The sequence below is a fragment of the Haliotis rubra genome, unplaced genomic scaffold (assembly GCF_003918875.1).
Source record: "Haliotis rubra isolate DU_JTF1 unplaced genomic scaffold, ASM391887v1 Scf53, whole genome shotgun sequence".
NCBI lineage: Eukaryota > Metazoa > Mollusca > Gastropoda > Lepetellida > Haliotidae > Haliotis > Haliotis rubra.
In genome coordinates this window covers 1,931,879-2,076,057 of record NW_025767224.1, presented here as the reverse complement: position 1 = coordinate 2,076,057, position 144,179 = coordinate 1,931,879, and the positions used below count along the sequence as shown (strand labels likewise).

The 144,179-nt window shown below is 41.5% G+C and overlaps 10 protein-coding genes across 11 annotated transcripts; 4 read left to right on the top strand and 6 right to left on the bottom strand.

The window, feature by feature from the left end:
- Nucleotides 1-5,232: 5,232 nt before the first annotated feature.
- LOC124253030 lies at nt 5,233-9,819 on the bottom strand. Its single transcript, XM_046686746.1, has 7 exons — nt 9,570-9,819; nt 8,511-8,591; nt 8,070-8,099; nt 7,375-7,605; nt 6,938-6,984; nt 5,998-6,218; nt 5,233-5,270 (listed from the first exon to the last, which is right to left on the bottom strand). The coding sequence occupies exons 1-6, from the start codon at nt 9,817-9,819 to the stop codon at nt 6,039-6,041; spliced, it is 819 nt and encodes a 272-aa protein (XP_046542702.1). The 3' UTR covers nt 5,233-5,270; nt 5,998-6,038.
- Nucleotides 9,820-28,269: 18,450 nt separating this feature from the next.
- Nucleotides 28,270-33,237, top strand: LOC124252974. Of its 2 annotated transcripts, none has more exons than XM_046686683.1 (4): nt 28,270-28,385; nt 30,356-30,576; nt 32,131-32,177; nt 32,996-33,237. In XM_046686683.1, the coding sequence occupies exons 2-4, from the start codon at nt 30,357-30,359 to the stop codon at nt 33,080-33,082; spliced, it is 354 nt and encodes a 117-aa protein (XP_046542639.1). In that variant the 5' UTR covers nt 28,270-28,385; nt 30,356; the 3' UTR covers nt 33,083-33,237. The 2 variants fall into 2 exon arrangements, with proteins under 2 accessions (XP_046542639.1, XP_046542640.1); XM_046686684.1 differs by having other exon boundaries at nt 28,275-28,385; nt 30,341-30,576.
- Nucleotides 33,238-38,438: 5,201 nt separating this feature from the next.
- LOC124253029 lies at nt 38,439-43,189 on the bottom strand. Its single transcript, XM_046686745.1, has 2 exons — nt 41,316-43,189; nt 38,439-39,334 (listed from the first exon to the last, which is right to left on the bottom strand). Exons 1-2 carry the CDS (start codon nt 41,386-41,388, stop codon nt 38,439-38,441), a joined length of 969 nt encoding a protein of 322 aa, XP_046542701.1. The 5' UTR covers nt 41,389-43,189.
- A 2,175-nt stretch (nt 43,190-45,364) lies between these two features.
- On the top strand, nt 45,365-46,182 carry LOC124253028 (carboxypeptidase Y-like). The gene is made up of 2 exons (XM_046686744.1): nt 45,365-45,703; nt 45,794-46,182. The coding sequence occupies exons 1-2, from the start codon at nt 45,397-45,399 to the stop codon at nt 46,180-46,182; spliced, it is 696 nt and encodes a 231-aa protein (XP_046542700.1). The 5' UTR covers nt 45,365-45,396.
- Nucleotides 46,183-47,474: 1,292 nt separating this feature from the next.
- On the bottom strand, nt 47,475-52,856 carry LOC124252975. The gene is made up of 3 exons (XM_046686685.1): nt 52,488-52,856; nt 51,587-51,766; nt 47,475-47,834 (listed from the first exon to the last, which is right to left on the bottom strand). Exons 1-3 carry the CDS (start codon nt 52,801-52,803, stop codon nt 47,758-47,760), a joined length of 573 nt encoding a protein of 190 aa, XP_046542641.1. The 5' UTR covers nt 52,804-52,856; the 3' UTR covers nt 47,475-47,757.
- Nucleotides 52,857-61,955: 9,099 nt separating this feature from the next.
- LOC124252983 lies at nt 61,956-71,346 on the top strand. The gene is made up of 6 exons (XM_046686696.1): nt 61,956-62,090; nt 64,143-64,261; nt 65,329-65,380; nt 66,568-66,757; nt 68,087-68,186; nt 71,096-71,346. Exons 1-6 carry the CDS (start codon nt 61,973-61,975, stop codon nt 71,264-71,266), a joined length of 750 nt encoding a protein of 249 aa, XP_046542652.1. The 5' UTR covers nt 61,956-61,972; the 3' UTR covers nt 71,267-71,346.
- Nucleotides 71,347-75,517: 4,171 nt separating this feature from the next.
- Nucleotides 75,518-80,465, top strand: LOC124252968. Its single transcript, XM_046686673.1, has 4 exons — nt 75,518-75,719; nt 78,318-78,433; nt 79,182-79,258; nt 80,343-80,465. The coding sequence occupies exons 1-3, from the start codon at nt 75,533-75,535 to the stop codon at nt 79,254-79,256; spliced, it is 378 nt and encodes a 125-aa protein (XP_046542629.1). The 5' UTR covers nt 75,518-75,532; the 3' UTR covers nt 79,257-79,258; nt 80,343-80,465.
- Nucleotides 80,466-82,469: 2,004 nt separating this feature from the next.
- LOC124253027 (adhesion G-protein coupled receptor G6-like) lies at nt 82,470-96,410 on the bottom strand. The gene is made up of 17 exons (XM_046686742.1): nt 96,239-96,410; nt 95,204-95,404; nt 94,415-94,585; nt 93,864-94,065; nt 93,123-93,316; nt 92,193-92,294; nt 91,556-91,800; nt 90,995-91,144; nt 90,725-90,819; nt 90,037-90,311; nt 89,330-89,505; nt 88,680-88,841; nt 88,056-88,183; nt 87,273-87,535; nt 86,643-86,712; nt 85,809-86,005; nt 82,470-84,148 (listed from the first exon to the last, which is right to left on the bottom strand). Exons 1-17 carry the CDS (start codon nt 96,408-96,410, stop codon nt 83,790-83,792), a joined length of 3,162 nt encoding a protein of 1,053 aa, XP_046542698.1. The 3' UTR covers nt 82,470-83,789.
- A 1,009-nt stretch (nt 96,411-97,419) lies between these two features.
- LOC124253026 (flocculation protein FLO11-like) lies at nt 97,420-130,495 on the bottom strand. The gene is made up of 6 exons (XM_046686741.1): nt 130,293-130,495; nt 109,432-109,515; nt 100,557-100,838; nt 100,045-100,135; nt 98,186-99,684; nt 97,420-97,652 (listed from the first exon to the last, which is right to left on the bottom strand). Exons 2-6 carry the CDS (start codon nt 109,481-109,483, stop codon nt 97,420-97,422), a joined length of 2,157 nt encoding a protein of 718 aa, XP_046542697.1. The 5' UTR covers nt 109,484-109,515; nt 130,293-130,495.
- Nucleotides 130,496-137,002: 6,507 nt separating this feature from the next.
- On the bottom strand, nt 137,003-137,950 carry LOC124253025 (mucin-2-like). The gene has a single exon (XM_046686740.1). The coding sequence runs from the start codon at nt 137,948-137,950 to the stop codon at nt 137,003-137,005; it is 948 nt and encodes a 315-aa protein (XP_046542696.1).
- Nucleotides 137,951-144,179: the final 6,229 nt, after the last annotated feature.

Genomic DNA, 144,179 nt, shown 5'->3' with positions numbered 1-144,179 from the left:
AAATTACATAGCCAGTCACACTTTTACCCAGTTCATGAATGTGTAATCTCCTGAGCGTGCATCAGATCCACAGCGACTGTTCATAATAAACAAGTTTTAACACGGAGCACCACCAAAGTAGGACCCGTGAAGGTCCAGGTTAGAATATTGATCTTCAGTAAGCCATGCGTGTCGTAAGAGGCGACTAACGGGATTGACACATGTCATCGGTTCCCATTTGCGCAGATCGATGCTCATGCTGTTGATTACTGGATTGTCTGGTCCAGACTCGATTATTTACAGACCGCCGCCATATAGGTGGAATATTGCTGAGTGCGGTGTAAAACTAAACTCACTCACTCACTCACCACCAAAGTAGAACTTTTCCGGAGTGATTAACGGTTTTATCAAAGGAGTGTCTCTCCGTGTCCAGCTTGTCAAATAACACTAACTATCAACATATCCTAACATATCAGCAATGCTATCTTCAACGCTGTCAGGGTCCTCACCAGTTCTAACAGTAAGATCACCTCCAATCATAATATACACGTCACCGACACCATGCAAAAAGGTTAATAATTGTTCAAACAACATCGTGATTCCACATTTACATTGTTTTCGGTCATACCCATTTGAACCACTAGGATGCACATTCACCAATGCTGTTACTTCATCTTTAAGGGTTCTTCACACTTATTTCGAGTTAACAGGAATCAAGGAGAATCAGCCAGAAAAAAAATATTTCCAAAATACGGGAGAAAATGTCTAAATAAATAATTTTGTCAAGCTTTGTAAGAATGCTGTTGGAATACTTAGAACCCACTTCGAACCCGCCTCTAATGATTCTTTTTTTCTTTTTCCTTTTTTATTGGTTCCCAGGATTACAATGTCATGATATGTAGAACAGTGATGTACAGACAGATGGATGATGGATTATGTCAATATCATGTTAATACACATATATAAGTCAATAAAAGAGAAATATGACCTCAGGTAAATTGGATACATTTTAAATTCATCAAAGTACTGGGAAGAGAAGACCCCATTTATGATTGAAATCTTCTATTTTATTTTTGCTTTTGCATATATGATTTTCCACAAAGAATATTTCTTTCAAAGTTTTTATAAATAGAGTTATGTTTGGATGCGTATTTTTAATACTGCATACGTAAATGTGTCTTTTTGCTGCAATGATGATGTGATTTAGTAATATGATTCTTATGATTCTTATTCATTCCAAATGTACTAGATCACGAATGCAGCTCGAATGAATAGGCATACAGTAAGAAGTGAGGCGAGGCGAAATTGGGTTTAACGTCGTGCTTGAGAATATTTCGCTCATATGACGACGTGCATGCGTGTGTATGTGTATGTGCGGCTGCTTGTATTAGCCCAGACTGAAGCTGGTTTTATAGTGCTAACCCACTGAGATACCATGCCGCAGTGAAGCACGAATACCCCACTCAGACACATTATACTGACTCCGAACCGACCAGTCCTTGTTGTACCCATTAATGCCGAGCGCCAGGCAGGGACCAACAAGTACCATATTTTAACGTCGTTTGGTATGACGCGGTCGGGGAATACAGTAAGAACAATTAGAAAGGCGTTAGAATACACTACGAATACTTAAAATGAATTTCGACTGCCGTACGAGTCCGGTTCGATTGCTGCATGAATAGCTGTACGAATTTACATAGAATGCATTCAGAACCTTCTTGGAATGACCCCCGAAAATGGATCGAATGTTAAAGAAATAAAACAAAATGCAGCTCGAATATTTCAAATGTCCTTCAAATGCACTTAGAATGTAACACGAATGTCCGGAATGCATCAAGAATGCTGCCGGAATGTTCCACGATGGGGTATAAAAACCTGTTGAATCTGGACTATTCATCAGTCACTGCCCGACTTCCATAGAGTATGGACCACCTGGACCATGTTGCGTTGCTCCAGATTGCTGTACTCCAGCAAGCCCTGATTGAAACAAATGCGGAGAAGAAATAGGAGAAGATCCCAGAGAAGACCCCGGAGATTCCAGACCAGACCATGGCTGACAGAGGAAAGGAGAGGCTGTATGACACAACACAAGACTGATGGAGGAGCTCAGAGTTGAGGACACGCAGTCATTCTTTAACTACCTTAGGATGGAGCCTGCCATGTTTTATGAGTTGGTGCAGACAGTGGGACCAAGAATACAGAAGCAGGATACATATATGAGAAAGGAACTACCTCCAGGCTTGAAGCTAGCCATTACATTGAGGTTCCTGGCTTCAGGCGATAGGTACCCAAGCACCATGTACAGCTTCCGCGTGGCAAGGAACACAATCAGCCTGATCATCCCAGAAGTATGTAAGGTCATTGTGGAGGAATACAAGGATGAGGTTATCATCTGCCCTACCACTCCAGAAGAATGAACAACCATTGAAGATGTATTCAGAAACAGGTGGAATATTCCTTATGCCGTAGGAGCTTTAGATGGCAAACATGTGGCCATCAGGAAACCTACCAAGAGCGGCTCATTGTACCACAACTACAAGGGCTTCTTCTGTGTGGTCCAAATGGCCCTTGTGGATGAAAACTACAAGTTCCTGAGGGTGGACGTTGGATCTTACGGAAGTATGTCTGATGCTCAGATCTTCAACACTAGGATTTGCGAGCTCAAGGATTGGCTTGAAGACGGGAGCATAGGATTTCCTGATCCGTTCTCCTTACCCCAAGATGACTAGCGTATGCCATGCTCTATTCTGGGAGATGATGCCTTTGGAATAAGGGCCTTCTTGATGAAACCGTATGGTCATTGGATTCTCCAGAGAGACGAGAGAATCTACAACTATCAGCCGGGGCCAACGGGTAGTGGAAAATGCATTTGGAATCATGGCCCACAGTTGGCAAATCCATCTCACCACCATGCTGCCAAGGCCTTCCTTGGGAATGTGTGTCTGCCTGCACAACTTGATGAGGACTCGTTATCCTAATCTCTACAATGGAATGGTGGATGAGGAAGATGAAGATGAGCAGCACAACGTGGTGCCTGTAGGCTGGAGACAACTTGCGCAGCTTGAAGATGTGAATGATATCTGAAGTTGCAGTGACGTTTTTATAGGGATTCGGCGGTGTTCTGATGACGCCAGGGCTCTTTTGAAGAGCATTCGAGACGTTGTGACAGTATTCGAGGTGTATTCGATGTACATTCGAGCTGTATTCCAAGTGCAATCGAAATATTCCGATACGTTTGAGGAATATTTCACCTAAATTCCACCAACAATCGAAGTACATTCGAGGCGCATTCGGGACATTCTTGCCTTTTCGATTATCCCTTGAATTCGTTCAGAATAATTAGAATGCAGTTAGAATGCAGTAAGAATACTTAGAATGCAGTTAGAATGCACTTCAAATGCTCTTCGATATTTTTCCACTTCGAATGTACCTCGAAAGTTTTGAAAATGGAGTAAAAAGGTTTTAGAATGCGAATTTCCAGGAATCTCCAGGAATTTTCATCCCGACGGCATTCCGGCTCATTCCGCCTCAAGTGTGAAGGGGGTATTCTTGTCGATTAAACATTGTGAAAATAACATTATCTCAAATGGCCGTTCTTTTCACAAATATTTCGAATAATATTTTCTTAATTAAACCAACAAGACCACCAGAGAGCTTTCCTTTTACAGACGTTTTTATATCATTCAAAGTGATGCAATTATAGTGCAGACCCCGATTTCTCGGGTTTTGACTTTACAGTTTTGACTTTGAATTTACAGTTTTTACTCAAATTTGAGCAAAAGCAGGAAAATACATTTCCCACAATAAACTGAAATGGATATTAAGCTCCAACTTAGTAGACAATTTGCGTTAGGTAGATAAGTTACATGCGTGGTCTCGTCGTTTTGGATTTAGAATTACGACTGAGTTAGAAACTCAGCTGTTTCAAATTGTCAAACTCAGTTTGAAGTTTGAGTAAAAACTTTGGTTTGTTTCGAGAAATCGGGGCCTGGAAACAATGGGTATAATCAAAGTCACGAACCCATGTTTCTGACAGTCACAAAATCGAAGTGCTGGATGAATTGCATTTATATTTTAAAAACCGGCAGTGTTCCAAAATAAATAGCTAACTGTCTTTTGTTCTGATTGGCTGCATATTCGGACTCGACCACGCCCCTATTTACCATTTACAGTTACTTGCGTATCTGCTGCTGGTTAAGAGGACGGTTACAATCACATGATAGATGGTTCGGCAGTATTTGCTGTTGTCCTCGTAAGACAAGAAAACAAAACCTATCTACACCAGCTGAAACAACATTTACGTCATGAAAAATTTGAGTGCAAATACTCCACGTCTGAATACACAGTAAAACGTGAAGCTCATTTTCAACACAAATATTGCAGCGCATCGCGCAAATTGTCTTCAAATGGTTGTATCTTGCAGAAGTCAAAGGTCATTATCAATTGAGGCTAATTAAACCCTTGAAGAACCTTTCCCTGCGGCTGTAATAATGCATGGATATATTCTAGACAACATGCTGCTCTCAGGGGCGTAGCTTCCCTTATAAAGAAAACCCGGGGTTACACATGATTGTTGCTGAAAAGGTTGGGCACTACTATTTAAATATAGAGCTTTGCAACCTATCGGGCTTACACGAAAAGATTGGCTTGCCACGCGCCTGGTTCTACGTCACATACAGTGTTTAACAAGCGGCTAAACAAGACGCCACATAGCACAGAAGACTGCAGAGGCAGCTTTTCGAATATTCTTGACCCCAAGAATAACACGACCAATAACGACGGGTGTTTCATAACTTGTGTTTCATAACTTATGTTTCATAGTTAGTGTTTCATAGTTAGTGTTTCATAACTTGTGTTTCACAACTTTGATTTAATAGTTTGTATTTCATTACTTGTGTTTCATACCTTTCATTTTATAGTTTGTATCTTATTACTTGTGTTTCATAACTTGTGTTTCACAACTTTGATTTAATAGTTTGTATTTCATAACTTGTGTTTCATAACTTTTGTTTCATAGTTAGTGTTTCATAACTTGTGTTTCATAGTTAGTGTTTCATAACTGTGTTTCATAGCTTATGTTTCATAACTTGTGTTTCAGTTGTGTCGGTGGTTCTGACGTCGATTCACTTGGCTTGTGATATCAAGTTTATACAATAAAATATCGTCCATTCACCGCTTCGTGAAACAGATACAGGATATCTGACTCAAGTAACACTTGACGAATAAAGATAAACAAAATATACAATCAATTTATACAGAATCTACAAACTTTATTCAGGCAATGGGTATACCTGCAAAGAAAACAATTTTATCGAATTACAAATTTAAATAAACATTCATTTTAGTCTTTTTACACGTGTTACCCAAGCAAGAATACAAGCACAATAGAAGTTTTTCTTTCCACTAACATCTTACCTCCCCTATATATGTACTCTAATCTAATTACCTATTACCACTTTGATGAATGTAAACATGGATATAGGAGAAGATATTTTCAGTATCACCCATAAGCATGCTATCTGCAGTCATACTGACGTGCCAGTTCGTTCCAATCCAAGGTTAATGACAAGCCCCACTACAGCCTGACGTCATGAGAGCCCATTGTTGTAAGTACTACTAACCACTTTTAGCACTTGGAATTAACAGAAGTTACCCGTAGCCTGTAGGCTGTTCACAACATATACTGCGGACACAGACATATTGAAGGTTACGGGTCGGACAGGTTATCGAACTCGCCGTGTAGATTTACTCTCCTGAGGCAGAAATCTACGATCAGGAGTTCAAATCCCAGATTCGCAAGGAATCTGTTTCTTGGTGCATGCACACACCCTACGGCTGAGCCGGCGTTTCAGTAAGTTCTCAAGGCCTGTATGCTCAACTGACATGCTTTCATATGAGGGGGATAATTTGAGCAGTGATAACCAACCACACTCTCTTATCGAATAATCTTTGGCAATACATACGAACTGTCACACCAAGCGTGAGGTTTTAATGTGGCTGCGCCTTATATATTATTACCGGCAGTTTGGGGATGCCGGCAAACTAAACAGCCGGCTCGTTCAGCCCATGACTGTGCTGGCAACGACTGGAGCAGCGGTGGACATCATTGGAGCAGCGGTGGTCATCACTGGAGCAGCGGTGGACATCATTGGAGCAGGGGTGGTCATCACTGGAGCAGGGGTGCTGACAACGATGGTGCCAACGGTAGTTTGCGACATTGCAGCCTCATGCTCGAGATGCTGAAATACGGCAAAGATGAAAACATCACCCTCAGGCTCTGGGATTATGTTATCCATCAACATAAACTTTTCTTCATTCTCACTGCCAGTGCAATAGAGTCGGAGGAGACACAGAGAATGAACTGTGAAGGCTTTTTGTGGCTCGGCCAAGATTAGCATGTAAAATATTTGATATTATGTTTGACCTCAAAATGCATTGTGATATTTTCAACAGGTATGCGCCGCAAACAGGTAAGATACAAGTTCTCTGCCCCGATTTGGTTTAATTCAAATGTCGTGTAGGTTACACCCAAAAGAAGAAAGAACATGCACAGTAAACAGTCGGGGACCACATTACGGTGCAGTATATTGTCCTGCGTATTTTGGAAGGTGCCTCACTGATTCAAAAACATCAGTAGGTAAATGTCAATTGTAATTATATCTGTGATATTAAAAACGTTTGATATATTTTACCATTATCCGGCACGTATTGTGTAACAGTCAACACATGTTGTATCATTTACAAACAGATAAGGTATCATAATATATCATGTTTAATATAACACGCTTTTAAATTGGTATTTACTGGCAATGTTACAGTGTCTGTTGGCTGACAGGTTGTGCTATACTCATTCCCCGATACCTCTGGACTGCCTGTTTTACATATTCTGTTAGACAATGTACTGCATGTTATTTCAAATTGAACTAAATCTAAATTGAATCTGCTTGCCCGCCCTTACCCTAATGAGCAGCTGATCGAAGCCATGAACCTGATCGTCTTCAATTTCTGCAACAAAAACGTCAAAAATGAGTCTCTTGACAAAGACGTCCCCCTTCATATTCATGATGGTCAACGTGTTTACCCTGAAGAGCGGGTAGCGTATCACGAAAGAACAAGGAGCGGAATGGGGGTAACGAAATGCGGTAAACTGAAGAGCGAACAAGTGGAGCCATTGACTTCTAGTGGTATCAAGAGACGTCAGATGTTCTTAGACCATGACAAGCATGTGGTACATATTTGGTATTCCTGTCCAGTGTATACGGTAGTTGTGGATAAAATGAAACGATACTCATGACCCATCTCTTCAAAGTGCTTTGAGCATGACATTGAACGTGGATATAGCGCTATAGAAATTGACCTTTTGGTTGTTATATTTATTATTTATTATATACATACGTGACATAAGGTCCAGGACGGCTGCGTAGCCCTTCTGGTCAATGTACTGGGTGAGGGTATTGTGTTCAGCAGCGTACAAGATCTCCAAGAAAACCCGCATGTCAGCGTGAGAGAGATCATCCTCAATCTTGTGTGCAAGGTGAAGTTCTCTCAGGAAGCTAAACAGGTCGGAGCCACTCTGTCGCTTCTGATCAAGGAAAGAAAAAACATCTTTCATTGTCTTTAGTTGATCTGAGGAATGTTTTAGCGAATTAGTTAAGTTAATCTACGGCCAAGGCACGAGCAAAATAACAGTGCCATCATTTCTACCACTGCATCTGTCGTGACCTTGGGGGACAGGTTTTAGCAGTATTAGAGATGTATTTTGGCAGGTCAGCTTTATCTGCGAATCCAAAGCGTTAGCCTGTAGTTGTAACATCCAAGTGGATTCTGGCGACTTAATACACCGTGGACTTTGGTTAGTACGAATGAATGACCATTGTTTACGAACAATCCAAAAGCAGGACTGTGTGTGAAGGTGTGCGTTCGTGTGTGTGTGTGTGTGCTGGTGTGATAACACACTATAGCGCAATATATCATAATTGAAGCATTTCTCATTTATAAATATATTTCTTCGTCATCACTTACTGTGTTACATGTAATCTTTGCTGACTGATTAATACCATAAATACTGAAGATTGCTCAAATCTACTCACAACTACGGTTGTTGGGGCTTGCTGCAGATGCTGAAACAGAACCGTATAACATACAAACATGCAATTATTCAGCATACAATGGACACACAGTGCCATCTAGGAAGTGGTCAAATGAAACACATGTTACATCGGGGTAACACTTTCTCAGTAAAGGCTTTCGGCCGTGGGAGCCGCGCCAATTCACAATTATCAGAGGGGTACACAAAGTCCGTGGTCTAGACTACCAGTTGTCAGTTGACTTCCATTTTTGTGGAAGCCGCGGTGGCTGAGCGGGTTAGGCGGCTGACTTTGCGTGCTGACGATTAGGTGCCCGACTCTGAGGGTGTGGGTTCGAATCCCGGATGGGACTCAACCCAACAAAAGTACTAGAATCTGTACTTTACTGAGGCTTACGACTTTAATGAGGTATTGCTGAGTGTTAAACAACAAAACAAACTCTACTGATGGCGAGAGGAACAAGCAGCTTGCTACTTACAGCCTCAAGGTAACCTTCAAAGTGGGGAATGTCGTCCTTGTCCAAATCTGAAGATATATCAAACATATGTGCACTTATCTACTTCATGTGATATTTGAATTATAGAAATACATTTTGTCAAACATATCAAGGGGTCAGTTTCTGTAAAAAATAGAAATAACTATATTAGGGTTATGCAACTAATATCGGTTTATTTTGCGGTTGTGGACACATTTTATTACAGAAATCATAGCACCAACCCGAAAACAATAAAATGGTTGAAAATAGATTCATATAATACTTCGGAAACAATTACAGATGAAAATAAAGCATACGACTTTATGGATAACAAATTCTTGTATATTGTATTTAGATTCTTACACCGTTATCTAAGAGTGAATCTAAGCGGTGTGAGAAACGACACCGAGAAGTCGCTCTGTGCAATAATCAAGAAGCTGTTATCCACATACTTTGATATTGACTCATCAACTTAGAGAATGCCGTTAAAGCAAGTGTTTCGACAGATAATCAAGACTTATTCCCTGGTATTGACAGGCTTTTTCTCATTCTGACAAACACTTCACGGCCAAACAGGACTAAACAGGTCCATCCGTGTGGGAGTATGTGTGTGCGTGTGCGTGCGCGTGTGCAATTAGAGTTTTGTGTCCATATCAGACAGTGTGTGTGTGTGTGTGTGTGTGTGTGTGTGTGTGTGTGTGTGTGTGTGTGTGTGTGTGTGTGTGTGTGTGTGTGTGTGTGTGTGTAACTCGTGTTTTGTGTCCATATCAAACATCTGAAACTTTATATGTGTGTAGTGTTAGGGTCCACCTGAAACGCCGTGTGTGTAGTTAGGGTCCACCTGAAACACCGTGTGTGTAGTTAGGGTCGACCTGAAACACCGTGTGTGTAGTTAGGGTCGACCTGAAACACCGTGTGTGTAATTAGTTATTTGTGTCCATCTGAATCTCGTGTGTGTATTAGGCGATCCATGACATTTTTGTGAGTACTTGGTGATTTGTTTCCGTCTGACATGCACATATACATACGATCAATGAGGCGGATGATGTTAGCGAAAGTCTGAGCTGAGATGAAGGATGTGAGGGAGGCACTGCCCTGCTCGGCAGCCTGGATCAGTTGCTGGTAAAGGGCCTGTTCAGTTGCGTCCATATGGGCAAACTCGTGGCTCTTTCGTATATCCTTCAGGTAGTCGGCGAATTTAGAAGCATCTGTGTAGTCGTGATGACTGTTGGCCATGACGGCCGTCACTGCTACCATCACAACAACTAGTAGTTTCATCATGCTGAAACAAGGAAAGAGTTTCTTAGAGGGCAAGAAGCCCGTTTTGGTATTACAAACTAATGAGTTTAAAGTGGTGAAATTCAGGCAAAAGACCGGGTTCGAATCCCAGTATGGTGAACTCGGTTATTGGTGTGGAAGGACCATAACTCAAACAGACATCAAAGTTTTGGGCAAATGCTATTATTAATGAGAGTATATTCTTGGCAGTGGGTATGCCGGTGTTTTTCACATTTTCTTAGGTTGCTCTTAAGTTGCAGACAAGGGAAAAAACAAACAAAAAGCAAAAAAACAGATACAGAGTTTCGAACAAAGCACCAAATCTATCACATTAACTTTAGATATATCCGATGATCTGTTTTAGTTCAGTTACCATCACCGATTTACCAAACTCAAATTGAAATCTAAAAGACCAACGACCTCGTCTGGTTCCTATTTGGATGTAGGCATAACGACTCAAAGTCAAGTTTCCCCCTATGTCGAGCAATATTCGAGGAACTCCGCCCTTTGGATCCGAAACAGCGTCATACGTCTCTCGCTCAGACGTTTTATCAGTGATATAACATTCCCTGCCTCAGTAGAGGTCTCACAACGTTATGGTTGTCATCAAGAAGACATGTCCCTACTGGACGCATCAGTGACACAACTGATGTCCGTTCGCTGTTTGTACCACATACTCCAGTGTTGTTCCCGATTTGTCAGCTGCACTATTTACTTGCCTCTTCGTGTGTTTGTGAAGGATCCACTGGTAAAGCGGCCTAAGTTTACCTTTTGGCAACATTTTGATTGACAATTATGGTTTTGTCAACACTGGCAATGAAGACAAGTTGAAAAAGTACAACATTCTTATAATCCCAGGGATATACCTGGATGGCTCGCCTTATTCCCTTAAAACATCATCCAGCTAGTCACAATGTAGTACACAAGTCAAACTCGTAGGCTAAATCTACATCCGGACACTGTTAGATCTGGTTGTTCCAGGAAATATCAGTAATGAAAGACCAAGTCTCTGATTCTCAGTTCTCATTATCAGATGCTAAAGCAATTATTCGCCATAAAATGAACTATGGTAAAATGAAAATCGTTATATATAATATACATTTGTAAATTCACATTAATCCCATTATTAAAACATTATTTTCGAAGACGGCTCGATGTACTGTACAATGCATTTATAAAATAAATATAGAATGCAGATTGAATTTTCAAGGAAAGTGAGAGGTAAGAACAGTGAGAAAAACAAAAATATACCTGTCGTGTTTCACTGCTGGCAACACTAAATGTGACTTCTTGTGTCTCACTGACCTTCTTATACTTTGATAAAACACAGGATAGGCTCCTTAGAAGCTCACCTGACCAGTTTACGTCTGTTCATGTCCTGGATATAGGGCAAAGTTTTAGGTTTGATTTTGTGCTTGAACTTCAGTTAATGTAAGCGCTGCTTTACATTGCACCATCAAAACGGCTAGTATTTTATCAAGCATAAGTTAAGGGTTACAGTTAATTGTGACTGTCGCGGTGTAATGACACAAAGTTACTGAGAAGTGGAAACGTTGATTTGGGAACCAAAAAATGTCTTAAAGTTCTTCAAGACTTATGGTAAAATGGCGTGGGTGATCGCGGAAAGTACTTCAAGGCTTATGGCAAAATGGCGCAGGTGAATTTGAGTTTGATATATCCTTTTGCTTAGCACAACTTTTCTGGTCCATTGATCACTTCATTGTTTGGTCTGTCTACTGGTCTCCGTTGCAAGTCAGGGTACTGCCGTGCGGGTCAGGCAATAGATACTTTTCATGCAAATTCTGCGAGTGCCATCGGTAGGGCAGGACACGCTTACCAGTTTCGCGAACACCTGTGCTGACGTGGGGTTTTGGGCGATTTAATCCCGGTCTGTTGGTCTCCATTCGAGTATCTCCATAGAGTACCTCCGTTGAAAGTTTCACATGAAATAACGTCATTGTTATGTTACCAAGGAAGTTTAGCGTAATGAAATGAATGTAAGATACAATGGATAGTCAAGGCTGTCTTTGCCTCAGGCAATGACGGTTATACATGAGGACCTCCTTGGGCTTTGTGCTCTACAGTGTAGCAGTCCGTTTAAATGTACATGTAAAAGTATACGATATCAGTAATGTTACTATATTTTGACAATTTGCAGAGAGTAATACCTCCTGGGTCGTTGGATGTGATACTTAGATATACACTCGAGGTGAGCACCGTTGGTACCGTTGGAAAGCTTGGAATGTACAAACATTTTCCAAAACCAATGTTGCCAGACTTGAAAGTGTCAGGCAATATGTCATTTTTGGGAGTTTCGATAGTAACAATACTAGTTTTCAAAGAACAGGACTGCTATATATAAAGGAATATATCCTCAATATGAATAAACAATAAGGTTAAGGCCACAGTGATCCAATTTGTTTCTACTCTTGCTTGAAATTCTATGTTCTACCTTATCGTTCTTAAAGACTGAGTATGGTATAGGTATAGCACCATGTATTTGGTACCATAAGACACTTCACAGACTCAGCTTTCGCCACGGTGGCAACCGGGATTTTCCGTGGCATTTCATCCAGCTAGTCACAATGTAGTACACAAGTCAAACTCGTAGGCTAAATCTACATCCGGACACTGTTAGATCTGGTTGTTCCAGGAAATATCAGTAATGAAAGACCAAGTCTCTGATTCTCAGTTCTCATTATCAGATGCTAAAGCAATTATTCGCCTTAAAATGAACTATGTTAAAATGAAAATCGTTATATATAATATACATTTGTAAATTCACATTAATCCCATTATTAAAACATTATTTTCGAAGACGGCTCGATGTACTGTACAATGCATTTATAAAATAAATATAGAATGCAGATTGAATTTTCAAGGAAAGTGAGAGGTAAGAACAGTGAGAAAAACAAAAATATACCTGTCGTGTTTCACTGCTGGCAACACTAAATGTGACTTCTTGTGTCTCACTGACCTTCTTATACTTTGATAAAACACAGGATAGGCTCCTTAGAAGCTCACCTGACCAGTTTACGTCTGTTCATGTCCTGGATATAGGGCAAAGTTTTAGGTTTGATTTTGTGCTGGAACTTCAGTTAATGTAAGCGCTGCTTTACATTGCACCATCCAAACGGCTAGTATTTTATCAAGCATAAGTAAAGGGTTACAGTTAATTGTGACTGTCGCGGTGTAATGACACAAAGTTACTGAGAAGTGGAAACGTTGATTTGGGAACCAAAAAATGTCTTAAAGTTCTTCAAGACTTATGGTAAAATGGCGTGGGTGATCGCGGAAAGTACTTCAAGGCTTATGGCAAAATGGCGCAGGTGAATTTGAGTTTGATATATCCTTTTTTGCTTAGCACAACTTTTCTGGTCCATTGATCACTTCATTGTTTGGTCTGTCTACTGGTCTCCGTTGCAAGTCAGGGGTACTGCCGTGCGGGGTCAGGCAATAGATACTTTTCATGCAAATTCTGCGAGTGCCATCGGTAGGGCAGGACACGCTTACCAGTTTCGCGAACACCTGTGCTGACGTGGGGTTTTGGGGCGATTTAATCCCGGTCTGTTGGTCTCCATTCGAGTATCTCCATAGAGTACCTCCGTTGAAAGTTTCACATGAAATAACGTCATTGTTATGTTACCAAGGAAGTTAAGCGTAATGAAATGAATGTAAGATACAATGGATAGTCAAGGCTGTCTTTGCCTCAGGCAATGACGGTTATACATGAGGACCTCCTTGGGCTTTGTGCTCTACAGTGTAGCAGTCCGTTTAAATGTACATGTAAAAGTATACGATATCAGTAATGTTACTATATTTTGACAAAATTTGCAGAGAGTAATACCTCCTGGGTCGTTGGATGTGATACTTAGATATACATTGGAGGTGGGCACCGTTGGTACCGTTGGAAAGCTTGGAATGTACAAACATTTTCCAAAACCAATGTTGCCAGACTTGAAAGTGTCAGGCAATATGTCATTTTTGGGCGTTTCGATAGTAACAATACTAGTTTTCAAAGAACAGGACTGCTATATATCAAGGAATATATCCTCAATATGAATAAACAATAAGGTTAAGGCCACAGTGATCCAATTTGTTTCTACTCGTTCTACCTTATCGTTCTTAAAGACTGAGTATGGTATAGGTATAGCACCATGTATTTGGTACCATAAGACACTTCACAGACTCAGCTTTCGCCACGGTGGCAACCGGGATTTTCCGTGGCATTCTTCATGTGAATAAATCAAAGATAACATCAATATTTTGCCTTATGCATATGTTTTAGTGATTGCTTGTGTCACATGCAACTCAACTGTTTACAACCAGGGACATGAAAATTGTTCAAAGGCCGAGGGCAAGTTCGAGGTCACATGAACAAGAACATGCTTGCTAATTTTAAATACACGTCAGATGTTTAAAACATCACTTCGACATAACGGATAACGTACGTATCGATTGTACTTTTCGGCACTATTCATGCTATATGACGGTGGTCTGTAAATAATCGTCTCTGGACCAGGCAATCCAGTGATCAACTTCATGAGCATCGATCTAAGCAATTGGGATACGATGACAATTGGGATACGATGTGTCAACCAGCCTGACCTCCTCATCCAGTTAGTCACCTCTTTCGACAAACATGGGTTGATGAAGGCCAGTTCATGGGTTTATGTCAGGATGTCCAGACATATAATCCACATCATAAACTGAATATGATACAACAAACATCGGTAAAGCTGAAAACTAATACCACCAGAGTTTCAGAATGAACTTGTAATTGTAGTCCATGTTGACAACATTCTAACCTATCACAATCTACTAACATTCTCCATGCCGTACTTGTAAGACATGCGTTAACATTTTTACGGAATGACCATTATTAAGTACACTAAAATTCTGCAGATCATGTCCTATTCAGCAAGTTGTTTATGGTAAATATGGCTGACTAACATGGCTGTGCTACCAGACATGGTATTGTCATTTCCTGATGTCCATGGGTTGTCAACGAATCTGGCATGTCTGTGGTTGTTGCAATGAACTGTAGTTGTAAAATTGTCTCTGACTTGTCCATTCTATGCTAGGATGTATTTTAAATACCATAGTTTGTGCTGTATCCAAAACATACTGACCAAATATTTAGAAATCATTCAAAAGTTGATAACTTTTCGTGCCTATTGTAAGCAGTTGGGATGCGAGTGCATGTATTCATCGTAGACAAAGAAACATAATTTTACCCAAGATGTGACACATCACTAGTAACTGGTATGATGCATTCATGGTTCACCGTGTCGCCAATGTGTCCAGTGTACAATAGTATGGCAGAAGCACAAGTGCATCAAAGTCATGTCTTGTATGGGGTCCCTTCTGTGTTGAGAAATATTTATCAAAGAAGGTTCAGGTCATTGTCAAGATGTAGGTGGTGTGCTATGTACATGTATCTTGAGATTGTGCCTTCTGTTTTCCGTAAACAGAGAGAGGGCTAGCATGCCAACTCGGTTGTAAGTACAACATCTCTGGTTTTCCATCAAAGGCACTACACTATCTAGAGGGGCTGGAACATTTGAATCAAAATCTTATATTGTACCTTATATTGTATCTCACAAAATTAAAAAATCAGCAGTAGTGGATCACCTAAGTTCATATATTGTTTCTTAAGACAGAATCAAAAGATAAAGAGAGCTTATGGTAGCTAGACGATTCATGGATTGCAAAATTGTCAAATCAACTGGGTCACGAGAGGTTGAAGAAGTCATATATTTATTAATACAGGTGGAAGCAGATATTCGATTAATCTCTAATGTCTTTGAGAATTTTCCTGAAACTTGCACAACTAAGAGATGTGATGACAGTGGTGTCCTGGTGCGCCTCTTGCAGTATTATACACTTGGACGTATCAAAAACAGGCGTTACATGTATTACTGACACACATCCATCACAGTGAACCATTAGCAATTCATAGCAATTCATAGTGGCAACATGACCAAATGCATGTTGCTATACCCCCGGTAGACCTATCTCCTGTATTTTGCTAGACAGCTGGAGATTGCCACTGGTCTAATTGTAAAGTGTTATCTTTGTGGACTCTTCTCGATAAGTGCTTCAGAATTAATCCGAATGTTGTAAATCATATCTTGATTTCCACTTATAAGCAAGATACATACTTACAAAGTTACGGCTTGTTTCTGAGAGATGTAGGATACTGAAAATTAACTATTTATGTATTGTAGATGTATTTCTTTCATGTTGCCATCAATGCATATCGTATTTATTTGTGTAAATACTATAGGGGTGTTTTTACATTGACCGGTCCAGTTATTCACATCGACTGGCGGACAGGCCATCTGATTTGATCCACGAATGCCAGCAAATGCGCAGATCAATTCTGATGATATCAGTCACTGTAGCGTCTGGGGCAAACTCGATTATTTATAGACAGGTGGCTAATAGCTAGGATATTCTTCCGCGCAGCCAAAGTTTACATATGAATATGTCAAGCCATTTCTGCTGTTGCAGGACGGGCCATTGTCCCTTTACACAGGTATGCACATACACAGACATCTCTCTCTCTCTCTCTCTCTCTCTCTCTCTCTCTCTCTCTCTCTCTCTCTCTCTCTCTCTCTCTCTGCAAAAGAGTCTTGCACTCTCTCTCTCTCTTTCTCTCTCTCTCTATATATAATTCTCTCTATATATAACTTCTGTCTCTTCTCTCTCTTTCTCTCTCTCTCTCTATAACTCTCCCCCTCTCTCTCTTTCTCTCTCTCTATCTGCCCCCTCTCTCTTTCTTTCTCTCTCTCTATCTCACATCTCTCTCTCTTCCATTGAATAGGTCAACCATTACAATATATATTCTAAACATATCTTTAAAAATATATCTGTTTACTGGTATCAGCTGCTACAGAGTATATTAAAGTTAACATATGATTAACGTTAGCATATCGGTTATTTACAATTGAGGTACATGCTCAGGGCAAAGGCAGACGTGAACTCCAGTTCATCTGGAACGCCAGATGGCGCATGAGTGAATTACACCAGACAGTGATCTTATCTCCCTTCACTCGTGAACACTAAAGTAGATCAAACTGATTATTATTTTGCTTTGTCACACTAACAACTTTGACTGATTTTGCAGCAGAACGTGGTAAACGTTCAGCCAACAGAAACTAGGCCAACACAAAGGAAAACTAGATCTGACCCAAAACGATTCTAAGGCAAGAAGTAGCTGAATCACGCACACTCCAAGTATAAAACACCCTTAATGACACACACCTACTGGAAAACCTTTTCTTGATTGTTTCCTTTTCACCCACAACATTGCTGTATACTTTCTCTTACCCAGTAAATATATGAATATCACCAATATCGCCAATAAAACTATTATCAAACAATACTAACTGTATAGGTACATTCATTGTCAGACCCTTGGTGTTCAATACACACAATATCTATGTTTTACATTCATGGTTTTACGCAACGCGCAAATGTGCGTCAACGTCATTTTACCATACGCCTTGAAGCACTTTCTGCGATTACCTACGCCATTTTACCATAAGCCTTGAGAATGGACGCAGAAAAGAATTCAGCATTATAGATACTAATTTGGACCCACAAAAGAACTTTCAGCATTATAGATACATAATGATCCCTCAGTCCACATGGATTCATTCCAGGCTTCATTATCGGGAATACCCTTTACTTGTGAGTCCAGGGGAAACCCCGTATTTTACATATCTAAATAGAATGCAGCAAAGAGGGTTCGGGTGATTCTGGCACGGTTTAGCCTTTCATTAGCTCAGAACTCTTGCCCCCTTTTACACACAGCCCAGACAGAAAATGCCACCTTATCGAACCCACCAAGATGTTTTCGGAGACTGTGGAAACCATAAGCGGATCCAGTTGGGGTGTGCAGGGGTGCGCACCGTTTCCCTCTTTTGTCCTGAAAGATTATTAAATGACCATTGAAACTCTCGTGAAAGCGGGTGAAAATGAAGTGTGCACCCCTTTCTGAGGAGTGTGCACCCCCCACCCCACCCCACCCTTCTCAAAAAAGCTGTATCCGCCCCTAGAAACATACCCCATGCTCCAGTTGGAGAAGCCGCGCATACTCCTGATCTGCGCCAAAAGATCAGGAGATACCAAACCATGGACGCCGAGAACAATGGGGATCATGACGACAGTGTACTTGGGATGTGAGCGAGACATTTTGAAAGCTAGGTCTGCATAGCTGCCACGTTTCCCTGGAACTTGTCAATCACACCACCGTCAATAGACATAGGGACATAGAAGAAGAAGAGCTTTATTCAGTATTTATGGCCACATGACCAAAAGTACAATTCAATAAGCAAAATATAGCACATGGTCAGGAGAACAATTTACAATTTATACAGGTAAATATAGTTTAAGATAAATTGCAATATTTTTTAGGAGTTTTACATTCTTTGTTGCAAGCAGCTGGGTAAACTTTGATCTGGTTGGAGATATAATATAAAAATCAGGAATGTACAAAGAGCGTTGTTGTGAATAAAATGGACATACGAGTAAGAAATGATACTCATCTTGTATCAAATTACAATTACATTTATCACATTTAATGGAATCAGCATTTACCTTATTAAAACGGTTGTGTTGAATTTTAAGTTTATGACTCATGCATCTGAATTTAAATAAAACTCGTAAGAGATCTTTATCATAGCAAAACTCTGATATATATTTTTCCGGTTCAAGTACAGATTTATATGACGAGTAATGATTTAAGAATGATGAAGAAGTGATTTTTGCATACCAATTCTGTATATCTATATCTTTACATCTCTGTTTAAAAACACTTATAAAACTTGTTACATCGCCACAATCTTGCGATAACCACACAAAAGAAAACCCAGAGTGAAATAAAAGTAAACGTACATGGGATACCCAATTGCGACCACCATTGTCGTCGTATGTTTTAACATTTCATAGCATGCCTTTGGAATACGATAACTTTCCATATTCAGGAGTCTACACCAGTACTTTATACAACGGGTGAAATACTGTACACAAAGATGGCTTCTACCTGTTTCACCGAGTACAATATTTGAAGATACAGTTTTGCTAACACGAAGATATCTTTTGAAATAATAACTTTGTATTTTTTCAATGTTTGCACGATAGGTAAACCCCATATTTCTGCACCATAAAGCAGAATCGGTGCAATTTTGCTATCAAATATAGTAGATGCCACATTCAAAGAGATATTTTGATAAGTTCTGAAAAGAGAAAATATCGGAAATGAAGCCTTCCTAGCTTGTAAAGCTAATGTTTCACATGCTTTAGACCAGTACAATTTTGATGTGAAAACAATGCCAAGATATTTATAATGAGATAAAACCTTCATGTTTGTACCATCATAAAGCCATTTTTCGTTATTTCGAAGATAGCCACCATTCCTGAAAACAATAATGCAGGATTTATCTAAGTTAACTTCTAGACCCCATTTGATACAAAATGATTTTAATGTATCCAGCTTTTTTTGTAAACCTATTACTGTGTCATCAATGAGAGTGACGTCATCTGCGAATAACAATAAAAGTATATCATTCATACCATTTTTCACAAATATTCCACGTAGGCCACATGCATTCATTTCATCTACTAATTCGTTGATAAAGAAAATGAACAGAACAGGACTGAGAATACATCCTTGTCGTAGTCCAGATGTTGTCGAGAATACTTCTGTTCGTACACTAGATATTTTCACACAAGCAGATACCTTATCATACATGTTTTTGAGGATTCGTATTATTTTCCCATGCATACCTTTGGAGATAAGAGCATATAAAAGCTTGTTTCTGTCTATATAATCAAAGGCCTTCCGAAAGTCAATGAAAGCTGCGTAAAACCGATGTTTACGTTTTCTTAAATACTTTTGGCATAGAGCTTGCAGAACGAACATATTATCAGCTGATGAGTAATCGGGCCTAAACCCTGCTTGACATTCATGTAATATATCGTTTAAATCTAACCAGATACGGATTCTGACTTCGAGGATAGAAGTGAATATTTTCCCCATTACATTCAACAAAGAGATTCCACGATAGTTATTTGGTTCGTGAGTGCTTCCTTTTTTTATAGAGTGGAATGATCAAGCCAACATTCCAGATATCAGGAAAAATGCCGCTGTCCAGTATAGCATTAAACAATATTTCTAGGTAGGGAAGTATGCATTGAGCATGTTTGAAGAATTCGGGTGGTGTTCCATCAATACCTGGGGATTTACCAGATTTTAACACTTTGATTGCATTTTCTATTTCTGTTCTGGTAATTGGTGCAGATAAAAAGTCAGTATTGTTACAGTCCGCACAGTAATCATGCTGTGTCAAAAAATGCGTCAACATTCTCATTGAACTCAACATTTGTTTCCCGACACGTCGGGTTTAACAAGTTCTTAAAATATGTCACCCACTTATCTGCCGTAATTGTGTTATTTTCATTACAATTGCTCAGTAGAGATTTTATCTTATGCCAGAACTTCTTACAGTCACCACTTTTAGCTGCACTCTGAATCTCATCAGCAATACCACCGTTAAACATTCTACTTTTATTTCTGCACAAGAGGCGAAAGTGTCTCTTTGCTTCAATGTATCTGTTTAGATTTTCATTTGATCTGCATTTGCGGAACATATTAAGCCAGTAGAACTTATATTTTTTAAACTTTCGCATTCTTCATCAAACCAATTAGGTTGAATATTCTTTGATTTCGGGATCTGAACATCACGACATTGAAAGTGACTTCCCACAAAGTGGAGAAACTCAACAAGTTTCTCGGTGGCACCATTGATATCAGAATAGACTAGATCAAGAAACTCATCTAATATACAACTCGCTGTACTAGACGCTACAGACTCATTGAACTTGTCTAAACCACCATTATTCCACCTGAACTTTACGAGTTTTTCACACTCTACATGACGAACACTGGTTACTAGCGAGTTATCACCACAATCCTCGACGGATACCTCTACAATGCACGATAGAGGCAGGTGGTCAGAGTCTGACCGCGAGTGGACAAACATATCCTTAATCAAGTAAAAAACAACTGGTCGACGCCAATATAAAATCAACAAGACTTGAACCATTGTGTGTAATACATGTAATAGACCCAGTTTCATCGCCTTTTTTCCTACCGTTAACTATATGTATACCCCATACCTTGCACACTTCTAGCAGAGCCAGGCCATACATATTCACTGTAGTGTCTTGTGTTACTCTAGTTTCACTGAAACTGTCGGGAAGATACAAATCTGATAATGGTAAGAAGTTCAAATCACTATCATCTTCCAACAAATAATCATCGTTTGAGCCCACCCTCGAATTGAAGTCACCTAGCAGTATTATAGGAATAGCATCACCGTAATCTGCTCTAATAGTAGCTATTTTAGAATCAAGCTCATCAATGCCATTAGAATCTGGGTCAACATAAAGTGGGGATCCTTCTGGTAGTATATAAAGGAATCCAACAATGAAATTTCTCTTAAAGTGAAAAAAGACGCTATTCTCCCAGTTGGGATATATTCTTTGGAAAACCTTCTCAAACGATTTTCGGATATAAACAGCCACGCCCCCAGAATAACGACCATATTTCCGTAACCGTTTTGCCGGTGATGCATGACATATAAATTCTGTAAATAGACCATAAAGCGTAGTGGAATCACTTTGCATCGTTTCTAAAAGACCAAAACTGTGCACAGAAATCCATAAATGAATTATCTTTTAGGTGCGAGTGCAGACCATGAATGTTCCACGCACACATGTTCAAGTTCTTGAAGACATCAGTCCCCGAGTCTTGAGGAGTAGATCTTGTGTCCAGCTCAGGGTGTAGGTCACGGCCGAGTTCCTAGGCTGAAACAGACGCCCCCTGGGTGTCCCTGACGCCGCTCCCCCGGGACCCAGGAGGCGTCCCTCCATGGGCCCCGTGAGAACTGCGCAGCGTTGACTCCCGTCGGGCGTTAGTAAATCGTGTACTGATCTTTCTGATATTGTCATTATCATACACATAAACATCGCCATCAATGATTAGCTTATCATACGAGAGAAAAGAATTCTTGTCGTGATTGCGAGCATCAACCATGAATGGAATTAAAGCTGCTCTTGTCTTCCTAACTCTCTCTGTATAATCATCTGCTACTCGGAATTGTTCATTGCCTTTAAGTTTCTGCTTGGCAAGATCAGTTATGCTTACCTTATCCTTGTAGGATAGGAACTTCACAATGATAGGTTTACGGTTTCCTCTGCTTTTAAGTCGGTGAGCTCTCTCGATGTCGATGTTGTCGGCGTTGTCCATACCGAGGTTGTCGTGTAGGAAGTCTCTCACAAGACGTTCAGTCTCTGCCCATTTCTCTCCTACAATGCCTTCCACTCCGTGAATGATGAGATTATTTCTCCTACTGTGTGCTTCGCCTTTATCCACTGCATCCTCGAGTCAGGATAGTCTCTCTTTTAATTCTGAGTTTTCTGTCTTTATTTTCGTAAACTCGTCTGTGATTTCCTTTCTCATCGTGTCGAACTTATTGTTCAGCTTGCTTATGTCAGATCTGATCAGATGAAGGACACTGATGTTATCTTCATCACAGATGTCGGACTCACCATGATCAGAGGTGCCATCACCATTAAACGCTAATGTAGACTGTCTTGTCTTTGACTTTGTTACAGGTGTTCAGCTCTGAGCCCTGATTTTCAAAAGTCCATATTAGCCGATGTTTGTCGTATATATGCGCAGACTGGAGTTTGTCCCTACCCTGTATCCCTGAGTACGTATACACCCGACCTTCCACAAGATTGTCAATGACTCCTCCTCCAAATAAACTGGATGATCCTCCTTCTTGTATGTTGCCACATTTCAGATGAAGAAGGTTGATGCATCTGTTGAGCTTTAAAGGGCATGTCAGTGTCATAGGATTCGACATAAAAATTCTGGATTTTTAGTGTAGAGTCTCTCTTGGCTATAAGTTTAAGGTTATCTAAGTAGGTGAGTTAGTTACGCAAAAGGTTGAACGTATGTAATGACAAAGAAAAGTAAAGCAGTAAGATAACAGCCCTGAATTATTTGTCTTCTGATGGAAATGGGTACTGGGGGCAGCACTTGCCCTTCCATATTCATCTGACGTTGAGTTGACCAGCAATTCATTAAAGACTTGAGTGAACCAAATAATCGCCCAGGGAGGTCAATACAATCTAGTGACACCAAAAACCATTCGTGAAGTTCAGAATCTAAGCTTTTCTGTAGTCAATCCACCACACTGACAGGCTCGGATTAAGTTTCATTATTATTTTTGTTGTGTTGTCATCTCAACACAACGCACAACGTTATATCTTTTCTATCGATAAATATACACAGTGCAGGGTGTTATAAAAGCGAAAAAACATTTTTCATAATTATCCGAAGCAGTAGGTGGATACTAAGGTAAAGTACACCCAGGGAAGTAAACGCTGTATTTTCTGTTCAATTTAATGATCGCTTCATGCCTCGAACAAAGGTAGTGAATCACGTAAACCATTTAGTATAAGATGTGTTCCTATTGATTTGTTGTTTCACCACAGGTTCTTCTTACCGAGTCACTTTCTCAGTTCGATACATAAAGGCAATGTCATTATTTAGCGTTGCTGAATTTCTAACCGTGGGTAACGTGCATTTCTGCCAAGGTTTGGACATAGAAGAACTGAAGTCTAACTTTGGAAGAAATTCATCAAGATTTAAAACAGTTGCTTGTATGTGAAGTGTGCATGATGTCAATAAAGGAAAAGCGCACAGTGAACTTGAATGCAGCTGCAATAAGACCAGATCATAGTGAACTTGGTGTACTTTCAGGTTGGGACAGTAACGTACATTTCATTTTCACATACTCAAAGCCTTATTTCAGAATGACTATTGTACTTGGGAAGCTGAATGTTTTGGTACTAGTTGCCTAGATCAAACCCTTTATTTACCACATACAACATCATGCGAAGTAAGTTTATGATTTACATATGACAGTGAGACATCATTTGGACCTGCTTATTGGGTTTCATTGGCGGCCTGTGCGTCCAACTAGACACGGGCTGATTTAACAAGCTGGAACCCGACACATGCTATGATCGTGATTAAAATACTGTTACAACAACCGTTATCTAATTTTAAACTCCTTTTTAAAAGTTGTTATGGACTGCTGATCAGTGATGTTCTAAACAGGAGGCGTTTCTGTGAGAGTATAACCATATGTGGATTTGTGTATCTGATTTGACTGTTTAGTTTCCTTTTAGATTTGTGGCCACATGTTGTTTGATGTCATTGAGATGTGAAAGTAATGTGTGCCATAGATTGTACTCGAATTATGCTATCACGCGACTGTGAACCATGTCAAGGTGAAACTATGGTTAACCGAATTATTTGGTTGGACCTCTTTAAACAGCATTTCAGTCTGTTTTAGACTGGTTTGTTACTCACAATACAATCAGCATTATTTCCACGGATATGGGATTCGAACCGCAGTTCTGGCTTAAGGACAATCAGATGTGACGCCTTGAACGACCATTCTTGTAGGAACTGAATACCCTCGGAGTTGACTGTATGCCGAGTTTAAAGTAGGCATAGTTTACCAAAGCTCAAATTAACAATTAGCAAATCTCTATAAGAAATATATTTGAGTATATTATTATAAAGAGTAGTATTTTGTTAAGTAAATCTTTTGAACTTATCAAGGGAGCAACAATGTGTTCTGATTGTGAGATTGGTATACACATGTTTAGGGTGTTCTGAATGTGAGATTGGTATACACATGTTTAGGGTGTTCTGAATGTGAGATTGGTATACACATGTTTAGGGTGTTCTGAATGTGAGATCGGTATACACATGTTTAGGGTGTTCTGATTGTGAGATTGGTATACACATGTTTGATTGGGATTGTTCTGATTGATTTGAGATTGGTATACACATGTTTAGGGTGTTCTGATTGTGAGATTGGTATACACATGTTAAGGATGTTCATGTTGATTGTGAGATTGGTATAACACATGTTAAGGGTGTTCTGATTGTGAGATTGGTGAGTTTAGGGTGTTCTGAATTATTGAGATTGGTATACACATGTTTAGGGTGTTCTGATTGTGAGATTGGTATACACATGCTAGGGTGTTCTGAGGGTGTTCTGATTGTGAGATTGGTATACATGTTTAGAGATGTTCTGATTGTGGTATACACATATTTAGGGTGTTCTGATTGTGAGATTGGTATACACATGTTCAGGGTGTTCTGATTGAGTATACACATGAGGGATTGGTATATACACATGTGTTCTGATTGTGGGTGTTAGGGTGTTGATTTGATTGAGATTGGTATACACATGTTTGTTCTGATTGTGAGTGTTCATGTTAAGGATGTTCTGATTGTGAGATTGGTATACACATGTTTAGGGTGTTCTGATTGTGAGATTGGTATACACATGTTTAGGGTGTTCTGATTGTGAGATTGGTATACACATGTTTAGGGTGTTCTGATTGTGAGATTGGTATACACATGTTAAGGGTGTTCTGATTGTGAGTATACACATGTTTGGTATACACATGTTTGGGGTGTTCTGATTGTGAGATTGGTATACACATGTTTGGGGTGTTCTGATTGTGAGACTGGTATACACATGTTTAGGGTGTTCTGATTGTGAGATTGGTATACACATGTTTTGGGGTGTTCTGATTGTGAGATTGGTATACACATGTTTAGGGGTGTTCTGATTGTGAGTGATTGGTATACACATGTTTAGGGTGTTCTGATTGTGAGATTGGTATACACATGTTTAGGGTGTTCTGATTGCATGTTTGGTGTTCTGATTGTGAGATTGGTATGTTCTGATTTGAGATTAGTATACACATGTTTAGGGTGTTCTGATTGTGAGATTGGTATACACATGTTAAGGGTGTTCTGATTGTGAGATTGGGTATGCCCATGTTTATGGGTGTTCTGATTGTGAGATTGTATATACACATGTTTAGGGTGTTCTGATTGTGAGATTGGTATACACATGTGTTAGGGGTGTTCTGATTGTGAGATTGGTATACACATGTTTGGGGTGTTCATGTTTAGGGTGTTCTGATTGTGAGAGACTGGTATACACATGTTCAGGGTGTTCTGATTGTGAGATTGGTATACACATGTTTAGGGGTGTTCTGATTGTGAGATTGGTATACACATGTTTAGGGTGTTCTGATTGTGAGATTGGTATACACATGTTTAGGGTGTTCTGATTGTGAGATTGGACATGTTTAGGGTGTTCTGATTGTGAGATTGGTATACACATGTTTGGGGTGTTCTGATTGTGAGATTGGTATACACATGTTTGGGTGTTCTGATTGTGAGATTGGCATAAACATGTTAAGGATGTTCTGATTGTGAGATTGGTATACACATGTTTAGGGTGTTCTGATTGTGAGATTGGGATACACATATTTAGGGTGTTCTGATTGTGAGATTGTATACACATATTTGGGGTGTTCTGATTGTGAGATTGGTATACACATGTTTGGGTGTTCTGATTGTGAGATTGGCATAAACATGTTAAGGGTGTTCTGATTGTGAGATTGGTATGCACATATTTACGGTGTTCTGTTTGTGAGATTGGTATACACATGTTTAGGGTGTTCTGATTGTGAGATTGGTATACACATGTTTGGGGTGTTCTGATTGTGAGACTTGTATACACATGTTCAGGGTGTTCTGATTGTGAGATTGGTATACACATGTTTAGGAATGTTCTGATTGTGAGATTGGTATACACATGTTTGGGTGTTCTGATTGTGAGATTGGCATAAACATGTTAAGGGTGTTCTGATTGTGAGATTGGTATACACATGTTTAGGGTGTTCTGATTGTGAGATTGGGATACACATATTTAGGGTGTTCTGATTGTGAGATTGTATACACATATTTGGGGTGTTCTGATTGTGAGATTGGTATACACATGTTTTGGATGTTCTGATTGTGAGATTGGCATAAACACATGTTCTGATTGTGAGATTGGTATACACATGTTTAGGATGTTCTGATTGTGAGATTGGTATACACATATTTAGGGTGTTCTGATTGTGAGATTGTATACACATATTTAGGGTGTTCTGATTGTGAGATTGGTATACACATGTTTAGGGTGTTCTGATTGTGAGATTGGTATACACATGTTTAGGGTGTTCTGATTGTGAGACTGGTATACACATGTTTGGGGTGTTCTGATTGTGAGATTGGTATACACATGTTTGGGGTGTTCTGATTGTGAGATTGGTATACACATGTTTAGGGTGTTCTGATTGTGAGACTGGTATACACATGTTTAGGTGTGTTCTGATTGTGAGATTGGTATACACATGTTTAGGGGTGTTCTGATTGTGAGATTGGTATACACATGTTTAGGGTGTTCTGATTGTGAGATTGGTATACACATGTTAAGGGTGTTGTGATAGGGTTTGCCTTGGAATTAAGGGGACAGATAACCTGGTACTAAGTTATCAATCATTTTATAGAACACATACGCTTGTGTCGGAACCTTTGCCTTGGAATTAAGGGGACAGATAACCTGGTACTAAGTTATTAATCATTTTATAGAACACATTCGCTTGTGTCGGAACCTTTGCCTTGGAATTAAGGGGACAGATAACCTGGTACTAAGTTATCAATCATTTTATTGAACACATACAGCTTTGGAAGATATCTCCTTTCTTGGTTTGTGTCTCGGACGGCTGCACAGTTCTAATTGCTTTTGATTGATTTATTTTTCAGTCGTGTACAGTTATCCCAAATATGACAAGATAAATCAAAGGCCGGCAGAAATAATGATTTACACGTTGTCTTCTGTTTTCCTGTTGGGGAGATACTTGTAACTTCTGATACATTTTATCATCGGACTAATCTTTGTAATTGTATTTTTGACTATGCCACAATCAGTCTTGTCGAATATTCCTGTGAGAGAACACTTCTTCAATAATAGCGCTATGAAATTAATTACTCTGGTTTTGCGTAAGGAATTCTTTTACGCGTAAACTGGATTGAAATTTGAGATTGATCTTAAATTGTCATTCTTCAGCCCAGTCTGTTATTTATCATATATCGGTGTTGAGACACTGTGAAGCTGCATTAGGAAATAACAGCAATATCATGACGGGGGACACAAAGCTGCCAATGTGGACAACTGTGTATACCACCGCTTTTAAACCTGTATCAGTTTAGATGACGCAGGTCGCGGTCTACTTGATATTTGGGTGATACAAGAACTTGATGTGTGCTTACACCGCGAGACTTATATACAGATTCGAACTCATGACTGGCGACGGAACCCTGCACAACAACCTCTGTCGACGTCTGTCTCCGTGGTACTAGATAGGGTCTGATATCCCACCAGGAACCACCGGTAACAACTTGTATATACACAGCCAAATGTGAAACCTCCCACGCAGTGGGAATCGTCAGTGTGGTGATAAGTCACGTCCTTTGACGAGATCTCGCGAAATCTGACAAGCTGCGCTACTGACACGTTGTCATTCTTCTTCACAGCTCGCAGTCTTCTGAGCAGCAGGTACCTATAGTTCATTACATGAAACTATACTAATATACACACACTTCAATCCATCAAAGCGGTCATAACGCTCAGACTGTGTATGTTAAGGTATGAGAGTTACGGTGGTCTGAGCGCTATGTTCGCTTGTCATATGGACCCAATAGTGTAGAAGGATTTTGTATGTAGCCTTGATAACGGAATAGCACCACTTTATAACCACTCATATTTCATATAGCAACACGATTGTTAATTGTTAACATGTTCTGTTCGAAACATTGGATTCGTTGCTGAATCTCTGGCATTTTCTTTGCTAGCCCCGTTCATAACTGCGTCAGCTTAACGCGAATTGGCGCCAGGAGTGACGCAGGCAAACCCTACTCAGTCAGATCCATGAAATGTGAGACACATTTAGAGAGCGGTTATATTTTTCAATGTTCTGACATTTCTGATATGACGTCAATGATATGTGGAGTGAAAGCGCCATATGGTGTCTCTGCTGTAAACAGAGTGTACAGTGCCATTTGTATCTCCGGCATACCCCTACCGTTTGAATGAACATTTGAACATTTGAATGTGACCCTCTCACGTGACGATATCTTGCAAACTAGAGTTCTACAATATCCTGTTGTTGACCAAAGGTCAACAATTTTGTCCTTATGCTGTACCAACGTCTTCAATAATGCCTATGAAATACAAGAGGCCAGAAGTAATATTTGTAAGATTAACCTGGAGATAGTTGATCGTGTACCGATGGTGAGACCATGCAGTCTCCCGCTAGTTTGTCTGGCATAGTTACCATAATTAACATACTGCTGTGGTACAACATTGAAGAACATTTATGCAATACAGGTTAATTTCCAACGACTAATGAAATACCTGAAGCTGCTTCACGTGTATGTGTGCTGCATTTGTGCTTCATGTATTCATTTGCGATTCGTCTGTGCTTCATGAGTGTTTCACGTAAGTTTCATGTTTTCTCCTTGAGTGTTTCGCGTGTTTCCAGTCTGCTGCATGAGTGTTTCACGTGTGTTTCATGTTTGTTTCTTGAGTGTTTCATGTGTGCTCCATGTGTGCCCCATGAGTGTTTCACGTGTGTTTCGTGTTTGTTTCTTGAGTGTGTCTTGACTGATTCGCGTGTGCTTCATGAGTGTTTCACGTGTGTTTCGTGTTTGTTTCTTGAGTGTGTCTTGATTGTTTCACGTGTGCTTCATGAGTGTTTCATGTGTGCTTCATGTTTGTTGCTTGAGTGTTTCACGTGTGTTTCATGTGCGCTTCTTGTAATGAGTGTGTCATTTGACCAGATGACCGCTACATAGTCACCAGTTTATCTGCCTACTCCCATCTATGGCTCATCATCAGCAGAGACTGAATGTCTGTAAACACTGACACTCGTGTGAAACAAGCCAACTGCGGACACGACGAACATCTGACCGGGGATCGATTAAAAAATACATAAGACATTATTCCAAATAGATGTGTATGTTGGGCTGATCCAACAATACATCACTGCATGGGGAGAGGGGGAAGTGATAGAAGAAGAAGACAGGAGAGAGAGGGGGAGGATGGAGGGTGCGGTGAAGAGGAAATTGGGAACCAAGGGGAGAGAGAAGGTGAAAAGATAGATTCAGAGAAAAGGGTAGGGAGACAGAGAAGCGAGAAGAGGGAGAGAAATGAGAGAGCGAGACAGGCAGAAAGGGGGAAAGCGAGAGTGTCAGAGAGAGAGAGAGAGAGAAATGAGAGAGAGAGAAAAGGGAGAATGAAAAAAGAGAGACAATGGGGTTGGGGTGTGTATGTGTGAGTGTATACAGGATTACAGGAGATGGGGTGGCGCTACTGAGTCATAGGGACTCAGCTGTATTCTGTCTAGTTCACGACATGTACGTAATCAAGTGTGCACCAAACAATCCAATGATTGCTACATTATGAACATCGCCCACCTGAGAGACTGCGAGACCAAAGTGTGATTTGTTTAGTTGACCTCTTTCCAGAATGAGGCTGAGCGTGATTGTCCTGATCGTCTTCTGTGTTGCCTGCAATGCTACGGAGCTAGAGCATAAGCTGCAGGAGTTTGTACAAGGACATGTGTTGGCTGGGCTGCCTCAGCAGGAGAGGGTCCTGTTGGCGCAGCTGGTGGCTACAGCTGAAAAAAATGAGCTGAAGGAGTTCCTGGACTTGGTGGGGCCATTACCTCTCTTACAGCTCATCTCAGGTAGGGGCCATTACTTCTCCTACAGCTCATAACAGGTAGGGTCGTGACCTCTCTTACAGCTCATCTCAGGTAGGGGCCATTACTTTTCTTACAGCTCATATCAGGTAGGGGCCATTTTCTCCTACAGCTCATAACAGGTAGGGTCGTGACCTCTCTTACAGCTCATATCAGGTAGGGTCGTGACCTCTCTTACAGCTCATATCGGCTAGAGTCGTGACCTCTCCTACAACTCATATCAGGTAGGGGTCGTGACCTCTCCTACAGCTCATATCACGTAGGGTCGTGACCTCTCCTACAACTCATATCATGTAGGGTCGTGACCTCTCCTACAGCTCATATCACGTAGGGTCGTGACCTCTCCTACAACTCATATCAGGTAGGGTCGTGACCTCTCCTACAACTCATATCATGTAGGGTCGTGACCTCTCCTACAACTCATATCATGTAGGGTCGTGACCTCTCCTACAACTCATATCATGTAGGGTCGTGACCTCTCCTACAGCTCATATCACGCTCATATCATGTAGGGTCGTGACCTCTCCTACAACTCATATCATGTAGGGTCGTGACCTCTCCTACAGCTCATATCACGCTCATATCATGTAGGGTCGTGACCTCTCCTACAACTCATATCATGTAGGGTCGTGACCTCTCCTACAGCTCATATCATGTAGGGTCGTGACCTGTCTTAGAGCTCATATCATGTAGGGTCGTGACCTCTCCTACAACTCATATCATGTAGGGTCGTGACCTCTCCTACAACTCATATCAGGTAGAGTCGTGATCTCTCTTACAGCTCATATCGGCTAGAGTCGTGACCTCTCCTACAACTCATATCAGGTAGGGGTCATGACCTCTCTTACAGCTCATATCACGTAGGGTCGTAACCTTTCCTTCAACTCATATCACGTAGGGTCGTGAACTCTCCTTCAACTCATATCACGTAGGGTCGTGAACTCTCCTACAACTCATATCACGTAGGGTTCATTGACTGTTTTCCCGTTCATCTCGGTTAGAGATATTACATGTCTGATAGCTGAAACATGTAGGGGTCATTGACTGTCTCACAGCTCATATCAGGAAGGGGGAGGTTTCATTAGCTGTCGTACAGTTCATCTCGTGTGGGAGCCATGTCGTCTTAAAGCTTACCTTAGCTGACTCGGTTGACACGTGTCATCGGTTCCCAATTGCGTAGATCTACGTTCATGATGTTGGTCACTGGATTGTCTGGTCCAGACTCAGTTATTTACAGACCACCGCCATATCCCTAGAACAAAGACTTTAGCTATTAAGTTTGCATGTTGAATGATATTAACTGATCTTAAAACAAAAGCGACAAACCCTATCAACAAATGAAATATGTGCTCTTGCTCGACATAAAGAGAAAGTGCACTATTTGAAAGTTGAAGTCATCACTTTTATATCACTCGGAATCTTTTACCGATCTATATATAAGATGATTGTGGTTTCATAGATCTCACTCTTTCAAGAGTAAGATATGCCGGTTCCATATTTGCTATGATGACTACATTGTTCAATGTTTTCTCTGCACAGATCTGCCAGTTAGGCACATCCACAACTTGACTCGTTATCTCAGCCAGGTAAGATAACCATTATTTTGTTGACACTGTCAAATGATCTGGCACGAACGTTGCTGTTGTAAAAACAGTACCGACAATCAAACGTTGGTGTTATATATACACTGTACCGACTATCAAACGTTTGTGTTATATACACTGTACCGACTATCAAACGTTGGTGTTATATACACTGTACCGACTATCAAACGTTGGTGTTATATATACACTGTACCGACAATCAAACGGTGGTGTTATATATACTGTACCGACCATCAAACGTTGGTGTTATATACACTGTACCGACAATCAAACGTTGGTGTTATATGTACTGTACCGAGAATCAAACGGTGGTGTTATATATACTGTACCGACAATCAAACGTTGGTGTTATATTCACTATACCGAGAATCAAACGGTGGTGTTATATATACTGTACAGACTATCAAACGTTGCTGTTATATACACTGTACCGAGAATCAAACGGTGGTATTATATACACTGTACCGACTAGAAACACAGCAACATGGTGCTGACAAACCTAGAAACATAAGCGTGACAAACCGTGCGTCTATCCGACGATCACAGGGTTCTGGTGAGCCCAAGGGACGCAACTCTGCCATACGTTACGGTATAGCTTAGGTAAACAATGCCGAGGTCCCATGATTCTTTAAACTGACCGTTGCATCAATGTTTTAACTTGTATATTGTGTTAACCTGGGTAGTACCGCTTCTCGTCATCTGCTGAAGCCATGGCAGTTACATTTCAGCACCTCCGTATCTTGGTGGCGGTATGCAGGATGTGGTTCCTGGTCCAGTTTACACATGATTTCCTGTTTCAGGCCCTGATCGCAGAGGCGTCAAACATTCCACCAGCACTGCTTCACTGGAACCCGTTGTTCGGCATGCTTGGAATTCACGTCAATTGACACCGTGCCGTTATTGACGACGACGTATACACAACAATCCTCTCCCCCTTAAAGTATGTCCATGTATGATTGATTGTTGTAAACTAAACCCTTACACAAACAGAAAATGAAATACATGTATGTTCGTATGGTCACATATAGCAAGATCAGGTAAATATGACTGTTATATATTTTAATGACATTCGAGGTCAATAGTGGACTCCCTTACCACGATAGCCAGAAAATTCAAAGTTCTGAAAGTGCAGAACGTGGTCATTGGTCAGATCACAACTCCCAGGTGACCTTGAGTGATGAGAAACCTACGGTTACAATGTGGGACCTAGCGCGTCATTGTAACCCGATGGAGTGAATCGTTGCTTAGGCTTTCAACCACTGGTTTCTATCCTGCAAACTAGATTCTTTACACGAGTGTCCTACCCAGAGTTCCATGCGGCCAGGGTAGTACCTTCACCACAGGCAGCTGTCATGTTTAGATTCGACACATCTTACACAGTCCGTTCAAGATACTGTCTTGGTTTTTCATCCGTTTCATTTTTGACAAGTGATAGTGATAGAGTGTTTGCGTTCACTGAGTAAATATTCTAAAACGTGAAAATACTATTGCCATCTGTTTTAAAAACACAGCCAAAGGGAGATAATCTGAAGACATTTACGTTACAAAGTGTTTTGACACAGCGACGGTTTACAACGTCCTACCACGTGTTGACTGCTGATGCAACATAACAGATGTGCTGTCAGACATGTATGTGTGGCTCTTCCACCAGCACGGATACAGCTGAACTGCTGCAGCTGTAACACCATGTTGTCACAGGTATGACAGGAACTGGTGAATCCATTGTACTCGTGGTTCCTGGATACGGAGACAACTCTGCTGCCAGGGTATGTATGATCAACATTTTGTGTGAACCAAAAGAAAGTATACACTTCAAAACGGGATTTGACCAAAACTGATAGGGTTATTGGATTGAAACACTGTAAAGTTAAGGTCTAAAATATTACTATGAAACCTGTATCAGCAACCTCACCGTCGAGTAGCGAATGTTTCATTTTTAGCCACCATCAAACATGTTTGTCTACCATTCTCTGGTAGAGAGGAGAAACTCCACAGCCAAAGGGAGATAATCTGAAGACCTTTACGTTACACTCTTCCACATTAGAAGTCAACCTTTATAGTGAGTGAGTTCAGGTGTACGTCGCTTTTAGCAATATTCCTGCAATATCACAGCGTGGGGCACCAGAAATATGCTTCAAACATTGTATACATGTGGGGAATCGAATCCGGGCGAGCGAAAGCTTTAACCACTATAGTCTGTTTGCAGTGAAAACGTACCGATGAATGTCAGTTTAAACCAAAAGGTAAAGCAAATAAAGTGAAATTAAGACTGCGAATCCTCATGATTTTACCTTGCCAATTGAACATTTAAATCTCAGAATTTTATTCGACTTAGGATAAAAGTTGTTTAACAAACGATCATAGTCTCGCATGACTATTATTGGTTTGTATTACAAGGGGGTGTGCACATCAAACGAAACACCGAAAACGACAAGGGTTGTTAAAAGTTAACGCTCTTCGCGTACCGCACGTGCATTTGTTTCACTGTTCCAACTACTGCGCTTACCCCCTTGTAATGCAGACCAGTAATAGCGATTTGAATATATGATCGTTTGTTAAACAACTTTTATCCTAATATGAATAAAATTTTGAGATTTAAATGTTAAATTGGCAAGGTAAAATTATGAGGATTCGCAATCTTACTTTCACTTTATTTGATTTACTTTTTTGTTTAAAGTAAAATTCATTGGTACGTTTTCACTGCAAACAGACTATAGGCTACCCCAGCGCCCCCAACCTTTATAACAGAATTATTAATTCCGTCACAGAGTTTCCTCCAGTGATATACAGTGCACATTTACATATTTCTTCATGCTTACATAACCTTTCTGTCTGACGACTAAAGCAAACTTACGGATGTACGATATATTTAGTAAAGAGCAAATAGCGTCTTTAAGCGTTAAACATACTCGGAATTACAACGATGGGGACACTGGCTGGTATATTTCTATTTTCAAACAACGCACACGCTAAGATAGACAACTCTTCGACATACGAAACTTCTTTTCAATCCCTATTTTGATTATTAATTGGAAAAATAAAGATTGCCAACTCAAATTTAGAAATGTATGCTAACACATTTACCCATATAATTCGCCACACGTGTTTATTCTAGTGAGTGAGTGAGTTTAGTTTTAAGTCCTTTTAGCAATATTCCAGCAATATCACGGTTTGGGTCATCAGAAATGGACTTCACACAGTGTTTATTCTGAAGTCATACTGATGAAGAAACACGACACGCGTTTGTGAAAGTGATGTTTAATTACTATTGCAGACAAAAGCAATAACACAGCTGTCTACAGCAAACTATACCCGGCAACAAGTTCACATGCGATAAATAATCCGCTTTTAATCAAGATTAGCGTTTGATAGTCGTGGTACTGTTTAATGTGTGTGTGTGTGTGTGCGCGCGCGTGCGTGCGTGTGTGTACGTGCGTGCGATCGTGCGAGTGCGTAATATAAGTATTTGGACGTTTCCTAAACCTCTATCGTTGGTATTCAAGTCCGTGGAAGTCATCGGGCTCACATGTCAAAGCTTGACATCACCGACTCTGGCCACTCCGAGCCTCCCTCCCTATTCGTACTGGCACCTTCGTTGAGATGTAACTAATTGAATGAATTCAAAGTTATACTGGATTTTACCTTTTCCTTCTTCAGCATAGAGCAGTAAAATTGAGACATGATTTCAATTAAACAAACGGAACAAATTTGATTCCGGAACTGAATGGGAGCATTTTGGGTCGTTTTTCAAATTTAAATATAGACTTCAGCGAACAGGCTGTCATTAACAGTCTTTTTGCAGAGCAGGATATGCTTATCGTTTTCACTAAGGCCTGGTGTCAATTCTGATTTTCAGTCATCCTGTCAAACATATTTCATAGCTTTCCTATCACGCCGTATTGGAATCCGTTTCTGTGGAGAATAGCGACATGCTAACGACAGGCTATTCTCTGGAGTTTCAGAAACCATTGCACAACAACTGGTATTAAACCGAGGGCATCAGAAACTATAGCTTTTAGGTGATCTCATCACGTTTGAATTTCCAACATATCTTCAATTAGCGATGTATTGAAAACAAAACTGCCTGTACTAGTGTTTAATTCGCACTCGGAGAATGCTTCAACATAATTTGGTTTTACAAAGCTTACAAAGATATAAATCAATAAATAATCGGCACAAATGTACAGAATTTGTATTTTTTCCAAAACTGTTGTAGGAATGAATGTCATGGTATGAATGAACTGATAAAATTTAACAATTCGTCCAAGTTTCATTTACATAAAGCCAAACCCCTATACTTTCTTCTGTTCTTCAGTTTAGTTTCAAGTAGAGATTAACACAAACAATTTAAGAGAAAAAGACTATATATGATTCGACTTATCACTGATTTTCTGTGGTAAATTTCTATGGGATATGTATAGTAAAGATCGCGAAAACCCTGTCAAGAAAACCTGTTGATCCATTATGTTTCGAAATACTGCATGGAAAACTGCCAATACTATATGAATGCTGGTTCTGTACAACCCGACGAAGCTCAACATGAAAAACTTGAATATTGCGTTTCAGCAGAGTGGAAACATTATGCCTTAAAATCAGTTTAGTAAGAAAACACAAGACGAGCCAGATGTGCTTCTCTCTAAAACACCCCGATAAACCTGGGGATGTTCGCTTTAATCAGGCCACCACCAGCTACAGTGTACAATTGGACAAAGGTTTCGCTGAGTTCAACATGCTGTCCAGTCGATTCCACGGATGCAACACAATCTGAAACGAAAAACAATGTATCTTTAAGTAAAATGTCTGGAGAAGAATCCAGTGAGTCAGTAAACTACTAAACTCGTTGTTGCCAATACCAGAGCGACCCGGATCCTAGAAAGTCGCTACAAGATGCGCACATGTATCTGTTTGGTCATGATATTTCTTTTGCTTAATGCCACACATCACAATATATGACGGCGATCTCTAAATAATCGTGTTTCGACCAGGCAATCTTATGACTGCCTCATGAGCATAGATGATATAATATGACATGCATCAGCTAAATTAGATGACCACCCGATCATGTTCGTTGCCTTTTACGATGAGCATTGACTGATGAAGCCCAGCTGCAACCCGGATCTTCGTGGGTTTATGTTTTGATATAAATTGAGGGTTTAGTTTAATGTAGATAATCTGAGTCTGACTCCGTGCATTGCCAGATAGACCAAAACGGACCAGGTTGGTCAATAGTGGTTCAGTTGTAGATATCCGGTAGAGAAGTTCAAATGCAGTATATGCCAAGAAGAAAAACGAAAGTACGAATCACTTAAGTATGTATAATTTGTTCTCTCAAACAAAGATCATAGCAATTTTAATGTTGCATATTTGGTTGTTGCTGTTTTCATAATAAAAAAATAAATACATCCTCTCGGTAATCAAATCGTAGTCATAATTGAAACATATCAATAATGACTTTCTGTACATAACAGTGTTTTAGTACATTACGTGTCATCTAACACCTAGGATCAAAAGATCACCAAAAGAGATGCAGTCATCAAATTTGGGGAAACTGATAAGTAGCGGATACTGGCACATTAAGGGGCGACGAACCGTGCACAGTGCCTTAGGTCGCTAGGGCCATAACTACTCGCTTGTGGAGAAAACACGATCGTAACTATGTTTTAAATGTATGTAAGAGTAAAAGATTTAACACACGCTGACTCACTTGCTCATTGTGCGTTAGTCTGAGTTCCCATGTTCGCTGTGTTCATGTGTTGATCTGAGTACAACATCTCATTCAGCCATGTTACAAAATCCTTTCTGAAAGCAGCCAATTCCGCCATTGTGTCGTTAATGTTCGCTGCATCTCTCTTGTCTTCGACACCACCTGTCTCAGTCTTTAGCAGTTCGTTCTCAAGCACATCCTCAACCTCATGGACGATATCAAGGAAGTCATCTTTCAAACATTCCCAGAACGTCTTCATTGTTTCTGCAATGTCGCGTTTCTCAAACCCTGCTGTTCCAGTGTTTGAAATGACAGCTGAACCTTCAGACATCTGCCCAAACTGATGACCGACGTTTTCGAATTCCTGCTTTTCATTGCTCCAGAAGTCTCGCTTTTTAACGTTGACATCTCGTTTTCGACCAAGAATAGCGGAGGCAGAATTGGCGAGATTAGCAACGACAGCTCCCTCGACAGCGTGTCCGACCTGGTGTGCGACATTTTCTACTTCGTGTTTAAGATGGCTCCAGAAGTCTCGCTTTTCATCGTTGACATCGTTGATTGGCGAGATAGCAACGACAGCTCCCTTTCCGACCTGGTGTGCGACAACTTCGTGAATGGCAGAAGTCTCGCTTTTCATCGTTGGCACGTTTTCGACCAAGAATGGCGGAGGCAGAATTGGCGAGATTAGCAACGACAGCTCCCTCGACAGCGTGTCCGACCTGGTGTGCGACATTTTCTACTTCGTGTTTAAGATGGCTCCAGAAGTCTCGCTTTTCATCGTTGACATCACGTTTTCGACCAAGAATGGCGGAGGCAGAATTGGCGAGATTAGCAACGACAGCTCCCTCGACAGCGTGTCCGACCTGGTGTGCGACATTTTCTACTTCGTGTTTAAGATGGCTCCAGAAGTCTCGCTTTTCATCGTTGACATCACGTTTTCGACCAAGAATGGCGGAGGCAGAATTGGCGAGATTAGCAACGACAGCTCCCTCGACAGCGTGTCCGACCTGGTGTGCGACATTTTCTACTTCGTGTTTAAGATGGCTCCAGAAGTCTCGCTTTTCATCGTTGACATCACGTTTTCGACCAAGAATGGCGGAGGCAGAATTGGCGAGATTAGCAACGACAGCTCCCTCGACAGCGTGTCCGACCTGGTGTGCGGCATTTTCTACTTCGTGTTTAAGATGGCTCCAGAAATCTCGCTTTTCATCGTTGACATCACGTTTTCGACCAAGAATGGCAGAGGCAGAATTGGCGAGATTAGCAACAACAGCTCCCTCGACAGCGTGTCCGACCTGGTGTGCGACATTTTCTACTTCGTGTTTAAGATGGCTCCAGAAGTCACGTGTCATGACAATGCCTTGTTGAAACGGTAGGGCACTGGCAGTGCAGACAAGTACTGTTAGAAGACTGACCATTACTGACATCTTGAATCCTATATGAACGAAACGTAGCCATTAATAATCAGTGAGTGAGTAAATGGGTGTCCTAGCTATATTTTACACAGCGTGTGCCTGGAGACACATATGCATCGTTTTATATATTAAAGGCATTTGTGAATTACGTTGCTACATAAGTGTTATTAAATTTTGACCGAGACGCTTCACTCCATTTCAGTATTTATATAATGGCATGAGTGATTTCTGTGGCAATAGTATTTATGATTTGTCAGCAATATTCAAGCACTATATATCACAGCGGCCTGTAAATAACCAAATCAGGACCTATGAAAACGGTGATAGCCTCGCATGGGGGAAAATACAGTCAGCAGATCATTGATATTATAGCATCGTCCGGAACTTTCACACGTTTGTAGTCTCCCCTTATGATTCGCTTGGATTGCGGGCGGTGGGATAGCCTAGTGGTTAAGGCGTTCGCTTGTCAAGACCCGGGTTCGATTTCCCATATGGGTACAATGTGTGAAGCCCATCTGTATTATCCCCTGCCGTGATATTGCTGGAATATTGCTAAGCACGGCGTCTAACTCACTCGCTCTCTTGGATTGCAGAGCACCATTTCTAGCATATAAATGCCGAGGCCAATTTCATTTGTGGGATTCACTAAACAACTAATTCATTGGGTGAACACAACATTACATTCGACCGAAAAAGCGCAAAGTGATGCAATACTCAAGGTATTGCAATATATACGTAATTGTGATTTTATGACAAATGAAGATCAAATTGGTGTTTCAAACTGGCTATATGTTTGGTTATGATGGAGTGAGTGTGTATGGTTTTAAGCCGCTTTTAGCAATATTCCGGCGGGGAACACCAGAAATGGGGTTCACATATTGTACCCATGTGGGGAATCGAACCCGGATCTTCGGCGTGACGAGCCAATGCTTTAACCACTAGGCTACCCCAACGCCCCTGTTATGATAACGCCCCTTAATGAATAAAAAAATGTCTACTTACCTTTCTCTGAAGCAAAGTGAACGGGTAAATGTACTGTGCTCGTCATTTACTCAGATTATATATCTAGCGGCAGCAGGGACATCTGTTGGAAGGGGAACAGTTCTCAATAACATCCTGTGGACGGTCCCTATCTCTTGCATAACCGACCTGAACTTCACTGCACACATGACCTTGACGTCAACTTGGTTCTTGTAGCTGGACCCCTACATACGTGCTGTCATGGTGCCATGCGTTTGATGAATGAAAGGCGTATAGGAGAAGATCACAACTGTAAAACACGTTAACAGAAACTGATTTCTTTATTGTTTTACAGAAATACAAGAACGGGTTGTAACCATGCATAGGTTCTACAACATTTTAAAATATTTAAACGCGTCGCAACCTGTTATTGAAACAAAACTATCATTATCTTTGAATAGGAATGAGATATATGTGATGTCTGTATCTCGCCCCAGGGACCCAGTTCCAGTACGATGATCGTACTATCACTGTCTATGTTCCTTAAATGAGAGATACATTTGCCAAACAATAACTGCCACAATACTGTGTCATTTCCTTCATATCAGAAATAGATTCGGTGCCTGAGATTTCATTTTACTTTCATTGTTCAAATTTCATTAATCATGTAGACTGTGGCCTCAACGCCATTACTCAATACATAAAACAACTGGTTTGGTCATATTCTGACCTGGATACGTCGTCTAGTTTAGTGGGTAAAGCGTTAGCTCGTCACGCCAAAAACCCGGGTTTGATTCCCAACATGAGTACAGTGTGTGAAGCTCATTTCTGGTGTCCCCGCCGTGATATTGCTGGAATATTGCTAAAAGCGGCGGAAAACTAAACCCACTTACTCTCTCCTTGTTACCTGCTCTTGACCAGAACAGATCTAAGTGCCCGACCTTGACTTCTCATCATTGTATCAGGAGGTCCCACTTTCCTCTCATGACATAATAGCAAGCCAACCAACACACCTGCAAGCCAACCAACACACCTGCACACCTTGCAATCTTGAAGAAGATTGAGAGCATCCATTTCTTCTTGATCTTGTCATCGTAAAGTAAAATGAAGACATCTGACGTCACAGAGTCAATTATGACATACCATCTACTTCTTCAAAAACAACATCATCAAGTCAGTTCAATCGGGCGTTTTACAACTTCGTTTCTCATTCCAGATAATGTGGTAAAGCATTGCGCCCTGGTCCACAACATCTGCCCAGTCTACATTATTAACCTTCTCTCTGTATCAGCAACTGCTAAGCATAGGATCTCACCATCAAGATTTTACATTTTCTCCACTTCTCCGGTTATCTCCCTTCCATCGGTAGTCCGCCAAACATATGTGAGGCATCTGTTACACGGGTGTTACATCGGGACCTGTACGTCATGCAGTAGACGTAAATATAGTTGTTTAATATATATATTAGGTTTACAAATCAAAACAAATCATTCCAAAGTAATAGAATAGCTGCATAAAATTCAATGGCACTATAATTACCATAGCTGTATAAATACAATAACACTACAATTACCATAGAATTATAAAATACAATGACACTACAATTACCACAGCACTATAAATACAATAACACTACAATTACCACAGCACTATAAATACAATGACACTATAATTACAATAGCAGTATAAACACAATGACACTATAATTACAATAGCAGTATGCATAAAATGACACTACAATTAACACAGCAGTATTTATGAATTCTAAGACACTAAAATTACCATAGCAGTATAATACAATGACACTAAAAATACCATAGCAGTATAATACAATGACACAACAGTTACCATAGCATTATGCATAAATGAGCACTGCAATTACCACAGCTGTATAAATACAATGACACTATAATTACCATAGCAGTATAAACACAATAACACTATAACTACCATAGCAGTATAATACAATGACACTATAATTACCATAGCAGTATAATACAATAACACTATAATACCATAACAGTATAATACAATGACACTATAATTACCATAGCAGCATAAATACAATCACACTATAATTACCATAGCAGTATAATACAATGACACTATAATTACCATAACAGTATAAATACAATAACACTATAATTACCATAACAGTATAATACAACGACACTATAATTACCATAGCAGTATGATACAATTACACTATAATTACCATAGTAGTATAAATACAATGACACTATAATTACTATAGCAGTATAATGCAATGACACTATAATTACCATAGCAGTATAAATACAATGACACTATAATTACCATAGCAGTATAATGCAATGACACAATAATTACCATAGCAGTATAATACAATGACACTATAATTACCATAGCAGTATAAATACAATGACACTAAAATTACTATAGCAGTACAATACAATGACACTATAATTACCACAGCAGTATAAATACAACGACACTATAATTACCATAGCAGTATAATACAATGACACTATAATTACCACAGCAGTATAAATACAATGACACTATAATTACTTTAGCAGTATAATACAATGACACTATAATTACCATAGCAGTATAATATAGTGACACTATAATTACCATAGCAGTATAAATACAATGACACTATAATTACCACAGCAGTATAACACAACGACACTATAATTACCACAGCAGTATAATACAACGACACTATAATTACCATAGCAGTATAATACAATGACACTATAATTACCACAGCAGTATAATACAACGACACTATAATTACCACAGCAGTATAATACAACGACACTATAATTACCATAGCAGTATAATACAATGACACTATAATTACCACAGCAGTATAATACAATGACACTATAATTACCATAGCAGTATAATACAATGACACTATAATTACCATAGCAGCGGTATAATACAACGACACTATAATTACCACAGCAGTATAATACAACGACACTATAATTACCATAGCAGTATAATACAATGACACTATAATTACCATAGCAGTATAATACAATGACACTATAATTACCACAGCAGTATAATACAATGACACTATAATTACCACAGCAGTATAATACAACGACACTATAATTACCACAGCAGTATAATACATATGGCAGTATAAATGCAATGACACATTACCATAGCAGTATGCATAAAATGACACTATAATTGTAACACTATAATTACCATAGCAGTATAATACAATGACACTATATATGAATACCATAGCAGAGTAAAACACAACGACAGAACAAGTTTCCAAAATAGGCCTAATCCGGATATCTAGGGTGAAACCATGACCACTGATGGTACATATGTAACATGAGGTTCCTGACTCATTTGCTTGCCTGATTACAGTCAACACATGCCACGACTCTGACTGCACGTGAAGAGTGATGAGGGTCAACACATGCCACGACTCCGACTGTACGTGAAGACTGATGAGGGTCAACACATGCCAGGCCTACCACTATACGTGAGGAGTGATGAGGGCCAACACATGCCTCTCCTACCACTGAACGTGAAGAGTGATGAGGGTCAACACATGCTTCTCCTACCACTGTTCGTGAAGAGTGATGAGGGTCAACACATGCCTCTACTACCACTGTTCGTGAAGAGTGATGAAGGTCAACACATGCCACGACTCCGACTGTACGTGAAGACTGATGAGGGTCAACACATGCTACCACTCCGACTGTACGTGAAGACTGATGAGGGTCAACACATGCCAAGACTCCGACTGTACGTGAAGAGTGATGAAGGTCAACACATGCCACGACTCAGACTGCACATGAAGACTGATGAGGGTCAACACATGCCACGACTCCGACTGTGCGTGAAGAGTGATGAGGGTCACACAACGACTCCGACTGTACGTGAAGACTGATGAGGGTCAACACATGCCACGACTCAGACTGCACGTGAAGACTGATGAGGGTCAACACATGCCACGACTCCGACTGTACGTGAAGAGTGATGAGGGTCAACACATGCCACGACTCAGACTGTACGTGAAGAGTGATGAGGGTCAACACATGCCACCACTCCGACTGTACGTGAAGAGTGATGAGGGTCAACACATGCCAAGACTCAGACTGCACATGAAGAGTGATGAGGGTCAACACATGCCAAGACTCAGACTGCACATGAAGACTGATGAAGGTCAACACATGCCAAGACTCCGACTGTACGTGAAGACTGATGAGGGTCAACACATGCCAAGACTCAGACTGCACATGAAGACTGATGAAGGTCAACACATGCCACGACTCCGACTGTACGTGAAGACTGATGAGGGTCAACACATGCCACGACTCCGACTGTACGTGAAGAGTGATGAGGGTCAACACATGCTACGACTCCGACTGTACGTGAAGACTGATGAGGGTCAACACATGCCACGACTCCGACTGTACGTGAAGAGTGATGAGGGTCAACACATGCTACCACTCCGACTGTACGTGAAGACTGATGAGGGTCAACACATGCCAAGACTCCGACTGTACGTGAAGAGTGATGAAGGTCAACACATGCCACGCCTACCACTGTACGTGAAGAGTGATGAAGGTCAACACATGCCAAGACTCCGACTGTACGTGAAGAGTGATGAAGGTCAACACATGCCAAGACTCCGACTGTACGTGAAGAGTGATGAAGGTCAACACATGCCACGCCTACCACTGTACGTGAAGAGTGATGAAGGTCAACACATGCCAAGACTCCGACTGTACGTGAAGAGTGATGAAGGTCAACACATGCCAAGACTCAGACTGCACATGAAGAGTGATGAAGGTCAACACATGCCACGACTCCGACTGTACGTGAAGAGTGATGAGGGTCAACACATGCCACGACTCCGACTGTGCGTGAAGACTGATGAGGGTCAACACATGCCACGACTCCGACTTCAACACGTGAAGACTGATGAGGGTCAACACATGCCACGACTCCGACTGTACGTGAAGACTGATGAGGGTCAACACATGCCAAGACTCCACTGTGCATGAAGAGTGATGAAGAGTGATGAAGGTCAACACATGCCACGCCTACCACTGTACCACGCCTACCACTGTACGTGAAGAGTGATGAAGGTCAACACATGCCACGACTCCGACTGTACGTGAAGAGTGATGAAGGTCAACACATGCCACGCCTCCCACTGTACGTGAAGAGTGATGAAGGTCAACACATGCCACGCCTACCACTGTACGTGAAGAGTGATGAAGGTCAACACATGCCAAGCCTACCACTGTACGTGAAGAGTGATGAGGGTCAACACATGCCACGCCTACCACTGTACGTGAAGAGTGATGAGGGTCAACACATGCCACGCCTACCACTGTACGTGAAGAGTGATGAGGGTCAACACATGCCACGCCTACCACTGTACGTGAAGAGTGATGAGGGTCAACACATGCCACGACCCGACTGTACTGTGACGTGCTACCACTCGTGATGAGGGTCAAACATGTACGTGAACGTGAAGAGTGATGAAGGTCAACACATGCCACGCCTACCACTGTACGTGAAGAGTGATGAAGGTCAACACATGCCACGCCTACCACTGTACGTGAAGAGTGATGAAGGTCAACACATGCCACGCCTACCACTGTACGTGAAGAGTGATGAAGGTCAACACATGCCACGCCTACCACTGTACGTGAAGAGTGATGAAGGTCAACACATGCCACGACTCCGACTGTACGTGAAGACTGATGAGGGTCAACACATGCCACCCCTACCACTGTACGTGAAGCGTGATGAGGGTCAACACATGCCAAGCATACCACTGTACGTGAAGAGTGATGAGGGTCAACACATGCCACGTCTACGACTATACGTGAAGACTTATGAGGGTCAACATATGCCTCTCCTACCACTATAAGTGAAGCGTGATTACGGTCAACACATGCCACGCCTACCCCTGTACGTGAAGAGTGATGAAGGTCAATACATGCCACGCCTACCACTGTGCGTGAGGTGTGATGAGGGTCAACACATTCCACGACTCTGACTGTACGTGAACAGTGATGAGGGTCAACATATGCCTCTCCTACCACTATAAGTGAAGCGTGATTACGGTCAACACATGCCACCCCTACCACTATTAGTGAAGCGTGATTACGGTCAACACATGTTCAAAGCATGCCACACCTACCACTGTGCCACCCCTACCACTATTAGTGAAGCGTGATTACGGTCAACACATGCCACCCCTACCACTATTAGTGAAGCGTGATTACGGTCAACACATGCCACGCCTACCACTGTACGTGAACAGTGATGAGGGTCAAAACATGCCACGACTCTGACTGTACGTGAAAAGTGATGAAGGTCAACACATGCCACGCCTACCACTGTACGTGAAGAGTGATTAGGGTCAACACATGCCACGCCTACCACTGTACGTGAAGAGTGAGGGTCAACACATGCCACGCCTACCACTGTACGTGAAGAGTGATGAAGGTCAACACATGCCACGCCTACCACTGTACGTGAAGAGTGATGAAGGTCAACACATGCCACGCCTACCACTGTACGTGAAGAGTGATTAGGGTCAACGTCAACGGGAGTACATACAATACAGTACTTGGTGAGAGAGTAGTGTCACCATATGGCACATACTTTACAGTACGTTTTGTTTCTATGTTATCGCATGTCCACAAGTGTATATATGTTAAGTAAAATCAGGGTCAACATTTAGTTACATTTCCGCTACCACACGTGTTTGGTGGTATAAGAATGAATATTCCTGAAAATCTCCTACGATACGTATCCGAGTAAGTAACGGTGAGCCCCAGGTACACGTGGTCCGTTCCACTAAGCTGTCACAAGGCGTAAGGGACCTCAGCTCATCAACGCTAGTGGCGGCCCGATTAATTGAAATAATCGAAGATTGGTCGCAGTGACTAAACGACCAATAATCGAACACAAACAATTCTTTTCACAAGGTTGGTTTTGTGTGTTACATTTCATGAGCACTACAAGCCCATTCCAAAGTCATGATTGAATTTATCTTAAAGAGCCCAAGAACTTTGTGTTCTTAACATACTAGTCATCCTTTAAAGATGTGCAATTTGCAACAACAAAAACACACCAAAGAACTGTATGTTTCTTTCTTTATGTTTTTGTGCAAACAAACACAACCAGGAAAATTTGATAAATGACGCTAACCAATTATTTTCGATGATTGATCGGTTGTAATGAACCAATCATCAATTATGAGATTTTAACCAATTCCCAACACTAATCAACACAGACTGTCATAACGCAGCGATCGTTCTGTGAAACGGGCCCAGGTCTGATAATACAGCAGCGTGGTCTCAGAACAGTATATTTGCTGTTTCACATATATAGTGTCTCCGACTACTGAGCACCCACCACTGGAAACCCATGTTGTGTACTATAGCCACATTCCCATCTTTTAAACTGACATTGGGGCTATGCCAGAATGTCTCAGTTATCTCCCTTCCGTCAATCCAGCGCCATGTCCCGTTGTCCTTGTAACCTCCAAGCCAGTAGTTTTGTTGCTGTACACTGAAATAAACAAAAATGGCAGCGCTGTATGTCGTTTCTCGTAAAGCCCCACGTACAGACAGTTATAACAACTCAAAGATGAAGATGGATACTGATCGGTACGACAGATGCATCGGTCTTTCTTGAATTGTTCGTCATTGTCCGCTCTCGGCACGCACCTGTCAGCTCTATTTTTGCCAAAGAGTTTGAGCATACATTATTATTAACCACAGAAGTCCTGGGTTTGATTCTTAGATGAGTACAATGTGTGAATCCTACTTCTGCTCTCCTTGCTTGAATACTGACTCTTATATTTCGTAATCTGACGATACCTATACATGTATTTTTAACAAGTTTATAAAGTCTCCATTTTTTTACATCAACAGTGTATGCAAGCACCTCGTAGCTTTATAGTCAGTGCCCTGCCAAGCAACGTTAAAAAGGATTGGATAAGAACTCTAATAAGAAGGCCACATACACAGTGGTACTAGTCAAGTCAAGGCTCTATTTCAACACTGAATCCACACCCACACTTTCATCTACCTTTGGACAGTCCTCAGTTGTAATACACAAACAGCTGGAGGTATAACAACAGCGCGGGTTGTTTCCTTTTGTACCTCAGTTTAAATAATGTCAGGGTTTCACGGATGGCACAGTCTCGTCTTAATCGCTCTGTGGAGTTGCGTCCCTTAGGCAGGACCTGTGATCGCTGGTTCTAATCCCGGTCGTAATAGGCATATTACCAGGAGATGACCCATGCAGCCGAGCCCTATGGTGGTGGATCAGTGGTGGTGTCTGACTGCGCGTTGGATCTCATTAAAGTTCCTTGGACACTCCATGGCCAACAATATCAACAGGATAACTGGATCTCGCCGTCGTGCCACATTTTGACAACCATCTATGGGTCTTTATGGATTTGTGGATGACAACACCTGACCTTTACCATTATTATAATCTCACAGGCACTTTTGTTTTCCCTCGATCATAGGATGTCAATCTCAACGGCACTTCGTATTATCAATCTCAACTCCCTGGGGATCATACAACTCTTGCAGCCACTAGGCGCACCGAGTTAATGTGGCTTTCCCATCTTAACGAGGTACCCATTCACTGCTGGGTGGACTGGGACACATAGTCACAGTACATTGTCCAAGTTTACTGCACGTTGTTGTACCCACAACTAGGTGTTGGCACGTATTTATGTGGCCACCATCTGGTCATTTATCAACGGATTCGTGGGTTCTTTTAAGTGCACAGGGTTGTGTACTGTACACTAGGGGTTGTGACAACACTGAAAGAGTCTGCACACAAAGTTGACTCCAAGGCTTTTACACCCGGTCACTGGTGGGCTCGATCCCGGCACCTCAATCTCGCTGGATCACTAGCCTGGCGCCTTCGAAAACTCGCCCACCACGCCCCCTTTACCATTCTCCTGATGCCATCCCCCCTCATTGAAACTGATTGGGGTTGGGGAATGTAGTTGTCAGGATGTTTGATTTCCCGTCCCAACCGTCAGTTTTAAGGAAATATTTCGATTAAACGGATTTAAAAGAGAACTCCATCAAACATTACTCGGACTATCTTATCCGTCAAGTTGGAGCTAGAGATCTTTCTGTTCACAATTTGTAGAAACTGCCGTTGGCACTCCACTAGGAATGGTAGAACATTCCGATGCTTGATTCGGTGCTTAATTGCCGGGGTACCCGATTGTCGGTATGAGGAGGAGACTGGTGCTATCCCTACAGGATTGGTTACATTGGTTGGTTGGTGGCGTAGTCATGGTGACCACACTTCCGGCATCGTTGGTATTATTGTATATTCCTCTCAAATAGTAAGTAATCTGTAAAGACAATTTCAACTTCAGTCCAAGTCCAATATGTTAGAGCTACCATTGTACACGCTTCAAAAAACTAGAAAGGCACAGGCTTTTTCAGCAGTTAATTTCTATATATTTTGACAGCAATCGTCTTCAATCGTTGAATATGTTTGAATCCCATGAATCATGTTGTTGTGGTTGTTGTGTATTACGCGCAAACGCATCCCAAAATGTGTTTGTAAACGTTTGTCATAAATAATGAAAGCGATACATGAAAAGTACCTGAAGTTTTCCACGTAATGCCCGTGCAATGTGTCGGAAGCGTGAGTGGAGACATCGACTATAAGAGGCCTAACCAATTTCATCATTTCAGTGCGAAATTAACGAAGAAGTAAAATGTTGACATTGAATGCTACTGACGGAAATATCGCCATTGGACGTTTGGAAGAAGGGGAGTCCCAGTCTGCCGTTGCAAGACACTTCAACGTCCACCACAGCACCATATTTCGATTATGACATCGATATACCTGCTTCAATTCTACCCAAGAACGTCCCATAAGTGACCACTCCTGCTCAGGACCGATTCAGGCACCTGCCCTGCAAAGGACACTGCAGGACATGTGCCTGGTCTTTAAAGAATTTCCGACCAAACCATCAGAAATCGTCTGAGAGAAGTGGGAATTCGAGCATTTCCACCAGAAGTTGGACCTGTCCTGACACGACTACACCGACAACGACGTGTCCAATGGTGGAACAGGCTAGAGGCATGGGACCTGGGGAACTGGCGACGCGTTTGGTTCAGCGATGAATCGCGTTTCCTCCTACAACGACGGGATCGGTGACAACGCGTCTATCGACGTTGACACGAACGTTTTGCGCCGATCAGGTGGACAGATTTTGACCTCCTCCCACTGTTTAACCGCCAGAGGAAGCAGTTTCAACACGACAACGCTCGACCCCACACAACTCGTGTAACAGGTTCCTATCTCGCCAATGCAAACGTCAGTGTCCTTCCCTGGCCTTCCAAATCGCCTGATCTGAACCCGATCGAACATCTATGGACGTCCTCAGGCACTTGCAGAACTTGCAAATCCGTTTCAGGAGCAATGGCAAAGAATTCGTCAAACAAAAATCCGACGACTTATCCAATAACTCGAGCAGTGACGGCTGCATTGGATGTTGTCACCAGGTACCGACCTGAACGCCCCCTTGTGTCCACACATGTGCAGTGAGTGATCAGAATTAATGCTGACAATGGGAACAATACATATGTCCATCCGTCTGTCGAATTTCCTTCATCTATGTTCAAGCTTAATCGACTTATGTACACTTAAATACGTTCAGTACATTTTCTTATTTGGGCCTGTGGGTTTCTTGTTTTTTGAAGAGTTTAATATGCGGAATATATTTTTCAAAGTATATACAACTTTATCTGGTGTTTTCCTACTGTTATCAATGATTAATGCCCATATGTATTACAGCGATCTTAAACTAAACTACACCTAATGAAGCAATCCACACCTAAAGTGCATAAACTGCCAATATAACTCATAATTGATTAATTATTCTTCAAAAGCAAACGCCACAAATCATTTCTCCAAGTTTCACGAAAAGATAGTGAATGCTGTTTGAGTTCTGATTTGGGAAAGAAACAAGGGCCAGACATAGATAAAGACAGATATAAACAACTGTGTTGTAGAAACAGTGGAAGGGAATTATAGTTTGAACACGTAACCCTGGATCTGTGTGAACACAGATATTATCATTTCTCTCAGTATGAACTAGAGTTACCTTTCAACGTGCGCTCGAATGTATATGATTAGGGAAGAAAACAAATGTAGAAGCGTGTCAGTGATAAAAGGCCACTACAAAGACTACAGGTAGGGGCACTACAGTTTATCACAGCCTCTACGTACACACTTATTAGCAAGTTATTTTGTACACAACATTTGGGTACCTTTGGTACACATGCTTTGTCTCACTAGTTCTGCTTGCTTCTCAGCCGTGTCAATGATCAGAAGCGACGAATTTCTTTCGTTGCACCTCTGTACACATTTCGTCCAGTAATCGGCTCTCCGGTAATGTCGGAAGCACAATTTTGCCACTCTGTTATAGACGTAATTCTTGGGACATTTGTCTGAAATATAATATCACCAATTTTACTTCATATTTGAAGTGATTGAGGTAAATGTGAAGTACAAAGTTAAGATATTATTCCCTTTCAGATCATTAGGAAAATGTGTAATACAACCTTTACCCTGGAGGGCTTCAGGGTCGTTCATTTCAATACATGACTGACATTACGTAACGGTTTGTTTTACTGCAATAATTATTACAATCGAGCATATTACATAAGTTTCAAATTTGTGTTGTATTCCCTGTAATAAAATTAATTTTGTAAGTCATATTTGTCGTCGAACAATATTTGCCATATAATGCAATATATGATACTCCATACTTGTGATCGTGGCTTTCACCAAGATGGTAAACGAGACCAACATCACTTCCACATCCAACTGAGACGCTGTGACTGAAATATTGCTCCAGGCAACATCGAAACGAGCACACTCAATGCACTGAACCTTTGACGTTCCGGCGGACGATCGACACGAACGTTTTGTGCAGGATACTAATTATAGTTAAGAGTGAAATTGTAAATTTAGTTAGTCATAGAAATATACCTGAACTGTAATGCTTCATGTAAGGTTGAACTCACCTGTAAACAGCGTACGGTACCTCCGCCCTTGTTGTGATTCTCCTCTATTCATATTAGGTTCATCTCACCTGTAAACGGCTTGAAGTACCTCCACCCTTGTTTTGATTTACCTCAGAGTATATTCATATTAGCTTCAACTCACCTGTAAACAGCTTGAAGTACCTCCATCCCTCTTGTGATACACCCATATTCATGTTGTAGAAGTGTACGGAGTGGAGGAGACATCTGCCGGTGAGGATGTTGTAGGCGATGGCGACACAGCGAACGTCTTTGTGACAGAAGGAGGCACAGGCTCCCATGTGGGGAAGTCCAGTGAGATCTGTGACGACATAGCGTTCATCAAGCCTATTGTCAAAGCTAACGCTTCGAACCATTTTGACTGTTACACCTTGGACACTGAACACTAAACAAGAACACAACACTGCTACAAGAAGACACATCCTGATCCTGTCTAACATTGAAAGCTTCGTCTGTTCAGTACAAAACAATCCCTTCTTAACTAACTGTGATATCGACTACACCAGCATTGGTTATGGTTACAATCAACAATTGCAGTTAATATTGATTTTACACATGTTTCATGACAAATGAGTTCACGGTCTATGACCAGACAAATCTCCTATTAGTTTGAATACTAAACTAATAAATCCCAGCTTGGTATTGATGCGGTGAACTCAATTACTGCTTACTTGTATTGTTCGCACGAAAGAGATGACGAGTGACTCAGTGCTGTTGTCTGTTGGTGAAGGTGTTTGGTTTGTTGCTTGGTTTGTTGTTTAAACGCCACACCCAACAATATCCCACCTCTGTGAATAATCGAGTCAGGACTACACAATCCAGTGATCATTATGAGCATCGATTGGGATTGGGATACAATGACATGTGTCAACCATGTCAGCGAGCCTGACCACCCGATCCCGTTAGTTACCTCTTACGATTCTAACCCGGATCTTCACAGGTCCCGTTGATGAAGAACAGCAATAACCACAAACGGAAGCCAAGCCAAGAACTCATCGGAGCTCCCCTCTCCTGGGCGTACGTGTCTTGTGATAGTACAATTACTATTGTCATTATATCAACAGAACATGGTACTGTGACCATGCTAAAAGCCATTCTTGTATCAAGCAAATAGAAATATATGTGCACACTAAATTGTTGTTTTTTACAAAGTTATGTGTGCTTTTGTTTAACGACTGAATACAGATCTAGTAGTCAAATACAATCTAATGAAACTTATTACCCGTTATGCACCATGTACGACTACAGAGAGATCAGGGACTCTGTGACCCCTTATTATAATAATAATAATAATAATAATAATAATAATGTCTATTTATATTGCGCTCGGTTCCATCCACAGAGGTGCATGCTCAAGGCGCTACAATAGTCACAGATGAGAAGTTCACGGGAGGAGATAGTTCGTGGGGATAGAACTTTCTAAAGAGAAAGGTTTTTAGGTTGGTTTTGAATGTTTCAAGGGTGGGGGATTCTTTAATGTTCTGAGGTAGTGGGTTCCATAACTGAGGTGCTGCTACTTGAAACGATCTGTTGCCGTAGGATTTTAGTCTTGCGTTTGGTACTGCAAGTAGGCATTGGTTTTCAGAGCTTAGACGTCGTGAAGGCGGGTATGGTGAGATCAGTTCTGATAGATAGCTCGGTGCTGTACCATTCAAACAGTGGTAGGCAAAACACAAGATCTTGAAGTGGATCCGGGCTTCTATTGATAGCCAGTGTAGGGACATCAATACCGGTGTTATGTGGCATCTCTTTGGTGCACGACTCACAATACGAGCTGCCCTATTTTGTACCTTCTGGAGTTTGTTCAGCAGATCCTTACTCAAAACATACAACAGACTGTTGCTGTAGTCAATGCGGGACATCACAAGTTGTTGGACTAGTGTCTTTGTTACGTCTTTGGTAATAAGATGGCGGATATTACCAATACTTCTTAGATGGAAGTAGCAGGTCTGGCACACTTGATTAACTTGGGCTTCCATTGACAAGGGAGAATCAAAGATGACACCCAGGTTCTTTGCTTTGTCGGCGAATGGGTATGAATGAGTCTCCCACAGCCACTGACGTGATATTCAACTGTTTGATGCGCTGTCTGGGTCCACCGAGTAAGGCCTCAGTTTTTCCATCATTCAGTTTTAATCTGTTTGACGCCATCCATGTTTTTATTGATTTAGTGCAATCAGTAGTTCTTGCAAGTGCACCGACTGCTCGCTTGCTTTGAAACCTTGATATAGCTGGGTGTCGTCAGCATATGCATGGTGGTTCAGCCCATACTGTCTGAGGCTGGAGCTGAGACTACTTCTGTACAGCACAAACAGGACTGGACCTAGCACAGATCCTTGGGAACCCCACAGGGTAGCGCGATACTTTCAGATTTAGTAACACCAAGCATAACTGACTGGCGTCTGTTGCTCAAATTAACTGATGTGCAAAAGAAAGTACACAGGTTGTGTTTCTTCCAATAAGATAAATATAACAAAACCTTTTGATGAAATGGAAAATGTATGTTGAAGCACACTGCAATACACGTGTTTTATCAGCAAAATGACATTGTAACAATAAACAGCGATGTAGTGATGACCACTGCAGACGGTTCCTACGATGCTGGAAGGTCAAGGCCATTCCACGCAACGGTCAGTAGGCCCATACATGCCAGCAGGACGAAGTCGTCTTGCCACTGTGAATCGGCTTACGCGATGACCCAATGATGTGGCTGCTGATGACGTCACCGTCAACATCCAGTTTCGTAGGTGAATAACCCACAGATAGCGATCCTCTTGGGGTGTTGTGACTCTGGAACGTCCACTTCTGGGTCGATCACATGTCTGGCCTGTCGTACTGAAACGGTTAAACAGCCGAATTATGGTTTGTCTTGTTCAACCCAATGTCCTTGCAATATCGCTGTTGAAAGCACCCATTTGTGTCATTCCTTTGGCCCGTTCTCGTTGCGCCGACGTCAATCTTGGCATTTCCTCGTGAGATTTCTGTCTAGTGATTGTTCAGTCTTCACGACAAACAGGTTTTATACTCTCTGTCAGAAAAGTGCATGGGACAATAATCACAATTTTGCAAAAATTCGTGCAAAACACGTACAAATGTTTTTGGTTGCTTTTTGGCAAATGAAACATGATGGTTGCGTTCTATACAATCAATGTTTTTCAATAATTTTATTAGTTAGAACGCATATTTGGGATTGCAACAACAATTACACCTGTGTACTTTCTTTTGCTCGTCAGTTTATGAGCGTATCCATAAAGGTGGTATTCCTGATATACCCACTTCCTGTCGTAGTCGTACTGTAAGTATACCGTGGTCAACAGTATCAAAGGCTGCCGACAGATAGAGCAGGATAAGAGATCCAATGGAACCTTGTCCACATAGCTCCGCAGATCATTCGTAACCCTGAGTAGAGCACTCTCTGTGCTATGGTTCGGACGATATGCGGACTGGAACTTGTTCACCAGGTTGTTCTCATAAAGGTGCTTTGCCAGGTGAAGGTCAAAAGCACTCTCCAGAATTTTGGACATGAAGGTGAGGTTTGAGACTGGCCGGTAGTTTGCAAGGCATTGCACATCTAAAGTCTTCTTTTTATTGTGTGGTCTTATCAGTGTCAGTTTATATATATTTGGGAATGTATCAGTGGCTAGACTGATATTCACGATCCTTGTGATCACAGGCAGAAGTACATCTAAATACTTCATAAGTAATTTTGTAGGAATAGGGTCCAGCGCACATGTAGTGGGTTTTGATTTTCCAATATACCTTGACAATGTCTTCCACAGTGACCGGTTGAAGTGTAAATCTGAGATCTCCAGGCAATGTAGAATCTGTTGTGTCGCTAGTTTCACTATCCACATTATCGAATTCCTCTTTGATTTTGTTTATCTTGTCCGTAAAATAGACACAAAAGTTGTGTGCTGTTGCTGTTGGCTGATTAGGCTACTCCTGCTCTCGACCTTATAATCCGGACATCCCGCTTCCAAGCTGCGCGAACCTATTCACTGCGCATGCGCTATGACCGCAGCCGAGCACAGCGCAGACAGCTGTTGTTCCACTTTTCACCCCAAGCTGGGGTGAATTTTGTGAATCGTTTGAACTCCGATTTCGCGGGGTTTTTTCATCGCGTTATTTTTCAACTTTATAAGATGAATTTGCATTTTTGATGATTTGTATCTGTAAGTCCATACCGAAAAGTATCAGAATCTGCACAGTTGTGTTGCATGTGACCTTTAAATCAATGCACTAGGAGCTAATAATGTTGCTAGTCACTTAGAATACAAATATATTTAATGATATACCCGATAAACGTGGTTGAAAACACACTGTTTATCGATAGATATGAAACATTTATAGGTTTGCTTCAGTTTTATTGAAATGATTCACGGGCTGTTTGCACCTCCATCAGCTGGCAGTGTAGATGTGAACTATATACACGAGACATGTGAGTCAATGTAGATGAGAACTATACGCACGAGACATGTGAGTCAATGTAGATGTAAACTATATACACGAAACATGTGTAATGTATATGAGTCAATGTAGATGATGTACACTATATACACGATACATGTGAGTCAATGTAGATGTGAACTATATACACGAGACATGTGAGTCAATGTAGATGTAAATATACACGAGACATGTAGATGTGTCAACACGAGAGTCAATGTAGATGTGAACTATATACACGAGACATGTGAGTCAATGTAGATGTGAACTATATACACGAGACATGTCAATGTAGAGAACTATATACACGAGATATGAGTCAATGTAGATGTGAACTATATACACGAGACATGTAGTCAACTATGAATATACACGAGACATGTGAGTCAATGTAGATGTAAACTATATACACGAGACATGTGAGTCAATGTAGTTCTGTGCAGCGTGAGATGTGAACTATATACACATGTGAGTCAATGTAGATGTAAACTACATACACGAGCTATGTGAGTCAATGTAGATGTAAACTATATATACGAGACATGTGAGTCAATGTAGATGTAAACTATATACACGAGACATGTGAGTCCATGTAGATGTAAACTATATACACGAGACATGTGAGTCAATGTAGATGTAAACTATATACACGAGACATGTGAGTCAGTTTAGATGTAAACTATATACACGAGATATGTGAGTCAATGCGCAGGCATGCTATATACAAGTGAATGTTTTCCCGAATGTTACTTATGGGACAAGGTGTTTGCCAGGTATGTCCAGGAAGGTCAATGTGCACCTTAATTTCAGTGAATACGGAAGAACAACATCCCAACTATCTTAACTTTCCCATAGAAGTGGCTGTTTGTGGTCCTGTGCGTTGAAGTTGGATGGGTGACCGTGTTTGGCAGCTTGTTCACCTAATGACTGAATTTCTAGTGAATTCCACTATATATGTTATATTTGACTCCTAAGAGTTTCTAGGACTTCAGTCCTGGCCCACAGGGAAGCACATGCGATACATGTGGTCTCGCCTAAGGCAAGTGAGTTTTTTTTCAACATTGCCTCTGTTCACCCATCAGAAAATGGTACCCGATGTGATTATAACCTTCTAGCGATACAGGTAGCTTGGGTTATGCTGGATAAAAATGAACTGTCAACTTTGTGACGCGTCGTTGAATAGCTTCGAGTTGGATACCAGGCACCATAGAAATCCATTGTAAATAAAAAAATAAATATCTTATTATGTTGTTGTCCCAAGCGTGAACATGTTGTTCAACACATCAGTATGAGGCGTCAATCTTTGCTGTACACTTAGAATGTTCTGCAACACATGTTCAGACACTAAAATATTCCTAGCATTACTCATCATCTAAAAAGTCTTAACATCAACGGCCCGTGAAGATCCTGCATAGAACTGGTCTTGCCACGCTTGTCACCCACATCAATTACTGCATGTTTCCAGGGTTGTTTGTGCAGATCAATGATACGATGGTGCAATTCGAATGCTCTTGGTATGGTCCAATGTTCGTATGTTTATCAGTAAAACATTCTTGCCGCAGTATTTTGGACCAGGGCCAGCTTAGTAACGAGAAAGTTTGCAACAAGGAAGGTAGCTTATTTAGCTTTCAGGAACATAACAACACTATCAAAACGGGGACCACAAGGGTTTATTTCATATGGACATGGAAAGGGTTTTGTCGCTTCTATTCTTTTCACACCTACTATCAGTTTAGGGATTGAGTCAGTCAAAGATTTTCCTGTCTGCCGCGTTGACACATGAACCACTTTTTACCCGATACGGCAATAAATGGACCTTGTGTCGGTGTCATGTGATCATTCCCACGGTCAGTGGTATGTAAGTTTGAGTATGAAACACGTGCCAGGCCAAAACAGTGCGACTGAATGGGGATTCTTTGTCCGAACTGTTGTTCCTTTATGGCTGAATCTTGTCCTTTAGTGCTGTTCTTTCATGAAGACAATATTTTGCATCAGAGTACCCCTACTCGTTCGTGAAGACTACACCTTGCATCACAGTACCCCTAATGTTTTGTGAAGACAATACCTTGTTCATAGTACCCTAATGTTTCGTGAAGACAATACCTTGTTCATAGTACCCTAATGTTTCGTGAAGACAACACCTTGTTCATAGTACGCCTAATGTTTCGTGAAGACAATACCTTGTTCATAGTACCCCTAATGTTTCGTGAAGACAATGCGTTGTTCATAGTACCCCTAATGTTTCGTGAAGACAATATCTTGTTCATAGTACCCTAATGTTTCGTGAAGACAATATCTTGTTCATAGTACCCTAATGTTTCGTGAAGACAATGCGTTGTTCATAGTACCCTAATGTTTCGTGAAGACAATACCTTGTTCATAGTACCCTAATGTTTCATGAAGACAATATCTTGTTCATAGTACCCTAATGTTTCGTGAAGACAATGCGTTGTTCATAGTACCCTAATGTTTCGTGAAGACAATACCTTGTTCATAGTACCCTAATGTTTCATGAAGACAATATCTTGTTCATAGTACCCTAATGTTTCGTGAAGACAATATCTTGTTCATAGTACCTAATGTTTCTAATGTCATTCGAAGACAATGCCTTGTTCAAGACAATGTTTCGTTGTTCATAGTACCCTAATGTTTCGTGAAGACAATATCCTTGTTCATAGTACCCTAATGTTTCGTGAAGACAATGCGTTGTTCATAGTACCCCTTGTTTCGTCAATGTTCATAGTACCCAATATCTTGTTCATAGTAACCCTAATGTTTCGTGAAGACAATATCTTGTTCATAGTACCCTAATGTTTCGTGAAGACAATATCTTGTTCATAGTACCCCTAATGTTTCGTGAAGACAATACCTTGTTCATAGTACCCTAATGTTTCGTGAAGACAATAGTACCCTTGTTCATGCGTTGTTCATAGTACCCTAATGTTTCTGAAGACAATACCTTGTTCATAGTACCCCTAATGTTTCGTGAAGACAATATCTTGTTCATAGTACCCTAATGTTTCGTGAAGACAATGCGTTGTTCATAGTACCCTAATGTTTCGTGAAGACAATACCTTGTTCATAGTACCCCTAATGTTTCGTGAAGACAATACCTTGTTCATAGTACCCCTAATGTTTCGTGAAGACAATGCGTTGTTCATAGTAACCTAATATTTCGTGAAGATAATGCGTTGTTCATAGTACCCTAATGTTTCGTGAAGGCAATATTTTGCATCACAGTACGCCTACTCGTTCGTGAAGACAATGCGTTGTTCATAGTACCCTAATGTTTCGTGAAGACAATTTTTTGCATCACAGTACCCCTACTCGTTCGTGAAGACAATGCGTTGTTCATAGTACCCTAATGTTTCGGGAAGACAATGCGTTGTTCATAGTCCCCTAATGTTTCGGGAAGACACCTTGTTCGTAGTATCCCTATCGTTTTGTGAAGACCTTGTTCAAGCAGCCTTCATGTCCTTGTCATGTGTATGGGACATCAAGAAACTAAACGGAATTACATACATCCTTACCTCTCCTCTCACGTATCACAGATGAGTATGTCAAGTTTTCAATTTTGTTGAGAATAACGCATCGCATCATCTTGTTGAAACCTTTTTGAAAACATGTGACACTTTGAAGTAACTCCAGCAAGACATAATATGCTGATTCCAGCAATTTGGTGATTTTGCATCACGACAAGTAACAACTCTAAACTTCATGTACATAACAACTTTCTGGAACATCCTGCATATAGAAACCTGGCGCACTATCCTGAGCGTAAGAACTTGACGTGGCATCCTGACAGTAGCAACTGTATGTAACATCCTTAACTTAACACAAGGACCCAACCTCCCGAGTAACATCCCGAATGTAATAAATTTACCTTGGATCCTCACTGGAACAACTTGACCTAGCATTCTGGGACTAAGGACTTAACGTAATATACTCATGCCAATAATGGTTGTCACCATCCTTCCCCCAACCCCAACCCCCACCACACACACCTCACCACCCCATCCCAAATACCCTCTCCAATTAAAGAAATTGAAGGGGGTGACAACCATTATTGGCATGAATATATATTGAACGTGAAAGCATTACCTACTGCCCTGAATGTAACTCGTTCACGTAACATCCTGAATGTAACAACCTGATGTAACACCCAGAACGTTACAACTTGACATTACACGCTGAACGGAACAACTTGACATTACACGCTGAACGTTACAACTTGACATTACACACTGAACGTTACAACTTGACATTACACACTGAACGTGACAACTTGACATTACACGCTGAATGTTTAAACTTGACATTACACGCTGAACGTTACAACTTGACATTACACACTGAACGTTACAACTTGACATTACACGCTGAACGGAACAACTTGACATTACACACTGATAGACAACTTGACATTACACACTGAACGTTACAACTTGACATTACACACTGAACGTTACAACTTGACATTACACGCTGAACGGAACAACTTGACATTACACACTGAACGGAACATCTTGACATTACACACTGAACGTTACAACTTGACATTACACACTGAACGTTACAACTTGACATTACACGCTGAACGGAACAACTTGACATTACACACTGAACGGAACAACTTGACATTACACACTGAACGGAACAACTTGACATTACACACTGAACGTTACAACTTGACATTACACACTGAATGTTACAACTTGACATTACACGCTGAACGTTACAACTTGACATTACACACTGAACGTTACAACTTGACATTACACGCTGAACGGAACATCCTGACTTAACAACCTGAACGTTACAACTTTAGGCAAAGTCACGAAACATTACAATTAAATGCAACCGAATACATGTAACAGGCTGAACAAATTGATGTAACTGCAGACTATCTGTGCTGTTGTTCTCTTTGATATACTACTGGAATGTTGCTGAATTCATAAACGTTCACTCAACCTTTTTCAATTGTGGCTTCGGAAACTTGTGTTCTAGCTGGCAGTTCACGACGCATATAATGATTCTGTTTGACGCTCATGTAACAATGGTCTCTGTTATGTCCAGAACAGGCTGCCATACATTGTTTCGAGCCCTATAAGACTCAGATAAAGAATTTCACCACGCCAGTGTCACATTTATTTGTCGTCGACGATGATGCTGTTGGTTCTTGCCCTAGTTGCCACCGTCACTGCTGACGTCACACATACCACTCTCAAGTCCGGACAGTGCCTCTGTGTCCACGGGGCGGGGGTCAATGCCAGGAACCAACGTAAGACCCACATGCTATCTATAAACTGTTCGTCTTTGGCAGATCTCAATCCATTATCAAGATTACATGTTTCTTATTGTTTATTATTTCTAGAAGAGAAGAGCCCATTTCTGGTGTCCCCCGCCGTGATATTGCTGGAATATTGTTAAAAGCTGCTTAAATCATATTCACTCACTCACTCACTTGAAGAGAAGTGATGAAAGACATAAGGGAATCCATATTGCCAGTATATTTGTGCACGTTAAATTCAAGATACCTTGAGGATTGTTGTTCAAGCAGCAACGAATGGCATGATTCAGAAATCAAGCTTTATTATTTTATCACATGGGAGACACAATTCGTTCATCAAATCAATCCTTTTTGTATAACATAATTGCATTCAGATTCATTCGAATAGAACGGACATGCCTCTTTGATCAGTAACACTGGAACCAAACATTATATATTTATTAAGACTTCATTTGCCTGTGTAACGAACGTTATCAATACGCTCCTTTACTCCACCATCCTTGCACATCACATGCTTTACAATCTGACAAGTGAATGTGGCATAATACCCAACAGGATTAAGGCAAATAGGTTGTAAACCGTCATATCAGTCTGGTTGTACATGCGGATCATTTTTGTATTCTTCATTTGCATGTATAATAAATGTATCTGATTGATTCTTATATAATATGTCAAATGTCTGACAGATGAACACGAATGACTAAAGTGTTAGTCACGAATCTGTTACATATGTACATGAGTGTTTGATGTGTTAACACGTACACGAAGGTCGAATCTGTTACATATGTACATGAGTGTTTAATGTGTTAACACGTACACGAAGGTCGAATCTGTTACATATGTACATGAGTGTTTGATGTGTTAACACGTACACGAAGGTCGAATCTGTTACATATGTACATGAGTGTTTGATGTGTTAACACGTACACGAAGGTCGAGTCTGTTACATATGTACATGAGTGTTTGATGTGTTAACACGTACACGAAGGTCGAATCTGTTACATATGTACATGAGTGTTTGATGTGTTAACACGTACACGAAGGTCGAATCTGTTACATATGTACATGAGTGTTTGATGTGTTAACACGTACACGAAGGTCGAATCTGTTACATATGTACATGAGTGTTTGATGTGTTAACACGTACACGAAGGTCGAATCTGTTACATATGTACATGAGTGTTTGATGTGTTAACACGTACACGAAGGTCGAATCTGTTACATATGTACTTGAGAGTTTGATGTGTTAACACGTCCACGAAGGTCGAATCTGTTACATATGTACTTGAGAGTTTGATGTGTTAACACGTACACGAAGGTCGAATCTGTCATATATGTACATGAGTGTTTGATGTGTTAACACGTACACGAAGGTCGAATCTGTTACATATGTATATGAGTGTTTGATGTGTTAACACGTACACGAAGGTCGAATCTGTTACATATGTACATGAGTGTTTGATGTGTTAACACGTACACGAAGGTCGAATCTGTTACATATGTACTTGAGAGTTTGATGTGTTAACACGTCCACGAAGGTCGAATCTGTTACATATGTACTTGAGAGTTTGATGTGTTAACACGTCCACGAAGGTCGAATCTGTCATATATGTACATGAGTGTTTGATGTGTTAACACGTACACGAAGGTCGAATCTGTTACATATGTATATGAGTGTTTGATGTGTTAACACGTACACGAAGGTCGAATCTGTTACATATGTACATGAGTGTTTGATGTGTTAACACGTACACGAAGGTCGAATCTGTTATATATGTACATGAGTGTTTGATGTGTTAACACGTACACGAAGGTCGAATCTGTTACATATGTACATGAGTGTTTGATGTGTTAACACGTACACGAAGGTCGAATCTGTCATATATGTACATGAGTGTTTGATGTGTTAACACGTACACGAAGGTCGAATCTGTTACATATGTACATGAGTGTCTGACGTTTTATTAATGTCTAGTCCTAAACGGAGACGGGCATTCGAATACACGTGAGGGACTAAACGTTTGACTTTTTCGGTAATTGCAGCGGGAACGTCAGGAACGACTGTGAAGGCGACACTGAACTCTGGGCAATGCTACAAGTTCCACGGCGGGATTCTCACGAAGGGAGCTTATAGGTGGTTCGAGCTTGATGTTAGCGGACAGGTACGGTACAGAGATCCTATCTTTTGTTCACAATGTAAATACAACTAAGTGCGAATATATGTTAAAGCTGGTGATATCAGGGAAGTTGATCACTACGAGGCAAGGGAGTTAACTCACTATACACGTTCGCTTTTCCATCCTGGTTGAACTAAGTGGAAATATAGGAGTTTACATTGGCTGGACTAACGAGACCATGCTCAGTTCCATCAAAATACGCATGACGTAACCGACATCCGGTTCGTAACCAACATGGCGATGGCCATGCGGATGTCAGTCGATTGCAGTATTAACACCTTACTGGCGACTACAGACATTGTCCAAATCTGATTATTTTTATTTTTAAACTATGTGTTCTAGTGATTTGATGCACCTCAGAAGTAGTTTTCAACAGTGTTTGTGACATCGACAACTAGTCTTGAATGAACGTAGCGTAGCAACTATGTTTAAAACAGATGCCGGAGGTATGAGAGATGGATTGATCAGTAGAAGGGACATTGAGGTGGTTTACTCGGAACAGCTCCATGTTACGCGACGATCGAGCCATTGAACGAAACTGGCCTTCTAAGACTTAACTCACTTCCGATAATATGAGGGACATTAGGATAAACTTTAGCAGCACAAGTTTAGCATTGAGGGGGTTTACTAGGAACAGCTCCATGTTACGCGACGATCGAACCATTAAACGACTGAAATAAATGTTTTGGTAATTAAGGTGACTAACTTGTAAGAAAGTAAGATTCTTTATGGATAACAACTTTCTTTATAATATATGATGCGACGTTTCGGTATGATTCTTATACCGTTGCTTGACAACGGTATAAAACGGTATAGTGGCTATTTCTTATACCGTTGCTTGACAACGGTAGAAGAATTCATACCGAAACGTCGCATCATATATAATAAAGAAGTTGTTATCCATGACAAAATCTTACTTTCTTATTACTCACCAACCTAAAATGCCAATCAAACAGATGACTAACATGTAATATAACGTTATTGTGTATACCGGTCTAGATAACAGTCGGCCTCACCTGTATTACGATTCACATATACATACACTGTTTCAGCGCCTGTGGGTGGCTGGGGTGTACTTGAACGTCGGTACAACCACCCAGTGTGGTACGTATCCCTGCATGGCCATTAATATATGTCATTCCACAATATCCTTGCTTTTCAAGGACGTTTCAGAGGCTCCGGCTGAAATTTGGATCACCTATTGGTTTCCCTTTGAATTGTGTATCTGTTCCTAGGACTGGCCATTCGTACAAGCAAGTATTAAACATGGTCTGTCATTTCACAATCCGGGACCTTCATACTGACAGAAAACTACGACACAATACTTTAACGATGCCGTTGCCGATGCCTTTATTGTGACAGAGATACTGTAAATTAATGAATATATTTCGAAGTTTTTTTGTGACACCATGTTCCACAGTGAAGTTATTGGAGGTAACAGGTTGTATTGTGAACTTCCTTGGGGTATTGCGTGGTATTGTGAATCTCTTTAGGGTACATGTTGCATTGTGGAACGCATGGTACACCATTGTGTATTGAGTTGTATTGTGTTGCAATGTGAAGCTGTTAGAGGTACAAGTTTGTATTGTGGAGCGCTTGGTATGTCATGGTTTATTGAATTATATTGGATTGCAATGTGGATCTGTTAGAGGTACAAGGTTGTATTGTTGAGCTCTTGGTATATCGTTGTTTATTGAGTTGCATTGTTTTGCAATGTGAAGCCGTTAGAGGTACAAGGTTGTTTTGTGGAACCCTAGGTACATCATTGTTTATTGAGTTGCATTGGGTTACAATGTGAAGCTGTTAGAGGTACAAGGTTGTATTGTGGAGCTCTTTGAAGTATCTATTTGCATTGCCTGCGTTGTCCAGGTCTATGGGGTACATGATGTTTGAAGCATCATTTGACACTGTGAAGTTCTTTAGGGTGCATCATGCATTCCGTTGTATCGTTAAGCTATTTGTAGTTCATCTTGCGTCGTGAAGCTCTTTGAAGTATCATGTTGCGTCGTGAAGCTCTTTGAAGTATCATGTTGTATCGTGAAGGTTCTTTGGCATACAATGTTGTACTGCGTTGTATTGTTTGGCATAGTATGTTGTACTGCGTTTCCATTGCAAGTAGATCCTTTTCTTTCCATGTTGCAGCGCAAGGTACCAGGTGACACCATGCATTGTGAAGCGCGAGGTTACATATGTTGCATTGTGAAGCTCTTTAATTACATATGTTGCATTGTGAAGCTCTTTAATGTTACATGTTGCATTGTGAAGCTCTTCGAATTTGGTTTGTGTTGTAGCCTCCTCTGGCACCGGCTCAGGGTCGTGCGGAGACACCCAAGTAAAGGCGTGGGCTTGTGAGCTGCTTCAGCTCCACAATTCAGGCAAGATTGAACTGTGGAAAGTTCACCCCTCTGGTGTCCATGACAACGCTTTCTCCTACAACAACATCCGGGACACCTGCAACGGCCATGCTGCAGGCAGATCTAGGTCGGCTTCATATATAGTTATGCAATGCGATCTTTAACCCATGTAAATACATATAATAGTCTGCACTTTCAGTCCTGATATGTCTGTACTGCTATAACAGTCTGTGATCTCTTCCGCATATGCCTGTACTGCTGTAACAGTCTATGGTCTCAGTCATGATATGTCTGTACTGCTGTAACTGTCTGTGGTCTCAGTCCTGATATGTCTGTACTGCTGTAACTGTCTGTGGTCTCAGTCCTGATATGTCTGTACTGCTATAACAGTCTGTGGTCTCAGTCCTGATATGTCTGTACTGCTATAACTGTCTGTGGTCTCAGTCCTGATATGTCTGTACTGCTATAACTGTCTGTGGTCTCAGTCCTGATATGTCTGTACTGCTATAACAGTCTGTGGTCTCTTCCGCATATGCCTGTACTGCTGTAACAGTCTGTGGTCTCAGTCCTGATATGTCTGTACTGCTATAACTGTCTGTGGTCTCAGTCCTGATATGTCTGTACTGCTATAACTGTCTGTGGTCTCAGTCCTGATATGTCTGTACTGCTATAACTGTCTGTGGTCTCAGTCCTGATATGTCTGTACTGCTATAACTGTCTGTGGTCTCAGTCCCTGATATGTCTGTACTGCTATAACAGTCTGTGATCTCAGTCCCTGATATGTCTGTACTGCTATAACAGTCTGTGATCTCTTCCGCATATGTCTGTACTGCTGTAACAGTCTGTGGTCTCAGTCCTGATATGTCTGTACTGCTATAACTGTCTGTGGTCTCAGTCCTGATATGTCTGTACTGCTGTAACTGTCTGTGATCTCTTCCGCATATGTCTGTACTGCTGTAAGTGTCTGTGATCTCTTCCGCATATGTCTGTACTGCTGTAACTGTCTGTAGTCTCAGTCCTGGTATGTCTGTACTGCTATAACAGTCTGTGATCTCTTCCGCATATGTCCGTACTGCTGTAAGTGTCTGTGATCTCTTCCACATATGTCTGTACTGCTGTAAGTGTCTGTGATCTCTTCCGCATATGTCTGTACTGATGTAAGTGTCTGTGATCTCTTCCACATATGTCTGTACTGATGTAACTGTCTGTGATCTGTTCCGCATATGCCCGTACTGCTATAACTGTCTGTGATCTCTTCCGCATATGTCCGTACTGCTATAACTGTCTGTGATCTCTTCCGCATATGTCTGTACTGCTGTAACTCTCTGTGGTCTCTTCTGCATTTGTCTGTACTGCTGTAACTGTCTGTGGTCTCAGTCCTGATATGTCTGTACTGCTAAAACAGTCTATGATCTCTTCCGAATATGTCTGGACCGTATATATGACAATCTTTCAGCTACTCCTGCAATGGCTGCTCAGCTCCTGGTGGCACCATCTGCCTCAACCACGACCTCGTCCACTATCTCATCACTCTGGCGAGGAAAGGATACATACATGTAAGGATACATTGTCTTTCTCAAGCAATATAATAACGTGCTGTCGTGTTGAAACACTTCCCCTCCAACTTTTAGACTTCATACTACTATCATTTTTGTGTAGAGTTGTGTTGTTACAGACAAGCTTGTGCTAACACAGGGATTGTGGTGCGGTTAAATGCCGCTTTCACCAACATTATCAAGAACATCATGTCGTACGTCATGACATCACTATGATACATAATACCTGCTCCAACACCAGTTCTGATAGTTTGTGGCTACATTGGTTCTACAAGAACATCAGGACATCCCACATTACACCACATGCAGCTCGTGGTTCTACGACCACCGGACTCTCAGCATAAACTTAAAACCTATGGCTACAAGGCCTTCAGCACAGTTGGACCTCGACTGTGGAATATCGTAATGCATGTTTGTGTCCCTTAGCCGTGTCAGGATCCGATTTGGCATTGAATAAAAATCGGAACCCGATCTTTATCACGAACCAAGAAATTGCCGCTGATGGTTGGTTTAAAGACGGCGGTAAAAGGTTAAGTTGGTTGGTTTGTTGTTTAACGCCGCACTCATCAATATTCCAGCAATGTGGTTGCGATATGTAAGTAATCAAGTCTGGACCAGACAATCCAGTGATCAACAGCAGGAGCAGTGAGCAGTAATACGATGACGTGTGTCAACCAAGTCAGCGAGCCTGACCACCCGATCCCGTTGGTCGCTTCTTACAAAAGCATGGGTTACTGAAGATCAGTTCGGATCTTGACGGGTTAGATGATTAAGGCCTACGTGCGACTTATTACTCTCACATACCGATGTATAACTGTTCAGCAGAGTGTGTATTCAACCCTCTTCCCCAGTCGCTCCATCTTTAGAGTTTCTGTAGTCTCATGAAGCAAATTGCTAATAAATATTTTTTCGTAATTGTTTTTAATTGAATGAAATATCTTATAGTGTCATCCAGCATATCCCAACCATTCACTGATAATGGCAAAATTGATTTTATATACTGAACCGCAAAAGAAACGTCACCTACCAAACATTTTGCCAGATATGTTTCTTCTGAATGTTAATTAGTTTTTCATTATTTATATTTTAGCTAGACCTGGTTCGTAGCCAATGTTCAAGAAAATTTGGTTTCAGATGCTGTATTTGATACAAAAAATATGTCGTCGAAACGCAGTTACTAAAGTAATGATGGGACGAGGTTTTTGTGCGTATTTCATGAAAATAATGCACGTGCATCCCGAAGTGTCATCCCTATAAGAAGAAGAACCACCGAACATGCACCGAATCATTCCCTGTTCGACAGTAGCGACATGCCACGATTATCAAAGGAACAGAGGTACCAAGCTTTAGGAAGACTTAATGTTGGCCAGACTGCAAGACAGGTTGCAAATCATTTCTCTGTTCATGTATGTAACAATATACCGCCTGCAGCAACGAGTCCAAGCCACTGGAAGCACAGACGACCGTCCTCGCAGTGGAAGACCGCCTGTGACAACGTTGAGGCAAAATCGGCAGATTGTCCGTCATCACCTGCAAAATCGTTTCGCTAGGGCTACGGAAACTGCACAGACAACCATTGGCAATCACCAGAGACCAATCAGCGCCGACACAGTGCGGAGGCGTTCAAGGCAGAGAAACGTCAGATGTAGCAGGCCTTACCGGGGTCCGATCCTCACTGTTCGACATCGTCGTGCTCGTCTCCAGTGGGCCACACATCATCGGAATTGGCGAACTGTAGTCTTCTCCGACGAAAGTGAGAGTGTGGTGACGACGCGGGGAGCGTTTTGCAGATGATTGTGTCCTGGAAATAGACTCGTGGGGAGGTCCGAGCATAATGGTGTGGGGTGCTATTGCTCTCAGTCACAAACTAGGCCCTATGGTGTTCCCGAATATTGGTCCTGGTAGAGGAAATGGTGTAACATCTGCTCGCTACATTGATCAAGCGCTGAGACCCTTCGTCGTGCCACATTTTGGTCGTCATGGAAACCACGTCTTCCAGCATGACAACGCGCGTGCCCATACTGCCAGAGCAACTAGAGACTTTCTCCGTCAACACGGCATACAAGCTCTTCAATGGCCTGCCCTCAGTCCAGACTTAAACTCGATAGAACACTTGTGGGACGAGATTCAGAGGAGGCTCAATGATGTGCGACCAAGGCCGACAACTGCAGCTGAACTCTCTCAGGCGTATCACCGAGTATGGGCGCAAGTTCCTATGGCCTTCATCAACCGCCTCATACACTCCATGTACAGACGATGCAACGCTGTTGTCAACGCTCAAGGAGGCCATATACGTTATTGACTGTCGTGCCACCTGTCGTCATTTTGACTTGTCATTCTCTGAAATTCGTCTTTAAGTATTGATTATCAAACATGTCAATTTTGAAATCTTTCCGACAATTATTATGTTATTTACATGTGTTTGAATTAAACTGATTACCAATTTCAAAATGGGAGTGGCGGGTTTTTTTGCGGTTCAGTATATATAAAATCTATATACACGTCATCGTAACCCCAGTTGAGTAGAACACTGCTCATGATGTTGATCACTGGATTGTCTGGTCCATTTATAGAATAATATATATATTATTCAGAAATGAATGACACTGACATAAGTATTATATTGAATCGGATTATTTGTCTTTGTCATCTTTTTAAAGTTATGTTATATAATATGTAATTGATACCGAATCACGATGATAAGCATGATGATGACCTGATGATGAAAAGTGACGGTTAACCTGATGATAAAATGACTGATAAATATGACCATAAACGTAATGATTAACTTGGTTATAATTTCTGTCTCCGACGAATGTTATAATAAAGTGTATGTTTGCATTTCCAAACTATTACATACATTACAATATCCTATTTATGCATTCTCGTCAACCTGAATACTTTTACAGGTCAATGAGATAGCTGGTGCCTGCCACACCTGTAACTCCCGCCATTACAGAGGTCAAGCCGTTGACCTTCACAACGGGTCAAGGTCGAAGGAATTCCTGGATCTTTGCTTTTCTATGAACGGATGGGGGCAGAATGAAGGAGACCATATCCATTGCCAATTCGGATACTGATTATAACATAAATGCATACTTTTATATGTTAACTTTACTATTATGTTTCAATAGCAACAATAAACTACATATATCTTCAAGTTTCACATTCTTTGTTTTTATTTAAGACTCAGATCAAACATGGAATTGTGCATCCCATGCCTGGGGCTAAAACTTCGATGATTGTCGGACCTTATATAATCCAACGCGGGGTTGTAGAGTGAGTGAGTATGGTTTTACTCCTCTTTTGAAAAATTCCAGCAATATTACGGCGGGGAACACAGGAATGGGCTAAACACATTGTAGCCATGTAGGGAATCGAACCCGGGTCCTCAGCGTGACGAGCGGACGGTTTAACCATTAGGCTACCCTATCGTCCTTACGGGCCCGGGGTGGTAGACACATTAGAAACCGGAACAGTTTAAGCATTAGACAAAATGAGAATATATGGGTCCGCCTCTGTACGTGAAAGCTCAAGGGCCCACCACAGCATGGGAGAACTCATTGGTCCATCCTAGTTCTTGAGAACACAACAGACAAACCTTGCTTCTGAAGAAATCGGGGCACTTCAGTACGTGACAACAAGAACTTTTGTTCTTCTGCCCAGTCGTCACCCTTGATAGTACACCTGGTAGTTCTGTATGCGGTTTATGTAAACTCATGCCAATAATGGTTGTCACCCTCCCAACCCCAACCCTCACCTCCCCTAACCCCCTCTCCAATTAAAAAATTGAAGGGGGTGACAGCCATTATTGGCATGAGTATATTTCACTGTATACGTCGTGAATACACGATGGCATGAGTGAGTGAGTGAGTTTAGTTTACGCACTCACCAATATTCCAGCTATATGGCGCCGGTCTGTGAATAATCGAGTCTGGACCAGACAATCCAGTGACCAATAGCATGAGCATCGATCTGCGCAAATGTGTCAACCAAGTCAGCGAGCCTGACCACCCGATCCCGTTAGTCGCCTCTTGCGACAAGCATGGGTTACTGAAGATCAATATTCTAACCCGGACCGTCACGGGTAGAGACAAGCATGGGTTACTGAAGAAAAATATTCTAACCCGGACCGTCACGGGTAGAGACAAGCATGGGTTACTGAAGATCAATATTCTAACCCGGACCGTCACGGGTAGAGACAAGCATGGGTTACTGAAGATCAATATTCTAACCCGGACCGTCACGGGTAGAGACAAGCATGGGTTACTGAAGAAAATATTCTAACCCGGACCGTCACGGGTAGAGACAAGCATGGGTTACTGAAGAAAATATTCTAACCCGGACCGTCACGGGTAGAGACAAGCATGGGTTACTGAAGATCAATATTCTAACCCGGACCGTCACGGGTAGAGACAAGCATGGGTTACTGAAGATCAATATTCTAACCCGGACCGTCACGGGTTACTGAAGAAAATATTCTAACCCGGACCGTCACGGGTAGAGACAAGCATGGGTTACTGAAGATCAATATTCTAACCCGGACCGTCACGGGTAGAGACAAGCATGGGTTACTGAAGATCAATATTCTAACCCGGACCGTCACGGGCCAATGCCATGAGAGACACACAAGCTGAGACTGAAACGAAGATAATTCAACTCCAGTCATCTGGGAGACTGAGATACAAGAGGACGTACGGCGATCTAGACACGAGAATCCAACATGTGAAGATGTGTCACCGGTCAGACAACCATGAAGCAGTATGCCGATGCTGCATCTAACTGTTTGCATCTCTGAATGCATTGCATGTAGCTTCACGCAACATGATTGATGCATTAAAGAAAATCATGAAAAATGGTGGCTGAAAATGTTAACATGTAAATCAATATTATTTTATCTGAAATGTTGTTTCTTTGCACACACATTGTAGATATAGACCATAGCCCTTAAACAAAGGCTCACGCTTCAGTGGCTAATGCTAATTACCTGGCTCGCATCTCTCACCTAGCCATAGTGCAATGTTGTCTTGACAACACCTTTTTGGTTAGACTCTGGCTAAGTGGGAGTAAACTAGGGCTGCGCAATATAACCGGTTTACCGGTATTTACCGGTTCAGACATGAAAACGATACGTATTGCGATACGCTGATCGAAAACCGGTATTTTGACATGGGTCTACTCCCATTTGTGAGAACTCCCAGTTGTGAGACTCCCAGTTATGAGACAGTGGAGTAGGTAATTAACAACGAAAACACACCATACTCCCCTGTCTGATAGAATGGATTCACCCTAGCTAATTACTGATTTGCTATGTAACTGAATCTTGTGGAGGTAACCTAATGAAACTTTATAAGATAAATTGATTAACATACCCAGGTAAATGTCTTTAATAATTAAACACTTTGTGTAGGTAACTTCGTGATCAAAGAGAAATTAATTTACCTACTCAGATTTACTCCGTCTCCGAAACTACAAGCTATAGTTTAAGAAATAACTCTGAAATTTACAGTCGAAATGCCCATTTATGCCAAACCCTTTCTACCCGACACAATAAATTTATGGAATGCCCTACCAAATTCCAAAGAGTCATGCAGTGTCAAAGAATTTTAAAACCTAATTACAAAAACCGAAAACAAGATTTATATTGATCTTAATTATGGCTCTTGTTTTTGTCAAATCGTTCACTGCTGCCTCAGGCTCGGATGTAGCGACCCAGACGCCGATAAGTATAACAGACATTTAATAGACAGTGCATGTTGCTCTTGTGGATAACAACTACCCGTTATAACCTGGATAATTTTTTGAACGGAAACAAAGAATTCACTCCTTGTGTACACCAGAAAATAGTTGAATCCGTCCATGATTATATCATCAAGACACAACCTTCAAATTTTCACAGGGTAATATGGAAATGAACTCAACAACCTTCTCGTGATTGATTTATATTCCTACAATAGCTTGTTAGACACACACAACTGTAAGTCTCTAATTATGACTACTTAGAAAATAGTTGTATTTGAAGTAATCTGTATATATATATATATATATATATATATATGTACTTAAAAATATATTTCATTAGATATTTTATGTTGCATGGTAGCGGTGTTAACATAAGCAGTAATACTTCACCAATCCCAATTCATTTTCATAAATAATAATAAAATATGTTTAAACCAAAATGACTTTCAAACTTCATAATAGTCAATAAAAATGCGTTATCATAATTACATATTCTTCTGAATAAATAAAATATTCAATGAACTATTTCTTCTGTTTAAATATAATCTTTGATAATCTATTTCATTAATCAACTCATCAATGAACTATGCCTCCTGTGGGTACTGGGCTGGGCTGATCCCACTTTCATTGTAGGGATGTGGAAACACCACCTATGTGCACTGAACCATTAATTAATGTGTCTCACAACTGGGAGTTCTCACAAATGGGAGGACACCTTGACATGCATTCGGAAAACTTCGTAACACTCGGAAATCTTCGGATAATTCCGTTTTTTTTAAATTGTTCCTTTCCTTGTTTCATTTGTGCCAAAAATTATTTACATTTTTATTTTGTCATGATTAAAGGTTTTTATTAACGCCTAATCAAGCATTGTGATTTTTTTATAAATCAAGCATTAACTCGATTATACGTATTTTTTGTTAAGGAAAACTTCTTGCTTTCGCATCGCAATTTATCTCAATATGAAATTCCTTGCAATACCCACCCCTAGAGTTAACCGAATACACACTGCCGTGAATAGACAATGCAACAGTATACATAGTATATGATCTGAGTCTTTGATCGTAGAAGTACATCATCAGTATATATAGGAATTGTATTTGTGTATATCTGAGTTTATGTTATTAGTTGTTTTATACCTGTTATATCGTGCACATGATTGTTTCAAGGTGATTTCATTTGCACACCACATCTACATAAAACCTCTGGCCACAGTAGCGTCTTTAGTTGGTAAGCGACTTACGCAGTCCCGGTACATGTGCGTGCGTGCGCGTACACTCGCGTATGTGTCTGTGTGACAGGCAATACATATTCAGTGGTAGAAGTTGTTCCTGGAGACAATTTATTGGCGTAGGAGGTGAATTAAATGTACAGAGTGACTAAGCCCGTTGTCGTTGATTGTGTCACATCGGTTTGTGGCGTTACTCACAGTATCAACCACTGGTTTGTCTGGTCCAGTCTCGATTATGTACATGATGACGAGATATAGGGGGACATTGTTGAGTACGTGTAGCGGATCAGAACTGCATTTGAGCTTCGTTAAAAACTGAGAGTACCAACGAAACTACAAGGGATAGTTTTAAACATCGTGAATCTTAGATAAGATGCCCCGAAGGTCACAGCACTTCAGACAATCCCTTTTGTCGACAGCGTTTATGTCCGCCATGTTGATTTTGTTGCTTTCCGTCCTGCAGTCATCCATACTGGCCCTGGCTGCAATAGAGGGCGTTCCTCTCCAACACGGCGCGTGTGTGTGCGTTACGGAGGGGCTCGTTGATGCATATTCAACACGTGAGTATAATTAGCTGATTCTGTGAATTTATATGCCATGAGAGATTATATAACTCCAGTTGTTGCCGAGACACGAAGGACGTGGGATCAGGCAGGTGGGTCGTGCAACGTTCTAGATAATGGCACGGGAGTGGTATGTCTCTCCGATAGTAGGCTACCCTCCGTGTGTCCAAACCAGGACAATAATATATATTGATCAACAGTAAAACTGCTATATGTGTAAGGGGCAGATGGCGTCATATGACCACACCTTTATTGCAGAAGTCAAATACTATAAAATGTAAATATATCATCAAAATTCATGTTTTTAAGGTGAAATTACAAATCAGGCTCAATCTTGAAGGTGTGTCTACGTATTTATGGTGTAACATGTGATTGTTACATCGTAGTAATTATTTTAAGAGTTCGTTGAAATGAGAATGTGGCGGAAACCTCAAGTAGTATGAAAATGGTGACAGAGGCCTTCAAAAGGCTGAATCTTGAAGGTGTGTCTACGTATTAATGGAAAGATTGCACTTCCCTTATTGATGTAATCTGACCTGCACAACATATAATTATAAACAGGTGCTTGTTAATATATTTATTTGATCCACATATCCAAAACAACACAATCGACAATCCACTTTATTCCATTCTATGGAAGAGTATTAGTGTCACAGTCTAACATATTTTTAACATCTACGCAGATGTTACTTACATCAACGTAGAAGATACGTTCTGAAGTTTGAAGTTAAACCCCAGCTACAGGGTATATAGTTTGAACAAACGCTTGACATAGTTTATACAAATATGTATATAGTTTTGTTAAATGAACATGTGCAAGTTTCTTTTTGTATTTTAACTCTGATGTTTGGCAGCATGTTGGCCAAGTGGTGAATAAAATCATTTAACAAAATGACGACATATGTACAGGATGATTCGATACTAGATGATACCTTTTCCTAAGTAGATTATTGATATTATATAAGTAGGCTTAAGTATCATTTACGTAGATACATTCACTACCAAAATTTTTCTCACCATCTCAATCTCACTCAGCATGGAATTTCTCTCGCTGTTGGTGTAATTGTTACCCTGTTGGTGTAATTGTTACCCTGTTGGTGAAAGTGTTACCCTGTTGGTGTAAGTGTTACCCTGTTGGTGTAATTGTTACCCTGTTGGTGTAAGTGTTACCCTGTTGGTGAAAGTGTTATCCTGTTGGTGTAGAACCTTGTGACAAAGATGCATGTCCAAGTTCCTGATAAATACATTTAGCTCAATTTTCAGTTGGTAAGAACTATCTATAAATTCTGATATAAACGACTGAATATTATCAATGCACTGGTTATCCAAAACATAGCCAAATCCCATTTTAAATAACACAGTCTCAGTTTTGAAGCCCAATTACATTTACCCGGCTCATATCTAACATTAACATGTTATAACCTTTCTTGGGTAAACGTGAGTTTGGCATGGATAGCAGTTTCTACCAGTATGTTATGCAACGCTTATAGGCAAAGATATATACCGGGTATCTCCCACACTCGCCACGAACAACATGTTTTGAAGTTGACGTTTTCACACCAAGAAAATATTTACATGCTTGAACATGAACATTCAATAGCACTGCTAATCTAACATTCAGAATCAAAGTCTAGTCCCCATATTTCAGAACCATACAATACAATTGACATCACTTTACTACCAAAACCCTTGAAGAAAACATCATATGGTAATGGTCTAAGCTTCGACAGACATTTTAAAACACCAAATAATGCTTTTCTAGATTGCAACGATGAACTTATAAACTGCTTATTCCAATTTAGATTCCTAGAAAATACCACACCTAAATATCTATAGGATGAGACACATTCAATAAGATTGCCATCAAAATACCATTTTTCGCCCCTCGAAAGAACTCCGCCGTTTTTAAAGACAACCACTTAGATTTATCTAAATTTACAGTTAAAATATAATAACAGTGACAATACTGTTGTAACACGTTAATTCGATTTTGTAATCCTCCAATAGTGTCAGATATAAGAACGACGTAATAAGAACAGTAATATGAATAGATGAGTCAAGTCTGGATGTAACTGGATGCCAGGATAACATGAACTTTCTATTTCATCAGCAAGATTATTAATGAACAACGAAAATTGCAGGGTGCTTAAAACACATCCCTGGCGCACTCCAACATTACACTCAAACATATCTGAAACTAACAACATACTGCACGATCGCTGCTACAGAAACTCGTGACTGTTCACTTTGTGGCATGGACAATGCCTTCCAGGCTCCATTTTAGAGAAACTGCGAGAAGAGTTGAAAGGGCTGAAATTTACAGAATCGCGACAGTCGTATATCTAAGTTCGCTTATGTTCCAAAACAAACGCGACCACCTTAATAAAGTTTAAGTTTGGGCTCCATTTCACAAAGCGAGCGTAGCGCCAAGATCGTAACTCCCATACTTTAACATAGAATTACGACAGTCGTAGCGCTACGATCGCTTTGTGAAACGGGCCCCTGGACCCAAATATGCAGGACACACAGGTCTAGGCCAGGTAGCTGGTTCCCCATTGTGTGGCGTATGTTTCATGTGAAATCTGTTTCTTCCAGCTGGTTTCGACAGCGAGAGCATCACTTACCTCAGTTTTGGACAATGTCTACGATCAAACGGCCAGAGTTTGGAGATGAACGGAGACTCCTGGTACAGTGTTATGGTCAAGAATGAGGTCAGTCATACTTTCTGTTCCATGCAAAATTCCAAATATCGAATGCTATGAACTTATATATATCTATGGACATTGCGTCAAACAGTGCTGGGTTTATATCCACTGACAGTGTAAGTTCCTTTCCCTGTCTGTGTTCTTAAAGGAAACCATCAAAGCGCCTGTAAAATACCATTTTCAACAGACTACAGCCTGTAACCTCAGTTGTGAGTAAGTTTGGTTTGACGCCGCTTTTAGCAATACTCCAGCAACAACACGGCGGGGGACATTGGAAATGGCCTTCACATATTGTACCCATGTGGAGAAATCGAACCTGAGTCTTCGGCGTGACGAGTCAACGCTTTAACCACTATAGGCTACCCCCTAACCTCAGTAAAGTGAGTGAGTAAGGCTTACGCCGTCAGTGAGTGAGTAAGTTTAGTTTTTAGCAATATTGTAGCTATATCACGGCGGGGGACATCAGATATGGGCTTCACACATTGTACCCATGTGTGGAATCGAACCCGGGTCTTCGGCTTCGCTTTAATCATTAGGCTACCCCGCCGCCCCTTTACGCCGTCAGTATTATGTCGGGTGACAACATCAGTAGGCTAAAGACATTGCACTCATGTACGGAATCCAATCAGACCGGCGTGACGAGCGAACGCTTGAACCAATACGCTACCCTACCGCCCGCACCTGATTGCCATCATTCAGTATGTTGCTCGACCGGCGGTCAGGGTTAGGAATGACGTGTCCTGGTTTGTTTCAGGAAATCACAACTCCCCTGATGTTATGGGTTGCAGGCAGGTTCCTGAAGCAGGGCAACACCTCACAGTGTTCGTAGAGGTGAGTGAAACTGGGCATCCCCTCACAGTGTTCGTACAGGTGAGTGAAGCAGGGCTTCCCCTCACAGTGTTCGTAGAGGTGAGTGAAGTAGGGCATGCCCTCACAGTGTTCGTAGAGGTGAGTGAAGCAGGGCATCCCCTCACAGTGTTCGTAAAGGTGAGTGAAGCAGGGCATGCCCTCACAGTGTTCGTAAAGGGTGAGTGAATCAGGGCATCCCCTCACAGTGTTCTTAGAGGTGAGTGAATCAGGGCATCCCCTCACAGTGTTCTTAGAGGTGAGTGAAGCAGGGCATCCCCTCACAGTGTTCGTACAGGTGAGTGAATCAGGGCATCCCCTCACAGTGTTCGTAGAGGTGAGTGAAGCAAGGCATGCCCTCACAGTGTTCGTACAGGTGAGTGAAGCAGGGCATCCCCTCACAGTGTTCTTACAGGTGAGTGAAGCAGGGCATCCCCTCACAGTGTTCGTACAGGTGAGTGAAGCAGGGCATCCCCTCACAGTGTTCTTAGAGGTGAGTGAGGCAGGGCATCCCCTCGCTGTGTTCTTAGATGTGAGTGAATCAGGGCATCCCCTCACAGTGTTCTTAGAGGTGAGTGAAGCAGGGCATCCCCTCACAGTGTTCTTACAGGTGAGTGAAGCAGGGCATCCCCTCACAGTGTTCTTACAGGTGAGTAAAGCAGGGCATCCCCTCACAGTGTTCTTAGAGGTGAGTGAGGCAGGGCATCCCTTCACAGTGTTCTTAGAGGTGAATGAATCAGGGCATCCCCTCGCTGTGTTCTTAGATGTGAGTGAATCAGGGCATCCCCCCACAGTGTTCTTAGAGGTGAGTGAGTGAAGGAGGCCATCCCCTTGTAGTGTGGTCAGTAGTGAGTGAGTGAAGCATGACATCCCTTTAAGGTGTGTTTAGTGATGAGTTAGGTAATACATCCCCTTACAGTGTGATTAAAAGCGACTTATGCTGGGTGGGTGAGTGAGTCAATTATTGCCAGATGGTCATGTCACGTGGGTTCAAGCACTGAAATGACACACATGAACCATGTCAACCAGAAGCTGTTCCTTGTAGTTTAATTCTGTACTTCTGTTTCAGGCAGCTTCAAGGTTATTGGCGGAACATCTGTCCAGAGTGGACTGATCTCCTGGTCCGTGGCAGTTGGTACACAATATGTCCATATAATCATCTTCACTGGTCCCATTAAATGTCATCATGTAGCGCCGGGTGTTCTGTTGTGCCACACATCCAGACAGACATGGAACATGCTTAGGTGCCATATATAGTTCAAAACAGGGATATATTCAAAAGCGCTTTTGTCCATATTCCGGTCATGTTTCGGCTTAGGAAACGAAACATGGACGTCACTCAGTGTTTCTCTGTGGCAACTTGGATACCTATTTTTCCATCTGCTTCAAGGGTATCTCTGTGGTCTAGTGGATGCAGTGTCTGCTCAGATCGTTCAAGGTGGATCGTTAGCTCCCTGGCTGTCTCAAACCCAATGACATTAAAAGATGGTACTTGTTGTCACCCCGCCTGGTGGTCGGCATCGATAAGATATCACAAGAACCAATCTGCTCCAGTAACTGTACTGCGTCACAAAAGGAGCATGCATGTTAAACTGCGCATGGTCTGGCAGTGGGATAGCAGACCAGTATGATCTGCCACACACACTCCACATTCACTGGCCCGGCTGGGGTCGTTTTGTAAATTTATCACTTTCTCCGACTTGTTAAGCTATAATACACTTTTAAATGATGATTATGGCCAGATAAAAATGTTCATATTAGCAGCTTAATGATGAAACCCGGGTCATGCCGACAATATCTTATTCTCATCTATTTTTGTAATCTTTTGCTTAGGTTTCAACATACAAATCTCGGGCTAGTCAATTATTTTGTGGGCTAGTAACTTGCAGCCATAGTATGCCCGACTGACTAGCGGGCAGTGGGGTAGCCTAGTGGTTAAAGCGTTGGCTCGTCACGCCGAAGGGTTCGAATCCCCACATGGGTACAATGTGTGAAGCCCATTTCTGGTGTCCCCCCGCCGTGATGTTGCTGGAATATTGCTAAAAGCGGCGTAAAACCAAACTCAGTCAGTCAGTCAGTCTAACTCCTCGCAGCTTTCCGACTGTATCACATTGTGGGTTCGGGAACACATTCTACCCGAGGTCCTAGTAACTAATTACGTGAGCACCGGACATAAGCAATACCCCGGGATCGTGGGATTAACCAAAGTTTACGAACTAATGTACATCAGGCTTCTTCCGACATCAAACTGACACCCTGCGAAACAAACATTTAAATGCCACTCACTCACTCAGACTAGGTTCCTCCAAGGGGTACTGCGTAACAAGGAAGCTGAAGGATGGCCCAAACCTTAGTATCTCATACACCTTTCTTCGGCCTGGGGACTAGCTGACTATGGAAGTCCAGCTTCAACCCTTGCACAACTAGGCTGGAATTATGGCGTTATGTTTTGGCCGAACTATCGAGTATATATGCATCTTCCAATCAAAATGGCGCTACCAAGTCGACATACGGTTCATAACAACATGGTGACAGACGTGGACATTTCACTCAAATGTTGGAGCTGTAGAGAACTTACAGAGCTGTGCCTAGGCAGAATTGTTCCGTTTCTTTTCATGTTTCTAAACAAGGTGCTGAGATGATTTGAAGACCTGTTTCATGAAGGTTTGAATATCGATCTGATTGTCTTGACTGGGTAACGTCATGATATTTGAAGTAAATGCAAGTGATGTGAAAGATAGTGCAATCTGGTTGCTCAATTGGACGAACAAAGAAGGGACATAACTCTCACAATAGCCATAGGTGGCACTACGATCGAGCTTCTAAATTTGAGGCTGTTTGGGTTGAAGCTGAAATTTTCGGTCAGTTAGCTCCCTTGCTGCGGGAAAATGCACCTGCCCAAGCATAGGCACACCACATACCTCGGAATCCAATATAAGAACTCTTAAAACTGTACACAGTTTGGTACAAGTGAATCAGCCCAGAGTTTCATATGAAATGTTAGACCATGCGTGGCCATAAGTTGAGGGCTAACGGTATTTTTATATCACATTTTGCAAGATGTAATAGACGAAAAATGTGTGAAAAGATTCAATACTGGCATCCACATCCCAGATAATCATTTAATGGCATTCAATGTACAGTTGCTGCAGCTCTGCATTGAACCCACGTGAGAATATAATCAACAAATACTATGTACGTGCAATTATTTATTTAACCATCTATTTACATTTTTGTACAAAGAAAATATGTTCCTCTTTATAAAAGTGAAATTTGTTGTCACTTCAAAACAAATATATTATTATGGAGACCAATCAACAGACGAGTTTGCATCACGTGATGCTTGAGCGACTGTATTGTTAGAATATTGCCATTATGCCATTTAATATCCTATACAGACTGGATCCATCACGTTTTATTGTTTACAGTTTCCATCACTGGTATGTATAGCATGTAACGGTATTACTTCAGGGAAACCTCGTTTATCCAGTGTCCAGCCTCGATTATCCAGTGTATTCAATCTCCATGACAACTATCGTGGACTCCGTAGCCATCAGTTATTCGTGTCGGAGGTGACGTCATATGACTTATCTCTGTTTTCACTACAACATTCCCAACCTGCAAGAATTCTCATCATCCTATCGATTTACGTGTTGTGTGAAAATACGACAAACCAATCAGAATGCGCGTATGACTTCAACTACCATCCTTCGGGGATAATTTTTGATTTTACATACTCCTTCTGCTAATATTACATAAGATACAGTTGACAGTATTCAGTCATGCTGTATACCAACTTAATTCTGATGTGTTTAAATAGCACTGTAATGTAATATGAACGAAATTTTAAGTGTATCATTTCGAAATATGTTGTAGGTAGTCACACGTGATAATTCTTTCAGCTGTGCCCGTTTGAGCTTAGACGGAACCCAGTCATTAAACCAGCCACGAGCGGGACATGAGGTGCTTTAGCCTCTGGTTTACGTCATGAAAGAACAGCAACATGAGATTTTACAGTTACGTTTTAGCGTCGCGTTGTTCGACAAGGAAAGGGCATAGGAAGTGGCGCCAGTGTGTCCAGAGATTCACACTGACGAATCAAAGACCACATATAATATTTCTGGTTTCCCTGGATGTCGGGGTGTGTACTAAGATCGGATACCACCACCTTACTCTGAGACAGACAACATGGGCTTATACATACACCACAAGCTAGGGTCACAGATGCCCGGGACACTGCTGCCGGTACAACAAAATGAAACTACGTCCCCGGTTGCAACTACTACATTGGCCGGGCACTGAAAGACATGAGGATAGATTCCTATTGGGCAACGTTTTTCGAGTGGTGTTCGCTTACTGGTTTCATATTTTATAGCTGTTTGTAATTGTGATGATTTAGAAAATAAAAATTGTAAAGAGGAATAGCACAGTTTCACTACGACTTGCCCAAATATTTGCAACAATATTGTCAAATTACTATAATAGTAAATAACTTTTCTTGTGTGTCCTCTACTCCTTACAGCGCCTTGTAGGCTGTTGGCATCCTCCGTGTTGGTATGTAGTACACGGAGTCAAAGCTCTCCCTATCTATGTTGGTGCGAAGAGTTCTTGTGCTGCTGTTGTGCAAGGAGAGACTACCCCCGGAGCCGTTTGACGACGTTGAGTTGCTGTTGGTTGGAGACACCTGTTTAGGAGCGCGACGATTATCCTGCTTGTTGCAACACAACATGTACCACTGATCGCGAACCTGCTTCCTTCTTGCTACCAGCATAACGAAAATAAAGAAACCCTGCAGGGAGCTGAGGAAGGTGAAGATGTATTGAAACACGATCCGAGCATCCTCAATCTGCAGGAACCCGAAGATCCACGTCAATCCTGGAAGTATAGGTAATACATGTACACTCACTGGCAAAGAAACTTTGTTATTAACCAACATATTGTGATTTCCTAAATCTGAAAACTCTTACTTGTTGATTGCAATGTTGAAACATAAAACTGGAAAACAGGCTGTAAGAGAGCTATGAGTGAAAACAGGCTGTAAGAGAGCTATGAGTGAAAACAGGCTGTAAGAGAGCTATGAGTGAAAACAGGCTGTAAGAGAGCTATGAGTGAAAACAGGCTGTAAGAGAGCTATGAGTGAAAACAGGCTGTAAGAGAGCTATGAGTGAAAACAGGCTGTAAGAGAGCTATGAGTGAAAACAACTCATAACAAAGAAAAGTGTTGTAATTAACAATTGAATTCTAGAATTTACTAAGCTGGTCGAATCAATACAGAGGTATCACCATGACAGTAGAACGTGCGTGACAGTAGATATTCAGAGGTACTACAATACAAGAGCAGTGATTATACCAATATAGACACTGATGGTAGGCAGAGTATGGTCATCACACACAAAGCTCATCTTGTAGTGACCTGAGATTTAATTGGAGATGAGAGGCAATATACAGGTACCCCACAAGAATAAGATCATGTCTTTTAGTGGCATTTAGAAGTTGTACGTAGAGATATAGAAGATATTTTTATTGATTTAACTTCTTTTCTATTTCCCTCGCAACGTTTCGGGACCACCTAATGATGATAAATTCATGCTAGATCATCATTATCATGCTAGATAATATCTAGCATGAATTTATCATCATTATGTTATTAACACTTCAAGTTTTCAACTTTACTTATACTGTACCACGTCCTAGTCTCAACTGTCAGTTCACCTGATGAAGGTAAGCTGGACCCCGTCTCGCATATCGCAATATACGTATATACGCGCAAAGGGAGCCGGGGACCAGCTTACTGATGAAGGGACCTGGAATGGTCCCGAAACGTTGTGAGGGAAATAAAAAAGAAGTTTAATCCATAAAAATATCTTGCACAAGAATAAGATACTAGAATATTCTACACTAAGGCAGATCTTTCGATAATATTCTTTAGGTCAGAACACTGTGGAAGCCTCTAGAACTCTGTCTAAATATAGCGCAAATTTAAATATATCACACCACTGCCACTTAGGAATTCTACAGGTTCATTGCATTACAGTTGAAACAAACAATTTGTGGTATTTTTGCATTAGTTATGGTAAGTTAAAAATTTCTAATTTTGCTAAAACGGCAGCAGGTTTTACTTTTTAACGAGTTTGAACAGGAAGAGCACATCCAGGTTGAGTTTCTTTATTGAGCCGAATAGTCATTAAGCTACCCTGGTCTGCCTCGGCGAGCGTCGTACTGTCTATATGCACGTAAATCAAGCCGCGAAGCCATATTGCCCATGTCATTGTCAACAATGGATGCAGCCATTTGGTTTCTGTAAACCCTTCCAGTTTCAACCAAACACACGGTGCAACATGTTTGTGTTTGTTTGTTTGGTTAACGCCACACTCAGCAATATTCCAGCTATGTGGCGGCAGTCTATATATAATCGAGTCTGAACCAGACGACCAGTGATCAACATCATGAGCATCGATATACTGTGTAACATGGGATTGTTACATCGAAGTAACTTTTAAGAGTTCCTTGTAACGAAAATGAGGCGGAAACCTACCAAGCAGTATGAAAATGGTGACAGCGGCCTTTAACTGCATCTTGGCTCGTCGTTGTTTTGACTGGGTGCTCCGAAGACCGTCGGGTCGTCGTACAAGGCTGACGAGGATGATGATGAACATGACGATGTTGACGACAACGATGACGCCGACTGGTACAGCAAACGCGAAATAGAAGGCTTCCATCCCCATCCAGCAGCTAGGAGGTAAAGTTACATTGTAGCAATGTTAGTGTTGAAAAAGGCGTAAAGGCGTATAGGAAATCAGCAATAATATTGTTGTGTTAAGACTTAGGAAAACAGAACCAAATAATTATATTTCATAAAAAAAAATATGTAAAAGTATGTAACAATCTAAATGGCAATATCATGTATTTTGGTCAGTTTTATGGTTTCTCTTTTTTTAATTTTTGGGGGGTTACTAGTATGTTTTTGTCTAAGTTGATAACACAGTATTGAGAGTGGAAACACAATGTCAGAATTGTTGGATGCCCTTTCCATCTGACGCCTACATGTTGTAACCAGTGCCAAGTGTGAAACTAAGTCAAGCAGGGACAGCCACTAGGTTGTAGTGATAATACAAGTTATATGACCTCGGTCTGTATATAATCGACTCTGGACCAGACAATCCAGTGATTGGCATCATGGGCGTCGAACAACGCAGCTAGCCAGACTACATACGGCAAGCACGTAATGCTGAAGACCAATTCCGACCTGTATCCTGGAGCGAATCTTGTGACTCGTTAACAAATGGAGACGATGGGTTGTAACTGGTTGAAACAAACGCCAATCGGCTGCCATGTGACCATGGTCTTGTAAAAACCTGAAGGAACTTACTACGACTGTCGCCCTCTGTACATGTTGTAGTCGATAGCGAGCACTGAGATCACCGGTATCAGAGGCAGGCCTGGATATAGAAAGACAGGTGTATAGAAGATAAGGTTCATATATATTCATATATACATAACAACATCAGACATATACTACCCATCAAAAGTTTAGACTCACTTAAAGCATTCACTGTATGTTATGTATATATATGTGGTTCCATCGAAGATGAATTTCTCCCCTAACTTAGGGAACCAACTGCAAACCTTATGCAGATGAATTGCACGAGGATCATGCATCAAATTGCTGAAAAGCATGTGGAAATATCGTGCATGTGAACAGCTGCGTTTTGGTGAAAGGTTTTGTTAAGAATTCGCTAATTTTCACTGAGTTTCATCATTTATTGAACTCATGACAATAATTTTTTCAACGTTACGAATTTGTTTTACAATACATCAGTTCATGTGTAAACAGTACCTTTAAACAGTATGGAATATTTTGCAAAATCTAGTTTAGAACCGTTGACTGAAGTAAGTGGCTACATTAACACTAGTGAGTCTAAACCTTTGATGGGTAGTATATATCTATAATGCATTTCTTTACATACTAATTAAGGGTAATGGGGACTCTGATTCTTACCCCATGCAGGAATGGCGGTTTTGAGCGCATAACGCGTTACATATGTGCCAAGAATCTTGACGAAGGTCATGTACTGCAAGATGGCCTCTATCAGCATCCACAGGAACGACACCAGGATGAAGTAGTGCAGCAAAACCGCCACGGACAGACAGAAGTACTCGTTGTTGGTCTGCTTGATGCCCACGAGGAAGACGACCTTGGAACACAGCAGGGCTACGGCCATGTGGAACAGTGTCAGCTGGGCGCGACCTTGACGTAGTTTCCTGGACAGACAATAGAGTTAACATCTTTAAAAGATCATCCAGTATGTCATGTCATGGGATTAATCATAGGTAGGTATTGATACATGATACATGGAGGTATCACTATGACCTGTACAACCATAAACGACGAGTTATGTTATAGATGTTTATTGCATTTTTTTATATTTTGCCCTAAAATATCGTAATTAGAGCAAATTAGTATAAGACAAAATAGTATGGATGTCAACTTCTTTTTTAATTGTATACACAATGTGTCACCTAACGAAGGGGCAAAGAATAGCCCAGAAACGTTGTGTATACAATAAAAAAAAGTTGACATCTTATATTTTGTTTTTGAATACCAGCTTCTATGTGCCTCCCAAGAACCTAGAATAAATTATATTCGAACCAACGATAAGCAACTACTTGAAAGGCCGAAGAAAGAGATGTAACTTTGAACAGCACTTCGCGGCGCCCAACACTACAGGATCATTTGCACCCCTGGGTGAAAAGTCAAAGGACAGAGTCCAGCGTTACTGACTTGAAGAAGATGAATGTGATGATGGTGAGGGCGAGGCCGAAGATGGAGAGGCTGAGGCCGACCAGGGAGATGATGCTAAGCGTCAGTTCGTGTTCTGGCTCCACAGGCTTGCTGTGTCCGTAGAAGTCCTGAAGAAATGATTGCAAAGTGAGTGAGTGAGTTGGTTCAATACTGCTTTGAACAATGTTTCTACAAGATTAGGTGTGAGATGAAGGACGAAATAAAGATCAAAGGTCGAGGTTGGTAACTACTTTAGCGAAACGCACCGGGAGCTAACAGACCAAAGACTAGGATTCGAACATACGATAAACAGGTCTTATCAAGCTAAAAGTTGTCGTTAAACTTACTATTAGAGCGACATATTCACCAGAACGCCGGTATTGGACAGGTATGAATATGTACTTGACCTGTGGTTGAATAACACTGGACACCGTCCATTAGTCTAATAAGTCACCATGTTTACAGTCATTGGAACTGTTGATCTATTCTACCCTACGTGTCCCTTGTGGCATCTAAGAAAACAAAATATCCGAAGAAGTAATCTACATGCATACAGCATGTGACAATCAGTATCTAACAGTAACTCTGGCCGTATGTAACGAAGATGAGGCCGTATGATCCTACCAGCAGCACAGCGAAGTTGGTCAGATGGTTACACATGCAGATGTCCAGTCCAAACATCGTCCCGTTGTAGTAACACCCTTCTGTCGACCATCCTCCCATACCGTGGTTGTCAAGGAAGTCCCAGAACGCACACTTCGTCGTCTTCAGGTGGTTCCTCGTGTCCTGCAAGACATTGACGATATATTGCAATGAGGAAAATTCAGATTTCGGTTTATACAGATGTTACGTTTCCTTAATTTGAACTACGTATATCAAGGCTTCGTACGAATTCTATTAATATTACACTTCTACATTAGACTTTACATGTGTTCTCCACGTATACCCGTGACACTGTTAATAATTAACTGAATGATTCCCATACTCAATTTCAAACTTAAGAGAGGGCAAGATGGATTCAACCATTTTGTTTTTTATTACGGCGTGTCAGTATAGGCAGCAGGATTTACTAAAATCCACCAACAAATGGTATTAAGCTGACAGTGCAAGACCATATCGGAACAGAACTTGACAGGGGATGCTGAAGAGGGAAGCAACTCCGAACCGTGTTCCAGCGTGTGATCCCTTCTTTGGGGTTAAACTAATACTTTGGCACAGCAACCATTTCCATCATGATTCGTTATATGCAAGGTTTACCATATCAATGCACTTACAACAAAAGGTCTAAAAGCCATCCGAATCATGTCGTTAAGCCCTTCAATCTTCTTGCCTCCCAGTGTAGCGGAAATGACAGCACTGTTGACGAGACCGAGACTGGAGTTGACGACAGGAGTAAAGAGACCCGTTTTCCGGTAGATGAGCATTGAGAGGCGGGTTGTGTTACTCTCGCCTGTAACACAGTCATACAATGAGAGTAGGGAAAACTATTAAACTAATAATTGACAAAATTTTAACAAAGTCTGTGGAATCTGTCCAAAGTGGACTTCTGTAAGACGAAATTAAGTGATCAGTGAGCTAATAGCAGGAGATATAGGTTATAAAGATAAGGTTGACAGAAATATCACAATGTGTCGGGACCGTAAAGAGCGTCCTTTATTTGCAAGAATCCGGATTAGCCGGGTTCGACAGAATTACGTGCATTATTGTTGATGCAGCGGTTAGCAAACTCACAATCAAAGTATGCCATGGTACTGACATGGTCAGCAGTGCCACCCCTTACGGACAGAAATGCAAAGCTGGGGACCTAGTCTTACCGGTCACTATCTGGTGGGATTACTGGTCAAATTATGGAGTCAATCGATATTCCGATTTACAGATGTGGAGGCCAGTGTAACATGGTAAACCTAAGGTTATTTTCCAGTTTGGATGCGTTTAAGGCGCTGATATATTTCAAGCCATGTCACGACGAGCGGCCGCCTACCATGCATGTTCTTGACGACGAGTTCCCGTGGCAGCTCTATGGCCACGTCAAATTCGGCCAGACTGCTGTCCAAGCGGTCTCGGATGGTCAGTATGCGGGGGTTGGTGAGAGGGGAGCTCCAGCTGCCCCCCACAGTGGCTCCAAGACCGATTACTGGAGCCATCCCGGCGTCCAGGTTCCACACCTCCATGGCAACATTAGGAGTCACCAGGCGCATGTTCTTGGCGGTTCCGATGTCGGTCTTCATGCTGAACTTCTCGAGATTCTCAACGATCCTGATTTCAGAAACAACGAATGCTGAATGGTTCATGTTTTTGCATAAACCTTACATTTAAACACAGATTACTTCCATCAAATGCCAAATGTGACATAATACGACTGACGAATTAGATATATGCGTGGAAATGAGGGTATTTTTATTGGTCACGTTAATTATATTGAGCAGATCATTCCCTTTTTAACAGTTTGAATGAATACATATCCGCTAAATTCCATTTTGTAAGCTTTATTTAGTGTAAAAAATCCAGTTATTGCATCTGTGAAGTTGTTCGGGCAGTCAACATAAATATTAAGACTTTTCATTAATCTATCAGTTTCGTATTTCACCCTGGTTTAACATTACATGATGTATTTCATGACATGAACTATTATTTTAGTTAATGGGATCGGGTGGATCATTGGCAAATACCTGGTGGCAGCCCGAGACTTCAGTTGGGCACTTCTAATGGCGGCAGTGTCAGCGTCCAGGATCCTGTTGACTGTGTGAAGAAGTTGGTGACCCATCTGAAACAACAGCATCGTTATACGGAAAGTTACCTAGACGACATCATTGCCATTTATGCGTCCTTCACGGAATCAGACAATTTCCATAAGTGGAACTTCGACTAATGACACATACATATATATAGTTATATAGTTAATGGAAGGGTAAAACACGGCAATATTAAGGAGGAGTTACCTGGCTAGCCGACGGTGCTGTGACCTTCACTATACGGCCAATGACCTCGGCACATGTGTCAATATCGGAATCGGTTAGGTCTGACGTTTTGTCCAGAATCTGCGCCATTTTGTCCGTGACATCCCGGACGTTGCCATCTTCTATTTCAATCTAGGAAATATTATGATCATGTATGTTGTTGTTGAAATTAATGCTAAAAATATATCCACAAAACTTTGAACCACCAAGTGCCTCCGAAATGATCTAAACAATGTGGTCAGTATCCTGTCGTGAACGTTAAAGTCCCAGTATCCCAGTTATAGTACGCACATTTCACATAATACGACAGACAGGTTGTACCAGCTACGCATTACACACTAAAGATACATTGGAATCTCCTTGAAAATTGGAAATATATATCTACACAATAAATGTAATTGATTATAAATACTAAACCAAAACAGAAAAACTGAGCATTGTGCAGAAGGTTGTCTATGCCGACCAAAAATAGAGCAACAAAGCACAATTAGGCTGATGCAAAAAAATGCTTTTGCTTTCTAAAATTGCTCTCCGAATACACACCTCGTCTAAATGTGCCAGATCTTTTGAAGGCATCAACTGAAAACGGGGTAAATGAGAACCCGGTGTTCTGAAAGGATCCGGTTCACTGATGTTGGGCTTCCGGTTCCGTACAATATCATCAGAATCTGTGACCGGAAGTGTGCTAGCAGAGGACCTGTGACAGTCAGTGTCGATTTGCCAGTTCTCCCAGTAAGCGCCCGTTTCGTAGTTGCCCTGGCAATTCGCATAGCCGACAGCCACGCCATCTGAGGCAAATGGACATCACTTTATACACACTAGTACATCAGTTGTGACATTCGTATGTGTCAAGGAATTCAAATTCTAAATACACTGTCATTATTTTATTCAACGCTGGAGTGGCCAATCTATTTTCAGTAAACATACATAAACCCCTTTCGTCCAAACCTAATAGAGAACACTCGTTTTCCGGAATTCTGTTTAATGAATTTATTACCACATCAAACATGACGATCTGGAACAATTGGTTATCTTTAAATTTCGTATATGGTAAGAACATTATTGAAGATAACTCGTAAAGAAAACGCTGTGTATCGCATGGTAAGTAATCAAAATATGCCAAAGTACGTCACAAGTATAAATACGCGTCGTGATAAAGAGTCCAAACGACGTCGCCTACCACAAAGTTCAATGCTGTCCACGTTGTTTCTTATAGCTGTCTGGGGGAACTGGGCACCAAACCCTGTGCTGCTGTCCTCTAGGTAGGCGGGTGGGCAGAAATCTGGGAATGTAGAATGACTATTATGGATGTGTTGTCTCATGAACTTGGATTTCATGTGACTTCGAATTTTGTGACACTGCCTATATAGGTAATAGCCTTCGAGCTACGTTTCCGAGTTGATATGATGAATGACTTAGTCTTCTTGTTACTCATCGTCTTATGTCTCTGAGGGAATTCTAGTTTCTTGACATGGGTTGGCTGAGTTTGCCCGTTGTTGAAACGACGCCACAAAACATATGTTGTTGTGGACCTCTAAACAAACGGGGGCGGTGGGGTAGCCTGGTGGTTAAAGCGTTGGCTCGTCACGCCGAAGGCCCGGGTTCCATTCCCCACATGGGTACAATTTGTGAAGCCCATTTCTGGTGTCCCCCGCCGTGATATTGCTGGAATATTGCTATAAACGGCGTAAAACCATATTCAGTCAGTCTAAACAAACGATAAACTAAGAATGAACATTTAGCATGGAGCGAAAATGATTGTGTTCAGCAAGGACATATAAAGACAATAAATTACATCTGTGATGTTTTAAGTGATCACGTACGGTGTGTATCTAAAAACATGAAATGTAATTTCACTCGAGTGACAGAATACTCTGTGCCGGAACTACTTTCAGTCTCCACCAAAGACAGATGTCCGTGAAGATCAGTAAGACATTAAATAATATGTTGTCAAAAAGCACAAAGACAACCTAGGCATGTTCCGTCATGGTACCGTCACTCGTGGAAATAGGAACTGACGTGAAGTTGCTTCATCAAATGAACATGTCTGACAAGAATGGACAGATCCTTTAGATACATGGTAGGTCATGGAATACAGTGATGTAGTCACCTGTACGTGTCAAGTTGATCGCATCTGTGACGGGAAGAGACAGGTTCCAGTGTTGGCTGATATCACGTGACAGTGGTACCAAGACGGAGTGAAGAGATGTCAGGTAATGGGAGACAACTCTGTCTTTATAGTTGTCTGGTACGTTTCTCACCAGGGATATCTGGATGAAGAAGTCAATGACCCCTGTGTCTGAACTGAAAGTAATCAACATAGCATCAGGTGACTTGACAAATAAAGCGACAAATATCGCAAACACATATGGCGTCTCCTTGCCCAAGTAGAATTCTTCACATATGGATGTTTACCGAGTCGCGAATGGGTACCCGGTAGGATATGATAACGTGACTAGTAACCTGCCGGCGGCTCAGAAGCAGCATTTGCCTGAAGTGATTTGTAACTACTTTATGGAATGAAGCTCACAATGTCAGTATTTGTATACTGAAGCTGTCAGTAAATTATTCTTGCATTGCTCAATATGCTGCACGACTGTACATGACCTCGACACCGCGTGTGGTTGCAACTGACAATGTGACCCCACAGGAATCTATACTGATTACTGTTTCTGGCTGTGATTGTACACGAGTCTATTTCACTCGAGGGAAGTATGTGGCTGTTCATGCCTGCGATTGACTTGTACATCTATACATGCCGGCTTGAGATTGCGTATCACCACATATGACTACTTGTGACTGTGTATGACTACATGACTATTCCTGCCTGTGAATGACTCTAACAACCTACTCAACATGATCCACGTAACTTGCGATGTCTCTCAGGCCTGGGTCCACCATCCTCATGGATCGGGTGATGTTGTTGTTGATGATTGCCATGTAGTTGGCCACGTTAAGAGGGACGTCGACGGCACGGTCCATGTAGTTGAAGGTGACGGAGGTGTTGGTTGGAACGCCGCGTGTCTGCAGGGTGCCATGGAGGGTAATGACGTCTAGAATACACGATGGCATAGAGGTTACAAATAACAGCCGTATACTCATTTTGTTCTTTAGAGCTACAAGAAGATGAGGTCTCTCGAAAGGGAGATCGAGTCATGGATCGATTCAACCTAAATAGTACTGGAATATTTACTTTGCTAACAAAGTGTAATACCAAATATAACATAGTTTACAAGAAAACATAATTTGTATTTTCGTTGTTGTTATTGCAGTTATGGGTAGTAGTGTGCCATTAATGAGGTTAAAATGGAATAGTTGTACTTATGTCAAAAGTATGCGATTAAAGTATACGTTGTAGAAGTTGTAGCAGCGGGGGGAGCCGGTCGTGAATGCGCTAGTTACCTGTGAAGACGACTAGGAACTTGGGCGACTTCACCTTGAGCAGGGGGTTGAGTTGCCAAACTTCGCACCAGTAGTTGCCTTGGAGACGGGAGGGGTGCATCACTCTCCCCCCGGTCCTCTGACTCAGACGCCGAAGGAGGGGCAGGCCTAGCTGCAGTGACCTGGCTCTCTCTGGAATGTCACAAACGACTTAACAAATATATGTACAAATAGAGTCAACAACTTAGGATTGAACAATAGTCATCGTCTTTATGCAAGAAAAGAAAATTAGTTTGGATATATGTTTCTTGTCATTAAATCCAAAATTGAAGCTGTGAAAACCGGTGAACAATGTTCCAGGAAGAATGAGTTTTACGCCCCTTTCACCAATATTCCAGCACTATCACGGCGGGCGAACCAGAAATGGGCTTTACACATTGTACCCATGTGGGAAATCGGACCCGGGACTTCGGTGTGGCGAGTGAACTCCTTAACCACAACGATACCTCACCGCCCGTTCAAGGAAGAGACTTTGCGCAATGGTGCTTGTAACCTTCATAATATGAAGTTAAGTCACACCTCTGAGATCCCATGCTTAGTACTCGATCAAGAACTGTAGTCAGATAACTTTAAAACGTTATTTGCATCATAGAATAAAGGGACCCGATTGCTAGGAGACGATGCTATACGAAGAGCATCCAATGGGCCTACTGACAAAGGAGGCATTTTCAACATCAGCATCATCTTTGTGTTTCGGAACAGTATTTCTATTAGTTGCATTCTAGAAGCAGTTTAAATAAAACGCCTTACGTTGAATTGGAACATTGTTGAAGGTCTGTTGTAGATGTGCGTCGGAGGAGGTTTGTACACGGACGCCATCTTTGAACCACAGGACGTGCTCTTCTGGAGAGGAGGTTTGGATAGGGCAGATGATTGACTGCGGGCTCGTGGAGAGCATGCGCAATAACTGCTTCTGGTTCGACCGGGCCGGTGATATTGGTCTATCAGCTCCTGCAACCGATACAATGTATATAAAATATAATATCTGTCTGTCTGTCTACAATATATATATGTGTTCTGTTGGTGGCTAAAATGAAACAAACAAAAAAATGGGTATTCGATAGTGACGTATTTTATGCAAGTAGGAAACTTCGGCTTGGACCTCAAGATTAGAGTTTTGGATGACTATTTTCAGCCTAGTAACAGTGAATACTCTCTTTAGCCAGGCAGGCGCGATCGCAGCTACACATGTGGACACCAGGACACACCAGTATGACTGACTGACTGACTGAGTTTGGTTTTACGCCGCTTTTAGCAATATTCCAGCAACATCACGGCGGGGGGGACACCAGAAATGGGCTTCACACATTGTGCCCATGTGGTAAATCGAACCCGGGTCTTCGGCGTGACGAGCCAACGCTTTAACCATTAGGCTACCCCACCGCCCCACACACCAGTATGCCTTAAGAATACACTTGTGACGTCACTGCACATTTCCCCAAGATATATGTCTGTGGTGCCTTGTTAATTACAATATGTTCCATGTTAGATGACAGAACAGTGATTAAGTGATTGTATAGTTTGAATGCAGCGTTCACGCATACAATAGGACATTTTGCAAGTTGGAAACGTTAATCGAGACAGTGTCCGAAAGATTACAAACACAATACTTACACCATTTACAAACACAATACATACACCATTTATAACTGACAACTAACAACACTACAGCTGCCAGGTTACAGTAATACTGTATGACTGATGTTACAGAAATATTGCTGAATACTACCCACAATACAAAGACTAAAGATGAGGGTCTCTACCTCTTGAATTGTTGCAACTTACTTCTGACAGACGCCGTTTTCTCGCATACACTAAACATGAGCTTCTCGCATGCCAGCTGAATGACGTCCATGTGGTGAAGGGCGGGGCAGCCGCCGGTGAGGGTGATCTTGTCACGCCCGTTGACGTCCACCCACACTTTGGGGGGAACTGCAGATACAAACAGCCATGTCATTGGTGAAGCGGATCCAAAGGATGTTAAGATGCTGAAGGGCAGAGCAGGACGGAGGGGAGTCCACCTTTCCCCAGGACCTCCTCTATACGTCCCTTTCCAATGTATACTCCTCATAACAAGTTAAGCAACACAAATATCTAGTCTCATTACATTTTCATTTATTGCAATTGCAAATCATTTAATGATACAGTAGAAAGGTGAAACATATGTACACACGATTAACAAAATGGAATGAAATGGTACTTAGCAATAATAGACTTGCAAATCATCAAAGGCATGTACCCGTGAAACAGTCGTGCAAAATGTGCTGCATTGATCGAGCAAAATGTTAACATTAATGTTCAAGTCAGTTTTGGACAGTGAAGCAGTGTTCAGTAACGCGTATGGCCACCATGAGCACAAATGCAGGCTTCTACACGGCTTTGCATTGACCAAATGAACCTAAAAAGTTGTTGTTGTGGAATGTTCTGCCGTTATCTCTGTAACGCCTGCTCGAGGTCATCCAGAGTCTGGGGGTGAACATGGAGACCGTAAACACGACTTCCAATAATGTCCCAAGCATGTTCAATGGGATTAAGGTCAAGTGACCTTGCAGGCCAGTCCATATGTGTGATGTTGTTGATCTAAGCAACATCGTTAACAACTCTTTCTCGAGCATTATCATCCATAAAAATGAAGTTAGGACCCGCTTGTTGTACCAGAGGAATGATTACAGGTAGGTTTACACCGATCAGGGTGCATGTGTGGAGAGTGGAGCACATTCATGCCACACATTTTGCATGTTGTTTCTGAGAGTGGTTGAGTTCGGGTGATGTTGTCACTGTTATCAGATGAATAAATTTGACAGTCACTAAAGGTTATGTATTCTTTGAATATTTACCTTTAGAGTGTTGGCAAAAATCGGGATTGTTAAAGATTAACACTGAAAATACTTGTTGCTTCATTTTCCTGTATATATTCCGTAGTTTTAATGTTGTATTTAATAGTTGATTGTATGGCCATGCTCCCTTTAACTATCATCAGTCCAGTTCGTCAGACGTATGCCCATATTATACCTGCACCAAAAATCTGATGAATACCGGCAATCGTCCGCCAGTCCAGTCCCGCCATCAATCGTCGCCATAGTCCCGCCCTCATCAATACACCTTGCCTTGGCCCGGAAGTGATTCAGCGGAAAGGTCAGCACCTTGTAGCATTTGTCGACAAAGGGATGTCCGACCCAGCCAAACCCACAGAAAGACACTGAAATAGTTACTCTGTACCATGAATCTCAAAATTAAAATGTAGGGACGTTCCATTTATAGACAGTAATCATTTCAAATACATATAGGAAGAAACTATCACATATTATCCGAAATGCTGTTATGGAAGCATCGATTTAGTTTGTTAAAAATCTGATAATCTTCTTTGTTTCTGGTATTCAAAGATCCGCTGAACATGTTCAGGTGCTACCGATAGAACATGGCGATACCCTCTATCGTGATCTTAAAGAGGTTACGAAATAACGGTAATCCGAGATGACTGAATAATACTGACAGGTAAGGCTTTTTTTTAATGGTCTGCTTAATGATTTGCAAATAACGTGAAATAGGTCTACCTTAATTCCCCTTTCAGGAAAACAGGATCATGTACACCTAACGCCCTTGTAACACATCGACTGTGAGGAACTTGTCGCTGACCTTGTATAGTACACCTGACAATGATAGATACAGCTACATCTTGGTACACCCTTGACCTGTTGTGTAAATATGGATCGTTTGGTTTCATGTACTGACCTTGCCGGAGGGCTGTGATGGGCTCGGAGTAGCACACGGAGGGATGTGGGCGGTCACAGATGTCCATGCTCATGTACTGGACAACCTGACCAGTCGGCGGACGCCCAACACTCGATGTTAATCTTTCAGTGTGACCCATAACTCGAACAAGCGTGTCAGGTGATACGGGAGCACTTGTCGTAGTCGATGTTGCTGTTGTTGATGTCGGGTGAGGCAATGACGAAGGAGGAATGGACGTGGTTGATTCTGTTTTTGACGAAGCGTCAGTGGAGGGCAGTGGGGGGTGCGTTACTTTTTCAGTTAATGTTGACAGGTTTAATTTTAGTGTTGTTGGGGTTGTTGCTGTTGTTGCTGATGTTGCTGTTGTAGTTGATGCAGTTGATGTTGCTGTTGTTGCTGATGGTGTTGCTGTCGTTATTGCTGCCGATGAAGGCAGAGTTACGTCACTCGTGCGGACAGAAAAAGGTGTGCCGGCTTGAACGGAACCCCTAGTTATTTCCATATTTTGCATAGTTTCAAGTGTTGAAGTCGACGGAGTCGAAGTAGTCGATGATGCTGTCGATAGTTTCGAGGATGTAGGAGTTGAAGGTGTCGTGGATGATGTCACAGTTGTTGATGTAGGGAAGGTGGACTTTGGAGCAGATGGTTTAATTGTCGATGTCGTTGGGGTGAAAGTGGGTGAAGTCGCTGATGAAGTTGCCGTTGGCGTTGTGGTGGCGGTTTGTAGCGATGGCGTTTCTTGTGAAGATGAAGTTGTCTTTGACGGTGCTGAAGTGGATAGCGATGGTAACTCAGAAGTCGTAGATGGAGATGTAGGAATAGATGTAGATGCAGTGACGGCTGTTGTTGTGTTGATGGAGTTTGAAACTGACGTTGACCCAGCCATAAGTTCAGTGCTTGTGAGCTGTCTAGGTTCAGTGGTTGTTGTAGAGGGTGTGCTCTGTGTAGTGCTGACTATAAAGGGAGTCGTTGTTGCCACATGCGTTGTGTTCGTTGATGACGGATCTGCACTCGGTTCTGTTGTCGTTGACGTCGTTTCGTCTGCTTGATCATCATCAGAAGAGGGTAGTTCAGTCACATCCATCTTTGTCATTGTACTCCTTTTCACAATCGGAGCATCTTCCAAGTCATTGTTGTCCTCTTCGCTTGAACTGTCCGTGACGGTGGTCAAGCTAGGAGCATCGGTCACCGGGAAATGACCAATCTCGGCGCTGTTCAGGTTGTCCGGGAAGACTGGATACACCTCTTTGCTTCTGGGATGAGTGGCGGGAGGGTAATGAAGGCCGGGAAAACGGAAACCAGATGGCGCTGAATCAGGAAGGTCAAGGTCAACATTATGACGGGCTTGCATGTAATCATCATAATCGCTATTGCTCGCCCTCTTCCGTCTCGACAGTGTGTGGTTAAGGGAGATAACTCCACACTTTCCAGTGACGTCATCAAATGAGTCCGTGTTCCACCTCCATCCCCGTTTGATTTTGCCATAACCTGCATGCGGTCTGGAACATATACATATATAAAATCGAACAGTACTTCAGACATGTACAGGAAAGAGTCCGCCCTATCGCTAACGCTAAAATCAATGTTCATGGCCCAGTTTTCGCTGATTGTCACTGAGCAAAGCCTAATGCTATTGTTGCTGCACAAATTGAATATATGCTGTTTGTTTTCCTTATCCATAGTTTGCATGTCTCTAATGAAGCAGGGGCAGTGGGGTAGCCTCGTGGTTAAAGGGTTCGCTCGTTCCCAAGAGCCTGGTTCGATTCCCCTCATGGGTACAATGTGTGAAACCGATTTCTGGAATGTTGCTAAAGCGGCATAAACTCAACGTCCTCACTCTAATGAAGGAATGTACCTACCCGGCATATGACTCTACCAGAGACGGGTTCAGTTCATCCCAGACGAACTTGGTCTCTTCTTCATGCAGACCTGTCCAGAAGGTGTCCAAATCTGTCCACGGATAATCAATGCACTTTTTATGATCCACACGAAAAATGCATAACTTTCATGTTTGTAAGAAACTAATAGCAGCATTCAATGAGATGGAAAACAGATGCTATGATGAGAGTGATTCTGCTACACTGTAAAACCGGAAGACACTATTTGTGTCCATCATGAAACCGACGTGTCGCAGCCAACTGTTTCTTCCTTTATCCATGTAGATTCCTTTTGATATCCAATCTCAGCACATTGACTATCGAAGCTCTAATTATTCACTGATTTACAAAAGATTTTTGCTAGCGGACACAATTATACAATCAATTTTAAAAAGAAAATATTTTAGATAACAAAATATTTCACATTCAAATCTTTTGATTAACACATATGCTATGACTATTCATATAATTTACAGTTGATAACGTTTACGTACTTTGGTCAGTAATGTATTCTTCCAAAGTCTGGAAGCCAATCTTCACACGCTTGTCAAGTTTTAGCAAAAATGCGTCATTCGCCCTGCAGGTATCAAGTGACTGCTCCCATGGCAACGACTTTATGTTTGTCTGTATGCAAATGTATGTAGAAGGTCCACCGTCTAGATTCTCTGCCACAGCTGGGGTCCACCCATCCCTGCATATAACGGGCACCTGTTGCTGAGCTGCCCGCCTTGGGGGAGGGGGGAATCTCGGCACGGCTTGTAAGTGGGAAATGCTCGCTGGAAACAATCAACACATGCATGGGTGATCATAATGACAATAAACATGCATGTCTGCAGGATAATGTGCAGGTATACAGAGAATGATCCCACATGCATTCCATGCGGCACATACAAATCTAACTTCAAACAATTAAGAAGAATTAAAAGATGCACGTGTACAGTGAAACACTGTTGAGTCGAAGTTTAAGTGATCTTAAGAAATACTTCGAGTTATCCGACGTTCGGCGCAAACACAAACTGATGACGAAACAATGTATACACAGACAATAAACATTTTCTTCGATATAACCAGAAGTTCGACATAGCAAGTTTCAGAACATAGGATGTGGTATATATACGCCCTTGGTAGATTACATTGGCGAAACTATATTCTTCTGATACAAACACAAATCGGTCTTAATACCGATGTCACCAATACACACACCTGTGTGAAACAGGCCAATCATTTATAAAACGTGAAATGTATTTGTAGACTGATTATTTTTGTAAATACTTCGCGAAACATTGGCTATGTAGCGACATCATGAATGTGAAATGAGTTACGCTATATATATATTTTGCTGAAACTGGGATAGGATAATGCATATCAAAGGTCTTAAGGTCTTATCAAAGTAGATACATTATTCATGAAATTAAATGACGGGAACATTAGATAGAGCATCTAAAGATGAGTCACCAGAATATGTTGGATACATTCTGACCTGAATACCGAAGAACATTGTAGGAAAAACATTTGTCAGGCTTTGACAAAACAAACGCCGCCACCTGTCTGAAGATAAAGTGGAAACTCTCCCGAGAGAGTCAATCGGGAGCATTGACTGACGTATCACGTGTGAACTTTCACATTAACATCGTGAGGAGACAGACCCACTACAGTGTGTTAGGACACGTTCATCACGGCGCTGTCATTCCTCCCGTCATGTCGTCGTTTCAAACCTTAGCTGTGTAATACTTCAGAGGAGATCAAACACTGTCAATTTCCTCTTCAACAACCCCGTGTTGTCGGTTTTGTTAAAGTAAAAAGGGGCGATTTGAGTGAATGAGGGGGGTTCACGTGAGAACGGGGGACGGGTAGGGAAAATGGGGCGTCGACGGGTAGGGACGGGTCGTAGGTAGTGCGTAGACAGGGTGGTGATTGGGGTGGAATGAGGTAGTGTATAGAATGGGTAACATATTCAACAGTTTTGTTCAACATATTTTTGCTTGGAGCAGGTCGCAGAAATTCTGCAGCCACCAGCTAATTTGAAAAAACATAGAAATGCAGTAAATGGACATTGTCTCAATTCTACGGAAGCGTAGTAGGGCCACGGTGAAAAATTTTTTGGGTCTTACTATCTCCTACGTAGTACTTGATATCTCCTACGTAGGACTTAGTATCTCCTACGTAGGACTTAATATCTCCTACGTAGGACTTAGTATCTCCTACGTAGGATGTGGCCCTACTACGCTTCCGTACAATTCTGTCTCTGACTTGAATTGTAATTTCATTTGAGAAGATGTAGGCGGCGTCACTATATCACATGTAACAGAGGGGCGTTTACTCATACGCGTATTCAATATAATGTTTGGTGGGTTCGTGGTCCGTAAACTTGCTCTAAATCCCTAACATGAATTCATTATATCAATGCTGTAAAGACTTATATAAAGACTTCCTTTACTACTAATATGACCTCCATAGGATACTTCAATACTGTGACCTCCATGCGGATACTTCAGCACTATGATCTCCACATAGAATACTTCAATACTATGATCTCCATACGGATACTTCAATAATATGACCCCCATACGGATACTTCAATGCTATAACTTCGATATAAAATACTTCAGTACTATGCCCTCCACATGGATAGTTCAATACTATGATCTCCATACGGATACTTGAATACTGTGATCTCCATACGGATACTTCAATACTATGACCTTACCTTACCTTACCTTACCTTACCTCATCTCACCTCACCACACCACACCTCACCACACCTCACCACACCACACCACACCTCACCTCACCACACCTCACCTCACCTCCTCACCTCACCTCACCTCACCTCACAACACCACACCACACCACACCACACCACACCTCACCACACCTCACCACACCACACCTCACCTCACCTCACCCCACCACACCTCATAGTGGTAGTAGTGTCATGGAGTGCACGCGCCAGTGCATGCATCAAAGTCACCGGGTACACCACCACACCGAGGCTGACGGTCAGTCATTAGTCATACATATCAATAGTCACACCTTGTCATACATTAAAACAAGACTCATTCGTCAAAATTCCAGAGTCAACTAATTAATGAGTTTCATTAATCTTGCCTAAAAATACATTTTACACTGCTATCGCATTAGGAAAACCTAGGATTGCTATATTCAATTAATTTTCATTGCAAGAGAACGTTCTACTTATATTTGTGAAATGGAATTTCATAAGGTATCTAAAGTATTACATTCTAGCTGCCATGTTCGTATTTTCTTTCTGTATTAAGTCGAATGAATCAATAACGACTTTGATGAAATGATGTAATTAGCCACATGCAATACGCCCCGGGCTGGTGAGAGGTCTGGCCCCAGCGACGTAGTCGCGCCGACGTACATACACCCGCGGCGGCTGCAGTTCGGGGATTTTTGTGACTGATTTATGCATGATTAATATGCTTGCAACGGCAAAGAGTTGTCGGGACCTATGAAAGAGATTTCTTTATAAAATGTGTTTTTATGGTAATGTGTAATTACTTATAGAGTTTAGTCGTTGAGTATTCTGTCTGCTTTACCATAGGATGTTTGTAGTATGGTTTCCTTGGCCACGCTCAGTTAACACATGATTTAACCGTCCATACAAATCTACAAACATCACCTGACATCTTTGCATATCTACACACATTATCGCCCTATTTATGAATTATATTTAACACATCACCTTATGGCTGTTTCGTAGATGGTATTAACATGTTGGTACAAACACACCTTTCTCTCATTGATTATTCACTCTATTAAACGTTTAACCAAAACACATTTCACAAACATTACCAACACGTCGCTTGTCATGCGTTTGACCACCCGTTGAAGAAAATAAAACCAGCAAATCCGTGCGCGTAAGTTTGCAGCGCACTTCCATGTCACTCCCGTGTTAATATATATCTTCGTCACGGATAGTGTTATGTGCGTATAAGGGGAGACAACTAGACAGGACTGTGGTCACAGACATGTGCACGGAAAAATTATTTTTTTATTACAGTTGGGTTTTGTTTCTTCTCAGAATAGTTCATTTGATGCACAGACACAATGAGATATCCTAGTACCCCTTGTTAAACTCGTCTTGAACATTCAGTTTAATACCAGCGATCATATATTTATCAGCACACCCGTAAGAAAATCTGTAAATATGAAGCGTAAACACCAAAGAATACTGGTTATCTGCCTAAAGGCAAAAACATGAAAAAAAGTATATACAGTGAAACCTGCCAACACCGACACCTGTCTAATCCGGCACATTGTCTAAACCGGCATTTTATTTCGGTCCCTTGGGGTGCCGGTTTAGACAGGTTTCACTGTACATGGATCACTGAAATTTGGTTATGCCACCAGCTGTTGGTCAAAAGGGTAAACATTCTACAGGTGGCACCCGCCTGCAACATATTTGATTACAACAGGTAAATGTTAGCTTGTGTTTATTGTATGGGGCGGTGGGGTAGCCTAATGGTTAAAGCGTTGGCTCGTCACGCCGAAGGCCCGGGTTCGAATCCCCACATGGGTACAATGTGTGAAGCTCATTTCTGGTGTCCCCCGCCGTCATGTTGCTGGAATATTGCTAAAAGCGGCGTAAAACCAAACTCAGTCAGTCAGTCAGTCAGTCAGTTTATTGTATGTGTTGCTGACTCCTGCCATACCACGCAGTCTGGACCAGACAATCCAGTGATCGCGAGTTTAGACAATTCACTGTCACTAGAGCATATGAGGCACTGCCAGCACTGTCCCCCAACATCAGAGTCAACTGATTACCACGTGTACCTTACTGTTCCACATTGCCTCAAGACAGGCTTTATTCTTCTTTAATGTTGACAGTAACAGACGTGATTGTGACAGAGTGATGGTCGGCATCTACAGACATCACCCGAGCAGGGTAAACCCGATCCATCATCGGCACACAGGGACAGATTTACTGCTTATGAAGCATGGGAGTTTTTGGAGCTAAACTCTGTCAGATATCATACTGCGTTGCTGATGTACGATTTTACTGCCTTGAAATACATCATAATTAATGACACGTATGTCAGAAATTTCTTCGGAATAACAAGATTTCTCTATACTTGTTGTGTGTCGGATTCTTGTATCATTTTGTACTATTCGATTTATACTAAACAGGTTTTGTTTGGGTTTTTTTAGTAATCAGGATCAAATGGATTTGATAGAATCTGTTTTGCATGGATTTTAATGTTTGTCTGGATTAACGTGTTTCTACAATTTGTTTGTATTAACACGGCATGCCATATTTCGGTTTCCCAGTATTTGTCTTCCTCTTCGTGTTACACAAAGTTTGCTTGTAATAACACGTTTTCAACACACTTTCGTCTGTCAGTATATAAATATACTCACGTCCAAAAGAAACTTGACCCTTATATTTTCGCTCTAAAGAAACTGTGACTTTTTAAACATTGCAAAATACAATGTCCCGAGTTCTCCCGCGTTCATAGAGACTTGAAATTGTATAGCGGGAACGCAACATTTCCAAAGCATGGTTCACAGGCACGGTTGCTTGTAAAATCGGTTTTCTCGCAGTTGCACGAACCGCACGTGCAATTTTGGGTATAAAATGCCCCCATATAACCCTCTTCCATCAGTGTCATTGGAAAACCACAGCAAGAATGCCGAGACTGACAGCAGAACAGCGTGAACGAGCCATCGGTACCATCCAAATGGGGGCTTCTCGTGATCACGTTGCGAGAACCTTCGCTTGCTCTACCACGGCTATATCAACCTCCTCCAGCGGTTCCAACAGACAGGCCAGACGAGGGACCGGCCCAGATCAGGGAGACCCCGCATCACAACGGCACAGGAAAACCAATACATCCGTAATCTCCACCTACGTAACCGCTTCCTGACGGCAACGTCAACGGCAACAACGGCATTGGGTCGCCACCTCAGTCGACAGACAGTGGCCTGACGTCTCCGTGCCTACGGCATTAGGAACTACAGACCGTACAGAGGAACTTTCCTGACACTTAGACATCACCAGCAGAGATTACAGTGGGAACGTCACGTACGACGCTGGCAGAGACGTGAGTGGCAAAGGGTACTCTTTTCGGACGAGAGCAGGTTCTCTCTGTTCCATAATGACGGAAGGACATGAGTTTACGAACTAATGGCGAGTGGGCGAATTAATGGCGAGTGGGCGAACTAATGGCTCCTTGTTGCATTCAGGAGACGGAGCCTTTGGGTGGAGGGGGTGTAATGATCTGGGGATTAATTTTTGGAGACCGGACCACTAGACTTGTTGTGTTTGACGAGACACTGACTGGTCAACGCTACATCAACCACGTTTTGAGGCCAGTAGTTCTCCCTTTCCTGCAGCAACAGCAGCGAGAGACTCTCTTCCAACATGACAACGCCAGGCCCCATGTTGCTAGAGTTGTACAGGACTTTCTTAATCGCAACAACGTCAACGTTCTACCCTGGCCCCCAAGGTCTCCTGATATGTCACCGATCGATAACCTCGGGGACCACCTCGGGGACCACCTCGATCGCCGTATCAGACAACAACAACCACCTCCACAAACACGTCGGCAGTTGATCCAAGCGCTGAGGGAGGAGTGGCAGAGAATACCCAACAACCTCATCAGACGGCCGACGTCATCAATGCGCAGATGTGTGTTTGCATGCATCCAGGCCCAAGGAGGACACAACCGTTATTTACAAAGCTTTTTGACCACTCTCAAAGTCTATGAAAGTGTAAAGTCTTTATCTTTTGGCTATGTAAATTTCAAATTTCACCCCTTCTGTAAATGGCACGTCAATACTTCATTAATGTTCAACAAATCTTGATTAAAGTTTGTGATGTGCTTCTCAATAGATTTATGTGTTTTAGGTTTAGGTTTTAATGACATGGGACTGAAATTCTGCACACAGTCAGTACTTTGTCAGGTGTCAAGTTTCTTTTGGACGGGAGTATAGTATAACAATGCTTTGTTTTTTCGTGGGAACAGCGTTTGCCTTGTCTTACAGGTGTTTACTATGCTTAATTAATGATACTTGTTATAAGTACTGTTTTACAGAATCTGCTTGCATTATTAAGGTTCCCTGTATCGAGGTTTCCTATAGTTGGATTAAAGGGGTTTCAGTATACTTGACTGGCGTCAGATTAATCTAATATGAATTGCAGTGTCTGGCTTTATAACGGGGATACAATCTCGTTCTTCTGTTTCCCCACCATACCGTGACACTGACACGGCAGACTATATTTAATGTTAATGCCAGCTACAGTTGTATATGCTTATTGTCTTTTTATTGCAAGATGGACCATTTTTGGTTGGTCTCACATAAACCCTCGTGACTGGGTTAAGGGTGTTCACCTACATGTCATACAGGACGCTGCTGAGTACTGAGGCGCCCCCCTTTCCCCACCTCGACACCTAACAAGAGGCCATTTCTATTAGGCCGCTTCATATATTCTTGTTTAGTTTAACCTATGAAAATGGTAGATGGATAGAATTTTATCGTAGTTTAAACAAATGTTATATTTTGTGATACACTTTCTTAGTCAAAGTACAACTTGTACTGTTTTGGGTTGAGCCCATCTCACACTGAGAGTGAGGCACCAAATCGCCTCACACAGTCAGAGATCTAACCCACTCAGCCACCACGGTGGCTTCGCATAAATTCCTTGAACTGTTAAGTCACATTACTCCAACCTAACTTGCTTCACATGTACGTTTCCATAGAATTTCATGTATCAAACATAATCCAGATCAAATCAAATCCAGATTTGAGTACACTCACTAACTACTACTACGAGAGCTTTTGACATGGCCTGTGCTTGTAAAATAACCGTTAATCACTTTCAGTGAGGTGGAAACGTTGACACTGAATCTACATCTGTAACATGCTGATATGTATGTACTCATCCCAATGCATGTAAAACAGAGTAGGTATCATCGTCATGCAGTACATGCAATGTCGTCCCATCGTTCTGCTCCAGGCAACTGTTTAACATACTTCCGCCATTGCAACATGTTAGTGGGGTACGGTAATGCCTCATGGCTCTGATCTGAGAATGAATGATTGACAATATGCGCATAACGTCAAACTATTTTATTCCTGGTATCCAGGAAGGGCCTCGCTATTTGACTATACGAACGTGTTAGACCTATTCTCAGCAATGTCAGCTTGATTTAGCGGTGTCGTTACAAGTAATTACAACCTAAACTATTTTGACAGGTCAGTGATATCCAGTGACCGATTATGTCTGAATCATCGTTGAAAAATATGAGAGGAATGAAAGTTACTTTATAAAGTCAATATGTAATATTAATCATGAAATAGAATAATCAGTTTTGATCAGACAGCCTAGCCCCAGGGAGTACCCGACTGACTTCTTGTATTAACTAAGAACCCTGATGTATACAGGACCGTCCTTGAGGTATCACACTGACGTATTGTATTAACTAAGGACCCTGTCTCATTATGATCACTATCGGGATTCAGGCTAAAGTCAAATATTGGACACATGAAAATATATGTATATAAAATCAATTTTGCCATTATCAGTGAATGGTTGGGATACGCTGTATGACACTATAAGATATTTCATTCAATTAAAAACAATTACGAAAAAAATATTTATTAGCAACGTGTATCCTTTATTTCAATGTTATGGACAACTTATGGTACAGGGCAAAAACCAAAATATGCACTGTAGAATGAGATTCAGTTATAGTCACCTACAAAACAGAGGTTGGATCGTTTTGTTGCTATTGGTCCGAAGTGCAGTCCTGATCAATATTACGAAGATAATCTACATGATCTTTTTCGGTATAAAAAATATTTTATTTACGGATAAAGATAAAATTGTTTCTTTTACGTAACATTTTATGATATTCAACCCGCTCTGTTTTGAAATACAACCCTGAAGCAAATATCAGTGAGATAAGAGTTAGTGTGTTTTACGTCTAATGCCTATATCACAGTGACCTGTAGGCCATACAGTCTGGGTCAGTAACTACTATAAACCAGTAGCAGTGGTCCACTCGGTCGGCCAAGATGACACAGCCTGGTCACAAGGTATGACTGCGTCACACTAATGGAGCCGGTTTGCGACAAGCATGAGTTTCTGGGGTACAAACCACGAGCAAGACAATTATTTCACTTGTATTTGCTACAGAGCACGTTACAGTCTGCATCAACAGCATGGTTCTGCCTGAAGGAAGTTCATAGTGGAATGTTTATAGCTGTTGTTTCTTACAGACTCTGTACCTCGTCTACCTGACCTCATGTCGCGCAAATATGGAGCCATCAAATTAAAGTTGAAAATATGAGGTGGTTTATTTGTATTCCTGTCAAGGTGATGTGTCTACCATCACTCACCTAGGATGTGCAGGAGAAGAGCCGCGGTGTCTAGCGCTCTACAGTGTAGCATGCCTTCTTGGGGAGGTCAACCATGTCACTCACCTGCAGCATAGACGTGTACAATGTAAACAAGAAGACATCTGCATACCCCCATGTAAACAATAAAGATATATACATACCCCATGTAAACAATAAAGATATATACATACCCCATGTAAACAATAAAGATATATACATACCCCATGTAAACAATAAAGATATATGCATACCCCATGTAAACAATAAAGATATATGCATACCCCATGTAAACAATAAAGATATATACATACCCCATGTAAACAATAAAGATATATACATACCCCATGTAAACAATAAAGATATATACATACCCCATGTAAACAATAAAGATATATACATACCCCATGTAAACAATAAAGATATATACATACCCCATGTAAACAATAAAGATATATGCATACCTCATGTAAACAATAAAGATATATACACACCCCATATAAATAATAAAGATATATGTATACCCCATGTAAACAATAAAGATATATGTATACCCCATGTAAACAATAAAGATATATACATACCCCATGTAAACAATAAAGATATATGCATACCCCATGTGAAACAATAAAGATATATACATACCCCATGTAAACAATAAAGATATATGCATACCCCCATGTAAACAATAAAGATATATGCATACCCCATGTAAAACAATAAAGATATATACATACCCCATGTAAACAATAAAGATATATACATACCCCATGTAAACAATAAAGATATATGCATACCCCATGTAAACAATAAAGATATATGCATACCCCATGTAAACAATAAAGATATATGCATACCCCATGTAAACAATAAAGATATATACATACCCCATGTAAACAATAAAGATATATGCATACCCCATGTAAACAATAAAGATATATACATACCCCATGTAAACAATAAAGATATATGCATACCCCATGTAAACAATAAAGATATATACATACCCCATGTAAACAATAAAGATATATGCATACCCCATGTAAACAATAAAGATATATGCATACCCCATGTAAACAATAAAGATATATACATACCCCATGTAAACAATAAAGATATATACATACCCCATGTAAACAATAAAGATATATGCATACCCCATGTAAACAATAAAGATATATACATACCCCATGTAAACAATAAAGATATATGCATACCCCATGTAAACAATAAAGATATATGCATACCCCATGTAAACAATAAAGATATATGTATACCCCATGTAAACAATAAAGATATATGCATACCCCATGTAAACAATAAAGATATATGCATACCCCATGTAAACAATAAAGATATATACACACCCCATGTAAACAATAAAGATATATGTATACCCCATGTAAACAATAAAGATATATGTATACCCCATGTAAACAATAAAGATATATGCATACCCCATGTAAACAATAAAGATATATGCATACCCCATGTAAACAATAAAGATATATGCATACCCCATGTAAACAATAAAGATATATGCATACCCCATGTAAACAATAAAGATATATGCATACCCCATGTAAAAATAAAGATATATAAAGTAAAACAATAAATATATGTGCATACCCCATGTAAACAATAAAGATATATGCATACCCCATGTAAACAATAAAGATATATGCATACCCCATGTAAACAATAAAGATATATGCATACCCCATGTAAACAATAAAGATATATGCATACCCCATGTAAACAATAAAGATATATACACACCCCATGTAAACAATAAAAGATATATGCATACCTCATGTAAACAATAAAGATATATACATACCCCATGTAAACAATAAAGATATATGTATGCCCCATGTAAAACAATAAAGATATATGCATACCCCATGTAAACAATAAAGATATATACATACCCCATGTAAACAATAAAGATATATGCATACCCCATGTAAACAATAAAGATATATGCATACCCCATGTAAACAATAAAGATATATGCATACCCCATGTAAACAATAAAGATATATGCATACCCCATGTAAACAATAAAGATATATACATACCCCATGTAAAGCAATAAGAGATATATGTATACCCCATGTAAACAATAAAGATATATACATACCCCATGTAAAACAATAAAGATATATGCATACCCCATGTAAACAATAAAGATATATGCATACCCCATGTAAACAATAAAGATATATGCATACCCCCATGTAAACAATAAAGATATATGTATACCCCATGTAAAATAATAAAGATATATGTATAACCCATGTAAACAATAAAGATATATGTATGCCCATGTAAACAATAAAGATATATGCATACCCCATGTAAATAATAAAGATATATGCATACCCCATGTAAATAACAAAAGATATATGTATACCCCATGTAAACAATAAAGATATATGTATACCCCATGTAAACAATAAAGATATATGCATACCCCATGTAAACAATAAAGATATATGTATACCCCATGTAAACAATAAAGATATATGTATAACCCATGTAAACAATTAAAAGATATATGCATACCTCATGTAAATAATAAAGATATATGCATACCTCATGTAAACAATAAAGATATATGTATAACCCATGTAAACAATAAAGATATATGCATACCCCATGTAAACAATAAAGATATATGCATACCCCATGTAAACAATAAGAGATATATATACCCCATGTAAACAATAAAGATATATGCATACCCCATGTAAACAATAAAGATATATGCATACCTCATGTAAACAATAAAGATATATGCATACCCCATGTAAACAATAAAGATATATGCATACCCCATGTAAACAATAAAGATATATGCATACCCCATGTAAACAATAAAGATATATGCATACCCCATGTAAACAATAAAGATATATGCATACCCCATGTAAACAATAAAGATATATGCATACCCGATGTAAACAATAAAGATAATATTATATACATACTCCATGCAAACAACATATACATACATACATACATACAAACATACAAACATACATACATACATACATACAAACATACAAACATACATACATACATACATACATACATACATACATACATACATACATACATACATACATACATACATACATACATACATACATACATAAACGTTTTTCTCAGCGTTTCAATACAGGAACTCAGCATGTAAACTGCAAATAGTCAATGAAAAAGGCTTATGAAGGCTTTGAAGGCTTAAAATGGAATATGAAGACTGGGGTCCAGGCAGTCTCAGTTATCCGCCGAGACGACTTCCACAGAGCGTAAAAGTGAAATAGTGGTCCAAACGATGTAAACTGATCACTGAAATTCAGTGATGAAGCTGTGCATTCACGGAAGTGGCTATTATTAACATATTTAAGTTTTTTCCAAAGGTGAAATCAATACCTGCTGTTATTCCTAGCATCTGTATTAACTAGAAGCCAGCACAGTAACGTTCCATATATACCGCCCCTGAGATGTAGCGTTGTGACCGTCCATGAAGATGAGCCTTTCGATCGCTCTTGGTAAACACCCACAGCTCGCCGAGTCACTTCTAAAGGACCGACGTCTGTGATGTCATAGCAGCTCTGTGCAAGTGTCGCGTATGATAGGTTGGATGCTCTATGTCACCGGGCCGTCCGTATCAACCCTTCTGGGACTTGGTTACCAATGAAGGGATTTCTCTACAAGACTCTACAATCTCTACTTGAGATTACTATGTCTTCATGGTGGTCCGATTAATTGAATGTCATCGGTTCCCAATACCGCAGATCGATGCTCATGCTGTTGATCACTGGATTGTCTGGTCCAGACTCGATGTTTTACAGACCGCCGCCATATAGCTGGAATATTACTGAGTGCGGCGTAAAAGTAAACTCACTCACTCACTCCGATTAATTGAAATAATCGAAGATTGGTCGCAGTGACTAAACAACCAAGCAATTGATCATGTTTTCTCATAATCGAACACAAACAATTTTGGAACACTTGTTTGTATCAACAACATTTTTTCTGGTTTTGTCTGTGTCATAAAATATACATTTCATAAGTACTACGAACTCGTTCCTGGTCATGATTGAATATATATACACGCACTACTCAGACTATATGACTATAGTTAATGTGTCATAGTATATAAATGTTCTTTGTATTCTTTTGGATAGAATATATGGAACTAATTTAAAATACTAAACGTATTTTATATGCTATGAAATATTAACTATGGAAGAAAATATCCAAAATGTCTAGTAGTGCACTTGAAGAGTAAGACGAATGTAACAATGAAATAACATTTCAGTTAGTGATATATGTTGTTTAGTGGGGAAATACGACCTTAAAGCCAAAGATTTGACTGATATTTAATTCGAGTGAAGCAACACTACCTGCTGGAAGTACTGCCGACCCACTCAACATTGTTCTATATGATAAATAGGCGTGGAGACATAAGGCGACGTTGTCTGAACACACGATAAGATACACAAAGACATACACAGTGGACGACTTTGGCTTAACGTCGCTTTCAGCAGTATTCCTGTTACGTTAAAACGTGTGTCGTCTTGATGTGGGAGCAAAGCCTAAAGTGATGCGGGGCTTTCACGTTTACCACTTCCACGGTATTGTGCTATCATACCTAAAATCCTGACCGGGAAGAACCGGAATTCGAACCCAGATAGTGTTGATGAAACAGGTGTCGTCATGTACTATCTCCACACACCCACGGTGGCCATCATTATAGTTGTCTGTGTCCTCCAGGATTTACAGTTCTGCTGTCACGGCGAGACTGTAATGTCTACGATCAGTCGCCTTTAATTTTCAGACACATAAACAACTTTTAAAAATAAATATATAAATCATCTTTTTAAAAAGAAAAGATTGTGTCGTATTTTCTTTGTTGAAGAGCTTTCCTCTGTAGCCAGACTTGTATCAACTAAGCATGTAGGGACGAGGGAGATATTCGTGTGCGTCATCTCAGTGTTAGCACCTTGCAGGACAGGACATAAATCAGCGTAGGGTGGACTGACTGTCTCCCGCACCAGCTAGCGTACATCACACACTCCCGGCAGGGGACAGTTGGGTGGACTGTAGCTATACTGGCAGATATATGCAGCACATGACACTATGTACGTCAGGTGTGTATAGCATCCTATGTCACAATGTACGTCAGGTGTATATAGCATCCTATGACACAATGTACGTCAGGTGTGTGTGGCATCCTATGTCACAATGAACATCAGGTATGTATAGCATCCTATGACACAATGTACGTCAGGTGTGTGTGGCATCCTATATCACAATGAACATCAGGTATGTATAGCATCCTATGACACAATGTACGTCAGGTGTGTATAGCATCCTATGTCACAATGAACGCCAGGTGTGTATAGCATCCTATGTCACAATGTACGTCATCAGGTGTGTGTGGCATCCTATGTCACAATGAACATCAGGTATGTATAGCATCCTATGACACAATGTACGTCAGGTGTGTGTGGCATCCTATGTGACAATGAACGCCAGGTGTGTATAACATCCTATGTCACAATGAACGCCTGGTGTGTATAGCATCCTATGACACAATGAACGCCAGGGCCCTTATTCTCGAAACGTTCGTAGCCTTAAGAATTCTTAACTTTGATCGTAGCCAATGTGTTAAGAATGGGCTTAAGAAGTTCGTAAGGCTACGAACGTTTCGAGAATAGCTAGCCAGGTGTGTATAGCATCTTATGACACAATAAACGCCAGGTGTGTATAGCATCCTATGTCACAATGAACGCCAGGTGTGTATAGCATCCTATGTCACAATGTACGTCAGGTGTGTATAGCATCCTATGACACAATGTACGTCAGGTGTGTATAGCATCCTATGACACAATGTACGTCAGGTGTGTAAAGCATCCTATGACACAATGTACGTCAGGTGTGTATAGCATCCTATGTCACAATGTACGTCAGGTGTGTATAGCATCCTATGACACAATGTACGTCAGGTGTGTAATGTAGCATCCTATGACACAATGTACGTCAGGTGTGTAGCATCCTAGCAATCCAGGTGCGTATGATGTCACAATGTACGTCGAAAGATTGTGTATAGCATCCTATGTCACAATGTACGTCAGGGTATATGCATCCTATGCATCCGATGTCACAATGTACGTCAGGTGTGTATAGCATCCTATGTCGCAATGTACGTCAGGGTTGTATGTATGGCATCCTATGTCACAATGTACGTCAGGGTGTATATAGCATCCTATGACACAATGTACGTCAGGTGTGTATAGCATCCTATGTCACAATGTACGTCAGGTGTGTATAGCATCCTATGTCACAATGTACGTCAGGTGTGTATAGCATCCCATGACACAATGTACGTCAGGTGTATATAGCATCCTATGACACAATCACACAATGTACGTCAGGTGTGTATAGCATCCTATGTCACAATGTACGTCAGGTGTATATAGCATCCTATGTCACAATGTACGTCAGGTGTGTATAGCATCCTATGTCACAATGTACGTCAGGTGTGTATAGCATCCCATGACACAATGTACGTCAGGTGTGTATGACACAATGTAAGTCAGGTGTGTATAGCATCCTATGACACAATGTACGTCAGGTGTGTATAGCATCCTATGTCACAATGTACGTCAGGGTGTATAGCATCCTATGTCACAATGTACGTCAGGTGTGTATATTGCATCTATGTCACAATGTACGTCAGGTGTATGTTAACATAGCATCCTATGACACAATGTACGTCAGGTGTGTATAGCATCCTATGACACAATGTACGTCAGGTGTGTATAGCATCCTATGTCACAATGTACGTCAGGTGTGTATAGCATCCTATGTCACAATGTACGTCAGGTGTGTATAGCATCCTATGACACAATGTACGTCAGGTGTGTATAGCATCCTATGACACAATGAACATCAGGTGTATGTGGCATCCTATGTCACAATGTACGTCAGGTGTGTATAGCATCCTATGACACAATGTACGTCAGGTGTGTATAGCATCCTATGTCACAATGTACGTCAGGTGTGTATAGCATCCTATGTCACAATGTACGTCAGGTGTGTATAGCATCCTATGACACAATGTACGTCAGGTGTGTATAGCATCCTATGACACAATGAACATCAGGTGTTTGTGGCATCCTATGACACAATGTACGTCAGGTGTGTATAGCATCCTATGACACAATGTACGTCAGGTGTGTATAGCATCCTATGTCACAATGTACGTCAGGTGTGTATGGCATCCTATGACACAATGTACGTCAGGTGTGTATAGCATCCTATGACACAATGTACGTCAGGTGTATATAGCATCCTATGTCACAATGTACGTCAGGTGTGTATAGCATCCTATGTCACAATGTACGTCAGGTGTGTATAGCATCCTATGTCACAATGTACGTCAGGTGTGTATAGCATCCTATGTCACAATGTACGTCAGGGTGTATAGCATCCTATGTCACAATGTACGTCAGGTGTGTATAGCATCCTATGTCACAATGTACGTCAGGTGTGTATAGCATCCTATGTCACAATGTACGTCAGGTGTGTATAGCATCCTATGTCACAATGTACGTCAGGTGTGTATAGCATCCTATGTCACAATGTACGTCAGGTGTGTATAGCATCCTATGTCACAATGTACGTCAGGTGTGTATAGCATCCGATGTCACAATGTACGTCAGGTGTGTATAGCATCCTATGACACAATGTACGTCAGGTGTATATAGCATCCTATGTCACAATGTACGTCAGGTGTATATAGCATCCTATGACACAATGTACGTCAGGTGTGTATAGCATCCTATGTCACAATGTACGTCAGGTGTGTATAGCATCCTATGACACAATGTACGTCAGGTGTGTATAGCATCCCATGTCACAATGTACGTCAGGTGTGTATAGCATCCTATGTCACAATGTACGTCAGGTGTGTATAGCATCCTATGTCACAATGTACGTCAGGTGTGTATAGCATCCTATGTCACAATGTACGTCAGGTGTGTATAGCATCCTATGTCACAATGTACGTCAGGTGTGTATAGCATCCTATGTCACAATGTACGCCAGGTGTGTATAGCATCCTATGACACAATGTACGTCAGGTGTATATAGCATCCTATGACACAATGTACGTCAGGTGTGTATAGCATCCTATGTCACAATGTACGTCAGGTGTGTATAGCATCCTATGTCACAATGTACGTCAGGGTGTGTATAGCATCCTATGTCACAATGTACGTCAGGTGTGTATAGCATCCTATATGTCACAATGTACGTCAGGTGTGTATAGCATCCTATGTCACAATGTACGTCAGGTGTATGTGGCATCCTATGTCACAATGTACGTCAGGTGTGTATAGCATCCTATGTCACAATGTGTCAGGTGTGTATAGCATCCATGTCACAATGTACGTCAGGTGTATGTGGCATCCTATGTCACAATGTACGTCAGGTGTGTGCATCCTATGTCACAATGTACGTCATCCTATGTCACAATGTACGTCAGGTGTGTATAGCATCCTATGTCACAATGTACGTCAGGTGTATGTGGCATCCTATGTCACAATGTACGGGTGTTATAGCATCCCTGATATGACACAGGTGTGTGTCATCTATATGTGTACGTCATCGGGTGTGTATAGCAGCATCCTATGTCACAATGTACGTCAGGTGTATGTGGCATCCTATGTCACAATGTACGTCAGGTGTGTATAGCATCCTATGTCACAATGTACGTCAGGTGTGTATAGCATCCTATGTCACAATGTACGTCAGGTGTGTATAGCATCCTATGTCACAATGTACGTCAGGTGTGTATAGCATCCTATGTCACAATGTACGTCAGGTGTGTATAGCATCCTATGTCACAATGTACGTCATGTACGGTGTATAGCATCCTATGTCACAATGTACGTCAGGTGTGTATAGCATCCTATGTCACAATGTACGTGTGTATAGCATCCTATGTCAAGGTACGTGTATAGCATCCTATGTCACAATGTACGTCAGGTATGTATAGCATCCTATGTCACAATGTACGTCAGGTGTGTATAGCATCCTATGTCACAATGTACGTCAGGTGTGTATAGCATCCTATGTCACAATGTACGTCAGCATCCTATGTCACAATGTGTATAGCATCCTATGTCACAATGTACGTCAGGTGTGTGTGGCATCCTATGTCACAATGTACGTCAGGTGTGTATAGCATCCTATGTCACAATGTACGTCAGGTGTGTATAGCATCCTATGTCACAATGTACGTCAGGTGTCAGGTGTGTATAGCATCCTATGTCACAATGTATGCGTCAGGTGTGTATAGCATCCTATGTCACAATGTACGTCAGGTGTGTATATAGCATCCTATGTCACAATGTACGTCAGGTGTATGTAGCATCCTATGTCACAATGTACGTCGTGGGTGTATGTATAGCATCCTATGTCACAATGTACGTCAGGTGTGTATAGCATCCTATGTCACAATGTACGTCAGGTGTGTATAGCATCCTATGACACAATGTACGTCAGGTGTGTATAGCATCCTATGTCACAATGTACGTCAGGTGTGTATAGCATCCTATGTCACAATGTACGTCAGGTGTGTATAGCATCCTATGTCACAATGTACGTCAGGTGTGTATAGCATCCTATGTCACAATGTACGTCAGGTGTGTATAGCATCCTATGACACAATGTACGTCAGGTGTGTATAGCATCCTATGTCACAATGTACGTCAGGTGTGTATAGCATCCTATGTCACAATGTACGTCAGGTGTGTATAGCATCCTATGTCACAATGTACGTCAGGTGTGTATAGCATCCTATGTCACAATGTACGTCAGGTGTGTATAGCATCCTATGTCACAATGTACGTCAGGTGTGTATAGCATCCTATGTCACAATGTACGTCAGGTGTGTATAGCATCCTATGTCACAATGTACGTCAGGTGTGTATAGCATCCTATGTCACAATGTACGTCAGGTGTGTATAGCATCCTATGTCACAATGTACGTCAGGTGTATGTGGCATCCTATGTCACAATGTACGTCAGGTGTGTATAGCATCCTATGTCACAATGTACGTCAGGTGTGTATAGCATCCTATGTCACAATGTACGTCAGGTGTGTATAGCATCCTATGCATCCTATGTCACAATGTACGTCAGGTGTATATGGCATCCTATGTCACAATGTATAGCATCCCGTCAGGTGTACGTAGGTGGCATCCTATGACACAATGTACGTCAGGTGTGTATAGCATCCTATGTCACAATGTACGTCAGGTGTATATGGCATCCTATGTCACAATGTACGTCAGGTGTATATAGCATCCTATGTCACAATGTACGTCAGGTGTGTATAGCATCCTATGTCACAATGTACGTCAGGTGTGTATAGCATCCTATGACACAATGTACGTCAGGTGTGTATAGCATCCTATGTCACAATGTACGTCAGGTATGTATGGCACCCAATGACACAGTGAACGTCAGGTTATATGGCACCATATATATGTATCACTATGTAGGTCAGGTGGCATCCTATGACACAATATAGGTCAGATGTACGTGACATTGTATAGCACTATTTGATGTGTGTTGAGACTATGTGACATTATGTTACACAACACGCGTATATTCTATATGGCATCTTATGACACAAATCTGCGTGTTTTGGAGATGGTGTTCTGTGACACAGTGTGGGCCTGATGTCAATGGCGTCCTGTGACTCAATGACCGTCCGTTGTACTTGGCATCATGTAACAAACTGCGCCATGTCTATACAGCATGACGTCATGAGTGTGGTATACAGATGTGTGTACATGGCATATTATAATATGCGCATGCGTATAAAGTATTTTTGGCATCCGATTGTATATGGCAAATAATGATCCTAATTGATAATGCAATTAAAGTATCATATCCATATGGTTTGGAAGCTAATGTCGTTAGGCTAGGTTCTCCACAACGTGTTATGTATCTGTGGATGCAGGCGCAACTTGTTTTCACACGACAATAACGAAAACTATTTCGGTATTTTAATATGGTAGATCAAACAAAACAAAGACTTCATTTTGTGTTTATACTATCAACGCATTCTTCCTTCAAACATAAGATGTTTAGTTGTCCAGAAAATACAATTTGATGTGTAAGTTTACATACTGACAGTGCCCTGTTCAAGCAGTGTTTGTTAAATGCGCCCAGCTACCGTAAACATGGGACAAGACAAGGTCACATAATAAATCAGTGCACGGAGAGGAAAACGTGAACAGCTATGTGCTGCTAGACATGTCATTAATGTTTTCCGGAAATGATAATGACCTCTAAATTTTATCCGCTTATTGTGGCAACAAGGGACATAACCCGAGCAGTTTACTTCAGTTTAGCTAAATAATTATTTCTTTGAGAGGCATTTTAGAATGATGAAGGGAAACCAAGCTCTATGGATAGTCAACTGCTTTATTGTAATGAGTGCGACGTTTCGGTGTACGTACTAACACCGTTAAGCGCTTGCTTGATAACGGTGTTAGTACCGAAGCCGACACGTCGCACTCACTGCAATAGAGAAGTTGACTATCCATAGAACTTGGCTTTCCTAAATATTTATTCCAGAATGTTTTGTTCGTATAAATCATGTACATAAATATTGATTATTTATTTGCCTTTTATACTGCTGCATGATTGTTTTTTTTATTCATTTTTTGTTTTAAAAAAGGAAATGCATACGCGATAATGCGAATAATGATTTTGTGTATTTATCAAACATTCAATACAAATTCAGTCTCTGTAATCGGACGATATCAGTCACAAGTCCATCAACTGTTGCAGTTCTCAAATGAAAAATGATTAAATTGTAATCGGTATATCGGTATACTCGCCAGTTTAAACCCAAGATCGTCCGAGAAGTCAGCAACCTTGTACAAGAAGGCTGCGGGTCTTCCATACGACTTGGACATGCTACTGCCCCTGAAGACTGCAGGATATGTACCTGGTGTCAGGGAGTCTTGGACCAAACTATCAGGAATCGTCTGCGAGAGGTGTGAATTGGACCCAGAAGATCGGTGTTTGTCACTGTAATGATACGTTTGCATCGACAACAACATGTCCGATGGGGCAACACCATACAGGCATGGTCTCTAATACACACTCGGCGATTCTGCCTCAGCGATGAATCCTGATTGTGTCCCCAGCGTGGAAATTGAAGACGTCCACGTGGACCCATTTCCTACACATGGAGATTTGCTGGGTGATGTCTCAGGGGAAGCTGACAGCAAATCGGTGGGTCGACCATAGTTGTCAAACGTCACCTTCGTCCGATTGTCACACGAAAAGGAGAGTTGTTTTAAACTGACGACACCATTCATAGCTGCGTCATTGTTCTTTCAGTGTCTTGCCTTTAGGCCTCCGAAATGTTCGAATCTGAACCTGATAGAGCTGTGTCAAGGCCAGCATACACCACAGACATTTCCACAACTGGCCACCGCGTTACACGAGGAGTCGAGAGGAGTGCGAGCGCACGCACGCACACACGCACATGCGCGCTCGCGCACGCGCGCACACATACACTGTCGCTTAATACGAAGGTGAACTTATGGACATGCAGAACATTGAACTCCGTCTTTCGTGCAAAAATACTTTTCTCTAAAATAATTGAACATCATTAAAAACCTGTGAACCTCATCAGTGCCTCTTAAAGTCACCGCCTTGCTCTTGACAGACCAATGTAGGCAACCAAAAGAACTGTTTTGTTTGTTGTGTGTCAGCATGACATGACATTAGTACTGACAGCTCTGGCCCTGGAAGACTTGTGACTTATTGGTGATACAACTAAATCAAAGTTACGGTGTTAATCAAATATGCAGAGCTTGCAACTTACTATTCTTCTTCGCTTTCATCGTGGTGAAATATGCGATCATAAATTTCCCAACTTGATTCAACTGTCATTTCAATGCTCACTATTTAACCGCTTAATGTCAGCGATGGCGTCCCCTAAATGTTATATTGGTATTAAGATATTAACTAGGACAGACATCGCTCCAGCTTAAAAGAGTTTAAAAGAGTACAAAAGAGGTTTTACAGTGTTTGGGCGGTATGTGTGTGCTTGCGCACGTGTGTGTATTTATTTATATCAATCATTGTAATATGTGTATTTACTGTTGTGATAATGAGAGTCATAAGTACAAACATATTTTCTCCTTTTCACTTTTGAATTTGTACAAGAAATGTTGAGAGCGAAGATATGCGTCGACTGCGTACATGGCACGTGTTAAATCTTGTCCAACATGGAAAGGTGTATGGACAGATGATACATGTACACGTGATACACTTGTATTGGGTTTCTGATATCGGTCACGGAATGTTTGACTGCGGTTTTCAGTGTTTGTTGGGCTGCACCTGCCTCCTTGCTACCAGTATTAACTACATAGACACACACATACATGTACCCGCACACGTGCAGTCACATACACGGATACGTGTACCCACAAACGTGCAGTCACATACATAGACACGTGTACACACACACGTGCAGTCACATACATAGACACGTGTACACACACGTGCAGTCACATACCCAGATACGTGTACCAACACACGTCCACTCACATACATAGATAAGTGTACACACACACGTGGAGTAATATACACAGATATGTGTACCCACACAGGTGCAGTCACATACACATATACGTGTACACACACACGTGAAATCGCATACACAGATACGTGTACCCACACACGTGCAGTCACATTCACAAACAAGTGTACCCACACACGCTCACACCCATACACAGATACGTGTACCCACACACGTGCAGTAATATACACAGATACGTGTACCCACACTCGTGCAGTAATATACATAAACACGTGTACCCACACAAGTGCAGTCACATTCACAAACAAGTGTACCCACACACGTGCAGTCACATACATAGACACGTGTACACACACACGTGCAGTCACATACACAGACACATGTACACACACACGTGCAGTCACATACACAGATACGTGTACCCACACAAGTGCACTCACATACACAGATACGTGTACCAACACACGTGCAGTCACCTACACAGATAGGTGTACCCACAAAAGTGCACTCACATACACAGATACGTGTACCAACACACGTGCAGTCACCTACACAGATACATGTACACACACGTGCAGTCACCTACACAGATACGTGTATCCACACACGTGCAGTCATATACACAAATACGTGTACCCACACACATGCAGTCACATACACAGATACGTGTACACACACACGTGCAGTCACATACACAGATACGTGTACCCACACACGTGCAGTCATATACCCACACACGTGCAGTCACATACACAGATACGTGTACCCACAAGTGCAGTCATATACGCAGATACGTGTACCCACACATGTGCAGTCATATACGCAGATACGTGTACCCACACGTGTGCAGTCATATACACAGATACGTGTACCCACGCACGTGCAGTCACATACACAGATACATGTACACACAAGTGCAGTCACATACACAGATACGTGTACCCACACACGTGCAGTCATACACACAGATAGATGTGTGTACGTGCACACACACGTGCAGTAATATACACAGATAGGTGTACACACACACGTGCAGTCACATACACAGATACGTGTACCCACACACGTGCAGTCACATACACGGATACGTGTACCAACACGCGTGCAGTAATATGCACAGATACGTGTACCCACACACGTGCAGTCATGTACAGAAACACGTGTACACACGAAGGTGCAGTCATATACACAGATAGGTGTACACACACACCTGCAGTCATATACACAAACACGTGTACCCACACACGTGCAGTCATATACATAAACAAGTGTACCCACACACGTGCATCACATACAGATACGTGTACCCACACACGTGCAGAAAGATACAGTTTACGACCAACCGAACACGTGCAGTCGCATGCATAGGCATGTGCAGTCATATACGTATATGTGTACTCACACACGTGGCATCAGATACATATGCACATACTTATTCTATTGAGCTATAAGAGCCATGCAATACTTTTAATAACACAGCTGGTCAACACAGTGTGAAGCAACAAGGAGCCTGGATATCATGGCAGGGACACCTGCAGGCAGACACAACTGTTTCCTCCTATACCTTGTTACACAACCTCGCCCCACTCAACCCCTCGTCCTGTCCCCACAGGCGAGGTCCCTGTGATGAATTGTCCCCGCGGCGTCATTGTTTTATGACCTATATTTCAACTCTCAACTCTTTTTCTTCTTATATATACTCATTAGTGTCTTTCATATTTGTATGAAGTGCCAAGTGAACGGTCAAGTCATGACTTCCACGCAAAATGAGATACGAGTGAGAGAGAGAGAGAGGGGAAGAGGGGGAGAGAGAGAGAGAGAGAGAGAGAGAGAGAGAGAGAGAGAGAGAGAGAGAGAGAGAGAGAGAGAGAGAGAGAGAGAGAGAGAGAGAGAGAGAGAGAGAGAGATTACCTCTCAGGGAATCAGACCCGAGACGAGCGAATTGTTTAACGTATTATACTGTTATAAAACGTCATTAAAACATGCTCGTCATATGACATATATAATCGGGTAACCCCACCAAGCAAATATCAAAATCTGATTGGGATTCACAAATCCTGACCCCGAGCCCAATCCAAGTCGGATCTTACGACATGCATTCCGGATAGCATAATTCCGAGGTGGATTTCCCGCTGGGTTACCAATGCCTGTCAACTGTCACACTTCAGAAGGGCCATGAAGGGTCACACTCCGACGTCTGACATTTGGAGTTCAAAACGCAGGTCATCACCGAGAAGGTTCTGAAATTAGTACCAAACCAAGGCTCCCCGACATCGCTTAATGCCTCGGACATTGATAAAAGTTAAGCCCCACGTGGTGGCTTTTGGCAAGTTTACGACGTCAGATTGAGGACGGAATGAGAAACCTGTCTCCGACTTGTCCAGTGAGATGATATATTTGATGGTCTATGTTTCAAACGATGTCCTATGGAAAAGAGATTTGTTTTTTTTGTTCTGGCAACCTTTTTTATTACTCATGGACAAAGGATCTGTTGTTATGACAGTAGTAAACTCAGACGTAATGGAGTGGTGTCAAGCGTTGACACTGGGTCACAGCGGCAGTTACTTCGTGTAAGCCGTCAGATAGACACGTGTTGTCCAGAGAGTCAACAGTGCCATCACTTCCACATACTGAAGTGTCATGAAGCAACATCCGGTCTCTCCGTTGGAAAGGATGTGGGGATCCTTCTTAAACCACATAAAATACAACTGGACAGTTTTATTTAAATTCAACCTTAATGAAGGCTGGAGAATAACACTGAAAGTAGAAGACCGGACGTACGGTAGATCTGTATTTGTACCACTTGATTTGTAGGTGTGTGGTACACTACTTCAGACAAGGTTTTATACACACTGTGTATACATCCATCCAAACTAAGCGTCATCCGAAACTTGCATAACAACAAGCGGTGTCGACCACTGCAGGTACTATTAATATTCGTCACATATTATCTTTGACTTCCTCCAACAGTCACTATAAACATAAAGAAATTAAATTGACATGCTTCATACGTATCTGATATTTTCTCAAGGTTAGTGTAGGCGCTCCTCAACACTGAAGCCGTCCACCATTACGCCATCTGGTGACAGGCACCAGCACTCTACCGGTCAGTATAGGCGCTCCTCAACACTGAAGCCGTCTACCATTACGCCATCTGGTGACAGACACCAGCACTCTACCAGTCAGTATAGACCCTCAACACTGAAGTCGTCTACCATCACGCCATCTGGTGACAGGCACCAGCACTCTACCGGTCAGTATAGGCACTCCTCAACACTGAAGCCGTCTACCATCACGCCATCTGGTGACAGACACCAGCACTCTACCGGTCAGTATAGACCCTCAACACTGGAAGGCGTCTACCATCACGCCTCACCAGCACACTGGAATAGACGTCTGAAGCCGTCCATCACGCCATCTGGTGACAGGCACCAGCACTCTACCAGTCAGTATAGACCCTCAACACTGAAGCCGTCTACCATCACGCCATCTGGTGACAGACACCAGCACTCTACCGGTCAGTATAGACCCTCAACACTGAAGCCGTACCATCACCATCTGGTGACGCCATCTGGTGACAGACACCAGCACTCTACCAGTCATTATAGACCCTCAACACTGAAGCCGTCTACCATGAAGCTCGTCTACCATCACGCCATCTGGTGACAGACACCAGCACTCTACCGGTCATTATAGACGCTCCTCGACACTGAAGCCGTCACCATCACGCCATCTGGTGACAGGCACCAGCACTCTACCAGTCAGTATAGACCCTCAACACTGAAGCCGTCTACCATCACGCCATCTGGTGACAGGCACCAGCACTCTACCGGTCAGTATAGACCCTCAACACTGAAGCCGTCTACCATCACGCCATCTGGTGACGCCATCTACCGGGTATAGACCCTCAACAGAAGCCGTCTACCATCACGCCATCTGGTGACAGACACCGGCACTCTACCGGTCAGTATAGACCCTCAACACTGAAGCCGTCTACCATCACGCCATCTGGTGACAGGACACCTGCACTCTACCGGTCAGTATAGACCCTCAACACTGAAGTCGTCTACCATCACGCCATCTGGTGACAGACACCTGCACTCTACCGGTCAGTATAGACCCTCAACACTGAAGCCGTCTACCATCACGCCATCTGGTGACAGGCACCTGCACTCTACCGGTCAGTATAGGCACTCCTCAACACTGAAGCCGTCTACCATCACGCCACCTGGTGACAGACACCAACACTCTACCGGTCAGTATAGGCGCTCCTCAACACTGAAGCCGTCTACCATCACGCCATCTGGTGACAGACACCAGCACTCTACCGGTCAGTATAGGCGCTCCTCAACACTGAAGCCGTCTACCATCACGCCATCTGGTGACAGGCACCAGCACTCTACCGGTCAGTATAGGCGCTCCTCAACACTGAAGCCGTCTACCATCACGCCATCTGGTGACAGACACCAGCACTCTACCGGTCAGTATAGGCGCTCCTCAACACTGAAGCCGTCTACCATCACGCCATCTGGTGACAGACACCAGCACTCTACCGGTCAGTATAGGCGCTCCTCAACACTGAAGCCGTCTACCATCACGCCATCTGGTGACAGACACCAGCACTCTACCGGTCAGTATAGGCGCTCCTCAACACTGAAGCCGTCTACCATCACGCCATCTGGTGACAGGCACCTGCACTCTTCCGGTCAGTATAGACGCTCCTCGTCTACTATCCCGCCACCCGGTGACAAACACCATCACTCTACCGGTCAGTATAGGAGACTTTGAGGAACATTATTGTGGGACAAAAGCCCAAAATGATGCACGATGCAGACATTTATCACTTTTCAGAAGCTGACAAACCAACAATCAGTGAGATTCAGGGAATTAAATGCACTCCCATGAGATCCACTTGGCCTCTCGAGGTCACTGCTTGTTGAGAGGGGGAAAAGATACCAAGACGGAGAAATGAGGTTACTAGATGGATGAGTCTGGTTTTCTATAGCTGATACATCTAATCTGGTCAGAACGGTATTTCAGTATTATCGCAATGTGTCCGTTTGATGTGTGGGGAATGCCCCAAGTCTTGACGGTTGTAGGCCACACGCCCAGGTTACCCTCTAACATGCAAGGTAAAGTATTGCTTATTTATCAATTCGGAAGTGGATTTCTCGCTTGAATTTATTAACGAATAGTTCACTTGCATATATTAACAGAGATGTATACAACTCGCGTATGTATCAATAACGACAGATAGATAGTTAGATAGGTAGACAGACAGACATATAGATAGATTAATATCTCTAGGTGTTGAATGTATTAAGGGAGATAAGGATTCCTTGCGTGTATTTATCAACAGAGCCTCCGGTGTGAGCATTAACAGGGGCATTATGGATCATACCAGTCACACACTCTATAGCAAGCATGATCCTGGCACTTGTGTTCCAACGTCATTATGCTAATGTCCCGAAATGTTGTTATTCCGCACTGTTTCAAACACTACCCACATGAACGGATCTAATTATTTGAATGTAGATATAGTTGAAGTCTACATTTACGTCGTTGAATCTGAACTCATCATCTGGTCACAATGAAATTTCACATGATGCAAGACCAGCTAGTGACACTAACGACACTAGTCACCAGCTAGTGACACTAACGATCACTAGCTAACGGAGATACTACACGTGTAAAGATGCTTCCGAAACGCTATCTCATATGTACAGACAAAATGGAGAATCTGGGGTTCGATGGAGGAGAAGGAGTGTTTGTGGTGAGGAACGTCAAAAATCGCAGTTGCTCGACTCTTGGGTAAATATTTTTACTGTGGGGCAAGCACTGCCCAACGGCTGGGTTGCGGTGACCTCGGGCTGGCAGACCAAGCCCAAACCTCAACAGATTCAAACCTTCGCCGGTTGTCAACAGACGTCCTGTGAATTGTGTGACCCTAACAGCGTAACAAAGGTGTCAAAGATAAGGGTCGTCTCGGTAACACTAGGGACATTATGTGTACCAGTGACGCCACAACATGTCTACAGACGAATCAGAGATGGCAGAACCAGTTGTAGGCAGCGTTAACCCAGGGTAACAATTCTCGAACACAACCATTGGTCAGTAGAGTCGTGTTGCGTCCTGCTGTTTTATTCGCAAGATTTTTCTGCAAAACGTTTGAACAGCCAGATGGCAATGCCAGACCTCATCCTGTCCAGGTCGTCACTATTATCTCCGACCATATACAGACACTGGACTGGTCTGTTAAATCCCCTGACATGCCGTAAACAGAGGAGGAGAGTGCAGACAATCCCAGTAGCATGCCTACTGTATCGCCAAACATGGTGGACACACCAATATTGATCCTCAACACACATACGCTCGCACAAGCATGAACGTTCACGCAAGCACTTATACACGCATACTTGTCCAGACATAACAACGCACGAGGATGGATATTCAGACACTGACAGGCATTGGCGTACACAAACATGAAGGCAGCGTTAGACTGGTGCACGTGCATGAACGTGCAGGTTCTTGCATGAATAAATGCGCACATGATATTTATACCACACCCACCAGTGCACGCTTTCAAGGATATCAGATGTTCAAACACGCATACGCATATGCATACACACATGCATGCGCACACACATATACACACAATGCAGTACGCATGAGACAATCGACAGCATTAACGTAGAGCATGTTTAATGTTTATATCGCACCATGGAACGTCCCTGAAAGTGTTGGTATTGGGAGCATTAACTTCAGCATGAAGATAGGATGAGCTCAGGCCAGCCATGCTGCACCCTGACGTTGATGAATTAAAAGGAAGACACACTCTAAATTCAAGCGAGTTCACAAAAAGTTTTACATAACGACGTTTCACTAAACACAGTAATGGAATCCCGGAAGGCAAGAATCAGAGACTGTTCTACTCTTCATTCTTCAAATACATCATCCAACTATTGCTAATGTTGAGTGTCCATTCTAGCGTGTTGTGATGGATGTCGTTTTGCACGTCCAAAACACAACAACACCCATCAGTGCCCTTGATTAACAACCTGTTTGAATACGGACACACGTATACCGTTATTCTCATCTACCATGTCCCGTCGCTCTCGACCGGAGACAGAAGGGGACGAGGAGTTGAGAGAAACCCCAATCGTTCTAATTAAACATACATTGGATTATTGAATGACATATCTGTACTTACATTAGTTGGTTTATGTCAGTGTGGAATCCCAGTATTTGCCTACATGTGTCAATGTTCCATCCAAGGTAACTCTCCACTGCTAACACGGTACAGAGTAATGGCAGTCGACACGCTGGTAGGGCTAACCCAACTGGTTATGCCTCAGTGGTTTAATGCGATGACACACTGTGACAAATGGCTGTCAAGGAAGCCTTGACGCTCTCACCAAGACTCTCGCCCCTCTCCAGTAATTACCGGGCTTACAACAGTTATATATCTTTCTTACATCCCTGAATCACCTGGACCTTCAAGACGGCTTCGTCACAGATGGTCTTCCGCCATGGTGATAAAGGTTCTTAATTGGCGATGGGGAGTTGTAAATAGGGTATGTTAGGTATTTGTAAGTAGGTAATGTGATTCAATCATTGCCACTATCACCCACGTACATGACTCATTATACCTAGGTGTAAATTATGCTAGGATTTTCTGTTAAGTAATATTGGATCACTAATTATATATTCACACATCAATTGGTTATTCTGTCATACGCGTGCACGTTGATGCATATGCGTCATCATTGGTCGGTGAGTGTGACTGATTTTAGTATGATGAGGATATAATTGGACATTACAATCAGCATTTGATATATAAATTCGCATCATGTAAATTTATAAGTGTACTTATTACCCTTGGTTTCATCGTCATACCTGTGTTCGTGCGTTAGAACCGAAACATTAAAACTACTGAACTGTATTGTGTTGTAAGACAAATCTATTTCCAAAACGTATTTCTTCACTTGTAACGGCGGAGTTTCCTGCACAGTTTAACAAAATTAACAACTGGATTTTCAGGTTCATCGTTGCAACTTGATTGCATGTTTTGTTTACAGGCCGCTGTTGGATGGTAGAAGCACGGCTGTGTGGTGTTGGACTGCCAATATCTACTGTTTCAGGCACATTGTGTGAATCCTACCGGTAGCACATGCCTAACCTTTTGCGAAACCTCCTGTCATCACTGAATTTTCGGTGGTTCATTCCTATAATGTTTCAGCTATTTTGCTCTTTACACCAAATTAAATCTGTTTCTTACGATAGTAAGGACTAACTACATATATTTCCATCAAAGTCGCAACTGTGTGCCACCTGAATGTCTCCGGATTTCCATCCAACATTGTACCGACTGAGTGAGTGAGTGTGTGAGGTTTTACGCCGCTTTTATCAATATTGCAGAAATATCACGGCGAGGGACACCAGAAATGGGTTTCACCCATTGTACCCATGTAGGCATTCGAACCCGGGATTAACGCTTTAACTATTGACTCCTCCTTCGCCCCCTTATACCGACTGAACATGTTATAACACAATCATTGTATGGAGCGTCGTTTAAGCACAAAACAAATTTCCGAATCAGTTATCGAGAATGTTTGAAATGTTAACATGGTGTACAATGAACGTTGTGGCACGTAGCTATATCTATGTAGGATGACGCAGACTAGGGTTAAAGCACTGGCTTGGTGGACTCCCAACATTAGTTCTGCGTGTTAACATCATTAGCAGGGTCCTGTATGCTGGCGGTAAATGCGGCGTAAAACACTACTCACTCATGGTCCGCTATGGAAGAAATATTGAATTTTTAAATTTTATTTTATTTAGATTTTTGGGGGGTTGTGGGGTGACATAAACTTTAGATACACTCTTAAGGAAAAGATTAGTACTTATTATCAGTAATAAATGTTTTACAGGTAATGAAGTAAAATGTTCTCGGTATGTCTGAAATATTGAACAAATTAAAACAAATTATCACTTTTATAGTATTTACGTATGTTTTATTCAGTTAAAAGCGTAAAGCCATACTAGAGTGGTGTAAACATGAGTATATGTTTCTATAATCTATAGACTGTCTGGTTAAATATTAGCTGTAAAGCATGCGATGGACTAGACGTGTTACATTGATACAGAGTGTCCATTAAATGACCAGCAGCGCAGACATGATACATAACGAACACGCTAAGACTGACTTGAGCTTGAGACAGACTAAACCAGATGCTGGTTTGGAACACACTAACACATGGTACTGTTTGGTTAAAACGTTCATATGTAATGACAAACGCATACAATACTGTATAGTACAACTGACATTCAGTTACTAGTAAGCTTTACAAATACAAATGTAGTCTGCCTGATTCTTTAAATTAGTTTCTATTAAAATGCGTCAGTGTTCGATGTAAATATTTTGAAAAGCTGTGTTGTGCTGAAAGTGAGTTTGTCTAACAGAATGGCCTGGAGACTGTCCTCTTGGTGATTCTGCCGTCACAGCACAGGTCAAACACAAAGTCAAAAACCTGTCGCCCACAGCAGGCTGGGCGCATACCCTGGCGGCGCTTCACCGTGCCCCCGCAGCAGATATGGGTCCGCCCGGCGTAACGCTGACCACCGCAGGAAGCTGGAAGACAGAATCAATGGATTGTCAATACGAGTGAGTGAGGGATGGGTGGGTGTGTGTGTGGGTGAACGAGTGAGTGAGGGGATGGATGGGTGGGTGAAGGAGTCAATGAGTGAGAGTTGTAAAGTCGGATTTTGAAGCTTTTGTGTTCATGAAGACAGTGCATCACCATAACGTTAAGTAGCATTTAGTAGCTGTAGTATCAATGAAGCAGCAGTATCAATGAAGGCACTACATCGGCATATCGTTCAGTAGCATGTTAGATGCCGTTTTACGGTGACTAACGGGATCAGGTGTTCAGGCTCGCTGGACTTGGTTGACACATGTCATCATATCCCAATTGCGTAGATCGATGCTCATGCTGTTGATCACTGGACTGTGTCATCCAGACTCGATTATTTACAGACCGCCGCCATATAGCTGGAATATTGCTGAGTGCGGCGTAAAACAACAAACCAACTGAAACTGTAGTATTCATGAAAACATTATATCAGTGAGTGAGGGAGTGAGGGAGTATGGTTTTACGCCGCTTTTAGCAATATTCCAGCAATATCACGGCGGGGTACACCAGAAATGAGCTTCACACAGTGTGCCCATGTGAGGAATCGAACACATTATATCAGCATATCGTTAAGTAGCATTTAGAAGCTGTAGTATTCATGAAGACAGTACAACAGCATGTTATTGGTCAGCATTTTATAAGCTGTAACATCAATGAAAGAGGTACAACAGCATATTATTCAGTAGCATTTTAGAAGCTGTAACATCAATGAAAGAGGTACAACAGCATATTATTCAGTAGCACTTGAGAAGCTGTAGTATTCATGACGATGGTACAACAGCATATATTGAGCAGCATTTAAGAAGTGGGGTATTAATGAAGACAGTACAACAGTATAGTATTGATTCAGACCAGCATAGGTTGCTAGTGACCATTTCTGACCTGGCTTCCCTCGGGATAAGACGAACAAAATAGTCAATGAGATCCGTGCTAATCAGCTATCAAATGCGAAACAGCTACTCAATATTTGATCAACATTTATACAGCAGATGTCCTCCTGTACTATATATCTTCTAAGGAAACCAGTGCGGAGGGAGTCCGAGACATATCTGATACATCATAAACGAGAACCACTTAAACTGACAGACAAAAGAAACTAGACAGCGATGTTTATACAACGTTTGTAATTCTTTGGTCATATGCAGTTTTCAAGTGTATTTCCCCTTGCGGTTTGTAAAGACACATGGTGAATACTGATGTTCCGTCAACAATGGGCATTACGGGAACAGGTCAAAATGGCCACACGAAAAAATGGCCACACTGACCCAAGTCAGGGTTTGACACGGTCTCACGGACATTTATACCATTTTAATTGTTATTTTGCCTGTTACACCAAATTGAATCTCTTTCGAGAGATAATTGAGACTTGTTATTCTCTCTGAGGATCTATATCCAGGTGTCATATTGTTAACTTCAGTCCAGTTTAGTATCCTCTAAAATCCTCTAAAGTTTTTACCAATGACATTGAAATAATCTGCAAATTCACTACGACGAAAAGGTAGATTTAGTTCTTAAAACCAAGTGGAATGGTACTTAAAATAATAGAATCTTTTCTTAAAACCAAGTGGAACTCCTTCTATACAGGTAATTTTCTTAAAATCAAGTGGAACTCCGTCTATACAGGTACTTTTCATTACTTTTAGGTCCTGACCTAACATCATCAGTAATGAATTCAAAAACTAATCTCTGTTTTGAATATCGCAGAATCATATTGAATATGTTTTACAATGAAGTGTTGGATAACTCTGTCTGTATAAACAATAGACTATTTAGTTATATATGCAGCTGTATAACATGCGTTGTTGTACAGCATGCAAAATACTGAGAAATAAGGTACTTTGATAGTGTCCATTAAATCCAGCAGTGAAGATGACATGACGAACACGCCAAGACTGACGTGAGACATCACAGACAACTAGCTGTTGCGCAGCTTTGACATGTCACAAAGTATTAGAGTAGATGTTGTTATGAAGGATTCGATTCACAAAGTATTAGAGTAGGTGTTGCTTTTAAGGATTCGTTTCACAAAGTATTAGAGTAGGTGTTGCTTTTAAGGATTCGTTTCACAAAGTATTAGAGTAGGTGTTGCTTTTAAGGATTCGTTTCACAAAGTATTAGAGTAGGTGTTGCTTTTAAGGATTCGTTTCACAAAGTATTAGAGTAGATGTTGCTTTTAAGGATTCGTTTCACAAAATATTAGAGTAGATGTTGCTTTTAAGGATTTGTTTCAGCAATAAAAACAGGCACGTTCCTTAAGTGCACATGTAACTTCCTCAACGACAGAGAGGTTTTAACACGTATTGTTTTATTATAGTTTCTTTACTTCATTATTCGCTTCTGCATTTTATCCGTATCTAAACTTTCCTCGAACATTTCGGCACGTATGTTTCATTGTTTTATCACTTGCACATGTGGAGTAAAACCAAGTAGGTTGAGATGTGGTCTATACGGGCAATGAAATAATCACAAGAGTATTAAGGACACCCGCCAATGAATACAGTGGCTGCGTTAACATACGTGTGTAGACAGCATCCGGGCAGCTATTCACTATCTCACTTGTAGTTTCAGATCTAAATCAGACTCATCTTTACCATTAAGTCTTTAAGTCATGCAATATTTACCTGAGCAGTGATTCATTATTTCATTCAGTTTGTGAGGCTACCCATCAGGTGTCATCACTATTGGTTACCGATTCATTAACATATGCTTATAATTTTCTCATACATGTAGTTGTTCTTTCAGATGAACTCTTGGCATTTCGTTGTCTGCGTTTGTGACGGGTGTCATTGACGGGACAGGATAAGCTCACCTTTTCGCGAACCCACTACTTCAGAGTGTACCATTACACATATCCGTGCTATAGTCGAAATCGCGAAGCGGTTTTTAATAAGAGATATCTTAGGATTATGGAGAGGGTTTTTATTATTTATGTTTATGCCATGCTTGATAGGTATAAATGTCTATTGAACGTTGTAAAGAGTTGAATACCATACCTCCTACACCTCTGCCGTTACCACGTGGCATCTTTATCCCCAGAATATGTTTATGTCCATTGTCGTTGTGGTCGTGGTTGTCACTGTGTCCGTCGACGTGGTCGCTGCCGGAGCCAGGCCATTGGTTCCATTTGGCGTTGTTGTTGTTGTTGTTGTTGTTGTTGTTGTTGTTGTTGTTGTTGTCGTCGTGATTAGTCTGCGGATGGTCACGGCGTTTGCCCCCTTTCAGAAAAGGACTCTGTGGAAAGTTGCCATTATTGTTGGTGCCCCATTGACACTCAGCAACAACGACGAAGCACAGGAACAGGGCAACGATCTTGACTGGAACCATGTCTGCAGGCGTCTACTCCACCAACTCGAGTCTCCTGTGCCTGGTAAAATGTCCTTCTTGACTGACGTCGGCGAGCCTGGTCTAAACCGGGAACAAAACAAATGTTTTCCGAAGATGTGGAACGAGTTAACGTCCCTGAAGAATCGGGGCTTCGTGTTTGTAGAAGCATCATGTTGTTTGTCCTCGCTCATGTCTGTTAAAATTCCTTGTGCTGGAATCAAACAGGACCGTTGTTTGGTGCTGGTCGTAATGTGTTGCTCACTAGATTGCTATAATGTTAACACATAGCATGAGTAGTGATACACAATCGACGCCACTGTATGCCCGCCTTCTCACAAGCCATTCTTCAGGATGCGCCTCGAATGCAAAAATGTTCGCTCTCTGCGTCCGAACAAAAATACGTCGTTTTGTTTAATTTAGGAATAGTTGTGTGGAAACTAGATTCACGTTAAATTTGTAAACGGGAAAATAATTCTGTATTATGGCGATAGTGAAATAGAAGAAAGCTCAAGGAATGCAGTCCCAGATAGATTGACATCCGTACACAAACTTTATAATTTTCGCGTAAACACTCAAAGAAGTATGATTTGGATGACAGAAAATCCATGTAAGTTGCGTTTTGTCTAACATAATACATTCCAGACTTATCAGAAAACAATCAGTGAGAACCAGCCGCAAACATGCACGTGGCTTTATTAGATTTGAAAAATAGTCAGGGGCGGTAGACGGATTTCCAGTTATTTTTCGGCAAACAAAATGAAATCCTATCTTTGCGCTAGAGTTACGTGTTCAACTGATGGTTAAAGTTTCGATTTAGGAAATTACATCGTTAGTTTATTGATGAAACATTCATAATCAGAACTGAAAATGGCAGGGCGTTGATAGTGGTGGTAGCGATGACACGCTAGGTTCGTTCTGAGGGCGTTGATAGTGGTGGTAGTGACGACAGGGATTTGTGAGGGCGTTGATAGTGGTGGTAGTGACGACACACACGGTTTGTTGTGAGGGCGTTGATAGTGGTGGTAGTGACGACAGGAATCGTTGTGAGGGCGTTGATAGTGGTGGTAGTGACGACAGGAATCGTTGTGAGGGCGTTGATAGTGGTGGTAGTGACGACAGGAATCGTTGTGAGGGCGTTGATAGTGGTGGTAGTGACGACAGGGATTTGTTGTGAGGGCGTTGATAGTGGTGGTAGTGACGACAGGAATCGTTGTGAGGGCGTTGATAGTGGTGGTAGTGACGACACGGTGACGACGGGGATCGTTGTAAGGGCGTTGATAGTGGTGGTAGTGAGGGCGTTGATAGTGGTGGTAGTGATAGTTACGACGGGGAACACGGTTGTGGTTGTGAGGGCGTTGATAGTGGTGGTAGTGACGACAGGAATCGTTGTGAGTGCGTTGATAGTGGTGGTAGTGACGACAGGAATCGTTGTGAGGGCGTTGATAGTGGTGGTAGTGACGACAGGAATCGTTGTGAGGGCGTTGATAGTGGTGGTAGTGACGACAGGAAGGATCGTTGTGAGGGCGTTGATAGTGGTGGTAGTGATGACAGGAATCGTTGTGAGGGCGTTGATAGTGGTGGTAGTGATGACACACACGGTTTGTTGTGAGGGCGTTGATAGTGGTGTAGTGACGACAGGAATCGTTGTGAGGGCGTTGATAGTGGTGGTAGTGATGACACACGGTTCGTTGTAAGGGCGTTGATAGTGGTGGTAGTGACGACAGGAATAGTGAGGGCGTTGATAGTGGTGGTAGTGATGACACACACGGTTCGTTGTAAACCATCCTTTAAAGCGTTGAAATGTTCGAGAATAAATGCACCGAATAAATACACCGGTTTCTGGACTTGCCATGTGCGGCCAAGATGTTGTTCCCTGGCTACATACGTGCTGGTAAACAATCCGGGCCGTTCGAAGACAGCAGTAAACAAAGATTGAACACTTCATACGGTGTGCATTATCGTCATATACTACTGGCGTTAAGAACGCCGTACGTACATTATTCCAGATACTGAAGCAATAATTTCAAGGCTTAATCAGAAAATTACGAGTAGGTATTTCAAGGGATACTCTATCTTTGGCAAACATTATAGGTATAAAAATACAGATACGATGCTTATGTATGTTCCAGCCGATGGAGGTTGGAAGAGAATGTTTATAGTCTGTATGATGACACATCGGAGGTATCAACAAACGGTCCCCTCTTTCCCCCATTCTTACTGAAATCTACATGACCCATTTTGAAGAAGAAACCCTGGCCTCCTCCCCGATCCAACCTGTGTGCTGGTATAGGAAGGTGGTGACACCTTTGTCGCCCTCAGAAAAGACCAAGATCCCACCTCACTACTCCAGCACCTCAACACCCAACATTCCAGGATCAAGTTCACCATGGAGACAAAGAACGACAACAAACTCCCTTCTTAGATGTCCTTGTTTCCAGAGACCCCTGCAACAAGATCCAAACCACGGGCTACAGAAAACCCACCCATTCCGACCAGTACATTCATTTCAACTCTAACCACCCCCCTAAAACCAAGTCTGGTGTCATCTCAACCCTGACAAGGCGCGCCAAGAAGATTTGCTCCGGCAGCGATGACCTAGAGCATGAACTTACCCACCTACAACGTGTCTTCACCAACATCAACCAGTATCCCACCAACCTAGTCAAGAGGACCATCTCCATCACGCTCCAGGGCAAACCCAAAATGACGAAGCATGAAGCCGCCCCCATTAGAATTACCCTTCCTTATATTGGCAAGACCTCCCCCCAACTCAGCAGACTTCTCAAGCACCAAGCAGGTATCGACACCATCTTCTCTGGCTCTCCAACCCTCAGGAACATTGCCGCCTCCGTGATGTAGTGGTTAGAGCGTCCGCCCGGAGAGCGGAAGGTCGGGTTCGATGCCCGACCGCGTCATACCAAAAGACGTTAAAATATGGTACTTGTTGGTCCCTGCCTGGCGATCGGCATTAATGGGTACAACAAGGACTGGTCTGCGGGAGTTAGTATAATGTGTCTGAGTGGGGTATTCATGCTTCACTGCGGCATGGTATCTCAGTGGGCAAGCACTATAAAACCTGCTTCAGTCTGGGCTAGTACAAGCAGCCGCACATACACATACACACGCATGCACGTCGTCATATGAGCGAAATATTCTCCAGCACGACGTAAAACCCAATTTCACCTCACCCACCTCAGGACCATTCTCCAGGCCAATGGCCGTAATCCACCCTCCACTAAGCAACCCCCAAAGGGTGATTTACAAGATTAACTGTGAATGTGGTGATTCTTATATAGGTGAAACCTCCCGTCCCGTTGACGCCCGCATAAAAGAACACAAAACCTCTACAGCTAAGGCAGACAGCAAATCAGCCCTCTCAGATCACCAGCAAAGTTCCCTACCCATCAAATCAAGTTTGACGAATTCGAAGTCCTATCAACCAATAATCAGGACTTCACAAAAAGAAAACTGTTGGAAGCCATCGAAATCCGCCGCCACAAACCTTTGATCAACCGTGACCAAGGATACTACATCCCATCAGCCTATGAAGAACTAATCAAACTATAGACCATCAATAGCACCCTGTCTATTTGTTGTTACTACTTAATTCCCCTGTTTATTGGCTTCATCACTAGTGCTATTTGTTGTTTTTAGTTCCCTACTGGCCTCTTCCAATTATGTACCACTTGTCATTTCTATTACATGCTGTTGTTAATGTTACTCTGCTGCTTGTCACAACATACCATGTATATATGCTCCTCACCATTTGGTTGTACTCACTTTTAGCTTGATAAACGATGTAAGAATCTACATCGAAACGTCGCTCAACGCAAATAAACAGAAGTTGTCATCCATAAAGTTGTATGTTTCATTTGTTGACCCACCAACTTCTAGAATGCCGCTCAAACAAGTGAGGTATTGTTTACTCAGCTGGATAAAGGAAGGTGAAGCGGGTTTTACCCAGCGGGATAAGGGTAGATGAAGTGGGGTTTAGTCAGCGAGATAAAGGTAGATGAAGTGGGGTTTAGTCAGCGAGATAAAGGTAGATGAAGTTGGGTGTACTTAGCGAGATAAAGGTAGATGAGATGGGGTTTAGTCAGCGAGATAAGGGTAGATGATGTGGGGTTTAGTCAGCGAGATAAGGGTAGATGATGTGGGGTTTAGTCAGCGAGATAAACGTAGATGAAGTTGGGTGTACTTAGCGAGATAAAGGTAGATGAGATGGGGTTTAGTCAGCGAGATAAGGGTAGATGATGTGGGGTGTAGTCAGCGAGATAAAGGTAGATGATGTGGGGTTTAGTCAGCGAGATAAAGGTAGATGAAGTTGGGTGTACTTAGCGAGATAAAGGTAGATGAGATGGGGTTTAGTCAGCGAGATAAAGGTAGATGGTACTTAGCGAGATAAAGGTAGATGAAATGGGGTTTAGTCAGCGAGATAAAGGTAGATGAAGTTTGGTGTACTTAGCGAGATAAAGGTAGAGATGAAGGGGTTTGGTCAGGTAGATGATGAAGTGGGGTTTAGTCAGCGAGATAAAGGTAGATGAAGTTGGGTGTACTTAGCGAGATAAAGGTAGATGAGATGGGGTTTAGTCAGCGAGATAAAGGTAGATGAAGTTGGGTGTACTTAGCGAGATAAAGGTAGATGAGATGGGGTTTAGTCAGCGAGATAAAGGTAGATGAAGGTTGGATTTCTCATAGGGATAATGTCATCTGAAATGGGTCATCTGCGCAGTGCAAAGCGAGGTTTATTTATTTCTAAGACAGAACTTAGGTAGAAGTTATAAAATGAGCAGGTACAAGTTACGATTGATCCAAGTAAACTATTCATTTTCCCACCCTTGTGCTGTTCCTTCTTTTAACAATTGACGTCTTATAACCTGCTTCTCACACAACAATATCGTCATTTGTCCTCTCAAATGAAACAGGTGTTAAAAAATGTCTCATGATTACCTGCCTTTGATGTCCCAAATACAGATCTCGCCGGCATGGCTAGAAAACACACATAAACCTTATATATTGCCATTATTTGACAACCCATGTCATATCTGAGGCAACTGCACCTGAGATGAAGCACCTGTTAAAATACTAAATCTATACTTTTTATCGGTCCGCAAGACAAAAGCCATGAATACCTGAATAAATGTCAAGACATAAATCTTTTTTTTTTAAAGAAGAGAATATGTCAGTGTGTATATAACTGTTAATCAGCTGTCACAATAATGCCTTTGTGAGTTGTTTTTCCAAATTCGGTTTCAGATGTCAGAAGACTGACCTTAAGCAAACCATTAAATGTTCGTCAAACTCTCATTGAAAATCGTTCTTGCTCACACAATGCACTTGTGAACCATTCATCACCTGACCACGTGGCGCACATTGGGTACAGGAAACTACAGCTTGTATCTTTAATTCTGGACCTATAATTTTTGCAAAATATTCCATTTATGCCTCAGATGATTTAGAAAGTTAATTTTTCAAGAAAGTGCAACCTTCGAGAACTTATAACACGCACCGCGTCATAGATCCCCATTGTGGTCGGCTTAAACAACCAGCGTGCACGAGGGTCTGAGACCGACCAGGGAAAACCCACAGATAATGTTTACTGGTGCTATAACGGTAGCCTCTCAGTTCCGTAACAGGGCAAGCATCCGTGTGATGATGATGCTTTCCAGGACTAATGGATACAACCCTGAGTGTGATTATCAGGGGTTTAATATAATTATATACGCACACATCTACATACGCACGCACACGTACATACGAGGGGCGTTCAAAAAGTAGTCCGCCTCACCTAGAAAATGATACAAATGCAGCTGTTTTTATGTTTTATTTTTCTACATATTATCTGTTAACCTCAAGCAATTTTGGTTTTGCTATGTTCCAGCCTCATGATCGCAATTTTGTTTGACTTTATATCTTGGTACCCCCCAAAACATAAAATCTGCAATAAATGCATCACAAACTTCAGGAAACAAAATATGCAAGAAGCATTTTGTGTGTTTGAGATAGGCAGAAGTCCGCTAGAATCAAACTTAGATATTAAAGTGCATAAAAAGCAATTTGAAACTATGTACAATCGCTTGTTAAAGTGTCTTCCACTCCCCACCCCACCCCTTCATGTTTACTGAAAGAACTTCTTTTGGAGACACTACCCACCAACCTTTCAGATGGCGTAATCATAAGGACACAACGTATTCTAATGTTTTGACTTATTCATACATGATGACAAGGGTTCAAACTTAATACTGAATGGTCACACAAGTGTCATCCAATACTATACTGAACATATTTTATATGATATTATCTGAGGGCATACCATTATCCAAGAGGTACAAAATGACAGATCGTTTTTCATTTTCTTCAATTTATAAGAAATATTATACCCCAGTGTGTTGTGATGACTAATATCTCGTTAACCACATGACCCACATATGTGAAATTTTGGATATGGCTTTGTTAATGATTCCTTCAAAACCAGATGGAAGCTTTTCAAACATTGGACATCGAGAATATAGCTAGGCTGACTACTTTTGAACGCCTATACATACACACACGCTTACATACCCACGTACACATACATATACATACAAACATGCTTACACACGCACGCACACACGCACGCACGCACGCAGCACATCTGTCACAGTCAAATGCTTTTCATTGTTTTATTTACATAGTTTAAGTAAGTTTTTGGTTTTAGCCTGTATGATATTTTTTCTAATACGCATATTTTGAAGACTGGAGGTGAAGGTAGAACGAAAACCATAAATTTCAACATATTTTTGCCTTTCAGTTCTCATCCCAAAAGGTATTTTGCATAATGAAAATAAACATTCGGTGTGAAACAAGAAACATATGCGCATATATGTCTGTCTGCAATCTTATATGCAGATATGTGCACCTCCATAGACCAAACCTCAATGTTTCTCGGGGTCGTGTTTAATGTTTCTCGAATGTCCTATTTAAGGCTTATGCAGCAAGTTGGTTTGGTGTGAGTGTACCATGAGTTATTTTGCATAACAAAGGTGTGACAACCAGCCCCATACAGCAGGCTACAGCGTGTCCACGTGGCCGGTGTACATGTGATGCCTGTGTCAAGCGACGTACGTTGTTTGGTGATGTATTTCAGGATTGACCCAGCTTAGAGGAGTCACGTGATTTCCTGTGTCATCTCGAGGTGCCACAACTTTTTTTACACAACGAGGCTATATGTTCGTTACACAACATCGGGCAGATGAATATAATGTTTTTCTAAAAAAAGATTTTCTAAAACGTGCACGTAGTGTACAGAATGAATCTGATATACGTGCGCTGAAAGATCCAAGAATCCAAAGGTCCAACACTGCGGTTTATTAGGACCATAGATGTGCAGACCTATGGATCTCCAAAACGAAGAAACATCTAGTTCTGTATCCGGCAATGACAATAGGTTTTAGGTTATGGATTCTGATGGTGAAAAAGCTGATAGGTGGATCGAAGTCAATGAATGAAATTATGCATTTTTTAAATTTTTGTTTTCGTCTTAAACTTTATTTTGATAGTTATGATACTAAAAATAATAATGTCTATTTAAATTTTGACATGTTTCTGTTTACGTTTTATTGAGATTTGATTATTGGATCAACGCGATCTTAGCTTCATAAAAAGAACCATGTTCTGATGTTATGTATTTTATGAATTTTCCTATTTAGTGAGTTTGGTGGATCCGTACATGAAACAAATAAAGAAAGAAATAAGCCTTGTAAATTAACAGTCTACACTAAATCAATAGTGTTAGTTTCAGATCACTTTACCAGTGTCATGCTAAATGAAGCCGTAGATATAGCTTCAACAACTCCACTGCCTAGCATATACAGAGACTGCGTGAACCTGCGAGAAAATCGTTATCTATCATGTCATGCTTTACAAAATACATTTTTTTCCTGAGACAGTCTCACCTGAGTAGCGTTACGTAAATACAGATTGCAGGCTGTTTGACCTCAGCGTGTTTACGTTGTACATAGAACGAGCGTAAGGCGTTCCACATTTGGGCTGAATATGTGAAAAACTGCTAAATATTTTCTTAAGAATACCTGATGTTCGTT

Excerpts from the sequence above, each read along its gene's own strand:
- LOC124253025 (XM_046686740.1), bottom strand. The coding sequence starts at position 137,950 with ATGGCAAGTCCAGAAACCGGTGTATTTATTCGGTGCATTTATTCTCGA.
- LOC124252975 (XM_046686685.1), bottom strand. The coding sequence starts at position 52,803 with ATGTTAGACAGGATCAGGATGTGTCTTCTTGTAGCAGTGTTGTGTTCT. Across the intron at positions 51,767-52,487 it reads GTACTTCAAGCTGTTTACAG|ACAAATGTCCCAAGAATTAC; the intron begins GTGAGTTGAAGC and ends ATTATATTTCAG. Across the intron at positions 47,835-51,586 it reads ACAAAGCATGTGTACCAAAG|TGTACAGCAACAAAACTACT; the intron begins GTACCCAAATGT and ends TGTTTATTTCAG.
- LOC124252968 (XM_046686673.1), top strand. The coding sequence starts at position 75,533 with ATGCCCCGAAGGTCACAGCACTTCAGACAATCCCTTTTGTCGACAGCG. Across the intron at positions 75,720-78,317 it reads CGTTGATGCATATTCAACAC|CTGGTTTCGACAGCGAGAGC; the intron begins GTGAGTATAATT and ends TGTTTCTTCCAG. Across the intron at positions 78,434-79,181 it reads GTGTTATGGTCAAGAATGAG|GAAATCACAACTCCCCTGAT; the intron begins GTCAGTCATACT and ends GGTTTGTTTCAG.
- LOC124253026 (XM_046686741.1), bottom strand. The coding sequence starts at position 109,483 with ATGCTACACTGTAGAGCGCTAGACACCGCGGCTCTTCTCCTGCACATC. Across the intron at positions 100,136-100,556 it reads AGAATACATTACTGACCAAA|ATTTGGACACCTTCTGGACA; the intron begins GTACGTAAACGT and ends ATCCGTGGACAG. Across the intron at positions 99,685-100,044 it reads CTGGTAGAGTCATATGCCGG|ACCGCATGCAGGTTATGGCA; the intron begins GTAGGTACATTC and ends TATATGTTCCAG.
- LOC124253029 (XM_046686745.1), bottom strand. The coding sequence starts at position 41,388 with ATGTCTTCATTTTACTTTACGATGACAAGATCAAGAAGAAATGGATGC. Across the intron at positions 39,335-41,315 it reads ATCTTCTTCAAGATTGCAAG|GATTCAAGATGTCAGTAATG; the intron begins GTGTGCAGGTGT and ends TCGTTCATATAG.
- LOC124253028 (XM_046686744.1), top strand. The coding sequence starts at position 45,397 with ATGCCACGACTCCGACTGTACGTGAAGAGTGATGAAGGTCAACACATG. Across the intron at positions 45,704-45,793 it reads GTACGTGAAGAGTGATGAGG|GTCAACACATGCCACGCCTA; the intron begins GTCAACACATGC and ends AGAGTGATGAAG.
- LOC124252974 (XM_046686683.1), top strand. The coding sequence starts at position 30,357 with ATGAGGCTGAGCGTGATTGTCCTGATCGTCTTCTGTGTTGCCTGCAAT. Across the intron at positions 30,577-32,130 it reads TCTCTTACAGCTCATCTCAG|ATCTGCCAGTTAGGCACATC; the intron begins GTAGGGGCCATT and ends TTCTCTGCACAG. Across the intron at positions 32,178-32,995 it reads TGACTCGTTATCTCAGCCAG|GCCCTGATCGCAGAGGCGTC; the intron begins GTAAGATAACCA and ends TTCCTGTTTCAG.
- LOC124253030 (XM_046686746.1), bottom strand. The coding sequence starts at position 9,819 with ATGAAACTACTAGTTGTTGTGATGGTAGCAGTGACGGCCGTCATGGCC. Across the intron at positions 8,592-9,569 it reads CATCATCCGCCTCATTGATC|ATTTGGACAAGGACGACATT; the intron begins GTATGTATATGT and ends ATATATCTTCAG. Across the intron at positions 8,100-8,510 it reads GCTTGTTCCTCTCGCCATCA|CATCTGCAGCAAGCCCCAAC; the intron begins GTAGAGTTTGTT and ends GTTCTGTTTCAG.
- LOC124252983 (XM_046686696.1), top strand. The coding sequence starts at position 61,973 with ATGATGCTGTTGGTTCTTGCCCTAGTTGCCACCGTCACTGCTGACGTC. Across the intron at positions 62,091-64,142 it reads GGTCAATGCCAGGAACCAAC|CGGGAACGTCAGGAACGACT; the intron begins GTAAGACCCACA and ends CGGTAATTGCAG. Across the intron at positions 68,187-71,095 it reads CGAGGAAAGGATACATACAT|GTCAATGAGATAGCTGGTGC; the intron begins GTAAGGATACAT and ends ATACTTTTACAG.
- LOC124253027 (XM_046686742.1), bottom strand. The coding sequence starts at position 96,410 with ATGACATGGCTGTTTGTATCTGCAGTTCCCCCCAAAGTGTGGGTGGAC. Across the intron at positions 90,820-90,994 it reads CAGCACCGTCGGCTAGCCAG|ATGGGTCACCAACTTCTTCA; the intron begins GTAACTCCTCCT and ends CTGTTGTTTCAG. Across the intron at positions 86,006-86,642 it reads TACAGAGGGCGACAGTCGTA|CTGCTGGATGGGGATGGAAG; the intron begins GTAAGTTCCTTC and ends TTTACCTCCTAG.